The sequence below is a fragment of the Tamandua tetradactyla genome, chromosome 3 (genome assembly GCF_023851605.1).
Source record: "Tamandua tetradactyla isolate mTamTet1 chromosome 3, mTamTet1.pri, whole genome shotgun sequence".
Classification (NCBI taxonomy): Eukaryota; Metazoa; Chordata; class Mammalia; order Pilosa; family Myrmecophagidae; genus Tamandua; species Tamandua tetradactyla.
Window position 1 is genome coordinate 61,775,615 of NC_135329.1, and position 113,443 is coordinate 61,889,057.

The 113,443-nt window shown below is 37.9% G+C and overlaps 2 long non-coding RNA genes, 1 pseudogene and 1 gene segment (V, D, J or C); 2 read left to right on the forward strand and 2 right to left on the reverse strand.

The window, feature by feature from the left end:
* Nucleotides 1–828: 828 nt before the first annotated feature.
* On the forward strand, nt 829–66,187 carry LOC143676108 (uncharacterized). Of its 3 annotated transcripts, none has more exons than XR_013171821.1 (4): nt 829–992; nt 6,184–6,299; nt 8,900–9,052; nt 66,080–66,187. It is a non-coding gene; the product is annotated as an uncharacterized LOC143676108 (long non-coding RNA). The 3 variants fall into 3 exon arrangements; XR_013171820.1 differs by lacking the exon at nt 66,080–66,187 and adding an exon at nt 12,466–12,574; XR_013171822.1 differs by lacking the exons at nt 6,184–6,299; nt 66,080–66,187 and adding an exon at nt 12,466–12,574.
* On the reverse strand, nt 59,557–61,306 carry LOC143676107 (immunoglobulin heavy variable 4-39-like). The segment is given in 3 exon segments: nt 59,557–59,873; nt 59,958–60,060; nt 61,227–61,306. Coding segments are annotated over 2 exon segments (324 nt in total).
* Nucleotides 66,188–81,502: 15,315 nt separating the features above from the next.
* Nucleotides 81,503–82,064, reverse strand: LOC143675572 (immunoglobulin heavy variable 4-59 pseudogene; annotated as a pseudogene). The gene is made up of 2 exons (XR_013171654.1): nt 81,949–82,064; nt 81,503–81,864 (listed from the first exon to the last, which is right to left on the reverse strand). The product of XR_013171654.1 is annotated as an immunoglobulin heavy variable 4-59 pseudogene (transcript).
* A 1,020-nt stretch (nt 82,065–83,084) lies between these two features.
* LOC143676109 (uncharacterized) lies at nt 83,085–100,641 on the forward strand. Of its 2 annotated transcripts, none has more exons than XR_013171823.1 (7): nt 83,085–83,139; nt 91,186–91,372; nt 92,823–92,879; nt 94,531–94,608; nt 95,963–96,020; nt 97,249–97,412; nt 99,727–100,641. It is a non-coding gene; the product is annotated as an uncharacterized LOC143676109 (long non-coding RNA). The 2 variants fall into 2 exon arrangements; XR_013171824.1 differs by lacking the exon at nt 99,727–100,641 and adding an exon at nt 98,005–98,233.
* Nucleotides 100,642–113,443: the final 12,802 nt, after the last annotated feature.

Consider the following 113,443-nt stretch of genomic DNA (forward strand, 5'->3'; position numbering starts at 1 on the left):
GAAGAATACCTGGAAACTCAAAGAAAATGCCAACTCCACTGAACCCTCCCCCCCTTTTTTTTTTACAGAAAAGAGACAAGACCTGATATCCAACCCAGATTTTCTGCTAAAAGACAGTTTGGCTGTGCCTATGTGCTCTCCATGCACAGTAATACATGGCTGTGTATGCAGGGTCATTGGTCATTCCCTGGAGGCTGACGGGTCCAGGCAATACTTATTCCAGAAGTGCTGAGTGGCACCCCATCAGTCTAACAATCTGACCAATTTTCACACAGCCTAGGACCAGTCCCCATCAATGTAACTTGGGAAAAATCCCCAGTTGAGAGAGCAGAAGGAGAAGGTGAAGCCACGTCAGTATGCTGATTCCTTTCATACCTGTGGGATGTCCTACACCAAAGTACTCACAGGAAGGGACAATTAGCTGTAGGAGATTGGAGTAAAGCCTGGCAATGTAGGAGTCCAGGAATCATGTGTGCAGGATGATCCTGCAGTTTTTCAACCAAGAAGAAGGGGGAGTTGGAGAAGATTGTCCAACATCTTATACAGACTGACACCTATGGACTCAGGTTTCAAAACAAAGTAAGAGGCCATGTCTGTGTTTGGAAGCGTTCCAGTTTAAATCTTGTGTATCCCTGAAATCCAAGTTTTTAATCATCATTCAATATTGCAATGTGGGAGCTTTTCCAATTATCCATAGAGACGTGACACCCAATTGTGGGTAGTAACTTGTGATTAGATGGTTTCCATGGAGAGGTGTCTCCACCCTTTCAAGGTGGGATTGCTTGCTGGAGCCCTTTATGAGGTAACCATTTTGGAAAAAGTTATGGAGCCTGAGCAGCCAGAGGCCTTTGGAGATGACAAAGGGAAACACCCCTGGGGGAGATTTATGAAAAAAGAAGCCAGGAGAGAAAGCAAGAAGATGCCACCATGTTTGCCATATGCCTTTGAGTTGAGAGAAAAACCCTGAACATCATTGGCTCTCTTGAAACAAGGTATCTTTCCCTGGGTTCCTTAATTTGGGCATTTCTATTGATTTGCTTTAATTTGGACATTTTTTACTACTTTAGAACTGTAAACATGCAAGTGAATAAATTCCCCTTTTTAAAAGCTGTTTTGCTTCTGGTATATGGCATTCTGGCAGCTAGCTAATTAGCACAGATTTTTGGTACCAGAGTAGTGGAGTGATGCTGTGGTTTACAAATACCTAAAATGTTGGAACTACTTTTTAAATGGATAAGGAGAGGATTCTGAAGGAGTTGTGAGGAGCTTGATAGAGAAAGCCTAGAATGCTTTGAAAACACAGTTGTAGAAATGTGGACTCTAAAGATACCTCTGAGAAGACTGTATACAGAAATGAGGTGTGTGCTATTGAAAACTGGAAGGAAAGTGATCTTTGCTTTAAAATGCAGACTATCTGGCAAAATTGACTAGTGGCTTTGGCTGGAGGGTAGATTTTAAAAACCATTAATTTGTTATTTAACAGAGGAGACATCAGAACTAAATGTGGAAAGTTCAGCTTGTTTTCTCCTTGCAGTTTATAGTGAAATCTGTCAAGAAAGTGATAAGATAAAAAATGGACTCTTGGATATAAAGGAACTAGAAATTCGTAGTCTGAAAGTCTCAGCTTCCAGAAAGGGAGACCGAAGAGAATAATGCCTCACATGAGGATATAATGAATCATGGGGACAATCAACCATTACAGAAAAAGTCAGGATTGAAGATGGAATTATCCAGGAAGGACTTATTAATCTCTTTTGGCTGATGAGCATGATCCACACATATTGCTTAGAAAGTCAACAAGAGTGTTTTGGGTTCTGTGTAAATGGAGCCACTGCCAAAGTTCCAGAAAAGGGATAAACTGAAGGCAAAATGTCTTCACAGGAAAAACCACGGTGACTAAGGTTTGAAGACAAGTGAATTTGGCCAGGAGAAGGGACCTGCTTCAGTACTTGGAAAGAGTGAGTTTGTCCCAAAGTAAGGAGTCAGACTTCCAATGCAATGAAGTGAATTATACCACTTCAGGTCTCAGAGAGGATAGAGCACATTCCTTGGGGATTGGGGAGAACCTGCTGGCCAACACAAGGAGGGCTTGAGCATGTTGCCTGGAAATGGCATAGAGCCTGGGTGCAGCCCTGATGTCTGGAGAGGGAGTAGCTGAACAAAAGTTGGTCTCCCCAATGTCCCCCAATGGTGCACTCAGAGAGAGGTGTGCCACTGTGTAGGCCCTTGGAAAGAGTGGGATTACCATTTTATAAAGCTCCAAAGATAAATGAATCTCAGACTTTGAAATCTAATGGAGTTTGCCCTGCAGATTTTTGAAACACTTGGTTATGGTGACCCCTGCATTCCTTCCAATTTCTCCCTATGTAAATGTGGGTATTTATCTTATGATTGTCCCCCCTTTGTATGTTGGCAACAAATAACTTGTTCTGTTTTACAGATCCAGAACTAGAGGAAACTTTGGCCTTAGAAAAGACCATACCTGCAACTAAATTTGATGAAATTCTGTACTTTTTCTGATGATGTATTGTGTTTTTATTGTTTACTGAAACTGTTTAAGGATTTCTGATATTGTGATGGAATGAATGTATTTTGCATTTGGAAAAAAAAAACATGTCTTTTTAGGGGCCAAAAGGGTTGAATCTTGTGTACCCCAGAAAAGGCAAGTTTTTACATTATCATTCAATATCAGTGGGTGGGAGCTTCTTGATTATCCATGGAGATGTGACCCACCCAATTTTGCATAGTAAGTTTTGATTAGATGGTTTCCATGTAGAGGTGTCTCCACCTATTCAAGGTGCAGTTGCTGGATGGACCCTTTTAAAAGGGAACCATTTTGCAAAAACTATAGAGCCCCCTGACTGGAGATGAAGAAGGAAAACACCCCCAGGGGAGCTTCATGAAACAGGAAGTCAGGATAGAAGACCAGCAGATGCTACCATGTTCTCCATGTGCCTTTTCAGTTGAGAGAGAAACCCTGAACATCATCGGCCTTCTTGAACAAAGGTATCTTTCCCTGGATACCTAATTTGGAAATTTCCATTGACTTACTTAATTTGGAAATTTTAATCAGTGTAGAACTGTAAACTTGTAACAATAAATTCAATTTTTAGAAGCCATTCTGTTTCTGGTATATCACATTCTGGCAGCTAGAAAAATTGAGCAGGGGAAATGTATTACATAGGCCTCAGCCTCATTGCCCTGATCTCTAGGGATTGGATAACCTATCCATTTCAGAACTGAGTTCATGATACATATAAATTCTTAGAACTGGTCTGAGAATTAAAAAGATTAAGCCTTTAAGGGCCACATAGCAACAGACAGAATGTGCTAACTGAATGTCCTTACCAGGTATGCTAGCTAACACTTGCCATTCTTGTCATGAAGGAATGAGATTAGAGAAAAAGAGAGGCTTTTTTTCCTATGTCCTCTTAATTAGAGATGTGTGTGCTTGAGAAGAGACAAGAAGGTGTTCCAGCATATTCAATTGTAAATTTTCTTTTATTAAGAGATGGGGGTCAACTATTAAAATGGGAAAGGATCAATTCATAGATCATTTCTATTTGCTATTTAAAGAAGTGAGTATCAACCTATGTAGCCCCAAGCTTGTTCTCCTGAGTGTTTGTGCCAAGGTGTTTGCATTCCTGTAGGAAGAGTCCATGCATGACTGTAGTTGTTTTTTGGCTTCCATTCAGACTTTCTGAGAGACAATCAAATGCATGTTTAACTTTCTTCTTCCAATCCCATGATGTGATAAATGTGCTGGCATCTGGCAGGGAAGATTACCATGGTAACAAATGGCTGACTTCAAGTTATCCCCCAGACTCAATCAGTCTCTGTCCTGGAGGTGTTTCCTCATCCTCCATGCCGACCATTCTGAGCTTTGTGACTTTAAGGAGTTGATCATTTTGATATTTTCCCATCAAATAGGATGATTACCTTACTTGTAGTGCTGTTGTGAGACCATAAATCAGCAAAATTTAAGAAGTGTATTTTATATCCTGCCCCTACTACTGATGTTTTTGGTTTTCATGTGTAAGACAATATGACTGGAGATGGTGATGAATTTTCTGAACTTGAACTAATGTCATAGACAACATTCAGGGACTTTTTCAGGACATTTCTGAGTAAGTTTCAGCTCCAAATGACTTTCAAATATTATTGTCTTAGTTGCTAATTCAGAATTTTAGAGAGAGCAATATCAGCTTAAGTTTTGTTACCCTCTGTTAAATGGTGTAAAGGAAACACTTTGATTAAATATTCCCAGTAGTCTTAAGCAGAATTTTGACTGGCAGATACAACAATTTGAGAGAGAGAGAGAAGAAAAGAGTGAAACTGCATCTTGAATTTTATTCTGTGTCGTTAGTGTAAACTTATTTCTCTTTCTGTAAAAAAAAAATATATATATATATATATATATATATGCATTGTGAAAATGCAGCCCATGGTATAAAATTGTAGATATTCCTAAATCTCTAAAAAACTGTACTGATCTATATGTACAAAGAACTAGGCTGTCTTATTTTTGTTTTGTTTACATAATGTATAGTTTTTAATTTTTTTTAGTAATTTTGAACCAGTGAACTGTTAGCAACAATGTAGAAGAATCTGCATGTAATAAACTGGGTTGCTGTAAAAAAAAAAGTGTGTATATATGTAGATGGAGGTTATACTCCATAAACTTATCAGAGGTTATTGACTGGCACATAGTGAGTTTCACAAAGTAAATGAATACATATTTCCCCAAGTTAGAAAGGTAAGTGTCATTAATGTGTGCTGTCTGGTATGCACACACAGGTACACACAGGCATGAATATGCACAGAGCTAGACAATGCATATTCCTTAAAAATACAAGTAGACTTAAAATTATGCCTTAGAAAAATGTTAACTGATCCATAAGCTACTAAATAAAACTGATTAAAATAATGAAAACCGATCAACAAATTTTAAAAAATGCATTCAAAATTATTTAAAGGGAAAGCTACACTTTTTTATTCAGACAAGTGTAAGTTCAGAATATTTAAATGTTAGCCCAGTAATGTATAATTTTGTGGATGTCATGACATTATTTTTAAATATGTGCACTTAACAGTACATAAGACATCAGTAGGCAGAATGCAAAATTAACTTGGAATTTATCTATAATTCAATGCTTATATTTTCTTTTCTATTTTGTGAATAATAGATAAATAGTAGATAACAGAGGGAAATATCAAGGACTTAAGGGTTTGTCACATCATGCTCACATACATTATCTACATATTAACTATATCCTGAATTTTCCTCAAAAACATTTGCCTCATTATTGGGTTGTTTCTTTAAAAGTCCTCCCCTTATTAAAGATAGATAACTTAGTAGGAAATGCAAAGTGCCATATTAAAATGATGATTCAGCATTCATGACAGGCTATGAAAATAATTTGCAGTTTGCATAGAGAATCTTAAAGCTGTTTGTACTGTTATCCCAAAATTGCAATATATATTTACGTACAATTTATTAAATGTTATTTTTCAACTTGAACAAAAAAAATCAAGATTATTACCAATTTCACTTTTGTAGTCATAAATCCGGTCATATTTACTCAAGGACACTTCCATCTTCTACAAATAATTTCTTTATTAGGATTGTTGTTGTTTTAAATAAAATATATAATGCATTTCTTAGACTGATATTGTATCCAATAATGAGGGAAATTTTTATGATTATTCTGTAAATTCTTCATTAATATTTAGAATGTGCTCTGACACTTTCTTTTGAGGAAAATTATGCAACCTTATGTTTGATCTAAATGAATTTTTATATCACCACTTATTTGAATTTGTGTAGATAAGCAAAATCATGTGTGTACTTCAGGTATGCAATAGGAAACAGTATGAACTTTGCTTTTTTTAAAATTTAACATGAGCAGGCAGTGGGAAATGAATCCGGGTCTCCAGCATGGCAGGCAATAACTCTGCCTGCTGAGGCACCATGGTCCACCCAAACTCTGCCTTTATATATCCCAGAATATATCATGACTGTTTGGATAAGTTTTGAGGTTATCATTTTCTTCTGTAGGGTTCTATAGTGATGCTCTAGGTATAATTATAAGTGCAGGAATTCATCTTGTTTGAAGAGATTTGGCAAATGAGTATTCCCTTACTTATAGTCATGATCACCTGTGATTTTTACTGAACATCCAGGTCCCAGTGAATTGAAAGTATTCTCAAGGCTGGTCATCAGAATCCACTGAGTTCTGCAAATAAGTATTTTCTGAAGTGCAATTTGAAAATTGAGATTTGAGGAAAAATCCTGGAAGGTGAATTTCAATGTTGGATATCCTCTCAATATCAAATGCCCTGACAGTGGTGTTAAGTCTATTTCAGGACAGATACTCCTTTGTCCAAGAGTGGTCACAGTCTCTCCCTTCAAGATGTTGCTTTGCAGTTTTGCCTGGAGTCAATATGTGTGCTTATTATTATTTTTGTCATCCAATAATTTTTTTATTAATTAAAAAAATTAACTAACAAAACATTTAGAAATCATTCCATTCTACATATATAATCAGTAATTCTTAATATCAACACATAGTTGCATATTCATCATTTCTTAGTACATTTGCATCGATTTAGGAAAAGAAATAAAAAGACAACAGAAAAAGAAACAAAATGATAATAGAGGAAAAAAACTATACGTACCATACCCCTTACCCCTCGCTTTCATTTACCACTATTTCAAACTGAATTTATTTTAACATATGTTCCCCCTATTATTTATTTTTATTCCATATGTTCTACTCTTCTGTTGATATAGTAGCTAAAAGGAGCATCAGACATAAGGTTTTCACATTCACAGAGTCTCATTTTGAAAGCTATATCATTGTCCAATCATCATCAAGAAATATGGCTACTGGAACACAGCACTACATCTTCAGGCAATTCCCTCCAGCCTCTCCATTACATCTTGAACAACAAGGTTATATCTACTTAATGTGTAAGAATAACCTCCAGGATAACCTCTCAACTCTGTTTGGAATCTCTCAGCCATTGACACTATGCCTCATTTTACTCTTCCACCTTTTGGTCGAGAAGGTTCTCTCAGTCTCTTGGACATCCAAGAATTTGAGAAACGTCCCATCAACCTTGAGTTTGATCAGTACAGTCAGCCAAAGGAGGACCTACTTCATTCCCCTGAAATCACAAAGGGAACACAGTATTTTAAGGGAGTAAAAACTTATCAGCACAGAGGGTTGAACTGTGTGGCATCCACATAACTGCATGTAAATAAGTTTGATCAGAGTTTACAAAGACATTTGTGAACTTGAGTTATTATCCATGAAAAAGTTGAAAAGTCATATGTTGAAATGACACCAATTTAGAAATCAAAGTCTTCAGGTGTATTTTTGTAGTATGTGATTTTTGTTGAAAAATTTGGAAATCATATGAAAAACAAAAGGTCTTGCATTCTTTTTAAAATAATTCTATTACAAAAGGATTAAAAGTCAAAACCGCAAGCACATTTTAGCATTCGATAACATGCACACACATATGAATATTTACACTAATGCACATAAACTAATACACACTCACTTCTGTAAATCCTAACCCACACACTAGCACACTCTCAGACACAGATGGTAACACTCATGATCTAACACATATGGAAAGACTCATATGCACTGATATGCCAAAATTAGCACACAGCAGCACTCATGGTAAGAAACACTAGCTCACACACTAACATACTACCACCCAAGGAGTAACAGGAATGAGTGTGCACATATAATGAGCACAAATACATGCACATTTACAGATGTAAGTGTACCCATGAGGTTTATTCAAGATGCACTGAAATAGCCTCCCTCTGCATGGGCTCATCAGCTGATCCCTGTGCACCATAGATTTTTTAATACTGTTTTATTGAAATACACTCACACATCATAAAGATCACAGGAAGTATGCAGTCATCACTTAGTTATACCATCACATAGTTGTGCATACATTCTCATGATCAATTTTGGAACATTTCACTATTCTAGAAAGGAAATAAAAATGAAAAATAAAACCCAAATTCTCCCATACCCCTTATATCCCCCAAACAAACCCATTGACCAATAGTATTGATGTGGTACATTTGTTAACTGTTAGTGAAAGAATATTAAAATATAACTGTTAACCATATTCTGTAATTTGAAATAGGTACATTCCCCCAATGTATACACCTATTATTATTTTTAACATTCGTTCTTGTTATTACTTATTTATTTTTAATCCATATGTTTTACTAATCTGTCCATACCATAGGTAAAAGCAGCATTAGGCATAAGGTTTTCACAATCGCACTGTCACATTGCGAAAGCTATATCATTATACACTCACCCTCAAGAAACATGACTGGAACACAGCTCCACAGTTTCAGGCACTTCCCTGTAGCCTCTCCAATACACCTGGAAAAAGGGGATATCTATATAATGCATAAGAATAATCTCCAGGATAATCTCTCAACTCTATTTGAAATCTCTCAGCCACTGACACTTTATTTTGTCTCATTTCTCTCTCCTCCCTTTTGGTTGAGAAGATTTTCTCAACCAGTTGATGCTAAGATCTAGCTCATACTAGGATTTCTGTCCCACATTTCCAGGGAGGTTTTCACCACTGGCAGATAGGAATGCACCATAGATCTTGAAAGCCCTCTGAAGCTCTTGTACCAATAGCTTGGAGACATTTTTGTTTGTGTTCCTCCTGCTTTCTATCACAGTGATTCTTACATAGTGGTACCTGGCTACTCCCAAGACAGTCTTGGATTTTAGATGTAATGGAGTTTTGTCCCTGGTCATATCTCTGGACTGCAGATTCTGTTAGATTGGACAGACTTGGGTTATGAAATACAACTGACTCCCATGCTTATCATTTATTTCAGATTGTCAACTGAGTACTGAACAATCCATACAATAGAAGTAGAAACTACAGGCATTTCAGTTGATCACAAGGGAGTGTGAAGACATTTACTGACAAGGATTTGGCTCCTACAGCTGTACCTTACACAGGAGAGCGGTGGACAAGTTCAAGCATAGTAAGTGACTTAAACCCTCACCGTCTTTTCTTTTTGCAACAGTCACTCTGGCAGGAAGAGAAATTTGCACGCATCAAGGAAGAAAAACATCTATGGTTGCCAAGGCCAGGACATGACATTTTCTCCTTGTACCCACCCAGTCCACAAGACAGAAGCACTAGCCTTCCCAATTGTGGAATGTCATTACCTTATAAGGATGGGTTTTCATCTACATGTGGAGAGGTCCTTGTTTCTACTCCATGGGTACACTCAGCAAGCATATTGTTACTCATAGGATCGCAGGGAAGCAAATTGCCCTCTGTGTGAACCAGATGTAGTCATGTCTTCTACTTCAAGAGATGTTGTTACCCTGAGTTCTTATGCATATACATCTATTTTACAAAAATAAATAAGGTAAAGTAAAACATATATACTAACAGGTATAGCTGAATAATGTATGTGCTTATGACAAAAAATTAAGCATAAAAGACACACATACCGAAATTCACATACACACAGTCTTCCTGTTTAACAGAAAAGAGAATGGGTCTTGGGCTCCTTGGGATACCTGGGAACTGGAATTCATGGGCAAGGAAATAGATTAAATAGGAAGCCTAAAGTATAACTTTTTCCTTACACAGGTATTTTATGAATGCTAACTTATTTGCCATGTGGGACTTTGTAGAAGTGTTTAAACTGAAGAACTTGATATTTGATTGTATTGGCTTTTGATGCAGGCCCTTTATGTAAGCACAAATATCATTATAAACAGGTGACAAGGATTCTGGGTTCCAGGAAAATTACAAAAAAATATGACTACTGAAATAAGATACTTTACTGCTTGCTTTGAAGGTGGTTAAAGGTGCCAGAACCCAGAGAGTTACAGGAATGCATTTCCAGAACTTGAAAAAGGAAAAGAAACAGGTCTTCTCCTAGAGTCTCTGGAGCTAAGATATTCCTATTGGTACCATTTTTAGTTCCAGTAAATCTGACATAAAAAATTTTAGTATCAGAACTATAGGAGAACTGACAAATAGTTTTGATTTGTAAGTTTGTCATTACTTTTCACAACAAACATAAAAAAAAACTCATGTGTTCTATAAAGTATATGGCACATTATCATTGGTATCACTTTTCATCATGTTCAGGTATATATATTTGGACTCTTAATTAGGTTCTTAATATTGTCCCCACACTTCAGGACTTATCTGGAACAGCGACCCATATAGAGGTTTTAGGTTTCTGGAAAGTTACCTTCGTCCATGGAAACTTTTTAGATTCTTTTATATTGCCCTAGGTGTTCTTTATGATTGGCTGGAGTGATTTTGCTTGGGTTTTGCCAAGTTATGATAAGTAGCAATGTCTAATTGAAGCTTGCATAAGAGTGACCTCCAGAGTAACCTCTCAACTCCATTTGAACTGTCCCAGCCACTGATAATTTATTAGTTACACTGCTTTCCCCCTTTTCATCAAAATGGAAAGTTGATCCTATGGTGACAGAGACAGACTCATCCCTTGGAGTCATCTCCCATGCCACCAGGGGACTTAAACTCCTGGATGTCATGTCCCATGCAGGAGGGAAGGCAATAATTTCACTTGCAGTGTTGGACTTAGAGAGAGTGAAACCATATCTGTGGAACAAAAGAGGTCCCCCAGAAGTAACTCTTTGGCATACTGATAGTTAGGCTAAGCTTCTCTGCTACCTATATAAGCTTCACAAGACTAAGTCTCAAGGTCAATGGCTTAGCCTATTGATTTCAATGTCCCTATTGTTTGACATGGTATTAGGGGTTTTCCTGATGCCAAAGTTTAATGGTTTCATCTTTCTTCTCCCATCTCTCAAGGCACTTTGCCAGTACTTTTTGATTATCTGCTTAATATATTCTAGGATGTACCCAGGCATTACATTAAATTATACAGGATTAAAGGCCCTCATTCTTATCCTGAGCTCCCTGTATTTAAGTTGTTCAAAAGAGATATACAGATAGGATGAGTTGGATTATGTGCTACAGAAAATTTAGGTTCCAGACAAAATAAACCTTTCTTTTGGCCTCAAAGAATATGCACAATTCTAAAGCTGAATGGGAGAGGGTGGGCATCCTTATCTCCATACTTACATGGGAACAGGATTCTGGGTCCTCAGTGAACACAACCCACTCCTTGGGTTTTGAATTTTGCCTAGCCCACATCTCTTGTTCCAGAGCAAGAAATGATTTGAATGAACTAGTCCAAAAGACAGATGTAAAAATTTATCAAATATTATTTGTGGGAAATATCAATGTGTCTCTACTTCCAGGGAAGCAGAGACCTACGCATACATATGATCACAAGAAAAGTTAGTTCTGAAAGTTTCACTCTTTTAGATGTATTCAAGGAAGGATAGGAATTTGGAGTTACTATATCATCCATTTTTCTGTTTTCAATCCTCAGTAACAACTTTATTTATGAAGTTACAGTAGGTTGAGTAAATGTATTTGCTTAAGGATAATTCTAATTCTGAACACCACAAATCATAAGTTTTAATTAGCATTCACTGACAGTGACAGTGACAGTTCCCGACTCCTAGAAACACTTCTGGTGGTCTCTGCAGGCTTTGGGGTGTGCAGGATCCTCCTCTGCCACCCACACATTAAAAAGATAGAAATTTTTGACCTTTCTACATGGAAAGTAAAGATAATGTGGAGAAAGGGTGGAACTTTGTGTACCCATATACATTTGTCTTTGGAAAGAAACAAGAAAATTATAAATCTACTCACTCTACACTAATGTTGAGTAATGAGAAAGAAGCTCTATTGCACAATAGATAAAATACTTAAGGAGCAGCGCAACTAAGATAAACATAGTGATTATGATGTTCATAGACTGCACACATGATGCTATAAATAGGTCATCAAAGAGAATCAAATACAATTATGTTCCCCATTGAAAATAAAACAGTATGTCTTTCCAACTAAACCTCCCATTCCTCCAAATACGGGGACATGTGGACTCTAAAGTGGACATTTTTGCTGAAAGAGGAAAATCAGATATGGGGTTCAATTATGACTTATACTTTACAGAACCTAACATAGACTCTTGATTGATTGTCTTGGTCAGGGAATTCCACTGTGTTATATTAGTTAAGAAATGCCACACCAGTTCACTTTGAGATTCTCAGAACTAAGATCATGGTGGCCACTGGCAAAGGCATTTCTAATTCCATAAAAGACAGTCTGCCATGTGAGCATGTGGAAATATGTACTTATATTACAATGACACTGTAATTATTATTAGAGAACATTCAGTGGAAGCACAGAATCATAAAGCAGCAGAGGTTCCCTTGGGAAATTGTTAAATGGTGAAGAAGTTCCTGAACCTGAGATGAAGCCAGACATCAACCTTCATTTGTAACTGCCCACATTGTCAATGAGTCCTGAGCACCACTTGTTGTCTAGGTTTTCTTGGCCTTCACCTCATTCTCTACTCTGCAAAGAAATACATGGCTGTGTCATCAAATATCAGTTGGTTTGTTTGCAGACTTGGATGTTCCTTGCATGTTCCCTGGAGTTGGTGAGTTGACAACTCATATTCTTGGTGAAATGATGGGTGAAGTTTTGGGGGTAACTACATTTAGATTATGGAAAATGTGTTATTTACTTAATGGATTCTAATTTATACTGTAGAATATCTTACAATGTGCAATTGAAATGGTTATAGTCTACACAGTATAGATATTCTCCTCTACTTTTATTAATTAAAATATAATTAAAGTTATCTTCATCATCATATCTAATTATACCTAGGGCATGAGTTAAAGATTGTTAATAGATAAAATTTTATTCTTCCATTCAAGGATTTCTGCATATTCCTTGGAGTTCAATAAAAACCCAAAGGATGGATCTTCTTATATCCTCAATATGGAACCTACCACAAACTTTTCATTCTCCCATGGGACACAGTCGTTGCATCTTCTTATTGTTTTCATCGCTGGTGACATACAGAGATATCATTTAATTTAAATTGGCTGTTCATAGCAGTGTTTATTTAAAAACCTCCCTAGTGTCCAAAGCTACTTTAAGCTCCATTTTTGTTGTTGTTGTTCCTTTCAGAGATGAGCAGACACTAGCAACTCAGGCTCACTCTCAGAATCTTAGACAACTCTATTGCATTTTCTTCCCTATGTGCAAGGACTTACATCATTCCATCTTCAAGCCCATCAACCTCTTAAGCCAGGATCAACATTAGTGGGTTTATGAAAGCCTAGGTGAGCACTTGGTAAGTAATCTGGATGTCAGATGTTGTTTCTTCCCCTCCACTGACACACAGGAGCCCTGGTCCTAAACAGAATACTAACATGTGCTGTTAATACAGCTCAATTTATTTTCTTGTCAATTTCACTCAGGAATGTTAATTACTTAATATGCAATTCACTAAACAAACATTTTTATTTAGCCAGTTTATAATATGAAAACTTCAAGTTTTGTGCATGACACAACCAGGAGTAAATGGCTTTGAAGTTTATATAAATAAGTTAATGCAGAAGTGAAGAAAAGGACCATGAGAGAGATCACCTTCCCTACGTACACAAGTGTGCATGTCAAGAAGTGAAATAGAATAGGTGTTCCCTGTGTAACCGCCATGCTTTGAGATGAGAACTCATTTAGGATTCTTCTTGTTTCTGGGAGGTTGTAATTTCATTAATAACATTGTTGATTACCTAAGGGTCTGGGCTTATACTTTATATTTCACACATAGAATATCTGTGGCACATTCCAATTTAGTTATTATCTGATTGAGCAAATAGAGATGAGGTTACATACTTAGAGCCATAGTCTGAGTAGAAGATGGAGTTTTTCTGTGCTTTCCACCATGGTTGGCTAACAGTATATCAACCATATACCCAGGATTCAGAACAGGATGCAGCTTTCCAGCAATTTTTCAAGGAGAGATGCTTCTTGAACAGTGATCGCCACTCTGACTTTAATCAGCTTGTCCTTTCTGCAAACCCATCACTGTGAAGCTCTTTTGCCAAGAATTATGTATGTCATATCCCAAGTGTACCTGAAGCCATTTTCACTCAATCTAAAGTCTATTGGCTTTGTCATTGAGATTAAGACTTGGAAACACCTGAAATACATGAATATGTAAATGAAGACCATTTTACAGATTGTATTGGTATTATAGGGCTGTTTTAATGAAATATCACAAATTCTATCACCCAATATGACAGAAATATACTGTCTTGAAATTCTGAAAGCTCAAAACCTGAAATATGTAGGGAACAATATTTTCCTGCCTCTTCAGGCTACTAGGGGTTTACTAGCAATACTTCAGCTTTAATTTCATTGACATAACCTTGCTCATAGACTCTTCCCATGAATATATTGGAAACTATTTCAATATATTTATGCATTTAACAAGACTTAGAAACAACAGATTAAGGATTCCTCCTCAACAAGTCTTACTAAACAGACACTTCATGATTTCCAACTAGGTAATTATGTCTGTCAAAAGGTACATGAGAAAAATGCTGCTTTTAACCTCAGTTCAAGGGACCTCATTAGGAAATTTTAACACAAGTTCAGTAGGGAATCTTCATGGAGTTAAAAAAAAATCAGTATTACTGAGACAAATTAATTAAATATCCATGAGTCTGCATTATCCTTATTAATGTTTGAATAAATAAAATTAATGATAGATAAAGGACAAATACTCCATACAAAAGGATTTCAAGTAACTTAGTTAAATAATGGCTCTTTGTAACAGATAGAGCCTAAATAAACACTGTTTTTGTATGTGGCCTTTAATTAGGAACATTTGGAAAAATAATTGCTAACCTTGAATGTAGCTATATATATGTTAATAAAATGATCTATATGGAAAATATGAAATGTAAGGGTAGCATTTTTTTGTGAAAGACACTGTTATAAAATGAAAAGACAATACACCGATTGAGGGTATTGGTGAGTCAGATAATCACTGAGGACTTCTATCATTCATACACTAGCACATATAAAATTGAGCAAAATTAACAAAACTGAGTAAGTGGACTTATATATGAACAAAAACTTCACAGACAATTTTTAAAGATATGTGTCATTATGGAAATGCAAATTAAAATAGAAATAATATGTTCCTAATCAATTAATATGAAAATTGTTGAATTCCAAATAATGATAAAACTAAGTGCCGATGAGGATACAGTGAAACAAGGTAATTCATCAAATGTATGTAAGAAAGCAAAAAAAGGCTAGACATCTTGGAATATGATTTTAGAGTTTATTATGAAGTTACATATATACTTACCATACATAGAGAAATTATGCTGTAGGGATTTTGCTGAAGTGATAAGAAAATATTATGTTCATGCAGCCCTCTCCCCCTCAAAAAATGCTTGTAATGCCTTTCTTCATTACAAAGTCTTCACTCTACTTAAATTTTCTAACAGGAACTTTGGTATGTGGAAAAGTTCCCATGTAATTCAAATTATTACCACTCTCCATTGTTCCTTATTTCTTCACATTGCCTTTAGCATTTCAGCACAGCTGCCATCTACCTTGAGGGTTTTGGCACCTTCAAGATGGGGATGCAATGGTCTGACCCACATGACAACTTAGCCAGGCATTGGTGCCTGGTTTTCTGGTTGGTCAAGCACTGGTCTGTCTGTTGCTGGGAGGACATTTCATGGACTTTGATCATGACCACACTGACTGAATCCACAGGTAACTGTGTGTGCAATCTGCTAAGGGGTGTGTCATCTACAATAAGCCACCCATAATCTAATCACTGACTTTTCAGGAGGATTCAGGAGAGAAAACACTCTTTCTGCTTCATTCAGCCAGCCTCTCCTGAGAGTTAGTTGAGGACCTTCACTGGAACTGTCAGCGCATGGCCTCCCCTACAGATAGTGGTCCCTTCTATTCACATGTTGTGTGGGACACTTTTTTTTAGAGATATATCCTGCTGATTCTGTTTTTCTCAATAACCTTAACTAATAGAGCTTGATACAGGGAGTGGTTCTAGAGAAACAGAATCTTAAAAACACTTTTTTACAACTGGTTTTCTACTCTGGCTAGACTCAAAGGCATTAATGTCTCTTTCCACAATCAGGATGACACTGACCATCAGTTCATAGGGTAAGATGGCAAAAGAGATGGTCAAAATATCACCATTTGATTCTGCTGATTGTTTGCTTATGGGGTTAAGGTTCTGGTTGATAATGAGTTTGACACCTTTATGGAGCTTTGCGTAATTAAGAGTTATAAAGATGTTGGTTGGTTGTTGTTAGATATGCTGGGTACAGTGGGGGGAGAGGATGAGCTGAAGGATTCAAATTAGAAGATTATGCACAGGATGACAGATGTAAAAGTTTCTCTGAGTGCCCTGAAGGACAATCTTATTTCCTGTAGCCACAGACTTGAGATCTCTGAAAATCAAACACAGAGCCTGATGGTTAGAGTAACAACTTTCAGCATAAACTGAAATCTCAACCTTGCAGAGTATCTGCAGGGCATTGATAGGAAAGTAGTAGGACCCTGAGAAATGGTTTTGTTGACATATGGATTGATAATGATGGCTATGCAGACATGGAAGCCCTAGATTATGCTGAGTGTTTTCTAAATTACCCTGTAATATATTGCCCTGAGGACATAAACTCCACACCTCCAACTTGCCCTGAGGAAAATGGCTTCCTGACTTCCAGTCAGTCCTGGGGTTTAGCTACCCAACTTCCATCTGAAGAGATTAACACTTCAGTGCCTGTGAAGCAAACAAGTAACCCCCATGGGGGAACAACCCTTATACCTCTACCTGGAGTGATTAATCCTGTTTCACTGCATGAAACTTCAAAGGAATGCCCTGATATAATTGGTTTGTGAGCCACTCTATTTTTATGACTCAACCACACAATCCCTATTTTTTTCCAGACCTCTAACTAGACTGAAGTTCCAACAAAGCCCCCCAAAATTGAGGTACATATTGTCACCCATGAGGAGGTGCACTATACTACAAAATAACTGCATGGTATTTCCAATTTATAGAGTCAGAAATCAGGGGAATATATGTGGGAATGGATTTTAAAGGTATGGGGTAATGATAGAAGGATAGTAAAGTTGGATCAGGTTGAATTTATGGATATGGGCCCACTAAGCAGAGATTCTGTTTTCAAAATACAGCTGAGGGGTTAGAGAAGGCACTAACAGTTTGTTTCGATGGCTGAATGAAACATGGAAAAAAAGGTGGCCAACATTACATGAGGTTGAAATGCTAGAATTGCCCTGGTATAATGTAGATGAGGGGATCCAGAGGCTTAGAGATTTTGAAATGTTGCAGTAAATTTATCATGGAAAGTCTGTTCATACACTGCAGGAAAGTCCAAAGGAGAAACCTTTGACTAGAACTGTGAGAAATAACTTTTTGAGACTACCTCAATCATCCCTAAAGAGCTTTGTAGTCACTCTTCTTTGTAGGTCTGATATATTGTGGGAACTCCTGTCACTGAGCTGGAATTCTTAAACACAAATGCAGATGATTGGATCCCCTACTGGGAGAAGCCAAGTGGTAGCACCTAAACAACAAAGAGAAGGTGGGCTTGGTTACCCTAACAGACAGAAGACTCAAAGCAGTAGTCTAATAATCTAACACACAAAGCCTTGTGGTGTTGCATAGTAGGTAAGGGGTACCCAGAAGTACAAAAAATAGGCAGTCTATTAAATTCGTGTTTGAGCTATATAAGCAGAAGATTCTAGGTCAAGTGAGCAGAAGTCTAATTTGAATAACAAAAACAGAGTAACAGTCCCTTAATCAATTTCCTGAAATGAGACATTTTATAGACCCAGGGCCCCTTGAATGAGGGGAATGCCAGGTCCCTTTGGGGAAGGGCCTTGTTAACACTGCCACAGATTTATACTCTTAATATTCCTCTGAGCCTACCCCAAGAAGATCTACAGTATTTTAACAGGGTAATTGTGCATTGGGGCAAAGAAAATGATGACAATTTTAAAGAAATCTTAGAACTGTCATTAATTGCAGAGGACACAAAATGTCACTCTGGTCCACCAATCAGAGTGGGGGCTCATGGATATCAGGTGACCGAAGGGCATTTATCTCCATCTCCCAATGGGTCCACTGGGTCCCAGACCCATTCTGTAGTTCTCAGTTCTAGTATGCATAATTGGAATAGACATACTTAGCAAATGAGAGCTATTATGGTAGGAAAGGCCAAGTGGAAGCCACTAGAACTGTCCCTACCTAGCAAAATAGTAAATTGGAGATAGTAATAATTATAGTAAGAGATTACAGAGATTAGTGCTACTCTTAAGTACTTAAAGGATGCAGGGGTGGTGATCCCTACCATATCCACATTCAATTCTCTGATTTGGCCTGTGAAGAAAACAGATGGGTCTTGGAGGACAGCAATGGATTCTAGTAAACTCAACCAGGAGCTGGGTCTTATTACAGCTGTTGTTCTAGATGTGGTATCATTGCTTGAGCAAATCAACACATTCCCTGGTACCTGATATGCAGCCATGGATCTGGCAAATACTTTTTCTCAATGACTGTTAGTAAGGACGACCAGAAACAGTTTGCTTTCATCTGTCAAGATCAGTATTAGTCTTTCACTATTATATATCAGTGAAACTCCCCAGTCCTATGTTATCTATCTCTTATTGATTTCTCCCTGTCACAAGACATCTCACTGGTCTATTATATTGATCATATCACATTGATTTAATCTAGTGAGTAAGAAGAAGCAACTGCTCCGGACTTATTATTAAGCCATTTGCATGTGGCCTTCTACCTCAGAGAAATTCTTGGGGTCCAGTGGTGTAGGACGTGTTTGAGATATTCCTTCTAAGGTGAAAGAGAAGTTGCTGATGTAGCCACTCTTATGACCAAAAAGGAGGCCTAACACCAAGGTGGTCTCTTTGGATTTCCATGATGTTTTGCTATTTGTCTGTTTTTGTTTTTTGTTTGTTTGGTTTTGGGGGTGCATGGTCGGGGAATTAAATCCAGGTTTCCTGGATGGAAGGCAAGCATTATACCACTGAACCACTGTGCACTCGATCTCTTTGGGTTTTGGCAGCAACATATCCTCATGGGTGTGCGACTCAGACCATTTATCAAGTGACCAGAAAAGCAGCTAATTTTGAGTGAGGACCTGAAAAAGAGGATTCCCTCCAATAGTTCGGGGCTTATGTACAAGCTGTTTTTCCACTTGGACCATATGATTCAGTAGATCCAATGGTGTTGGAAGTGTCAATGTCAACAGAGATGTTTTCTGGAGACTTAGACAAGCCTCTATAGGTGAATCACAATGTAGATGGTTAGGTTTTTGGAGCAAAGCATTATTATCTAATACAGATAACTAGTCTCCTTTTGAGTAACAGCTTTTTGGCTTAATACTGGGCCTCAGTAGAGACTGAATTCTTAACCATGCCGCCCAAGTTACCATCAAACAATTACCTTCATGGGCTGGGTGTTGTCTGACTCACCAAGCCATAAAGTTTAGCATGTGCAGCACTCCATTATAAAATAGAAATGGTATATATGATATAGGACCAGACGACATCGTGAAGGCACAAGTGAGATACATGAGAAGTGACCCAAGAACCCATGGGCTGCACTCCAAGCATTACCTTCTCTTTCTCAGAGCAGATAGATGGCCTCCTGGGGAGTTCCTTAGAGTGAGTTGACTGAGGAAGGGAAAACACAGTCCTGGTTTCAAATGGTTCTGCATGATATGCAGGTACCACCCAAAAGTGGACAGCTGCAGCACTGCAGCCCCTTTCTGGAATGTACCTGAATAACAGTGGTGAGGAGAAATCCTCCCAGTAGTTGGAACTTCAAGCAGTGCATCTGGTTGTTTATTGTCCTTGGAAGAAAAACTGGTCTCAGCTGTATTTGAGCATCTACTTATGGGCTGTTGTTATTTGTTGGCTAGATAGGAATTTAGAAAATGCATGATTGGAAGATTGGTGACAGAGATCTGGGAAAAGATGTGGATAGACCTTTCTGAGAGATCTAAACACATGAAAATATTTGTGTTCCATGTGAATGCACCCCAGAGTGTAACTTCAGCAGAGAATGCTTTTAATAATTAAGTGGTTAAGATGACCATTCCATGGATAGCAGTAAGCTTATTTCCCCAGAAACTCCTGTCATTGCCCAATGAGTTCATGAAAAAAATGGTAATGGTGGTAGGGATTGAAGTCATGCATGGGCTCAGCAACACGGACTTCTAGTCAACAAGGCTGACCTGGTTACAGCCACTCCTGAGTAGTCAGTGTGCCAGCAGCAGAGACCCATACTCAGTCACTGATATGGCATCATTCCTCAAGGTAATCAGCTGGCTACATAGAAGGAGTTGATCACATTGAACCTCTTCCATTATGGAAGAGATAGCAGTTTGTTCTAGTTGGAATAGACACATACTCTGAATATGGGTTGCTTCCCTTGCATGAAATGCTTCTGCCAAAACTAGCATCTCTGGACTTAATGGAATGCCTTATCCAATGTCTTGGTATTCCACACAGCATTGGTTCTGATCAAGTTACCCACTTCACAGCAATTAAGTGTAGGAATGGGCACATGCTCATGTAATTCTCTGGTTTTACTGCGTTCCCCATCACCCTGATGCAGCTAGGTTGATAGAATGGTGGAATGCCTTTTTTGCACACTCAGTTATTGATCTAACTAGGTTACAATACTTGCAGGCCTGGGTATTGTGTGCTCTCCAAGAGGCATTTTATGGTCTGAATCAGTTTCTGCATGGTGTTTCTTCCATAGCCAGGATTGAAGGGTCTGAGAAGCAAGGCATGGAAATGGGGGTGGTACCATCCATTATTACTCCTAGTGATCCACTAGGAAAATTTTTGTTCCCTATCTCTGCAACATTGAGCTCTGATGGTCTACAAGTTTTATTTCCATAAGGGGTAGTGCTTCCACTAGGAGAAACAACAATGACTCCATTGAACTTGAATCTAAGGCTTCCACCTGGTCATGTTGGGCTACTCATGTCCCTGGATCAACAAGCCAAGAAGGGGATTACTTTAATGACTGGGGTGAATGACCCTGACTCTTAGGGGGGAAAAGGACTGTAACAACCCAAAGGAGGTAAGGAAGCATTTTCATGGAAAATAAGCTATGTCCTGTGGGATGCCTGAGGACAAGCATGACCTGTGATTTAAATCAATGGAAAACTGCAGCAATACAAGCCAGGTAAGACTACCAATGACTCTGAAACCTCAGGATGGAAGGTTTGGGTCACCCCACCAGGCAAAGAACCATGGCAAGCTGAAATGTTGTTGAGGGTAAAGGGAACATGGAGTGGATAGTGGAAGAAGGTAGTGATAAATGTGAACTATGACCCTGTGATCAGTATGAGGAGCGTAATGTTGTTTTGTACATGTTATACTATTTAGTTGTAAGGTATGAAGTTTAAGAATGAATATTACCCAAGAACTTGCAGCCTATTCTGGAGAGATTTAATTGTTTCCAGTTATATGCAGAAAAGTTGAGCATTGTTAGGTTAGGAAAAATGTGTCTTTTATTGTTTTCTATTTATAAATTAAATATGGTTTAAGGTGATGAGAATAGCTGTCAAGTTGACAAGGGGTGGACTGTCATGGTCAGGTTCATGTGTCATCTTGGCCAGGTGGTGGTACTTGTTGGGTTGGGCAAGTAGTGGCTGGTCTTTTACTATGAGGACATTTCATAGAATTAAATCATGCTTACATTGGCTACATCCACAGCTGATTCCATTTGTAATCAACCAAGGTAGTGTCTTCTTTAACAAGTAATACTTTATCTAATCATTGGGAGCCTTTTAAGGAGGATTCAGAAGAGTCAGACACTTCCTGCTTTGACTGGTGAGCCTCTCCTGTGGAGTTCATCCAGACCCTCCATTGGAATCGTCAATTTCACAGCCTGCCCTACAGAGTTTGGAAATCTATGTTTCCACAGCTTCATGAGATACTTTAATGAGTTTTAACTTTACCAATATTTTCTGTTAATTCTGTTTCTCTAGAAAATCCTAACTACTCCAATAGCCAATAAATTCATCCTCACCAATAGAAAATTCAAACCTCCCCTTAACTCTTGCCCTTTCCCCCATTATATACTCCTGGTATTCCCACAGTACTGTTAATGTTTTCCTGTTAAACTTAGCCGAGAGCATGTGATATCATTTCCCCCTTTAACCCTGAAATTATACATCCTTTCTACAAGATCATATCTTTGCACTACTGCATACAAAACTAGTTTATATTTGTAGTGTTAATTGTTGAGACACATGAGTCTATACCCCTTTCAATCATATTTACATTCAACAGAGTAATATTACTTATTGAGCCACTAGTGAACTGCCCTCATTTCTGTCTATTCCCTTACAAGTAAGTTCAACCTCATTAGCTAACTGTTCACTCATTTCAAGCATCTTTTTATCTCTGGAACCCTATATTCTGTATTATAAGGCTCTGATTTTACCTTTACCATGGTCATGAAAGTGGAATCATATGTTATTTACCCTTTTGTGTCTGGCTTATTTTACTCAGCATTATGTCTTCAAAGCTCATCCATCTTGTCATGTGGCTCAGGATGTCATTTTGTCTTACTGCTGCATAATATTCCACTCTATGTATATACCACATTTTTAATCCACTTATCTCTTGATGGGTATTTGGATTGTTTCCATCTTTTAGTGATTGCGAATAGTGCTGCTATGAATGGATACCGAATTTCTACTTCCTCCTGGAGTCCTGCAGATGAGTACTGCTTGCATATGTGGATCCTAGGCTTGTGGTTCTTTTGGCAAACATAAAAAAAGAAACAAGAGCCATGTGAGACTTGGAAAATATGTGTATGTTGAGTTTACCATTACCTGCAATGTCTAGGAAGCCTACAGATGCTGCTGTGAGATAAGCCAGCACAGCCTGCCAAATATCAGGAGCACAAGGCTGATCACATACAGCCAGCATTTACCTTCCCTGGATCAATGAGAGGACATCATGGATATAAAGCCCAGCAAGTCAATATTCTCAGTGGACACAGACCCCTGAGGAGAGAATCAGCAAGGGCACTGGGCAGGGAGTCCCTTTTCTGGGAAGCAGCATTTGCTCATCAGAGATGGGCAGGCCAGAACAATGGTCTTGGCTGGAGATCATATTCCCTGTGGGTCAGTTCTTCAAAGTGACTCTTGGTCATCCCTTCTTTTATGGGATATCACCATGGAGATGGTTTGTCTGTCCTACCACCACAGTAGTATCCATGTGTGAGAATATTCATCTTTTAATTCACAGGTCCCCAGAAGAGAAGGATGTCAATAAAATATAAACATTACAATAAAAGTAATTACAATACAATTTTAAGTAAATGGAAAGTCATGCCACAGTCAAAGGCAGAATTGGTAAATCATAGTTTTGATAAAAAAACTTCTATGGAAAATAAAGTATACTTTCTCTAAAGAAAAACAAATTATGCAATTAAATTTTAGAACATTTTAAACTTTTATGACCAGCACATTTCACCAAACAATAGATATGAAGGCCTAATAGTGGTCATTAAATAAATGCAAATTTTAGGCACAATGGGTTACTGATTCATGCACAACAAAATGCATGCTACAAATTAAGTTTAGAAATGATCAGTAGTATTGGAAAAGACTTGGAGATTAAATGCTAGCCATAATACAATGGAAATATATTGTTTGGAAGTTATCTGAATTTATATATGTGAATTGCTATAATATCAATGACATATTATAATATATCTTAATAAAATACTACAATGATCAAATCATTAATTGTTATAAAGGAGGGCAAAACACAAAATAAACAGAGGGAAACAGGTAATAAAGATAGGAGAAGAACTAAATGAAATGGAAGAGATTGCATAAATTAAAAAAGACAAGATATAATTTAATCTCAAAATACAAACTGTTAATTCACTATCTAAACTGACCAGCAGAATAGAAAACAATGCAAATATACAATATCATCTTTGAAGCACATTGACATTGCACATACTACATGAAATAAAGTCAATAATAAGATAGTATTGTCTAAAATGTACACAAAAAGATTGGAAGATAAATTGAATGAATATTTCTAAGAATTCTACTCAGTACCAAAATTACAATTTTTTTTTTTTTTTTTTTTTTTTTTAAAGACAGAGAGAAGGAAGGAAGGATAGAAGGAAGGAAGGAAGGAAGAAAGGGAAACATTTTTAAACATTTTCTTGTTTTATTGTATTCTGTTTCTCCGTTTTTGTTACATGGGCTGGGGCCGGGAATCGAACCGAGGTCCTCCGGCATAGCAGGCAAGCACTTTGCCCGCTGAGCCACCGCGGCCCACCCCCAAAATTACAATTTACAAATAAAGCCAACATATCTATATCTAATAATTATTTGCATTATTCATAGATAAATTTCCCACAAAATAAAAAAATCTGAGCCTCAGATTTCCATAAATTCTTTTAAATGCTTATCAGAAAACTTAGAATCAATCTTACATTTAATATATCTATCTACGTACCTATCAATATATTGTGAAAATCACCAAAGCATTTAAAAGGATAGGATATCCTAAGGAAGAGTGAAAATTTCACTATGTACTGCAAATTATAAATCAATATTATAAAATTTACAAAAAGATACCTGGCACAGTATGCAGTGATGAAGATTCATGGCTCATAAACACTTGAAAATGCATTCATTTACTTTTTTTATGCTCATAAAACAAACAGGATGAATTCATATTCTTCTCAATAGGTGCAGAAACAATATTGTCAAATCAACATCTATTCCACCTCCATTCTCTGAACCATCCAGAAGACCAAAATAAAGGAAAGTAAAAATAAATTTACCAAATGAACCTTTGATTTGGAAAACTCTGCATTGTGATTGAAATTCAGATAAAAATGGCCAAATTTTGGAAGGTTTTAGAAGGTCTTAAGGGGATGTGGTCTGTTCATCAGGAATGGAAAATATCAGACCTTGAGAGAAAAATCACCCCAAACTTTCCCAGCATTTGAACCCAGACCCCTGGGGGTGATGCCCTCGGATTGATGGGTATTGGACACCCCTTGAAGAAGAGCCCTACCCTGCTACACTGCAGGAGAAGCTAGTGTCTTACTCACACTGCCATCCCTTCATAAGTATTTCCCATAGTACTACATGGCAGGGTCCTCATCAGATGTAGACCGAGCTGCAGATAAAGCTGGTTCTTGGAACCATGTCTGGAATGAGAATCATCTACAGAGTGATTGTTATGTTATGTTAGTATCATCATTGCTGCATCCCACCCACTGAAACCCCTACTGGGCTGAAGGATCCAACTTCTACAATGATTACCAATTTAATGCAGAACACAGAATGCAGATGAAGAAGGGATGTGAGAAGGCTTCACCAGCTTTGGACTTGATTCCTGGAATTTCACCTGGGACAGACACCTGGAAACACGAAACACTCTGAGTCACCCACTTCATAGAACCCATTTCCATCATGCAATTCCCAAATCCTAGAAGATGCTCAGAGCTGAGATATCCAACATGAAGAGGACATACCAAAATTATTTCAAAAGGAACAGGAAAATCTTTTCCCTTTGTGCGTGTGATGTAATTGTATCATAGCATCTAATAGCATCAGAATTTATAAGAGAAATCAAATGAGGACACAATCCTGGTCCTTTGTGCCACAAAGGACGTGGCTGCTCCTGAGGCCATGTGAGCCTTTCCTTCTTCTTCCCCCTGCCACCTGAGGAATTCAAGCCCTACACGAGAGTAGAAGGTTATTTTATTGCCATTTACAGGAGATTAACTTAAGATAATTGGCTTCACAAAATCTGCTGGAAATAGATTTGTTTACACTGTAATCCAAAACCAGAAAGGCAGGGAGTGTGTGTGTGTGTGTGTGTGTGTGTGTGTGTGTGTGCATGTGTGTGTGTGTTCTTGCATGTATGTATCTGCAGATGTACTTAATAATATTTGAAAAACACAAGACAAACAAACTGAACTTTTCTAAGAACTTGGATGAGTAATGGAATTCTTAGAAAAGAAGTAGTTCTCATTATCTGGAGTTTACATGTTGGGAAGCAAGAAGACGGAATACCAGCAAGCGCAGGAATTTCCTTCCCAGCCACTCCCCTACTTGCCCCTGGAGCCCCTCATCTCTCTTGAGATGATCCTGACATTTGACTTATTGTTCTATTAATTTCATATATAGTATTAACCGATTGATGTGTGATTATTCATCCTTGCATTCCTGGAATAAATGTCAACTGTTTATGAAACCTAACTAATTTTATATGTTACTCTATTTTTCTATCTCGGAATTTGTTGAAGATTATCTTCCCATATGCAGACAGATATTGATATGTTTTGTTCTTTTGTTTGGATGATACCTTCTAGCTGTGGAGTCAACAAAATATGGGCCTTATTTAATGATTGGGGAACTGTTTCTTTCTATTGCATTTTTTGAACAATTTTTCCAAATATGGAAGAATTGTTGATTCATTCTACTTTGAAACTTAGATAGAGTACACCTATGAATCCATATTGACCCCTGACTTTTACTCATGGTTATTTATAACATTGAATCCATATCATCATTTGTTATGTGTCTTTTCAGATTATGTATTCTTTCTGCATTCAGTTTCAACATATTTGGTATTTCTAGAAATTTTTCTGGTTCATCTAAGTCTTCAAATTATTTGACTTACAATCACTCAAAATATTCTTGATATTCATTGTCATTTCTCTTAGGTTTTCATGTATTTTCTTCATTAGATGTGCAGATCTTCTTCCAATTATCTTCACCAAATCCTCCACTGCTTTTTAGGAAATTCTTAGGTTTAAACTCCTCTCAAGAATGTTCTAATGAGCTCAGCAATGAACATAAATATGGACGATAAAGCTGAGGATAGGAAAATGAACGTTCACTCCTAGAGACACCCCTCTGTAGGAACTGAGTACTTGCTGAAAGAATGCAGCACACTGAAATCCTCAAGGCTTGACAGTCCTCATTTTGAGTCATGGGCTCATGAACCAAAAAGACAGCCACACCCAAGATAGACCCTCACTTCTACAAGTAGGCATTGAACACTGAAGGAATCACCACTTCTTGACCACATTTACTCTGGTCTTAGGCTCAGAAGTATCTTCTGGTCAGGATCTAACTTGCATATACAGATCTTCCATTGAAGAAATACCTCGTATGTTTTTTAATTAGTGTATATTCTATCACTGAATATAGTTTTGGAAGTCATTCTCATTTTATTTATTTATTTATTTTTTTCATGATAGGATCACATTTCATCTTTTACTTGTGAGTTTCCCATTATGACAACACCAACTGTTGATTTTTTTCGTAGTTTTGTTTGGTTGCTTGTTTTCATTTTTTTTTTATTAATTAAAAAAATTAACTAACACAACAATAGAAATCAATCCATTCTACATATGCAATCAGTAATTCTTAATATCATCCCATAGGTGTATGGTCATCATTTCTCAGTACATATGCATTGATTTAGAGAAAGAAATAGCACTACAACAGAAAAAGAAATAAAGTGATAACACAGAGAGAAAACACAAATGAAAATAAAAAGTACAAAAATATATAAGAGAAAAAAAAAAACAAAACAAACAAAAAAAACTATAGATCAGATGCAGCTTCATTCAGTGTTCCAAGATAATTACATTACAATTAGGCAGTATTGTGCTGACCATTTTTTTTTTTAGACATCATACCATTCTACATATGCAATCAGTAATTCTTAACATCATCACATAGATGCATGATCATCGTTTCTTAGTACATTTGCATCGGTTTAGAAGAACTAGCAGTATAACAGAAAAAGATATAGAATGTTCATATACAGAAAAAAAATAAAAGTAATAATAATAAGAACAAAACAAACAAAACAAAACAAAACAAAAACCTATAGCTCGGATGCAGCTTCGTTCAGTATTTTAACATGATTACTTTACAATTAGGTATTATTGTACTGTCCATTTTTGAGTTTTTGTATCTAGTCCTATTGCACCGTCTGTATTCCATCAGCTCCGATTACCCATTATCTTACCCTGTTTCTAACTCCTGCTGAACTCTGTTACCAATGACATATTCCAAGTTTATTCTCGAGTGTCGATTCACATCATTGGGACCATACAGTATTTGTCTTTTAGCTTTTGGCTAGACTCACTCAGCATAATGTTTTCTAGCATTCAAAAATCTGTAGCATTTCTATACACTAACAATGAACAAGCGGAGGGGGAAATCAAGAAACGAATCCCATTTACAATTGCAACTAAAAGAATAAAATACCTAGGAATAAATTTAACTAAAGAGACAAAAGACCTATACAAAGAAAACTACAAAAAACTGATAAAAGAAATCACAGAAGACCTAAACAGATGGAAGGGCATACCGTGTTCATGGATTGGAAGACTAAATATAGTTAAGATGTCAATTCTACCTAAATTGATTTACAGATTCAATGCAATACCAATCAAAATCCCAACAACTTATTTTTCAGAAATAGAAAAACCAATAAGCAAATTTATCTGGAAGGGCAGGGTGCCCCGAATTGCTAAAAACATCTTGAGGAAAAAAAACGAAGCTGGAGGTCTTGCGCTGCCAGACTTTAAGACATATTATGAAGCCACAGTGGTCAAAACAGCATGGTATTGGCATAAAGATAGATATATCGACCAGTGGAATCGAATAGAGTGCTCAGATATAGACCCTCTCATCTATGGTCATTTGATCTTTGATAAGGGAGTCAAGCCAACTCACCTGGGACAGAACAGTCTCTTCAATAAATGGTGCCTAGAGAACTGGATATCCATATGCAAAAGAATGAAAGAAGACCCATATCTCACACCCTATACAAAAGTTAACTCAAAATGGATCAAAGATCTAAACATTAGGTCTAAGACCATAGAACAGTTAGAGGAAAATGTTGGGAGATATCTTATGAATCTTACAATTGGAGGCGGTTTTATGGACCTTACACCTAAAGCAAGAGCACTGAAGAAGGAAATAAATAAATGGGAACTCCTCAAAATTAAACACCTTTGTGCATCAAAGAACTTCATCAAGAAAGTAGAAAGACAGCCTACACAATGGGAATCAATATTTGGAAATGACATATCAGATAAAGGTCTAGTATCCAGAATTTATAATGAGATTGTTCAACTCAACAACAAAAAGATAGCCAACCCAATTACAAAATGGGAAAAAGACTTGAATAGACACCTCTCAGAGGAGGAAATACAAATGGCCAAAAGACACATGAAGAGATGCTCAATGTCCCTGGCCATTAGAGAAATGCAAATCAAAACCACAATGAGATATCATCTCACACCCACCAGAATGGCCATTATCAACAAAACAGAAAATGACAAGTGCTGGAGAGGATGCGGTGAAAGAGGCACACTTATCCACTGTTGGTGGGAATGTCCAATGGTGCAACCACTGTGGAAAGCAGTTTGGCGGTTCCTCAAAAAGCTGAATATAGAATTGCCATACGACCCAGCAATACCATTGCTGGGAATCTACTCAAAGGAATTAAGGGCAAAGACACAAACGGACATTTGCACACCAATGTTTATAGCAGCGTTATTTACAATTGCAAAGAGATGGAAACAGCCAAAATGTCCATCAACAGACGAGTGGCTAAACAAACTGTGGTATATACATACGATGGAATATTATGCAGCGTTAAGACAGGATAAACTTATGAAGCATGTAATAACATGGATGGACCTAGAAAACATTATGCTGAGTGAGTCTAGCCAAAAGCTAAAAGACAAATGCTTGTTTTCATTTTAATGATAAGTTTATTTTCTGCAATTGAAACTGGGTGTTCTGTGGCGCATGTAAGAATTTTACCACTGAACTACCCTTGGAAGCCCACTTCATTTTATTTTGTATGAAGCATTTACTGATTAGAATACTAAACAGAATCTCAACACATCTATATCCCTTAGTTTATTTATATTTTAACCTATTTAATTTTGTTTAAGTTGTTTCCAATTTATGCACATTGCAATGTAATCTGCAACTAATCTTCTATGTCTAGTAGCTCAGGAAAATATCGTTCTAGGTCTTAAATTGACAACAACAAAAATAGATCTGGAATATTACAAAGTTTCAGTATGTTTTCAACATGTTACAGAATTGTTGGAATGGAGCAAAAAATAATAAATATGGAGAGAGAGAGTTTGTATAAAAAGTTTGTGTATAAAGACTAGAAGTCCCTATTTGTAGCACTCTGGGTGCTTTCCAGGGAAACACTATGTACATCGACTTCAGGTCAATGAGCAAGGTTTTCTGGCTTTAAACATGAAATTTATGTCATTATATTGTGTTTTCCCATGTTCACCTGAATTATCTGCATGGGAAGACAATTTTCTTATTCTAATTATGAAGAAATCTCAATGGCACATAGAACACAATAAATAAGTACATTTTAAATGAACTGAATATTTTAATACACAAAATTGAGAGGATTTTATCATGTAACCAAAAAGTATCACTATAGAGACAAGTAGATTATAATTTCCATAGGGTTTTTGCAGTGTTCACCTCTCATAGTCTCCCCTATGTCACTTGGAAGAGTGGAAGACATGGACTAGTAGTGACATGTGAAACAGAAGATGTGAGTTGCATGAGCATTGTCACTCTCCAGTATTCCAGGCCACATCTGTCTCTGTCTGGATTTCCTGTGAAAGTAAAAGGAACCATGACTACACCCTGTGTGGCAGCTCTAAGAAAAGTAAGAAAATCAGAACAGCAAGCAAAGGAGAGGGGTTTGTGGATCTCTGTCTTCCTGCTGGGAGGAAACAGAGAGGCTCAATCAGGAACCTCTTCATCTTCCCTCTGTAGCACCTTGTCCCTATGCCCCATGGGCAGGGTAGACTCTTTTGCCCACCTATTCTGGGCTTCCCAGGAGGGGGATATTTGTGTCTCCTTCCCTAATCCAGGGCCTCTGGTGTTTCACAGCAAAGCAGTGTGCACACCTCTGTTCTCATGTCTCACTGGTTCATATATTAATGCACCTCCTTCTCAAGACCAGACTCAAGACAGTGAGGCTTGCATGAGACCTTGTAGTTTTCCTCTCCATGGTGTTGCCACCACAGTCAATCCTACCTGCATATACCAAACTCTCCCTAAGAAACTGGAATTCAGAAAGTTCGAGGGACAAGGAGCCAGTTTTCTCACAGGTGATGTTCATGTTCCAATTAGGCATTCTCATCCCTGCGAAGGATCCCTCTAGATGCACCTAGGCACTCACGAGGTCAGGAACTGTCCTTAGACACAGGATGCATCAGGGAGAATGTCATTTCCCAGTTATGGGCGGTGGGTGGGATAAAGGAAGATGGAAATATCCTCAGATTCCAGGAATGGCACAGAACATGAAGTCCTAGCACACATCTGACTGGCACTGATTACCTTGACAGGATGTCACATCAGCTCCATCTGCAGAAACCTGTGGTTGTTCAGGCAGGATTAGGTGTGTAAGTTTTTCTTTCTGATCACCCTAACTTTTTCAAAGAAAAGTGAATGACTGGAGACTGACACATTATTTGTACAAAAATCCAAGAAAACTTCAGCATAAAACAAGAATAAATGAGTGATTAATACATCTGAGAATAAAAGAAAGTAAATTAAATGTAAATGGAATCAGTGATGTTCTTTGGAAAAGTGGAAAATAACCAAATATTGAGTCTACTATTTTTGTCTTTGACTGTCTTCTGACTTAAACACTGAATACTTCCATGCTCTGTGCGACCTAATTGTCCATACCATACAAAGCATCAGAATTTATAAAAGTTTACCATAGACACAGAGCACAGAGACCTGTGCTAGATGACACAAAGGACTGATCCTACTCCTGAGGCCAAACAAGATTTTCCCTCCTGCTTCTTCACCTGAGGATTCAAGCTCTACTTGATGGAGGGTGGTGCTTTTCCTTCACACTCCTCTGCAGTGTGACATAAGAAAATTAACTTCACCAAACCAGATGAAAGACTGTTTACACTTCCATTCAAATCCAGAACAAAGGGGAGGAAATTACATAAGTGTGTATGTATTTTCACACAAATGGATATATATATATATATAAATACACACACACACAAACAATATATATAAATGTATATTATGTATGTGTGTATATATGTTATAATATTTTAAATAACACATGGAAAAAATCTCTACCGTGATTGAATCTGGATTAGATCATGGAGATGCTTAGAGAAATCTGAATGGTGATTATCTAGGGATTAAATATTGTTAAGCATGAAGAAGGAATGCATGGCAAGTCTCAGAAATTCTCCCCCGGTCCCTGTTTACATCTGTCCAGGTTCACCTCATCTCTGTTGAAATGATTGTGCAATTTTACTTATCAAACTATCAATTTCAGTTTTTATAGTCATTTAGTTGATGCATGATAATTTAACCTTGGATCCTTATGATAAATGCCAATTGTTTATGACACCTAATTATTTTTACATGTTACTGTATTTTTCTATCTTGTATTTGGTCTAGGATTTTGTTCCCATATTTAGAAGAAGTATTGATATGTTATTTTGTTCTGATGACTCATTCTTTCTTTGAATTCAGGAAACTTTGGACCTTCTATATAGCTGGGGAAGGGTTCTTTCCTTCTGTTTTTGAGGAGAAAGTGTTCCTAAATTTGAAAGGACTTTGGAGCATTTCACTTTGAATGATAAGTAGAATGCTCTGAATTTATATTTACCTTGTCTTTTATTCATGGGTATTTATTATTACTGATTCAATATCTTCATTTTGTATGTCTAATCAGGTAACAGAATCATTTTTTGTTGAATGGGAAGGCAATGGAATTTGAGCCGTGGTCTCTGGCATGGCAGGCAAGAATTTTTCCACTGAGCCACCATCAAACTGCCCTAGATTTCTTTATGATTCCGTTTCATAATTGCACATATTTTTTGAAATTTTTCTCCTTCTTCTAAGCTTTCTATGTTTTTTACATGGGCAGGCACTGGGAAACAATCCCATGTCTCCAGCATAGTAGGCTAGAAATCTGCTGTCTGAGCCAACATGGCCCCTATATCTTTTGACACAGAAATTCAAAATCCTTCTTATAATCATTGCTATTTCTCCCAATGTGCCAGTTTGAAAAGATTTACATTCCCTACAAAAGCCATGCTTTAATCTAATGGAATCTTGTGGAGGCAGCCATTTCTTTAAACCCTCTTCAATACTGTATGTTGGAAACATGCATAGATTATCTCCATTCCAGGTGGTTCTTGATTAGTTTATTGGAATACTTTAAAAGTTGAGGCATTTGGAGAATGCTTCAGAAAAATAGAGTCCACCAACCAGCAATCTTTGGAAATGAAGAAGTAGGACACCCCTGGGGGTGAAGCAAGAAGCCTGGAGGAAAGCTGGAATGCATCGCTTTGTTCACCACGTGCCTATCCAGTTGAGAGAAATCTTGAAATTCATTGGCCTTTTTGAGTGAAGGTAACCTCTTGTTGGTGCTTTAATTTGGACATTTTTATTGACTTGCTCAAATGGGGATATTTTCATGGCCTTAGATCAGTAAACTTGCAACTTCTTAAATTCCACTTTTTGAAAGCCATTCTATTTCTGGTATATTGGAATCTGGCAGCTAGCAAATTAGTCATATTTCCAGGATTACCATCCTCTAATTTGCCATTCAATAATTCTGGTAGTTCTGTCATTTCAAATCTCTGGTGATTAGTTTGATTTCAATTATTAACATTTTCAATTCCATAATGTGCTTTTGCTTCTTTTAAAAAAAACTATTACTTTATTGAAAATAAGTATAGGTTCAAAATTGTCAACATACGTTCCTTTGCTTCTATAATCAAGTTTTCTTTCTATTTCCAATAGAAAGTAGTAGGAGACCTGTTCCATCAAGGAAAGCATGTTCAGAAATATCTTCCCTCTCTTTACTGAATAATAACAGTCCTAACCTGAAGAAGAAGGATTCTGAAATACTGAACTGAAGACAAAATCTGCATGGTCAGAAAAATTGGGGTAAAAAATGAGGCAGAAATACACAAGTAATGCATTTATTCAAAAACTGGCATAGCACAACCTCTGGTGGTCATAAGTGTCTCCTGCAGGCCTGCCCTTGCTATCGCTGCAGGGGAGGTTTGTGTCTGGGTTCAATCTGACTTTCTCTTACTGTGTCACTAGCACAGCAATAGGTCCTGGTGTCCTCAATTTTCATTCTGCTCAGCTTTAAATAAACATCATTCTTGAAGGTGTCCCAGGTGATGCTGGCTCTGGACTGAAGACCTGGATTATAGTATGTGCTTCCTTCACCCACTATTAACCCAATCCACTACAGCCGTTTTCTTGGAGACTGGCAGATCCACCTCACAGCAGAGTCAGTTAAAGAGAATCCAGAAACAGTGCAGGTGAGGGACAGGGTCTTCAATAGCTTCACCAGTCCAGGTCCCGACTCCTGCACCTGTGCCTCAGACAGGACACCTGGGAACAAGAAGTACCACAGTGAGTTGTGTGCTTAGATCCATCCCACTATTACCTTTTTGTCTGAATCCCTGAAACACTCACATGTGGGAGCTCCCAACAGACAGAGGAAGAGCCACAAGGGTTTCATGTCCATGTGGATAATGTCCATGAGTCAAAAGAAGTATTTCCCTGACTGAGGAGGAACCTAAATTTATGTAATTGTGTGCTGTGGTTTCATCTGTTGGCCAAGAGTCAAAATGCATTTAGGAGGTAACTCTCAATAAATTGAAAGGAGTTGAGGGGAAGTTCTTGTTTTAGAGGCAAAATGAGGAGGATGCTGGCTGCACCCTGGGAGAGCACATTCCCTGTCTGCAGTCGCTGTGTGCCCTGTCTGCAATCCCTGTTTCCTTTATATTCAAACAGGAAATGTGTTGAATGAGGAGAAAAATGGGTCCTATAATAAAAAATACTCTGGAAATATGGTCCCAGTGCCCCTTCTTTAAAGGATTATATACATTTGGTTATGTGCATGTTTATATACATATATTGTGAACATGTCAACTATATAGTATATTTATATTCCCTAACCATGTTAGCTATTCACAGAAGTGGATTCTCTCCCAACTTAGCCTTAAGTTAGCTATTATGGATAGGGACTGATTTTTGAACCACAGTGGAGAGAAGGGAGCTTGCTTTCGCGTTATCCACTTCACTGAGGTAATTAATCAGTTGTTAGTTCATGTGTTAAATTTTAGTAAGTTGTCAGTGCAGCCGTAAATATTCAGTGTAGCTATTTGTTGTATAATCCCCACGAAAGTAAGGGAGGACATGTGTGTGTCCTCATATATCACCACCATGATTGTTAAGCACTACTTGCCCTGGTCTTGCTTCTTCTATGTCAGAATTGTGCAACTGGGGATAGGTCAAAACCACTTACTTTGTATTTTTTCTCATGGAAAATGAAAGGTTCTGATGAACTAATTTCTGAATATTTTTTCTACCTTTTTGCATCATAAAAATATCTTGAGAACAACATATTGAAACCTGGATACATAATAATAGCTGTTAAAGATTAAATAATAAATATGGTAGGAAATTCATCTTTAGCCTGTTTTCATGTTGGTGAGGTAACAACATGTTGACAAATGATTTTTTTTGGATGCTAAAGTCACAAAAGTTTATAGTACTGTCCTAGTTTGCTAGCTGCCAGGATACAATATAAAAGAAACTCATTGGCTTTTCTAAAGGAGAATTTAATAAATGTCAAGTTAACAGTTTTTAGGCCATGAAAATGTCCCAATTAATACATTCCTATACAAATGTCAAATCTAAGGCATCAAGGAAAAGATACCTTGATTCAAATAGGCCGATGAAGTTCAGGGTTTGTCTCTCAAGTGGAAAGACATGTGAGAACAGTCAGGGTTCTCTCTCAGCTCGAAGGACACGTGATCATCTGTTAATTTCCTCTCCAGCTCCCCAGATGTCATTTCTGTTCTTCATCTCCAAAATTCACTGGCTAGTGGACACTCTGCTTCGTGGTTCTGCAGCATTCTATCATCCTTGTCTCCTCTCTCTGAATCTCCCACTTTCTCCAAAATGCTTCATTGGGACATTTAATCAAGACTGACCTAGAATAGGTGGAGACACATCTTCAACTAATCCAGTTGAACAATGACTCTTGGGTGAGTCACATTTCTATGGAGATCATCTAATGAAAGTTTACAAAATGCCATTCTGAATAGGAATTAGAAGAAACAGTTACCATTACAAAATGGAATTAGAATTAAAACATGGCTTTTCTAGGTTACATGCATCCATTAACTGGCACAAACAGTATTTGGCATTTAAGGAAAACTTCATAATGTTTGTTACAAGGTAAGTACATGGTGTATGAGGCATTCAAAGAGTTCATGTATGGAGGTGCTGTGAAGAGATGCAGAGAAGAAAATGAAGTCCACATGAGGAATATTTTTTTCAGAATGATGACACTGCCAAAGGTCAATTGCATGATTCCTGAATGACATATGCCCACATCTTTATGATTGTTTCACTGAGAAGAAGGTTAGCATTTGATTACACTGGTGCACTCAGATTGACTTAGTGATGTATTTTGTGTTTCACATAACTTTATAGCTTTTATTTATCAAGAAAATTACTCAAATATAGGTGCAGTAATTAAATTTCCCTTTAAGCCCAGGAACAAACTCCAGTCCAGCTTTACCAAAACCTGATGATAGAGAAATGTTGAAAAGAATCACTAAATGCTGAAAGGGAGCTACCTTATATGATCTCCATAAAAGTACTCATGCTGACCCCTGGATTCTGTATTCCTGAGCTCCCCCTGCACCTTCCATGATACTGTCACTTGGATCAATGTTCCCAAGCTCCTTCAACCTGTCATGCATCCATGTATCTGGGTTTGCTGGTTCCTGAGTTCCCGCTGACCTTTGCTGGTCCTGGCACCTGGACTCAGGGCTATTGAGCTAACTGCTGCTCCCTCTTGGAACTGTATTCAAAGGTTCTGTATGCTAGTTACTCCAGGGTTGTCATCAAGGATTCCTGCTTTCATCCCTGCAATATGAGTCCCACACAGCATATATTTAACTTCTTGCACATTCATGTTTTAGGTTGTACATGGCAGTTGGAACTGTCCTTGGCAGCTGTCATGGCCATGGGTCACTGATCAACAGTTGTGGTCAGGATGGCTATCATAGCTGGCCAGTATCTGCAGTCATTTGTCAGGTTCCTCTGGTTTCAAACTGTTCATGGATAAGAATGACTGTGTATCAGGAAAGAAGTGGAAACAAATTCCCTTGAAGAAGTCTCCAAATGATAAATATCCCCTACAATGTCCATCTTTACATTATCCAAGAGCTTTTGGATCATGCAAGCTCTCTGGAGGACACTCTACATGGAAGCTTTGAGTCCCTTCACAGTGTCTGACTCAGTAACACATGCCATACCCTTGACTGTCACAGTGTACATTTGTGAGCCTTATCTCTTGAGATGATGAATCAGCATTTCACAGAGTCTTTGTAGTGTGTCTTAATTCCATTATTCCAGATCCTGCCCACCATGAACCCGTTGGAAGTATCCCATCAAGTAGCTATGGAAGTGGGATCTAGAATGCTTCAGCCAAAGTCCTGGGCCCCTCAAAATGACCCATTACAAATGTGCTATAGCCATTGTATTCTTATGTCTGTACCTCACAAATACCAAACCAAAGCCTAAGGTTGAGAAATTAAATGATCTCCAAGGAATGGGAAAAAAGGTACCATGAATGTAAATAGCACATTGATTGCATCATAGTCATATACACTAGTCATAAAACAGCATCAGGTTTTAGGCCCCTTTACTAATTATGCAAAGGACCTCATTTTATCATACATATAGAATACCATTGTTGTAAAATTACATGTTAGTCTTCGTACTCCCCTTATCGTGGATGTGGCATTAGATATCTGGAACAGCCAGCACTGAAGAGTTTTTATTGTTCAAAAGTCCCAGTAAATCAAGGTCTGCTTCTGTACCTGGTATGATTTTTGGTCTCACAACAACAACGGCCTGTGTTTTGCAGGAATGCAGTCAGTGCTCAAATATAGAGGGAATCCCAAGGAGAGTTTCAGAAACTCCCAAGCAATTCTAAGTGTCCCCCAAACTCCACTATATGTACCTGCTTTTTGATACCTCCAGGCACTAAGACATCTGGTCATAAAATTCTATTCATTATTAAGTGTTGTCTGAAGAGGAACTTTGGTTTGGTATTTGTGAGGTACAGACATCAGAATACAAGAAGGTATATAAGACTAAACTTTTAAGAAATTTGAGGGGGCATCAAAGCAATTTTTATGATTGACAGGTACAGTAGAAATTGAATTTCAAATATGTCCTCAATGTCCACTTAATTTTCAAAGTCTGACAAAAAGACATTTGTGAATTCTGTGTTTTTATATACAGCCATGCAAATGACATTTATATACACATGTACTTTAATAGGCATTGAGTAGTGTTTTTTGTTTGTTGTAGCTTACCAAGACAATTGACTAATTAAATTCATTCAAATTTAATGCGCCATTTCCTCCAGGACGCTTGATCCAAGAACTAATTAACCTGAGAGTAGGGGATGTGCTGAGGGAGTTGAGGGCTCTCAAAACTCCTTTCAGTGCCAGAGTCCAGAAACACTGACATGTGTGGGGATTGTGCCCACGTTTGTGCTGAGTGTGGGAGTCAAGCAAATGGATGATGATCTTCTCAGTTATGAATAATGATATTCTCTCACAGTCCACAATGTCTACGCAACTGGTGCCTGAAGGATTCTCATCCACTTGTCCGTTCTGGTGGAGGGAAATTCCCTGTGAAAAACCCAGTGATCATGTAATTCTCAAAGGCTAAGTTGGGAGAGAATCCACTTCTGTGAATTCACCATTCTATCAAGCCAGCTGCCCATGGATGATTAAGAACATGGTAAGACATGAAAATTCCATGAGCATGTGCCCATTCCCATGGTACATTGGTTGTAAAGTGGTTCTTTGATGAGAAGCAATGCTATGTGGAATACCATGACAGTGGATAATGCATTCCACAAGTGCACTCTATCTACACTATGAGCTGCATCCACATTAACCTGTTGAGACTAATTGGAATGTCAGGATGATGGACGAGGCTGAGCTCTACAAGGAGTATATTTATGGCAGAGGAGAGAAAGATCATGTTAGGCATATCCCTCTTCTGGGGCTGGGATGAGAGTTTCTCTTGAGTTTAGAGCTCATTTTTGCATAATCAGAGCTCTAATTCTGTGGGATGATAGCTTCTTTAATAAAAAATTCTATAATTATTGATTCTCAGTAAATGAAATATCTTCCTTGGGGAACCAAACTTCCATCTTAAGATTCAAATATGGGGAATGAGGACAGCTAGGCATTTCCTGATTTTAAACAGGGTTTCCCACAAGCAAATCACACCTCTGACCTCTAGGTTAAATCTCAAATTCTGTTGTGAACTTCTGCACTGTCTTTTGCTTACTCCAGGAATAATGACCTTTTCTAGAAAATAAGAGATTTCTGTGGGTTTCTTTGTATTTAGTGATTACATATGTCTGTGATTTTCACACACATTTCACAAAGGAGTTACATGGATGTTGTTTAAGAGATTTTTTCCTATTGAAGTTTTCTCTTTTTTTTCTTTTCCAAGGTGTCTTTTCACAGGGTCAATTGCATAAGTCAGGCCTAGGATTTTTGAAGTTCTCACAGGCTGACATGCCAATTGTAGTGGCTTCACACTCCACAACCAGAGCAGAGAATTGATATGCTATCCCTGGGATGAGGGACCAGAATGGATGTTTAACATGTGTTATGATGGGTATGTAGTGTACCACCTGTTCTACAAGAGTTGTGTCATGGATATGGGGCAAGATGGTGAGTTAGCGTCATGTGGAATTTAGTTTGTCCTCCAGGGAAGCTAGTAAATAGCCAGGAATGGTACAGAACTAGAGCTGTTGGAACACTAGTGACTGGACATACCTCATACACTAGTCTTGACCAGGTGGAAAGGCTTAGAACACATAAAAAGCTCAAAGTTCCCATGTTGCAGAGGCCAGTGCCCCTTTGGCACAGGCACAGCAGGCTTTTTCCACAATAGGAAAGGAAGCAGTCTTTACTTTCTTTACTTTATTCTGCAAGAAGTAAACTCAACCAAGCTCTAGTTGTGGAATTTATTAACAAATTATGTGCTTAGGCCGCATGCACAGATAATGCTGTAATAAACACAAAACATAAACAAGTATTTTCCTTGGAAGAGATGTAGTAGGACTGGCAGAAAAAATTAAAAGGAGTCTTTGTGATTGGAAAATACTTGGTCCCCAAATTAAGGGGGCACATAGTTCCTGGAGTTATAGGCTACTTATAAAGATAAACTCATGATTGACAAACACAAGGAGTGGAGTTCCAGCTCTGAAAATACTTTTTTTTCTTTATCTCCTCCTTAAGAATTCATTAGGTAGAACTGGAATCACTCTCATCCTCCGCTGCTGTCCCAGTCAAAGGAAGAATTAAGCTTGTCTGAGAGACAATGTAACTAGTCAGGTGAAAGGAGTTAATTCCCTAAAGGGTGTATCCTGCCAAGAAAAAGGTGGAAGGTGCAAGGGTAGTTCAGTGGAAGAATTCTTGCCTGCCATGCAGGAGACCTGTGTTTGTTTCCTGGTCCAGACACTTCCCTGCAAAAGAAACAAACAAACAACAAAAAAGTTCCACACATTGTATTGCAATAACAGGATATTCACATAGAAAAACAATGAAATGTGACCACAGCATAAAGAGAAGATAAAAACATGAGGCCCAACTTAATGTGTAATCCTAACTTCAAGTAATTCAGGTATCAGGAAGTGGAAAACTGATGCAATTAAAGGCATCCAACAACCTCACCTCTGTCTCAACCATGCATCTATGAGGGAAAGTCTGCTGAAAGTAAAGGCACCACATCACTAAATGCTGGTGGGAAAGAACAGGCAGAAAAATCCCACATTCATGCCAGGATAGGAAAAGCACAGAATCTAGAGGCTTTATAGGAATGTGTATCAAAATGTTGGGTCTCACCCTCAAGGAAAATTGATACTGGCTACCCCTTCCTCCTGAGACATGGGCTGATCTGGTCTGTTATATCTGAGTGGGTTCTATTACATCTGGGATCGCATGCCTCAAAGAAAAAGACTCCATATAGCATGGCAAGTAACAAGAAATGAAAAATTCGGAACCAGTTAAACAGAAACTATATGCTACAGGTCAAGAATAATTCGAACTGAATGTCAAAGAACAGATAGAGAATAAAACCATCAAGCAAAAAAAAAATCTTAGGTTAAAGAGTGAAACAATCTCAGGATAAACTTATTAAAGAAATCAAATGCCTAGTGTTCTAGTTTGCTAGCTGTTGTAAAACAATATACCAGAAACAGAATGACTTTTTAAAAGGGGAATTGAATATATTGCAAGTTTACAGTTGAGGCTGAGAAAATGTTTCAATTAAAATAAATCTACAGAAATGTCCCATCGAACACATCCAAGTAAAGATACTTTGGTTCAAGAAGGCCAATGAAGTGCAAGGTTTCACTCTCAAGAAAGAATGTCCATGGTGAAGACAGTTAGGGCTTCACTGTCAGCTGGAAGGGCACATGGTAAACATGGAATTATCTGCTAGCTCTCTCTCCTGGCTTCCCGTTTCATGAAGCTCCCTGAAAGGCATTTTCGTTCTTCATTTCCAAATGTTCCTGCCTGATGGACTCTCTGCTTCTTGTGGCTATGATGTTCTGCTCTCTCCGAATCTCTCTCAGTCTCCAAAATGTTTCCTCTTTTATAGGACTTCAGAAAACCCACAAGGTCCACCCAAATGAGTGGAGACATGCCTCCACCTAATCCAGTCTGTGATCAACCACTCTGATTAAATCACATCTCCAGGGAAATGATCTAATTACAGTTTCAAGCATGCAATGCTAAATATGGATTATAAGAAACAGCTGCCTTTACAAAATGGGATGAGGATTAAAACATGGCTTCTCTAGGGTACATACATTATTTCAAACCAGCACACCTAAATATCGGAAAAAAAATTTTAAGTCATAATATGATATTTAAAGATATGGCCCATGCGAAGGACAATGCAGCACTTCAAATGAGATACAGAAGTTGAAACAACCATTTCAGGATGTTTGAACAACATGGAAAATCTCATGAAACTATAAATCAATGAGTTGAGGGAGGATATAAAGAAGACAATGGATGAACAAAAAGAAGAATTTAAAATTTTGAAAAAAATAAATCAAAGAACATATGGGTATGAAAGGCACCATTCAAGAGATAAGAAAAAAATTGAAACCTATAACAATATATTTGAAGAGGTAGAAAAAATGATTAGAGGAGTGGTGAACTGGACCTGTGAAATCCAATACATAACAGAAAAGAATGGAAAATACAAGCAGGGTCTCAGGGAATTGAATGACAATCTTAAGCACATGAATACATTGGGTGTCCCAGAAGGAGAAGACAAGGAAAAGGGAGGAGAAACACTAATGTAGGAAATAATCACTGAATATTTCCCATCTTGTATGAAAGACATAAAACTTCAAATACAAAAACTGTAGCATTCCCCAATTAGAGGAGATCAAATGGATATTCTCCAAGATGTTTGCTACTCAGATTGTAAAAATCAAAGAGAAGGAGAATTTTGAAAGCATCAAGAGAAAAGCAATTTTTTATATACAACAGTAGCCCAATAAGATCATGTGTGGGTTTCTCAGCAGAAACCATGGCAGTGAGAAGGCAGTGGTATGATGTATCTAAGAATCTAAAAGAGAAAAACTGCCAACCAAGAATTCTATATCCAGCGGGCCATGGTGGCTCAGTGGCAGAATTCTTGCCTTTTTGTCACAGACCTAGGCTCATTTCCAGGCACCTACCCATGTAAAAAAAAATCTATATCAAGCAATATTATCCTTCAAAAATGAGGGGGTGATTAAAATATTTATATAGACAATCATTCAGAGAATTTGTGAGTAAGAGACTGCTTCTACAAGCAATGCTGAAAGGATCACTACAAGCAGATAGTAAAATGCAGGGGAGAGAGGTCTGGAGAAGAGTGGAGAAATGAACACTATCAATAAGGTTAAAGGATGAAAAATTAGATATGACATACAAAAACCAAAATCCAAACTGCAGAAGTAAGTACTACCTCTACAGGAGTTAGGTTAAATGTTAATGGGTAACTCCCCAATCAAAAGACATAGACTGGCAGAATGAACTCAACTACAGGGCCGATCTATATGCTATCTGAAGGAGACTAATTTTAGACCCAAGAACAAAAAAATGATTGCAGGTGAAAGATTGGGAAAAGATATTTCATGCAAACAACAATCAGACAAAAGAAGTAAGTATATGAATACCAACAAATTAGCCTTCAAATGTAAAACAACTAACAGAGACAAAGAAGACACTAAATACCAATAAGAGGATCAATTCAACAAGAGGATATAACAATCATAGATATATATGCATCATGTGAGAATGTGAAGTACATGGGGAAATACTGACAACATTGAAGGGACAAATAGACATCTCTACATACTAGTTGGAGATTTCAATTCCCCACTCTCATCAATGGATAGAGCATCTACACAGAGGATCAATAAAGATAACTAGACTTAACAGAATTTTACACAACATTAAAACCCACAACAGCAGGATACACATTTTTCTCATGGACCATTCTCAAAGATTGACTGCTTGTTGAGTCACAATCTAAATCTCAATAAATTTGAAAAAAATTATTAAAATCATACAAAACACTTTCTCAAGTCATAAAGGAATGCAATTGAAAATTAATAACATGCATAGGAGCTGAAAATTTACAAATATATGGAGGCTATACAATACATTCTTTGAAAATAACTGGGTTAAGGAAGAATTACTAGAGAAATAGGAAAATACCTCTAGGGAAATGAAAATGGAAACACTACATTTCAAAATTTATGGAATTAAGCAGTGGCAGCATTAAGAGGGAGATGTGTTGCCTTAAATATCTATATTAAAAAAAAGAGGGAGCAAAAAATATAGAAATTAACTGTTCACTTGCAGTAACTAGAGAAAGAACAGCAAACTAAACCCAAAGCAAACAAAAGTAAAGAAATAATGAAGATTGAAATAAAAAAATATATAATTGAGAATATGAAAACAATAGAGAAAATTAAAAAAAAGAAGTGGATTATTTGAGAAAAATCAGTAGCATTTATGTACCATAACATAGGTTGATAGAAAAACAAAGGGGGCATGCAAATAAATAAAAAGAAATGAAAGAGGACACATAACTACTAACCCTGTAGAATTAAAAGTGGTAATGAGAGGATACTATGAGCTTCTACTATATGCTAATAAACTAGACATCATAGTTGAAATGGACAACATTCTAGGAAGACATGAATAACCATCACTGACTCTAAAAGAAATAAATGACTTCAACAAATCCATCAAAATTAAAGAGATGAATCAGTCATCAAGAAACTCCAGAAAAGAAAAGTGGAGGGTCAGATGACTAAACAGGTGATTTCTACCAGGCATTAAAGAAAGAATTAGTATCAGTCATTCTCAAACTTTAAAAAAATGAAGAGGAAGGAAAGCTATTTGTTCCATTTTATGAAACCAACCTCACCTTAATACCAAAGTCAGACAAAGATACTAAAATAAAATTACAAGCCAACCACTTTAAGGAACATAGATGCAAATATCCTAAAAAAAAATACTTGAAAATCGAATCCAGCAGCACATGAAAAGAATTATGCAATGTAACCAAGTGGGGTTTATTTCATGGGTGCAGGGTTGTTTCAAACTAAGAAAATCAATTAATGTAATACAGCTATCAACAAATCAAAGAAGAAAAACTAGATAATCATATCCATTGATGTAGAAAAGGAATGTGACAATATTTAACATCCTTACGTGAGGTAAACACTTGAAAGGACAGGAGTAGAAAGAAACATCCACAACATAACAAAGGGAATATATGAAAAATCCACAGCTAACATCATCCTCCATGTATAAAATTGAAAGCTTTCCCTCTAAGATCAGGAACAAGAGGCAGATGTGCACTGTTTCCACTGTTATTCAAGCCAGAACAATTAGGCAAGAAAAAGAAAGAAAAGGCACCCAAATTGACAAGAAAGAAGTAAAATATTCACTATTTGCACCTGACATGATACTGTATGTAGAAAATAGAAAAAATAGAACAATGCTACTAGAACTAATAAATTAGTTCCCCAAAACAGCAGGGTACAAGATCAACACCAACAATCAGTAGTGTTTCTATAAACTAATAATGAGCAACCTGAAGAGGAACACAGGACAACAATTCCATTTACAGTAGCTACCAAAAGAACCTAATATTGTGGAATAAATAACAGAATATCTATATGTAGAAAGCTATAAGGAATTGCTAAAATAAATTAAAGAAGACCTAAATAAATGGAAGGGCATACCATGGTCATGGTTTTGAAGACTACATATAGTTAAAATATCAATTCTACCAAAATTGATTTATAGATTCAATGCAGTGTCAATTAAATTTCCAAAAGCTTACTTAGTAGAAATAGAAAAGGTAATAACTAAATTTATTTAGAAAGGATGGGTGCCCCCAATAGCTAAAAATTACTTGAGAAAGATAAATGAAGTGGGAGGTGTCACACTACCTGACTTTAAAGCATATTGTGAAGCTACAGTGGTCAAAACAGCATGGTAATGGCATAAAGAGATATACTGACCAATTAAATTGAATAGAGTACCCAGAAATATACCATTTCATGTATGTACTATTGATTTTTAATAAGGCAATCAAGGCACCTCATCTGGAACAGAGTAGCATCTTCAATAAATAGCACTTGAAGAAGTGGATATCCATATACAAAAGAATGGAAGAGTATTCATATAAGATATCCTATATAAAAAATGAACTCAAAATAGAGGAAAGAACTGAATATTAATGTTAAAAACTTTCACAATAAAATATAGGGAGATATTGTAAAAATCTTGTAGTAGAAGCCAGTTTCCTAGACCTTATACCCATAGCACAAGCATTGAAAAAACAAATAGATAAAAATGGGAATTCCTCAAATTTAAAGATTTTTGTGCATGGAAGAACTTTGTCAAGAAAGTAAAAAGTCAACCTACACAGTATGAGTCAATATTAAGTAATCAATTTCTGAAAAGGGTTTAGTATTCAGAATATATAGAGTTTTCAACTCAACAACAAAAAGAAAAACAACCTAATTTAAAATAGGCAAATGACATGGAAAGACACTTCTTCGAAGAGGAACTAAAAATGGCTTAATGTCAAATGAAACATCATCAACTTCACTAGGTATAAAGGAAATGCAAACCAAAACCACAAAGAAATCACATCTGACATCTCCTAGAATGGCCATTATCACAAAAAAAGGAAATGGCAAGTGTTGGAAAGAATTTGGAGGGAAAGGCACATTTATCCACTTTGGTGGGAATGTAAAATGTAGCAATATTCTGGAAAGTGGTTTGGAAGTTATTCAAGAAGCTAAGTATAGAATTACTATATGATCCAGAAATGCCATTACTAGGTATATATTCAGAGGTCCTGAGGGCAAGGACACAAACAGACCTTTGCTTACCAATGTTTATAGCAGTCTTATGTATAATTGCCAAGAGATGGAAACAGCCCAAATGTTGCTCAATGGATGTGTGGTTGAACAAGCTGTGATATATACAGACATATGATTGAATATCATGCTACTGTTAAAAAGAATGAATTCATGAAACATGTAGCAACTTGAATAAACCTTGATGACATCATGCTTGTCAATTTTCCCTGAAACAAAAAGGACAAATACTGTATGGTATCTTAATATGAATTAACTTTAGTAAGTAAACTTTGAGAATTGAAGTTAAGAACAGAGGTTATCAGAACATAGAAATAAGTTAGAGATAGGACAATTGGTGCAGAAAGAATATAGACTGTGCAACAGGACTGATTGTAAAAATTCAGAAATGGAAAGCACAATACTATGTAATAGTAGCACAATAACATAAGCACACCAGATAAAGCTGAATGTGAGCATGATTGAGGGAACATGATGGTGACCCATATAAATCCAGAAGGAAAGCTAGAGGATAATGACTGAGATGATATAGGTTACAAATGCCTAGAGTGGACTGTTCTAGTTTGCTAGCTGCGGGAGTGCAATATACCAGAAATGGAATGACTTTCAAAAAGGAGAATTTAATGAGTTGCTAGTTTACAGTTCTAAGGCTGAGAAAATTTCCCAATTAAAACAAGTCTATAGAAATACTTCGGTTAAAGGAGGATGATGAATTTCAGGGTTTCTCTCTCAAATGAGAAGGCACATGGCGATCACAGTCAGGGCTTCTCTCTCATCTGGGAGGGCACATGGCAAACATGGCATCATTTGCTAGCTTTCTCTCCTGGCTTCCTTTCATGAAGCTCCCTGAGAGGCGTTTGCCTTCTTCACCTCCAAAGGTCACTGGCTGGTAGACCCTCTGCTTCTCGTGGCTATGCCATTCTCTGCTCTCTTAGAAATCTCCCTCACACTCCAAAATATTTCCTCTTTTATAGGACTCCAAGAACTAATCAAGACACACCCAAATGGGAAGACACATGCCTCCACCTAACCCTGTTAAACAACCACTCTTGTTTAAATCACATCTCCATGGAAATGATCTAATTGCAGTTTCAAACATGCAACGCTGAATAGGGATTAGAAAAAAAATGGCTGCCTTTACAAAATGGGATTTTGATTAAAACATGGCTTTTCCAGGTTACATGCATCCTTTCAAATGAGCAGATAGACCATGATCTTGAAGAATGTACAAATAAAAAGACATTTTCGTAATTGAGATGAAATGAATGTCAAATTCATTTCTGAAATTCAACGTCAAATTGCAGGGTGTTAAAAATAAATGGCATAAGGAAAAATGTACCATCAATGCAATCTAGGGTCTATAGTCAATTGTAATATTGTAATATTCCTCCACTGAGTGTAACAAAGTCATTATGTCAAAACTAAATGTCCACAGACAGACTAGTATGGATTCTTGTGAAGGAAATATCTTCATATATACTATGCTGGTAAAGGAATATTTATACACTTATATTGTACTGCATAATGTAAGAATAAAAGTATTTAAAAAATGAACGGAGAGAAACAAGTGCTACAGAGAATGTGGAGGAAAAGATGTACATATTCACTGTTGGAAAGGAAACTGACAGTTGCAGCCCCTTGGAGGGCAGTGTGATGATTCAACAGGAGGCTAGGAGTGGGTTAACTAACCATGGATCCTGATACCCCATTGCTGAATATTTACCTGGAAAAACTGAATATGGAGATATGTATGCACATTTGCACACTGGTGCTTGTGGCAACAGTGTTCCTAATCCACAATGGATGGGGGTGGCATAAGGATACAATGACTGACGAATGGGCAAGGGAAATATGGTATACACATATAATTGACTATTGTGAAGCCACAAATACAAATGAAGTTGTGAGGCACACAACTTGGTATATGGACCTTAAGAGCTGTATGTTGAATGAAATGTCAGGAACAAAAATATAAAAAACTGGTAAAATGAATATAAGAGCATGGGTTATCAGGTTGGGACCTATTGTAATGGGTCCTAGATTGTAAGTTCTTACAGTAGAGACGTATATTCAGGGGTTGTAACTGTTATTTCAAAATTCTGAGATACTGAGCTATTTGTTTATAACCTGGTTGATCCTAGAAAATTTAGGTATTTACATGACAACTGAGATAAAGAGTTAGAGCTGTGAAGCTATGAAAGTCAGAAGTACCCAATTGAGAAACTGTTCTAAAAGTTGAAAAATTATCAGACTTAGCATAGAGCTATAAATGAAGCTTATGAGCATAGGACTAAGGAAAATAAGAATACAGGGTAAAGATGGATATCATCCATATTTTTAAACTTCAACCCTGTATGATACCAAAGGGAGAGATGTTTAGTTTATTTGGTTCAAAATTTGTATTTGGGGTAGTGCATTGATTAATTTAACCTGTATGGTTAGTTCAGTTGAACACCATAAGTAAATAGAATCTTGAATAGGGCATGAGATTTTGTTGGCTTTTTCAAGATTACTTGGATGCTCCGATATATCCCAGAGTATTATGGGTATTGATTAAAGAAGTAATAGCAAAGTTCCGTTGGGGGATTGGGGAGAGAGCGGGAAATATTCATTTCCCCATTTGAGGAATTTCTGATATTCTCACAAGCAGTGGGAACAAACAAATCAATAGGCCAAGCCCTTGATCTTGGGATTCGCCTTTGTGAAACCTATTCCTGCAAAGGATAGGCTACATTTCTTTAAAATTAGGCCTAAGAATCACCCCAGTGAAACTCTTTTATTGCTTAGATGTGGCCTTTCTCCCTAAGTCAACTCAATGGGTAAATTCACTGCCCTCCCCATGATGCAGTACCTGACACTCAGGGATGTAAATTTCCCTTGAAATGTGGGACAGAATTCCAGGGGTCATCCAGACCCAGCATCAAGGCGTTATGAAAACCTACTTGAACAAAATGGGGAGAGAACAATGAGATGCAGTAAAGTTTCAGTGGTGGAGATATTTCAAGCTGAGTTCAGAGGCTATCCTGGAGGTTATTCTTTTGCTTTATATAGATAACTCTTTGTGCTCATGGTGAGTACATGGTATAGGAGATACTGCAAGGAAGTACTTGACACATTTGAGTTGTGTTCCTGTAGGATTGATTCCTTAAGATGTTGCCTAAAGACTTAGCTTTTTCAGTGAGAGTGTGATTTGTAAACCTTGTGTCTGGTGCCTATTTGTCCAAGGTATAGACAGATGAGTACAAAAATATGGGTAAAAATGAATAAATGTTACAGGGATAAATGTAAAATAAATTGAGTAGATGGGAATTCTAGTGGTCAATGAGAAGGAGGGGTAAGGAAACTGGTATGTATGAGTTTTTCTTTTTTCTTTTATTTTTTATGCTGGAGTGACACAAAAGTTCTTAGAAATGATCATGATGATGAACACACAACTATGTGATAATATTGTGAACCATTGATTGTACACCATGAATGGAATGTGTGTGTGTGCAGATTTGTTAATAAAATATTTTTTAAACTGTTGTTGATATGTCAAAAAACTAATCCAAATGCCATTTTTGCTTAATGTTTAAAACACTTACTGCCAAGATCAGAGCCATATATTATTCTACAAGGATGCACAATAAAGGGAAATCTGTTTGGGCCAATACACAAGTCTCTCTTGCAGAGAGGAAGGAAAGGGATCAAATATGTGGGGCATTAGGTCACACTACGCATAGGGCCTGGCTCAGTAATAAGTGCAGAGGGATGTTTTGGAATGAATGACTTTCTGGCAAATTCCATGCTTCCTTTTTATCCAACAAACATTTCATGAAAGACTGGATTGTGCTTAACTGCATGTATTTTATTTATTAGTAAATGCAGAAATAGTAACAATTATGCACTCTCTTATTTATATACACATGGACCTATTGTCTATTTATAATGAATAACTATAAAACACAAAGTGGCCAAGTGGCACTCTTGATTTTCAGTTCAATTGAGCCACTGTTGTGTCTTCTTCTAGGGACACTCAATGTTTTCAGAATAAACACTGTAAACCAGTAGTGTGTAAGGTTTCAGGTAAAAAAAACAGCAAAATTTTATAGTTGATCACTAGGGATGATAATTAATGGTGCCAGCTGATCTCCACACCTTGATTCCTGGACCAATAAATCCTGGCTGTGGGAGACTCAGTATCAAATTTTGGATGCTCTCTCAGAATATACACAGCCTGCTAGTTGGCACATTATTGGGTCTTAAGAAGGCCATTCCACCATTCTAACAATCCAGTTGTCTCTGGCTGATATGAAACATGGTAAATCAATAAAATTCCATGAGCATGTGTCCAAACCCTATGAAGTGTGTTCCTTTATCAGAAGCAATGCTGTCTGGAAGAGCATGGAGGTGGATAAGGCATTCCATAAGTCCACAGGTGGTAGTTTTTTAAGGAAGCATTGCATGCAGGAAACACAAACCCATATCTGGAGTATGTCTTTATGCCAGTTGAACAAGTCAGTGCACATCTGGCCAGTTCTCCTGCCAAGCCAAATGAACACCCAGCTGCAGTGCTAGAATTTCCAACCACTGGGGGGATTTTCACTCATCACTGTCCTTCAGGGACTTCCCAGAAAGCGGCTGTAATGCTGCATCTCTAAGCTTGCAGATGATGCCTCCATATTGTGAAGAATCGTCTATAAACCAGGACCAAGTCTTCTCTTTCTCAATCAACATTTGGGTGTGAGGAGGTACCCAAAAGGCCATAGCTCTATGCTGGGTAAGAGAAGTCAATGTAGCAGAATTTGTGGGGGCCCTGTTCATGTGGACCACTTACTCTTGTCACTTACCTAGCCTTTAGGATCTGCTGAAACATTATCTGTCATATACCATTACCACTTTATAATGGAGAGTTGCAATGCATGTCCAAATTTATGGCTCCGTTAGTCTGAAATTGCAGCACTCCATAGGCAACTAAGTTATCATTGAAAATTGATGGGCCACAGATAAGCATACAATCTCTATCAAGGCCCATTAACAGGCTAAACACTGCCTCTCAAAAGGACACTGGTTATCTGCAGAGGGTGTCAATTCTTTATACCAAAATTCTAAGGGTTTGCATTGTTTTTCTTCCTTTGCGGCCTGCCAAAGGCTTCAGACAGCATCTCTATTTGCCCCTGATATTTCCAGTACCAATATATCTTCTGGATCATATGGCCCAAGGGGCAGACCATCTTGTGCAGCCACCTGGACTTTTGAAGAGTCTCTTGCTCTGTTCCCATTCAAAACTAGCAGCTTTTCTGTTCACTTGGTAAATGTGCCAGAGTACTGCACTCCAATTAGGAAAACGGTGTCTTCAAATCTCAACAGGGCAACTAGGCACAATACCATATTTTGGGCTCAGGAGGGGCCTGATGCAGCAACTTATCCTCCATTTTAAAAGGGATAGATTGACATGACTGTCACTGAGGGACAATAAGAAATTTCAATGATGTAGAAGTTCCTGTATTCTTGTTTGAATGATATTCAGCCTCTGACAAATAAAGGCCTTACCAATATGTCTGGAGTAGTTGAAAATTCTTTCTGATATGTCTAATCCACATGATATCATCAATATAGTTGACCATCTTAGTATCTTGTGAGGGGGAAAATGGTCTTGATCCATTCAGACAAGATTATGACAAGGTGCAGCACTCACTAGGTCTCTTATACATGCTTCTGCAGATTAATATACTGTTGATTCTGTGCTGAGGATAGCTCTATGTCCTCAGGGGTCACTATCAAGGAAATTTTTATGAAAAAACACTTTAAATCCAATGGAGAAAACTCACATCACTTTCCATGAGAGTGTCTCCTCTAAATCTATCCCTAAAGGCTTGTGAATACTATAAAGACTTTTGGAAAATATTTGAGGGAAATTTCTGAACAGTACAACTCTTCTTGGAATACAAACAATAATGGAAAGCCCATGAGTGAAGCTAGCCTTGAAGGAATGCATTTATGTGTTCACTGTCACATAGATGTGAGCCCAATTGAGTGTGATAAGATTAATTCACAAATTCATTCTAATCATCTAAACAAAACAGATTTTATGGGCTAAATGGTCCAGGGGACCACAAAAAGGGTCATACAGGCAACTAGATAATATATCTTGCTTGCACTGCAACAGAAGTCAGTGTCTGGACTCACACAGCCATCCCTTCACAAGTATTTCCCATAAATCTACGAGTCAGGGTCCTCATCAGATGCAGACTGGGCTGCAGATAAAGCTGGTTCTTGGAATTGCCTCACTTCTACAGAGTGAGGGTTATTTGTTATGTCAGTATCAGCCCTGATGCACCCCACCTGCTGAAGCCCCTACTGGGCTGGGGGATCCAATTTCTACAGTAATGACCAGTGGTAAAGCAGAAGGAAGGGATGTCACAAGCCCTGGACCTGATTACTGCAATTGAACCTGGGACAGACACCTGGAAACAGGAAACATTCTGAGTCACCCACTTCATAGAAGTCATTTTCATTACACAATCCCCAAATCCTAGGAGATGCTCAGAGCTGATATCTCCCACAGGAGGAGGATGCACCAACATTATTCAAAAGGAAAAAGAAAACCTTTCCCTTTATGTATGTGTGACATAATTGTATCATCCCATCTAATAGCATCAGAATTTACAAGAGATATCAAATAATGACAGAGCCCTGGTCCTTTATGCCACAAAGGATGAGGTTGCTCCTGAGGCCATGTGAGCTTTTCCTTCATCCTCCTCCTTCCATCTGAGGGCTTCAAGTCCAACATTAGGGTAGGAGAAGGTTGTTTGATTGCCATTTTCAGGAGATTAGTTTAAGCTAATTGGCTTCACATAATTGGCTGAAAATAGATTTGTTCACACTTCTATCCAAAAACAGAAGGACAGGGAAAATATGTGTATTTGTATGTGTATATCTGTAGATGCACTTAGTAATATTTTTAAAAGCACAAACAAACAAACTGCACTTTACTAAAAACTTGGATAGGTAATGGAATTCTTAGCAAAGAAGCAGTGGTCATTTTCTGGAGTTTACATGTTGGGGAGTGTCCTGATTTGAAATGATGTATGGACCCTTGAAAAGCCATGTTTTAATCCTATCCCATTTTGTAAAGGCAGTCGTTTCTTCTAATCCCTACTCAGTATTGAATGTTTGAAACTGTAATTAGATCATCTCCTTGGAGATGTGATTTAATCAAGAGGGTTTGTTAAGTGGATTAGCTGGAGGCATGTCTCCACACATTTGGGTGGGTCTTGAGAAGTTTCTGGAGTCCTATAAAAGACTAAACATTTTTGAGAATGAAGGAGACTCAGAGAGAGCACAGCAAAACAACATAGCCATGAGAAGCAGAGTCTGCCAGCCAGTGACCTTTGGAGATGAAGAAGAAAAATGCATCCTGGGGAGCTTCATAAAACAGCAAGCCAGGAGAAGGAGCTAGCAGATGATGCCATGTGTCCTTCCAGATGAGAGATGAACCCTAACTGTGTTCACCATGTGCCTTTCCAGATGAGAGAGAAACTCTGACTGTGTTTGCCATGTGCCTTCTCACTTGAGAGAGAAACCCTGAACTTCATCAGCCTTCTTGAACCAAGGTATCTCTCCCTGTATGCCTTTGATGGGACACTTCTATAGACTTGCTTTAACTGGGACATTTTCTCAGCCTTAGGACAGTAAACTAGTAACTTATTAAATTCCCCTTTTTAAAAGCCATTCCATTTCTGGTATATTGCATCCCAGCAGCTAGCAAGCTAGAATAGATTTTGGGATTGGAGAGTGGGGTGCTTCTGAAGTTTGCAGACACCAAACACGTTGGAATGCCTTTTGAAATGGATAAGGGGAAGAATCTGAAGGAGTTGTGAGAAGCCTGATAGAGAAGGCCTAGAATGTTTTGGCATTGAAAGCCAGCGAGAGTGCTGTGGTACATGTATAAACAGGGTCACTGCCAGTCTGGACTGTAGGGTTCCGAGAAGGGACACATTGGAGGAAAAATAACTTCAGAGGCAAAACCGTGGAGGCTGAGGTCTGAAGTCAAGAAGCCTCAGGCGAGGAGAACAGACACACCCAAGCCCATGGAGAGGGTGGGTTTGCCCCAAAGGCAGACGATGGGGCTTCCACCTCATTGCAGTGAAAGAGTCATGCCACCTCAGGCCTTGGAGAGGATGAACCACATTAGTTGGGGGTTTGGGAGGGCCTGGCTGCCACCATATGTGGGGTTGATCCTGTGCCACAGAGATGGCAGAGAGCCCGGGTGCAGCCCTAATGCTTGGAGAGGATGGACCCGAGAAAAATGTTGTCTCCCAATGTCTCCCAAGGTTGCATTGGAAGAGAGGCAGGTCTCTGTGTAGGGTTTTGGAAAGGGTGGGACTGCTGCTTTCTAAAGCCCCAAAGATAAATTATTCAGAATTTGAAATCTAATGGACTTTGCCCTATGGGTTTTCAAAACACTTGTGTCCAGTGATCGCTGTGTTCCTTTCTCCCTATGAAAATGTGTATATATATCCCATGTCTGTTCTTCCTCTGTATGTTGGCAGCAAATAACATCTTCTGAGTTTTATAGGACCAGAGCCAGTGGAGAGAATTTTGTCTTAAGACAGACCATGCTTGTAACTTGGAGATTTTTTAATGGTTATAACCTTGTATTGTATTTGTAATGTTACTGAAACAGTTTAAGGTTCTCTGAAATTGTTATTGAATGAATGTATTTTGTATATGGGGAAATCATGTCTTTTTTAGGGTCCAGAGGGCGGAATGTGCTGGTTTAAAATGTTGTATGGACTTAAGAAAAGATGTGTTTTAATCTTAATCCCATTTTGTAAAGGCAGCCATTTCTTCAAATCCCTATTCAGTATTGAATGTTTGAAACCATAATTAGATCATCTCCCTGGAGATGTGATTCAATCAAGAGTGGTTGTTATACTGAATTAACAGGGAGCAAGAAGAGGGAATACCAGGCAAGAGCAGGAATTTCCTCCCCAGCCACTCTACCACCTGCCTTTGGAGCCTCTCATCTCTCTTGAGATGATCATGACATTTTACTTATTGTTCTGTTTTTTCATATATTGTATTGATTGATGTGTGATAATTCATCCTTGCATCTCTGGAATAAATGCCAACTGTTTATGATACATAATTAATTTTAAACATTACTCTATTTTTCTACCTTGTATTTATTTTTGAAGATTTCCTTCCCATATGCAGACAATATATTGATATGTTCTGTTCTTTTGTTTGGATGATGTGTTCTAGCTGTAGAGTCAGCAAAATATGGGCCTTATTTAATGACTGGGGAACTGTTTCTCTTCTATTTTTTGGAACAGTTGCTCCAAATATGGACGAATGATTGATTCATTCCACTTTGAAAGATGGATAGAGTACAGCTGTGAATCTATATTGACCCATGACTTTTATTTATGATTATTGATGCCATATCTTCATCTGTTCTGTGTCTTTTCAGATTATGTACACTTTTTGAATTCACTTTCATCATATTTGGTATTTCTAGCAATTTTTCAGGTCCATCTAGTCTTCAAATTTTGACTTGCAATAACTCAATATATTCTTGATATTCATTGTCATTTCTATTATGTTTTCACACATTTTCTTCATTAGATGTGCAGATTGTCTTCCAGTTACCTTCACCACAACTGCCACTGTGTTTTAGGAAATTATTAGGTTAAACTCCTCTCAAGAATGTTCTAATGAGCTCAGTCATGAACTTGTATCTGGGCGATAAAGCTGAGGTTAGGAAAATGAAAGTTCAGTCCTAGAGACACCCTCTCTAGAACTAAGTTTTTGCTGAAAGAGAGAAGCACGCTGAAATCCTCAAGACTTGTCAGTCCTCATTTGGAATCCTGAGCTCATGAACCAAAAAGACAGCCATACCCAAGACAGACCCTCACTTCTACAAGTAGGCTTTGAACAATGAAGGAATCATTACTTCTTGACCACATTCACTCTGGACTAAGGCTCAGAGCTATCTTCTGGTCATGATGTAAACTTCATATCCAGATCTTCCTTAGAAAAAAATATCTCTTATGTTCTTTAATTGGTGTATATTCTATCACTGAGTTTAATTTTGTAAGTCATTTTCCTTTTATTCATTTTATTTTTTGTTTTCATGACATGATCATATTTCATATTTTTCCATGTGAGTATCCCATTATTGCAACACCATTTGTTGATTTTTGTTCGTTTTGTTTATTTGCTTGTTGCTTTTTTTTAATGATGAGTGTATTGCCTGGAATTGTAACCGGGTGTCCTACATGATTGGCAAGAATTCTACCACTGAACTAGGCTTTCACTCAACTCATTTTATTTTGTATCAAGCATTTGCTGATTAGAATACTAAACAGAATCTCAACACATCTATATGCCTTAATTTATTTATATTTTAACCTATTTAATGTTGTTTAAGTTGTTTCCAATTTATGGGCATTGCAATGCAATCTGAAACTAATCTTTTATGTCTAGTAGCTCAGAAAAATATTGTTCTGGGTCTTAAGTGTACAACAACACAAACAGATCTGGAAAATTGCAGAGTATCAGTACGTATTCAACACATTACAGAAATGTTACACTGGAGCAAAAAAATAACAATAACAAATACGGAGAGAGAAAGTTGCTATAAAAAGTTTGTGTGTAAAGGCTGGAGGTTCCTATGTGCAGCACTCTGGGTACTTTCCCAGGGAACTATTATGTACATCGAATTCAGGTCAATGAGCAAGGTTTTGTGGCTATAAACATCAAATTTATGTCATTATACTGTGTTTTCCCATGTCCAGCTTATTTATCTGTGTGGGAAGATGATTTTCTTATACTAATTATGAAGAAATCTCAATGGAACTTAGAACACAGTAAATAAGTATATTTTAAATGAACTAGATATTTTAATACACAAAATTGAGAGAATTTTTATCATTTACACAAAAAACATTACTCTAGAGGCAAGTAAATTATAATTTCCACAGGGATATTGCCGTATCCACCTCTCATAGTCTCACTTCTGTCACTTGGAAGAGTGGAAAACATGGACCAGCAGGGGCATGTGAAATAGAAAATGCAATTTGCATGAGCATTGTCACTCTCCAGTATTCCAGTCCACATTTGCCTCTGTCTGGATTTCCTCTGAAAGTGAAAGGAACCATGACTTCACCCTGTGTGGTTGCCCCAAGAAAAATAAGGAAATCAGAACAGTATGCACAGGAGAAGGTTCTGTGGATCTACAACTTCCTGGTGGGAGGAAACAGGGAGGCTCAATCAGGAATCTCGTCATCTTCCCTCTGTCGCACCTTGTCCCTGTGCCCCATGGGAAGGATAGACTCCTTTGCCCACCTATTCTGGATTTCCCAGCAGGGGGATCTTTGTGTCTCCTGCCCTACCCGGGGCCCTCTGGTGTTTCCTAGTAAAGCAGTATGCACACCTCTGTTGTCATGTCTCACTGGTTCATATGTTAATGCACCTCAATCTGAAGAACACCCAGTGAGGCTGGCATGAGACCTGGTAGTTTTTCTCTCAGTGGTGTTGCCACCACAGTGGAAGCTGGAATTCAGAAAGTTCAAGGGACAAAGAGCCAGTTTTCTGACAGGAGATGTTCATGTTCCAATTATGCATCTTCATCCCTGGGAAGGATCCTTCTAGTTGCACCTGGATGCTCTCTCCTTAGACACAGGTAGCACCAAGGAGAATGTCATTTCCCAGTCATGGGTGCTGGGTGGGGTGGAAGATTCCAGGGAGGGCCTAGAACACCAGGTCCTAGCACACAACAGACAGGCACTGGTCTCCATGAGAGAATTTCACATCAGCTCCATCTGCAGAATCTTGTGGTTGTTTGGGTATGATTAGGTGCATAAGTTTGTTCTTTCTGATCACCGTGCCTGCTTCACCAAAACTAAATGGGTGGGACCTGTCACATTATTAATATGAAAATACAATAAAACTTCAGTGTAAAAGGAAACACAAATAAATGATTGATTAATTCATCTGAGAACAACTAAAATAAAAGAAAATTAAACATAAATGGAGAAGTGATACTCTTTGCAAAGGTGAAAAATAACCAAGTATTGTGAGTCTGCTATTTTTGTCCTCGATACTCTTCTGACTTATACATTGAAAACGTGCGCACCCTGTGAGACATAATTGTACCATACCACGTGATACATCAGGATTTAAGCACAGAGACCTGGTCCTGGATGACAAAGGACTGAGCCTGCTCCTGAGGCCATGCAAGGTTTTCCCCTCCTGCTTCTGTTCCTAATACCTGAGGACTGAAGCTGTACTTGGTGGAAGGTGGTTATTTTTCCTTGCAATTCTTGGGAGTGTGACATAAGAAAGTTAAAATTTCACAAAATCAGATGAAAGATTGTTTACACTTCAATCCAAATCCAGGACAAAGGTTAGGAAATTACATATATGTGTGTGTGTGTGCTTACACTTACATGGATGTGTGTGTGTGTGTGTATATATATATGCAGTAATATTTAAAATAACGCATAGAAAAAAACCTCTACTTTGAATCTGGGGTTGATCATGGAGACACTTAGAAAAGAATCAGTGGTGATTATCTGAGGATTATGGACTGCTAATCAAGAAGCTTTCTTTACCTTCTACTTCCAATAGAAGATGGGAGGAGACTGATTCCACCAAGGAAAGCATATCCAGAAACTCCATACCTCTCCTCACTGAGTAATAACAGCCCTAATCTGCAGAACAAGGGTTCTGAAATAAGCAACTGAAGACAAACTCTGCATGATCAGAAAAATCTGGGGATAAAACAAGAGGCAGGCAAGGGTTTATTCCAAAACTAGCACAGCCCGCCCTCTGGTGGTCATGAGTGTGTCCTGCAGCCCTGCCCCTTCTGTAACTGCAGGGGAGGTTTGTGTTTGGGCTCACCCTGACTTCCTCTCACTGCGTTTCTTGCACAGTAATAGGTGCCCATGTCCTCGGTGGTCAGGCTGCTCACTTTAAATAAGCTTCATTCTTCGAGGTGTCCCTGGTGATGCTGACTCGGGACTGAAGACCTGGGTTATAGTGTGTGCTTCCACTACTCCCTATATCACCAATCCACTCCAGCCCTTTTTCTGGAGCCTGGCGGACCCAGTCCACGCCTGTGCTAGTTAAAGAGAATCCAGAAACTGTGCAGGTGAGTGACAGGGTCTGCGATGGCTTCACCAGTCCAGGTCCCGACTCCTGCAACTGCACCTGGGACAGGACACCTGGGAACAAGGAGAACCCCAGTGAGTCGTGTACTCAGATCCATCCCCCTATAAACTTAATATCTGCATCCCTGAGATACTCACATTTGGAAGCTGCCACCAGGCAGAGAAAAAGCCACAAGGCTTTCATGTTCTTGTGGATGATGTCCATGATTCGAAGGAAATATTTTCCAGACTGAGGAGGAACCTGAATTTAAGTAAATTTGGGCTGTGGTTTCATATGTTGGCCACATGGCAATTTGCATTTGTGAGGTAACTCTGTTAGTAAAATAAAGGAGATGAGGGGAGGTCCTTATCTTAGTGTCAAAATGTGAGGGGATGCTGGCTGTACCCTAGGACAGCACAGTCCGCTTCTTGATGTGCCCCATCTACAATCCTTGTTTCTTTTACTTTCAAATAGAAAATGTGTTGAATGAGGAGAAAAATGGGTCCTATGATCAAGAATGGCTCTGAGAATATGGTCCCTGTGCCCCTTCTCTGAATGATTGTATGCATTTTGTTGTGTGGGTTTATTTACATGTATTCCAAGTATATCAGCTAAATAATATATTTGTATTCTCTGATCATATTAGCTATTATGATTAGTGGTTGATTTTTGAAGTATCAGTGGAAAGAAGGGGACTTCCTTCCACCTTATCCACTTTGTTTATGTAATTCCTCAGCTGTTACTTCATGTATGATGTTTTAGTAATTTGTCAGTGCAGCCATAATTATTCATTGCAGTTATTCATTACATAATCTCTCATGAGAGCCAGAAAAGACAAATGTGTGTCCTCACATCTCACCAATATGATTGTTAAGCATGACTTGCCCTGATTCCTGCATCTTTTATGGGATAAGCCACAAGCACTTACTTTCTATTTCTTCTCATGGAAAGTGAAAGGTTCTGATAGACCCATTTCTGCATATTTCTTTCTACCTTTTTGCATCATGAAAATACCTTGGAAGCAATGTATTGAAGCCTAGATATACAATAATAGTTGTTAAAGATTAAATAATAAATATGATAGGAAATTCATCTTTAGCCTGTTTTCAAGTTGGTGAGGTAGCAACATGATGCCAAATGATTTTATTTGGACACTAAAGTCATGAAGGTTTATAGTACTATTTTGAATTTAAGGACAACATAATATATGTTACAGGGTAAGTACTCTTGCATGAAGCATTCCAAAAGTTCATGCATGGAGGTGTTGTGAGGAGATGCAGGTCAGAAAATGAAGTCCACATTGTTAGGTTGGGGGAACAGGGAAGGTCACCATGATTCAAGCTAGGTAAAATGTGCCACCCCTTCTAGATGTCACCTAACTTCCTTGCTTAAAAACCACCCACACGAGGACCCAGCAGTGAACTCACAACTCCCTGTCTTGGTTTCTGTGAGCTCTGCCTGGGAGCACAGGAATGAACTTGCTCACTTTAAAGTTTTTTGGTCTTCCTCTTCTCTCTTTCATCTCTTAAACCTTGCACACATGAGGAATATTTTTTTTTCAGTTTCATGACACTGTGCTGAAGGTCAATCACATGCTTAATGGGTGACGTATGTCCACAAATCCATGTTAGGTGCACTGACAAGAAGGTTAACATTTGGTTACATGGGTGTACTTTGATGGACTTCTTGATATAATTTATGTTTCACATCATTTTACAGTTTCATTTATCAGGAAAATCACTTGAATATAGATGCAGTAATGAAATTTCACTTTAAGCCAAGGAACAGATTCAAGTCCAGCTTTACTGAAACCTGATGAGAGAGAAGTCTTAAAACAAATCCCCAAATGCTGAAAGGGAGCTCTCTAATACTACCTCCATAAAAGCCCTCACACTGGCCTCTGGATTCTGTGGTCCTGAGCTCCACCTGCACCTACCATGAGCCTTTACCATGGGTCCATGTTCCCAACCTCCAACCTATCACTCTTCCATGTATCTGGGTTGCATGTTCCAGAGCTCCCCCGACCTTTGCTGGTATTGGCCCCTGGACTCAGTCTTGCTGAACTCCCTGCTACTGCCTCTGTCTGGAAAACTGGGCTCAGAAGTCCACTACACCTGGTCCTCCAGTTTTGTAGTCCTGGGTACCTATTTCCATCCCTAAAATGTGAGGCCCACGTAGCATATATTTATGTTCCTGCACACTCAGGTTTTTGGTTGTCCATGGCAGTTGGACTGTCCTTTGCAGGTGTCATGGCCATGGGTGGCCAATCAACAGTTGTAGTTAGTATGACTGTAGTAGCTGCCAGTATCCGTAGTCACTTGTCAGGTTCCTCTGGTTTCAAAGTGCCCACTGGCGAGAACAACTGTGTATCAGGATAGGAGTAAAAACACACTCCCTTAAATAAGTCTCCAGGTGATAAATATCCCCTCCCATTCTCTGTCTTTACATTATCTAAGAGCTTTGGGATCATGCAAGCCCTCTGGAGACCACACTACATGGGAACTTTGGGTCCTCCACAATGTCTGACTCAGTCATACAGGGACGTGTCCTTGGCCATCAGAGGATACATTTGTGACACAACCTGTTCAAGAATTTATCTCTTGAGATGATGAACCAGCATTTCACAGAGTCTTTATAGTGTGTGTTAATTCTGTCATTCCAGATCCTGCCTACCATGAACCTGTTGTAAGTATCCCATCAAGTAGCTATGGAAGTGGATTCTAGAATGTTTCATCCCAAGTCCTGGGCCCCTTCAAATGGCCCATGACAAATGTGCTCTAGCCAAGGCTAAGGTTGAGAAAATAAATGATCTCCAAGGAGTGGGAAGAGTATTATCATGAATGCAAATACCACACTGTTTGTATCATAGTCATGAACACTATTCATAGAGCAACATCAGGTTTAGGCCCCTTTAGTAATTATACAAGGGACCTGATTCATCAGACATATGGATGCAATTATTGTAAGACCATATATTACTCTTCATAACCCCCCTATTGTGGCTGTGGCTGCAAATACCTGGATCAGGCACCACTGGAGAGCAAGTTAACTTGCTATCATTTACTCATAATTCTTCTGCTTGACTAGAATTTTGTGTTAGTAAATAACCTGGTAAACAGAAAGATTTCCTGGAGGCTAAAAGATAGTTTGCATTACTGTTCGCCTCATTTTAAAATTCACATACAAAAGCTTGTGAGTGAGGTGTCTTTGCAACAATTATTGTTAAGGAGCCAAAGCATGAGTAAGTTCAATTGAATGTAGAAGAGCAATGACCAAATAAGGACAAAAGGAGGTCTTTAAGGAAACTCATATGTAAAACACAGGATGGAAGTTGAGGGAAACCAGTAGACTTAAATCCAGTGTCGTATATTTCTGAACAACATTGTCAGCAACTATTTTGCAGGAGTTTGGTGCAAATTCTAATCCAAATCTTTAGAATGTCAAACTATTTATAACTGTGACTGAACCATCTTGAATCACCAAAAATTTTATGTGAGGATTAGATACCTTTCATACTCTCACTAATCATTATTTTTTATATAAAAAGGTTATATTCACCCTAGAAAAGAAGTTGTACTTTATTGCTGTTTTGATTTTCCTTTCCCTAATCCCTACTGATTTTTAACCTCTCTTCATTTGCTTGTTGATCATTTGGATACCATCTTTAGAGAATGACAATTGAAGCCTCTTTTAGTTTGCTGTTGCTGTTAAAAGACAATACACCAGAAATGGATTGGATTTATAAAGGGAAATGACTCAGTTATAAGTGTAATGTTCCTCAGCATAAAGGCATCTAACTTTCATCTAAGTTTCTGGTCACATGGGCAGGCACAGGGTAATTTTGCAGGACTTCACTCCTTCCTTCTGGGTTGCAATGGGTTTCATGGGATCTGTCCTTTCTGCACCTCCAAACATCTGGGTTTGAGCTGCTCTCTTCTGATCTCTCTCTTCTAAGCCACCAACAAATTAAATTAAATGTCACTTATAGTGGGAAAGCACTCCCCTTAGGAGATTGCAGATGTAAACAACTATAGATGAAATTCACATACTTCTGATTTATGTCTACAGCAGCAGAACCACTGGGCACCAACATCTGGCAAAGTTCACACCTGAGTGAACTGCTTCAAAGTCTGTTGTTCATTTTAATGGTCATTTTCTTTACATTGCTGTTAAGTTTTAAGAACGTGTGTGCTTATTTTTTACCTTTGCTTTTGATATCATATCAAGGATTCCTTTGAAAAATCTAAGTTAATTAAAGTCGAAAGTCAATCTGAATGTAGTGGAAGGTAATGATCCAGATTCCTTCTTTTGAATGTAGACATCAGTTGTCTCAACGTCCATTGCTGAAGAAACTACACTTTCACATTGAATGGCCTTCACAAACTTGCCAACAATAAATGGTAGCACAACATTATGAATGTAATCAAGAACTCTAAATTATACACTTGATTATGATTAAAAGTGAAAATATTAGATTGTATAAATGGTATCTATTCTAACTTATCTAATGAACTTCTCTATAAAAACAGTTTTTTAAAACAATGGACAAAAAACAGGTTATTTTCAGTCTCCCTATTTCATTCTAATGTTCTTTACTTCTATTATTTAACTTATGCCACACATCACCTTATGTTTTACTGCTGTGGTTTTGAATTAAGTTTTTAAAATGGGACTGTGAATGGTCTAAATTTCTTTTTGTTTTTCAGCACTTATGAATATGATGATGTTTCTTTGACTTCTAAATTAATTTGAGGATGAGGTTTTCTATTTCTGTGCTAAAATACAGAGGGATTCAATGAAGTTTGCATTTAATGTGAACATTGCTTTTGATAGTATTTGCACAAAATTTTAAATCTGTCAAATATTGAATGCCATTTGTTTATGTATTCTTCAATTTACTTTACTAAATTTTGTAGTTTTAAGTTACCAAACTTTATCTCCTTTGCCATATTTGTTAGTCATTTTTTCTCCATTACATGCTATTAAATATATAACTATTTTGTTAAAATCTTTTTCAAATTCTTGTTTGCTCAGTTTAGAAACACAATTTCTTTTTCTGCATTGATCCTGAAGCTTGCTCCTTTTGGGATTTTTAAAATTAATAGTAGTAACTTTATGCTGATTCATTTATATCTAGTAGCTTTTTATCAGTTATAGAGTTTATTTTCTTCATATTTTAGATTCCATTTATTTATTTTTTAGCTTGATTTATGCGAATAGAATGCCCATTGAAGTGAAGAATGGTAGTGGTGAAAGCAGATATCCTTTTCTTGTTCTTTAACTTAAGGAGAGGGCTTTAAATATTTTAGCATTGAATATGATATTAGCGTGTTTTTCCATAAATTTCCTTTACATAAATACCCCTTAACATTTCTAGGTTCAAGTGTTTTCATAAAAAATGTCTGTAAGATTCTGTCAAATTCTGTTTGTCAACTCAGACATTTTATTAATATAGTGTTATGCATTGAGAGGTTTAAAATATGTTTTTAGGATGGAACACCCCTGTCTTAAGTAACTACAGTCTACACTCCAGGTTTTATAAATACCCTACTGATAAAGTTTGGTTGTATTTTATTGAGGAATTTTGCATCTACATTCATAAGGGATATTAGTGTTTAGTTTTATTTTCTCATATTGTCTTTTCTGACTTTGGGATCAGGGCAATTGTGGCCTTGTAAGATATTAGGAAATGTCCATTTTCTTCTATTTTTGTAAGTCTTAGCCAAATTTTTAATTCTCTTCTAAATGCTTGACATAACTCACCAGTGGAGTCAGCTGATTTTGTACCTTTTGGGAAAGTTGTGCTTAATCAATCACTTTGATGATAAAGTTACATTGAAATATCTTATTACTTATTGGGTCTGTTCTGGTAATGGCATGCTTTAAGAAATTGACCATTTCATTATTTTTTCTAACTTTTATTGTGCAATTTTCACACTGACCCCTTATGATCATTTTTATTTCAGTAATGTTGACAGAAGTATAACACTTTTATTTGTCATCGTAATAACTCGAGTCTTTCATCTTCCTCATTTTCTTAGGCAATCAAGGTAAAAGTTTGTCCATTTTGTTGATTGTTTCCCACATATAGAAATTTTAGTCTTCAAAGTTTTCAATTTTATTCAGTTTTCTCATTCATTTATTTCTCTTCTTCACCATATTACATCTCTACATAAAATCATATTTGGTTAAGTTTGCAGTTATATTTGTAGTCACTTAGAGTGTTAATGTAAGTTACTGGTTTAAAGGATTTCTTTTCTTTCCTGTCACCATTTTATAGAGCCAATGCCAAGGACTGAACCTGAGAGGGAGCACCTAGAGAGAGTGGGACATGTGTCCAGAAGATTCATCCCCATTACCTTTGTGTCTGAATCCTTGATACACTGACATATGTAAGTTAACACCAAAAAATGTGGAACTGAAAGTGTTTAACATTTTTGTAAATTAGTCCAATGATTGCCAGCATATATTTTCAAAAGTGAGACCTGTCTTGAATATAAGTTAATGAGGGTTGAGTTTTCACTTGGCTATGTAATGGGTGATTTACATGCAGAGGTAGATTTTTACGTAAAGATTAAATGGAGGTAGCAGACATCCCTGTGTTGATGCTTTCATGGGAACAGGATGCTGGATGGATCCTTACTGAACAGGGACCAATCCCAGGTTTTCCTCTTTCCTAGCCCACACCTCTTCCTCCAGGACAGGAAATATCCTGAAACAGCTGGGGAGCAAGTCAGATTTACAGGAGGATCAAATATTATGCGGAACAGCATCAAGGTGTCTTCCAGGAAAACAAAGGCATACACACACTTGGTCCCAAGAATATGATGCTGTATGTTGAAAACCTGGAAAAATCCACAACAAAACTACTAGAGCTAATAAATGAGTACAGCAAAGTTGCAGGCTACAAGATCAACATTCAAAAATCTGTAGCATTTCTCTACACTAATAATGAACAAGCTGAGGGGGAAATCAAGAAATGAATCCCAATTACAATTGCAAATAAAAGAATAAAATACATAGGAATAAATTTAACTAAAGAGACAAAAAAACTATATAAAGAAAACTACAAAAAACTGCTAAAAGAAATCACAGAAGACCTAAATAGATGGAAGGGCATACTGTGTTCATGGATTGGAAGACTAAATATAGTTAAGATGTCAATCCTGCCTAAATTGATTTACAGATTCAATGCAATACTAATCAAAATCCCAACAACTTATTTTTCAGAAATAGAAAAACCAATAAGCAAATTTATCTGAAAGGGCAGGGTTCCCTGAATTGCTAAAAATATCTTGAGGAAAAAAACGAAACTGGAGGTCTCGCGCTGCCTGACTTTAAGGCATATTATGAAGTCACAGTGGTCAAAACAGCATGGTATTGGCATAAAGATAGATATATCAACGAATGGAATCGAATACAGTGCTCAGGTATAGACCCTCTCATCTATGGACATTTGATCTTTGATAAGGCAGTCAAGCCAACTCACCTGGGACAGAACAGTCTCTTCAATAAATGGTGCCTATAGAACTGGATATCCATACACAAAAGAATGAAAGAGGACCTGTATCTCACACACTATACAAAAGTTAACTGAAAATGGATCAAAGAGCTAAACATTAGGTCTAAGACCATAAAACAGAAGAAAATATAGGGAGATATCTTATGAAACTTGCAATTGGAGGCAGTTTTATGGACCTTAAACCTAAAGCAAGAGCACTGAAGAAGGAAATAAATAAATGGGAGCTCCTCAAAATTAAACACTTTTGTGCATCAAAGAACTTCATCAAGAAAGTAGAAAGACAGCCTACACAATGGGAGACAATATTTGGAAATGACATATCAGATAAAGGTCTAGTATCCAGAATTTATAAAGAGATTGTCCAACTCAACAACAAAAAGACAGCCAACCCAATTACAAAATGGGAAAAAGACTTGAACAGACACCTATCAGAAGAGGAAATACAAATGGCCAAAAGGCACATGAAGAGATGTTCAATGTCCCTGGCCATTAGAGAAATGCAAATCAAAACCACAATGAGATATCATCTCACACTCACCAGAATGGCCATTATCAACAAAACAGAAAATGACAAGTGCTGGAGAGGATGCGGAGAAAGAGGCACACTTATCCACTGTTGGTGGGAATGTCAGATGGTGCAACCACTGTGGAAGGCAGTTTGGTGGTTCCTCAAAAAGCTGAATATAGAATTGCCATATGACCCAGCAATACCATTGCTGGGTATCTACTCAAAGGACTTAAGGGCAAAGACACAAACGGACATTTGCACACCAATGTTTATAGCAGCATTATTTACAATTGCAAAGAGATGGAAACAGCCAAAATGTCCATCAACAGATGAGTGGCTAAACAAACTGTGGTATATACATACGAAGGAATATTATGCAGCTTTCAGACAGGATAAACTTATGAAGCATGTAATAACATGGATGGACCTAGAGAACATTATGCTGAGTGAGTCTAGCCAAAAACTAAAGGACAAATACTGTATGGTCCCACTGATGTGAACCAACATTCCAGAATAAACTTGGAATATGTCATTGGTAACAGAGTTCAGCAGGAGTTAGAAACAGGGTAAGATAATGGGTAATTGGAGCTTAAGGGATACAGACTGTGCAACAGGACTAGATACAAAAACTCAAAAATGGACAGCACAATAATACCTAATTTAAAGTAATCGTGTTAAAACACTGAATGAGGCTGCATCTGAGCTATAGATTTTTTTGTCTGTCTGTTTGTTTGTTTGTATTTTTTTTACTATTATTATTATTTTTATTTTCTTCTCTATATTAACATTCTATATGTTTTTCTTTTAAATCAATGCAAATGTACTTAAGAAATGATGATCATGCATCTATGTGATGATGTTAAGAATTACTGATTGCTTATGTAGAATGGAATGATTTCTAAATGTTGGGTTAATTTCTTTTTTTGTCTTTAATTAATGAAAAAATGTAATTCAAAACCACAGTAATTTGCATATGTAGAATGGAATGATTTCTAAATGTTGGGTTAATTTCTTTTTTTGTCTTTAATTAATAAAAAAATGTAATTCAAAACCACAGTAATAAAAATAAATTGAAGTGTAGTTTAAGTAAAATAGCAAATATAGAAAATTAGAATGGAATAGGATGTTTTCTACAATCAGTGAATTCTGTCTTACTTTGGCCCCTTAACAATTACAGAAAAGCCACTTCACACAAAACCATTTGCATATATTTTTAAAAGTTTTTATTTATTCAAAAAAATTACAGGAGAAAACACAAACATTCTTCATATATGCTAATTGCATTCTATATATATAAAGAGTAATTCACAATATCATCACACAGGTGCATGTTCATCATCATGATCATTTCTTAGAACATTTGCATCAATTTAGAGAAACAAATATAAAGACAACAGAGAAATAAATGAAAACAGAAAAAATTTGCATACCATACCCCTTACCCCTCCCTTTCATTGATCACTAGCATTTCAAACTACAATTATTTTAACATTTGTTCCCCCTATTATTTATTTTTATTCCATATGTTCTACTCATATGTTGACAAGGTAGATAAAAGGAGCATCAGATACAAGGTTTTCACAATCACACAGTCACATTGTGAAAGCTATATCATTATACAATCATCATCAAGAAATATGGCTACTGGAACACAGCTCTACATTTTCAGGCAGTTCCCTCCAGCCTCTCCATTACATCTTGGATAGCAAGGTGATATCTACTTAATACATAAGAATAACCTCCAGGAAAACCTTTCAACTCTGTACACCTTGCCTCATTTTACTCTTTCTGCTTTTGGATAAGAAGGTTCTCTCAATCCCTTGATACTGGGTCTCAGCTCATTCTAGAGTTTTTCTCCATCCCTTGATGCTGAGTCTCAGCTCATTCTGGGATTTCTGTCCCACATTGCCAGGAAGGTCCACCTTCCTGGGAGTCATGTCCCACATAGACAGGGGGAGGGTGGTGAGTTTGCTTGTTGTGTTGGCTGAAGAGAGAGGCCACACCTGAGCAACAAAAGAGGTTCTCTTGGGGATGACTCTTAGGCCTAATTTTAAGTAGGCTTGACCTACCCTTTGTAGGATTAAGGTTCAAATGAACAAACCCAAGGATTGAGGGCTAAGCATATAGTTTTGGTTGTCCACACTGCTTGTGAGGATATAAAGAATTCAACTTGGGGAGGTTGAATTTTCTCCCATTCTCACCGTTTCCCAAAGGGGACTTTGCAAATACTTTTTCACTCACTGATCAAATCACTCTGGGTTTCATCTGGGCATCACTTTGGACAAACCAACAAAATCTCATGTCCTACACAAGGTTCCAAGTACTTATGTTGTTCAACCAACTATCTACATCAGTTATATTATGAGATGCATTAGTCAAAAAATAAATTTTGTTCCAAATAAACATTTTTGCTTTAGTCTCACACATAGGTTGCAATTTTTAAATATTATTTACCATCTATTTTCAGTACTCTGCAGTAATGATGTTCCTTTATTCTTCCTCATGGAAAAGTATTTTTTTTAATTTGTACATTTAGTCACTGTCATTATACAGTCTAGGCATTCTTAGATTATACCATCTCAATTTTTATCATCTATCTTTCTTTGTGATTACATTTATGCCCCCAGCCCTCCTCCCTCTATCATTCTCACACTCCGTTTCATTCAGAGTTTTAACATAATTGTATTACAGTTAGGTAGTATTGTGCTGTCCATTTCTGAGTTTTTATATTCAGTCCTTTTGCACAATCTGTATCCCTTCAGCTCCAATTACCCAATATCTTACCCTATTTCTATCTCCTGATGGTCTCTGTTACCAACAGGATATTCCAAGTATATCTGCTAATGTCAGTTCATATCAGTGAGACCATACAGTATTTGTCCTTTTGTTTTTGGCTAATCACACTCAACATAATGTCCTTAAGGTCCATCCATGTTGTTACATGCTTCATAACTTTATTCTGTCTTACAGCTGCATAATATTCCATCGTATGTATATGCCACAGTTTGTTTAGCCACCCGTCTGTTGATGGGCATTTGGCCGTTTACATCTCTTGGTAATTGTAAATAATGCTGCTATAAACATTAGTTTGCAAATGTCCGTTTGGGTCCTTGCCCTCATGTCCTTTGAGTAAAGACAGCATATAGAGGGGTTCTGTTTTTTAATCCATTCTGCCAGTCTATGTCTTTTGATTGGGGAGTTGAATCCATTAATATTTAGTATTACTACTGCATGGGTAGTAGTATCTTCTATTATTTTGCCTTCTGGATTTTATATTTCATATCTAATTTTCCTTCTTTTTACCTTTACTCATAGTTTTTTCTACACTCTTCTCCAGACATCTCTCTTCTGTCTTTTTGTATCTGTCTCCAGTGCTTCCTTTAATATTTCTTGTAGAGTTGGTCTCTTGGTTACAAATTCTCTCACTGATTTTTTGTCTGAAAATGTTTTAATTTCTCCCTCATTTTTGAAAGACAATTTTGCTGGATATAGAATTCTTGGTTGGCAGTTTTTCTCTTTTAATAATTTAAATATATCATCCCACTGTCTTCTTGCTTCCAGGTTTCTGCTGAGAGATCTATGCATAGTCTTATTGGGCTTCCCTTGTACATGATGGATTGCTTTTCTCTTGCTGCTTTCAACATTCTCTCTTTCTCTTTGACCTCTGACATTCTGATTAGTAAATGTCTTGGAGCATGTTTATTTGGATCTATTATTCTTGAGGTTCACTGTACTTCTTGGATCTGTAATTTTAAGTCTTTCATAAGATTTGGGCAATTTCAATTTTCAGTCACAATTTCCTCCATTAGTTTTTCTCCTTCTTCTCCCTTCTCAGACACCCACAACACATATTAATGCACTTCATATTGTCTTTCAGGTCCCTGAGTCCCTGCTCATATTTTTCCATTTTTCTCTATATTTTCTTTTTCTTGCCAGATTTCAGATATTCTGTCCTCTAGTTCACTAACCCTATGTTCTGTCTCTTGAAATCTACCATTGTAGATTTCCATTGTTTTTATCATCTCTTCCACCGTGCCTTTCATTCCCATAAGTTCTGTTATTTGTTTTTCAGACTTTCAATTTCTTTGTTTTGTTCATTCCTTTCCTCCTTTATATCCTCCCTCAATTCATTGATTTGTTTTTTGATGAGGTTTTCCAAGTCTATTCGTATATTCTAAATTAATTGTTTCAGCTCTTGTATCTCATTTGAATTGTTGATTTGTTCCTTTGACTGGCCATATCTTCAATTTTCCTAGTGTGATTTTTTATTTTTTGCTGACGTCTAGGCATTTAATTATCTTAATTATTTTTTTCTGGAGATTGCTTGCACTTCTTTTACCTAGGGTTTTCTTGCTGGATGAATTTGTATTCTATCTGTTCTTTGACATACAGTTCACTTTTATCTGGATATCTAGCTTAAGTTTTGTTTAACAGAGGATAATTTTTCAGTTCTTGTTTTCTTGTTTCTTGCCCTGCTTGTATGATGCCTTTCCCCTCCCCCACACTTAGGAAGGTCTAATTAGGTATTATGGACCTCAGCTGGATTTTCCCAGACCAAACTGGCCTCTTATCAGGAGGAAGGAGTCAGCTGCATCAGTTTTCTCTGATGGTGAGACCCAGCAGGTTGAAAGACTTTCCTGTGAAATCTCTGAGCTCTGTTTTTTTTATCCTGCCCAGTATGCAGTGCTTTTCTTCCTGCAGGTCCCACCAGCATACATGGTACCTTTAACTGTGGCAGACTGTCTCTGCTGGGGGCGGGTAGAAAGAGAAGAGACATAGGAGAGGCTGTAGGCTTGTTTTAATGGCTTCAAATTACCAATTATCAAATTACCAAGCCCTGGGGTCTGAATTCCATGAGGGAGGGATTCCATCTGAGTTTGGCTTCAACCCTCTCCTGGGGAAGGGACAGGCTCCAGACAAACCCTCAAGCGAGCTTGTTTTTACCTATACCTGGGGAATTTGCATCCTGGGAAACCCTGGCACTGTATCCAAAGGCAGTCAAGCCTTTTTAGAAAAACAGCCACCTCTGTTTCCTCCTTCTTTTTCTCTTTTTCCATCAGCCGTGCCCCCTTGGCATCAGGGCAAAAATGAGTGACCTCTGCTCTGACCAGGTTCACCTGAGCTGGGAACCTATTTTTAGTAAGCAGAATTTGTTAATTAATTCCAGAATTGGCATTTGGTTGGGCTCAGCCCCTGTTGCTGGTAAAGCATCTTTCCTTTCCCCTCTCTAAAGCAGCCTGTGGGGGAGGGGCACCAATTGCCACAGCCTGGGGAACTCATGGTTCTGGGGGGGCTCACAGCCAGTACAGCTGGTCCAGACTGGGGTACACTGTGTGTCTGGTCACTGATGTGGCCCCAGGAGATGTTCTGTACTGTTTCTGGTTATTTAGTAGTTGTTCTGGAGGACGAACTAAAATGCACCCACTGTTAAGCTGCCATCTTGGCCCAGAAGTCCTTTTGCACAGATTTTTTAAATAAAAGTGAACTACATGCTGGCTACCCAAATTTGATTGCTGGAGACCTAGACCTAAGTTTGATTCCTGGTGCCTGCCCATGGAAAAAAAAAGAAAAAGTGAACTATAATGCAACCTATCTTTTATTAATATCTGGAAACTGTTTACCAGCTTATCTACAAGCTCCAAACACTCATCAAGCATGGAAATTATGTTACATGATAGCGACATAATTAACACTATTATATCTAACTCATTCTCCTGTGTATATACTCAGACCAGCCCACATAAACTAGGTTTAAACTCTGAATGTATAATTGCTTGCATCACTGTTTCTCTTAAAATTCTATATACACTGATTTGAAACATAAATGTATCCCTGTCCTCTAGGTGCACCTAGAACCTGCTATTGAAATGGGCTTCCATTACCTTATTGAATTAGGCAAGTCTTTCCAAAGCAGTAGAATATTATGAGTTGCATTGACCATCTTAATTCAATTCTTATTTAATATTGCATTTGTAAAAAAGACAGTTGAACCCTTGTGAGGCAGCTTCTCCCCTTTGCCCCTGCACCTGGCCGTGGACTGGGTCCTGTGTTCAGTGGGTCAGAGGTACTCCCATTCCACCCAGAACCCCCACTGTGGAGAGGTTCCAGGCAGCCTCACAGGACATTTCCCTTGCACTGTCTGTGCCCAGGCTTATTGGCTTGTCTTCAGTTAACTATTTAGACATGCCACATGCTGCTGACACATATCCCAGAAGTGGATTGTCCTTAATATCTCAGTGTACTCTAAAGGTAGAACAAATGCTAGATTCTATGGAACTCCCAGGTGTCTGCTTACTAGAGCATGCAAGATATTCTGCCACAGTCCTGCATGCACACAGTGAGTCAAAAATCATGTGAGTACATTTGTCACTTTAGTGCCCTTCTAATTTATGTTCATATCAGAGAACATCTGTCCCCCAAAAACTACTGGGCTGAAAGGAAATTCTCACATATACTCTACCCATAGCACCAACACATGCACACACACACACACACACACACACACATACACACACAAATACATGTGCACCCACACATAAGACAAACACAGAGTCACATACCTATTATAGTCATAAAGCAAAAGAACATATATATGCAGATACAGACTTGCATATGCATGTACACATATACACATATTGCCCATGCAGGAACACTTTGACATTAAACCACATCCTACTCATAACAATGAACACACCCAGAGATAATCATCTGTAAATTTTCTGAAGCACAAATTCACACATGCCTGCACACAGGCACATATGAAATAACCAATATTTATAATACCAATAACAGCCACACTTACAAACATATAAGAAAACACACAGAGAAACACAGGCAGATATTACATATGCTTCCTCATAGCGTATTTAAGAGTAGGTCAAATCTTTAGATATCAGACTGCTCAGGTTGATGAAGTTTGTGGTCATGGACAAGTGCCCTGTCATGGTGACTCAGCCCCAGACTTATCATAGCTTATTCCACCAGATTTCACAATGATCCATCCCTTCCTTGAAGCTCTTATGTTCCAGGCTGCCACACTCACTACGTTTGGTAGTGGAAAAGTTATATCCAGAAGACTTGCCAGAGAACTACACTGACCTTCTTTCCTTATTCACCACAGCCCTAGACAGTCCTTGCTACCCCTGAGCTGGGTACCTGTGGAGAGTAGACAGAAGTGGGGGAAGTACCCCCAATAGGTCAAAGCCCCAGCTTCAGCTACTTACCTGAATTTGCCTTTATCCATTGCTACCAAGAAGCCCATTTTACAGTCCTCATTGGTGAAGGAGCTAGGTTCACACATACATATAAACATATGAGCATACACATATAAGATTCACAGTCCCATACCTATTATACCCATAAAGTACACCCACATATATACACAAATATAGACCTGCACATGAATATACATGTACATACATGCACAGATTTCACATGAATGCATAATTTGATATTCAAACCATAATCTTCCCCATACTCAGAAGCACACCTCAGAGATAATTGCATATTCCACGTGCATATTCTCACACACCTGCACTCAGGCACAGATGGACACACTGACATTTATAATACCAATAATACCCACAATTTCAAACATATAAGGAAACACAAACACATGGAAACATAGGCAGGCATTGCAAATGCTGACTCACAGTTAATAAGTCTATAACCCATGCACATGGATATACACATACGTGAAAATGTGCACAGGCTTAACTGTAAACATTTGTGAAAACATATAAATGCAAATATACATGTGCTGTGTATGATTATTCAGCATTGGATTCCAAATATTTAATTCTCCCTGGTGTCCATAACATGGTTATTTCCCCCACATATGGACCCTAGGCTCATGGGTCATGTAACAAATATAACAAAATAAATTAGAGTCATCTGAGACTTGGGAAATGTGTCTATGTTGGGCTTCCCTTTACCTGCAATGCCATGAGTCAGGAACACATGGATGATCACATACAAAAAGTAGAGCCATCACTTACTCTCCTCTGATAGTTGAGCAGACGTTCAGGATATAAAACCCAGCAAGACATTATTCTTGGTAACAAAGATCTTGAGTAAGTGCATAACCAGGGAGGACACTGGTCCAGGAGTCCCTCTTTGGAGAAGAACCAGTTGTTAATCAAGGAGTTGAGGGCCAAGAACAATGACCTTGGCAGGGGGACAGATTCTCTGGAGGTCAGCATCTGCAAACTGCTGCCTTGTTATCCCCTCTTGGATGGGAATATCTCCAGGGTAATCTTTGCCTGGCCAACTCTGCAGTGTTATGAATCTGTGAGAATTTTCATCTTTTTATTCACACATCTCCAGAAAAGAAGGATATTAATAAAATATAAACCTTTGCAAAAAAAAACAATAAAAGTCCTTAAGTAAGTGGGAAGTCATGCCACAATCAAAGATAGTATTGGTTGATCATATTTATGATAAAGGTCTTCTATAAAAAATAAAGTACACTTTCCCAAAATGAAAAGAAAATATGCAATTGAGTTCAACAATTACTTGAATTTTGTGAGTGCATATTTCATCAAAATGCATGAATGACTAATAGTTTTTATGAGAGAAATGCAAATTTTAGCACAATGAGCTACTGCTCCATGCACTGCAAAATGAACATTCATAATCAACTTTAGAACTGATGAGAAGTGGTGGAAATTTTTGGGAAATAAAAGATAATTATAATACACCAAAAAATGTTGTTTCAGAGTTAACTAAATGTGTAACATTTATATAACTGTTCACATACCTGAATTTATATTTGTGAATTATATATATAACATAATATCAATATTATATTATGAGATAAATAATATAATGATGAAATCAATAATTACTCTAAGGGAGGAAAAATGAGCAAAAAATAAGCAGAGGGAAACACATAATTGAGATAGAAGATGAAACTAATGAAATGAAGTAGAAAGCATCAATAGCAAAGACAAGAGTTAGTTTAATGACAATACAATTGTCAAGGCACTATCTTAAGTTAAGCAGGAGAATAGCAAGAATACAATGTAGCTATATTGTGTCTGAAAACAATATCATTGTGCATACTACAGGAAATAAAACAGAAAATAAGATAGAATTGTCTGAAATGCATATAAAAGTTCTGGAAGTTAAATGGAATGAACAATTCAATGATTACCACTCATATCAAAACTTATTCAGGATTTACAGATAATTTTAACATTTCTATATCTAATAAGAATTGCAATATTCATAAGTAAATTCCCTATCAAGCAAAAAATTTATGGCTCTTTGTTTGTTTGACAAATTAATTTAAATGCTAATGAGAAAAGTTAGTGTCAGTCTCATATTAAATCAATCTATAAAAACATAAATTGGGGAAGTCATCAAATAATTCATGAGAATAGGATGGTCCAAAAATGTGAAAATTTCACTATGTAAAGCAAATTATAAGCCAATCTTACTTATAATTTTGCAAGAAAGATACCTGACACAATATCCAGTGATGAAGGTGTGCGGCTCAAAAACATGAGAAAATGCATTCATTTGATTTACCATACATATAAAATAAACAGGGAGAGTTCATATTCTTCTCAATAGATGCAGAACAAGATATTGTCAAAATCAACATCTATTTTTGCGACTAAGTCATGTCAAAATTGCAAGAGGAAGGAGAATTCCAAATTGACAAAGGGCTTCAATTATAATTTTATAGCAAAAATGATACCTAATACCAAATTTTGCCACTTTCCTTCCAGACACCCATCAGGAAGAAGAAGATGAGCAAAATTAAAAACAAATACGTTAAATAAAAGTTTGTTTTGAGAAATTCTGCATTGTTATTGAAATTCAGATAAAAATAAGCAGGTATTGGAAGGTTTCAGAAGGTGTTAGGGGATGTTTTCTGTTCTTCAGGGAAATAAAATATTAAACCTTGAGAGGAAAATCACCCCAAACTTCACCCAATTAGAACCCAGATCACTGGGGTGAACCTCTGGGCTTTATGGGCCTTGGATACCCCTTGCAACTCAGACTTCCCCTGCCTGCACTGCAGGAGAAGTTGGTATCTGTATTCACACGGTCACACCATCACTTCTTTTTCCCATAACATTACATGGCAGTGACCTCATCATATACAGACTGCTTGGCAGAGAAAACTGGTTCTTGGAGCTGCCTCTCATGTCAGAGTCTTGTGTATATTGATAGGTTATTAATTACCTCACTATTAGCACTGATGCATCCCACCTACTGAAGCTGCTTTTGAATTGGAGGTTACATTTTCAGCAATAATTTCATAGTGTGATAGAGAACACAGACAATGCAGGTTAAGGAAGGGATGTGTGAGGGCTTCTTCTGTTATGAACCTCATTCCTGCAACTGCACTGGTGACAGGACATCTAGAAAGAGGAAATGCTCTGAGTCAGCCATTTCATAAAGCACATTTCCATCTGTACCATTCCCAATTCCTTGGAGATGCTCACAGCTGAGGTCTCCCGCAGGAGGTGGTTTTAAAAAAATGATTTCATGTTCTTTGAAATAAAACCCATGAATACCACAAATATGTATATAGAAAAATGAGACACCTGTCCAAGTAGCAGCTGCAATGGCTTTCAAGAAGACAGAGTGTGGTTTCTATGTGGAAGGCATGTTTATGTTAAAAGAGGGGAAAAGTTGACTTGTGGTTCCTCTTTCTTGGCCCTCTTATTGCTCTCCAGGGAACCAGTATGTAGACTGATCACAGCCAGAACACAAGGTTTTGTTACATTAACAAAACATTTATGACATTAGATGTTGTTTTCTAATGGTCAAGATCATTACTTGCATGTGAACAGGAATTTTTCCTTCTAATTATAAAGAAATTCTCTTGGCATAGAGAAGGCAGTGAATAAATACATCTTAAGTGAGTGAATATGTTCATAGATAAAAGGGAGAGGAATGCATCACATAGCCAGAACCCATGATGGATAGAAACATGTGAAGTTTAATCCCCATGGGCACATTACAGTGTATAAGTCTCATGGTCTCTTCTCTGTCACTTGGAACAGAGGAAGATGTGGACAAGCAGGGGATGTGAAATAACCCAGTGTGAGGAGGTGCTCCGGCCATCTGCACAATTCCTGGTCAAATCTGTCTCTTTCTTGATTTCTTGTAAAAAGAGACCACAATTACCCCCTGTGCTCTTAGAAAAATAAGAAAATCAATACAGTAAAAATAGGAGAGGTGTGTGGGGATATCTGTCTGTTTGGAGGGAGGAATTTGAAAGGCTCAAGCAGGAAACATCTCCAACTCACCTGCAGGCTCTGGACCCTGTCCTCGGTAGGTGGGAGTGACAGTTAACCTTCTTGGGGGCTTTCCGCCATTGAGACAATTGTGTCTCCTGCCCTACCTTGGGCCCTCTGGAGTTTCCTAGTACAGCAGCATGCACAGCAGTATCCTCATGACTCAGAGACTCACCTGTAAATGCTCCTGCTCTGGAGAGTCCCTGTGCATCTGTTATGAAACCTGATGGTTGTTCTGTGGTTGGTGATCCCTCCACTGTCATTGCTGCCCACATAGTTGAGACTTTCCCCAGGAATATGGAATACAGGAAGTACAATGGAAAAGGGAGCCAGTTGTCTTACAGAAGAAGCTGTGTTCTGGAAAGATGTCAACATCCCTGGCCTGAATATCAGTAGGTACACCTTGGCCCTCACCACCAGAGAAAGGTACACTCATTCCCTAAACACAAAATTCTTTGATGAGAAAGTTATTTCTCAGTCAGTGGTGCTAGATGGCTGAAGGAAGATGGAGACATTCTCTACTTTCCAGAGTGGCCAGGAATATGAGCTATCAGCTCAAATCTGGAAGGCTCTGGTTTCAATGAAAGGACATCACATCACCTCCATCTGCAGTGGTTGTTATGATAGGAGGAGGAATGTGACATTTTTCTTTCTCATAAACCTGCCTGCTTCACAGAAATCTAAATGTATGAAGGTTGATATTTCATTAATATGAAAGTATTAGTGATCAATATATTCAAGAGAAATTAAATTAAAAGAAAGAATTAAATGTAAATGGAATCAGGAGTGTTATATGGGAAAGTGAAAAGTAAACAAAACATCATGAGTCCCCTATTTTTGTCCTCGATCCTCTTCTAACTTATACATTGAAAATGTACATGCTTTATGTGGCATAATTGTACCATGCCATGGAAAGCATCAGAGTTTATAAGGGTTTTTTTAAAAAAAACATAGAGACATGGTCCTGGATGGTACAAAGGACTGAGCCTGCTCCTGAGGCCATGCAAGATTTCCCTCCTGCTCCTCCTACCACGTGAGGACTCAGGCTCCAACTGATGGAAGAAAAATGTTATTTTTCCTTGAAATTCTTGGGAGTTAGACAAAAGAAAATTAACTTCATAAAGTCAGAAGAAAGACTCTTTGTGCCTACATCCAAATCCAGAAGAAATACACACACGAACACACACACACACAGATGCATGTAATAGCATTTAAACTCTACTTTGTTTGCATTGGGGGCATATCATAGACATGCTTAGAAAACACACAGAACCCATTATCTGGGGATTCCATATTGTGAAGCAAGAAGTAGCCAAGGCAAGTAAAAAATTCTTCCCCAGACCCTTTCTGCACCTACCCTGGGGCCCCTCATCTCTGCTCAGAGGATCACGCAATTTTACTTATTATCCTACTGATTTCATGTATTTTAGTGGTGAAATTGATGCATACAAATCAAATTTGCATGTCTAGAATAAACGTCAATTTTTATGAAACATAATTATTTTTATATGTTACTCTACTTCTCTATCTTGTACTTGGTCTAAGATATTGGCCCTATATTCAGAAAAGGTATTGGTGAATTATTTAATTTTGTTCTTATGAATTATCCTTCTTTGGGATGCTGCAAAATGGGCCTTGTATAATGAGTATAAATGTGTTCTTTCTCTTCTATTTTAGTAAAACATTGTTACAAATTTGGAGGGGCTGTGGTTATTCCACCTTGAATGATAAGTAAGATCCAGTAGTGAGTCTATTTTCACCGTGACTTTTATCCATGGGTATTTATGATTACTGCTTCAATCTCTTCATTTGTTATATATCTATTCAAATTAAAGATTCCTTTTGATTCTGTTTGACCATTTTGTGCACTTATCACAAACTTTCTTTTTATCCAGGTTTTCTAAATCTTTGTCTTAATATAAGTAAAAATGCTCCTGATATGTTAAAAAATGGTATCCTCTAATTAATAATTCTAATAATTATGTTAAATCTGACTTTTCAAATGTCAAACTTTTTTTTGAATTTCAGGTATTATTCTTTTTATCCCCAGGATGTACATTCCTTTTGCTTCTTTTGAAAATGAATAACTCTTTAATCAAAATAGCTATTGCTCAAAACCGCCAATATATCTTCCCTCACTTTTGTATTAAGGCTCTACTCTCTATTTCCCAAAGAAGTGGGATGAGACAAGTTCCACCATGGAAAGTATTTGCAGAACCACCTCCCCTCTTCTCACTATGTAATAACAGCCTTGATCTGAAGAAAAGGGGATCTGAAATAGTAAACCACATGAAAGCAGCGTGGTCTGAAACAACTGAGAAAAACAGTGGGCAGAAATACTTAATAAGAAAAGCATTGCCTGAAAAAACAGGCACAGCCCGCCCTCTGGTGGTCAGTAGTGCCTTGTGCAGCCCTCCCCTACTGTAACTGCAGGGGATGTTTGTGTATGGGCTCACCCTGACTTCCTCTCAGTGTGTCTCTTGCACAGTAATAGGTGCCCGTGTCCTCGGTTGTCATGCTGCTCATCTTTAAATAAACTTCATTCTTAGAGGTGTCCCTGGTGATGCTGAGTCGGGACTGAAGTGCTGGGTTATTGTTTGTGCTTCCACCACTATTTATCCTACCAATCCATTCCAGCCCCTTTCCTGGAGCCTGGCGGATCCAGTGCATATAACTGCTGGTTAAAGAGGCTCCAGAGACACTGCAGGTGAGGGACAGGGTCTGCGATGGCTTCACCAGTCCAGGTCCCGACTCCCGCAACTGCACCTGGGACAGGACACCTGGGAACAAGGAGAACCAAAGTGAGTCACGTGCTCAGATCCATCCCCCTATTACCTTTATGTCTGAATCCTTGAGGCACTCACATCTTGAAGTTGCCACAAGAAAAAAGAAGAGCCACAAGGCTTCATTGTTCTTGTGGATGAGGTCCATGATGCTGAGGAAATATTTTCCAGACTGACGAGTAGCCTGAATTTAAATAAAAGTGTGCTGTAGTTTCATCTGTTGGCCACGTGGTGATTTGCATTTGGGAGGTAACTCTGTCAGTAAAAAGAAAGGAGGTGAGGGGAAGTGCTTGTCTCAGAGGTAAAATGTAAGGAGGATGCTGGCTGCACCCTGGGAGAACACATAATCCTTTATTTGGTGCACAGCCACTACAATCCCTGTTTCCTTAAGCTTCAGTCAAAAAATGTGTTGAATTAGGAGTCAGTTGGGTCCAAAGATCAAGGATAGCTCTTGAAATATAGTCCTTGTGCCCCTACTCTGAGGGATTATATATATTTGGTTGTGTATTTTTATATGCATATATTCCAAATATGTGGACTATTATATATTCCCTGACAATGGCAGCTATTATAGATTCTGGTTGATGTTTAAAGTATCAGTGGAGAGAAGGGGGTGTGCTGCCACCTTATCCACTTTGGTGATGTAATTCCTCAGTTGTTACTTCATGTATGAAATTTTAGGAAGTTTTCAGTGTAGTCATGTATTTTCATTACAGCTATTAGTTTTATAACTCACCATAGGAGCCAGAAAGAATCTGTTTGTGTCCTCATAGTTCACACTGTGTTTTCAAATACTACTTGCCATGTTCCTGAATCTTTCATAGCACATGTGTGCAAATGAGGCATATCAAACCCTTCTATTTGCTCTCATCTAAATTGATTATCTTTTATTGACTCATCTCAATCACTTGTACCTAATGACAATTTGTTGTCCATTCTAGTGGAGGTTAAGTACAAGAAAAGAGAAAAGACCCCAGTGATCATTCAGTTCTCAAAGGCTACATTGTGATTGAATCAATCTCTGTGGAGTCACCGTTCTATAAATGCAACTGCCTCTGCATAAAAGGGAATATGGTAAGATGAGAAAATTCCAAGGGCATTTGCCCATTCCCACACTTCATTTGCTGTGAAGTGGTTCCTTGATCAGAGGCAATGCTGTGTGGAATACCATGAGGGTAGATAATACATTCCATATGTGCCTGCTATGTACCATAGGTGCTGCCTCAACACTCTCCATGTGGGACTAGATGGAATGCCAGGTTGTGAATGAGGGTGAGTACTGCCAAGAATGTGTTTATGACAGAGGAGAAAAGGACATGTTGGGCATATCACTTTTGTGGGGTTGGGATGAGGGATTCATCAGAGTTCCAAGTTTATTTTCACATACTCCATTTCTTAAGGTTCTTAAGCAGAGGCTGAGGGCACGTCAGGCATTTCCTGTTTATACGTGGGGATTCCCACAAGCACATCACACTCTGTCCTGCAGGTTGAATATCAGAACCTGGTGTCAACGTCTGCATTGTAGGATGTTTTTCTAGCAATAATGGACCTTGTGTTAAAAATCATGAGATTTGTGTGAGTGTCTTTGTACTTGGTGGTTACACACACCTGTGATTTTCTCATAAATTTCACAATGGAGTTATATGGATGGGGGTATGATATTTTTTCCTATTAAAGGCTGTTATTTTTTTCTTTTCCCAAGTGTCTTTTCCTAGTTTAAGTTCTATGAATCAGGCCTAAGTCTCTTGAAGCCCTCTCAGGCCTTCATGCCCAGTTATGCTGACATGACTCTACTCCACAATCAGAGGTTATTGTGGAGAAGCGATCAGCCATCCCATGGTTAAGTGACTGGAATATATAGACAGCATCTGTTATGATGGGAATATTGTCACCACTTGTCTCTCAAGGGTTGTGTGATGGAGGCGGGGCAAGATGGTGGCTTAGTGAGGTGTGGAATTTAGTTCATCCACCAGGTCAGCCAATATATAGCCATGAAGGGAACAGAACAATGGTGTGGTAGAACAACACTTAACAGACCCACAGCATACAACAGTCTGTACCAGGTGGAATAGCTAAGAGTCCCCACAGAACTGTTAGTCCCTCAAAGCTGTGGAGGCCAGTGAACTACCCCGATGGGGACATCAGGATGATTCTCCAGTGGGAACAGAAACAGACTTAACTAACAGCAAAGGCTAAGCTCAACCAAGCTCCAATTGTGGAATTAACAAATTCTCATTACTGGAAACAGGCACCAGCACATAAAAAGCTACAGTAAGCACTATAGATGCTAGGAGTTTTTGCCCCAGCTATGGGGGGTTGGATCTGATAGAAAAAGTAAAATACCTAACAGCACAAATATTGGAAAAGAGCTGGACCCCACATAAAGGGCACATATATCCTTCAGACACTTAAAGCTACTTACCAACATATGCTCCTGATTGACAAACCCAAAGAGTACAGACCCAGCTTTGAAAAGGCATTTTTTTCTGCTTTTTTCTACTCTGTAACAGCTCAGTAGATAGCACTGGAAACACTCTCATCTTCTGGCACTGACCTAGGCAAGGGCAGAATTAAGCTTGTATGAGAGACAAAGTAACCACTCAGGTGAAAGCAGCTAATTCCCCAAACTTTGTTGTCCCCAAGAAAAAGGAGGGACCCATTTCAAGTGGAAATTCTCCTTCAAGGAATTCAGACACCAAGAATTGGAAATATCAAGCAATGAAAACCATCCTACAATGCCACTTCAGTCTCAGTCCTGTACCTGAGAGGGAGAGTCTGCTGACACTAAGGGCACCATGTCACTGTGCACTGGCAGACAAGGACCACGTGTTGGGCAGGACAAGAAAAATCCAGAATCCAGAGGCTTGATATGAATTTCTGTCACCCTGCTGGTCTCACCCTCAGGGAAAACTGATGCTGGCCACTCATTCTTCCTGAGACATGGGCCTATGTGCTCTGGGAATATCTGAGTTGCATCTATAATATCGGAGGAGACCCACCTCAAAAAAAAAGGCTCCATATAGGCAGAGCAAGAAATGAAAAATTAACCAGAACTTAGGTGCTACAGGGCAATAAAAAGTTGAGCTGAATGTCAAAGAACAGATAGAAGACCAAGGCATCCAGGAAAATATCCTAGGATAAAGTGTGAAAACAACCTCCAGAATAAACTAACAAAGGAAATCAAATGCCTAGATGCCAGCAAAAAATTACAAGTCATATTGTGAAAATTGAATATATGGCCCGGTCAAAGGACAAACTAATATTTCAAATGAGGTACAGCAGTTGAAACAAATAATTGAGGGTGTTTGAACAGACACAGAAAATCTCATCAGAAATTAAGTTCATAAGTTGAAGGATGATATGAAGAAGACATCGGGTATGTAAAAAGAAGAAATTGAAAGTTTGTAAAAACAAATCATAGAACTATGGGAATGAAAGGCACAATGGAAGAGATGAAAAGAGAAACACAATGGAAAGCTATGATAGATTTGAAGAGGTAGACACCTGCAATCCAACATGCAAAAGAAAATGTAGGGAAAAGAATGAGAAAATACCAGCAGGGTCTCAGGGAATTTAAGAAAAAGAAAATGAAGCACATGAATACATGTGTTTTGGGTGTCCCAGAAGGAGAAGGAAAGGGTAACGGGGAGAAAAGACTAATGGATGAAATAATCACTGACAATTTCTCACCTCTTATGAAAGATATAAAATTTCATATCCAAGAAGTGTAGCATACCCCAAATAAAGCAGATCCAAGTAGACATACACCAAGACATTTACTAATTAGAATGTCGAATGTAAAGGAAAAAGAGAGAATTTTGAAATCAGCAAGAAAAAAAAGCAATCCATCACATACAAGGGTAACCGAATAAGACTATGCATGGATTTCTCAGCAGAAACCATTGTGTTGAGGAGGCAGTGGTAGGATATATTAAAGAGTATAAAAGAAACTGACAAGCAAGACTTCTATATCCAGCAACATTGTTCTTCATAAATGAGGGGAAGATTAAAATATTTTTAAAAAATGAACACTGAGAGAATTTTTGGCTAAGGGACTGGCTCTTCAAATAAATACTAAAAGATGCATTATAGGCAGATAGGAAAAAAACAGGAGAAAGAGAGGTCTAGAGAAGATGAAAAATGAAGACTATCAATAAAGATAAAAAAGATGAAAAAAATAGCTATTGCACATAAATTCCTAAAGAAGACAAGGTAGAAGAAAGCACTGCCTTAATAACATTTTGTGTTAATGGATTATCTACCTAATCAAAAGACATAGAGTGGTAGAATGCATTAAAAAATAGGGTCAGTCTATATGCTGTCTACAGGAGACTAATCTTAGAACGAAGGACAAAAATAGGTTGAAGTTGAAATACTGGGAAAAAATATTGCACGCAAACAAAAACCAGAAAAGTGCAGGAAAACCATACTATTATCCAACAAATTAGATTTCAAATGCAATGCAATAAAAAGAGACACAAAGGATGCTGTTCTGCTTTACCAACATCTGGAGTGCAATATACAAGAAATGGAACAGCTTTTTGAAAGTAGAATTTAGTAAGTTACAAGTTTACAGTTCTAAGGCTGTGAAAATGTTCTAATTAAAGCAAGTCTATATCCATTTTCTGATGATGAGCATTTGTTTTTTTTCCCATTTTTGGCCATTGTGAATAATGTTGCAATGAACTTCAGTGCGCAAATTAACAAAATGTGGTGTGTACATATGATGGAATATTATGCAGCAGTATGTCAGGTGACATCCTGAAGCCCACGGCAAGATGGAAAAGGCTTGAGGACATAATGCTGAGTTAAATAAGCCAGACACAAAAGGATAGATACTGTATGATTCCACTTTTGGATTTCCGCTATGGTAAACATAAAATCAGAGGCTTATCATACACAATATAGGAGGCTTAGAGGTACATAGAAAGTTGAGATGGGTGAATGGTTAGCTTCTGAGTTTGAACTCCAATGTAAGGGAGTAGATAGAAGTGAAGGCAGTTCTCTAGTTGGTCTATAAGTAATATTACCATATTGAAGATGAGCAACATTTAAAGAGGTTGATTAGACCTACCTGTTCCACTGATTAACACATGAAATACAAATTAGTCCTTGAAAGAACTACTTCAAAGGTATATTTTATGTACAAAGAATGTTTTAAGTCCAGAGTACAGGTGGGAAACTGCTACTGCATGCTGTGAGCTATGTTAAAAATGAAATGTCAGTACTACCACAGCAACAGCAGAGGTGAATAAGTGGGGGAGGGACAAGACTTCAGAGGAGGTATAAATTTCCTATTTTGTGAGGGTGTGTATAATGGTTACCTTTCTCTTTGGAACAATGAAATTACCAAAAATTAAGAGAATTGATCAAAATGTAGGACTTTGCACAGCATACATGATGTCTGATAAATGCAGGTGGCTTAAGGATGCACTGACTGAGAAGTAGATTCTCGAACAATGGTTCATACTTATGATCAAAGGTTGTGCTGCTGCAAAAAAAATCGAAGTTGTGAGGCATGTGTTGGAGATGGTTCTCTGAGGGTTTGAGCTATTTGGCTGACAGCTGAGGACATGGGGCATAGGCACACCATGATATGCTGATGTGGGAAACCGCAGAAACAAATGTTCTCAAGCTTGTTAATTCAAGACTCTGAAGAGACCTGAAAAGAGGAACACTCTGAAAAGAAATAAACAGTTCCTGAGACAGGGAACTGGGGACCATCTCTGTAGCTTTGCTGCCATGACAGATATTCAAAAAAATCTTGCTTGATTACACTCCCTAAAGCAGTTCCTGTGTAAGAGCACAATAAATATCTGGACCTCAGTATATTTGGGGCTCTTGCTCCTCATGAGCTTGAGTCCCCTGACCCCACTTATCTTCTTTTATCTGCTGTCTCACAATCCTGTGAGGCAACCCTTCTTCTCCCCTGTTCTCCTGGGAATTTCTGGCAGGCATGTCACTAAGTGAATGAATGTGAAGAACATTTGTTGAGGCAAAATAAGTCAGAAAGGAAAGAACAATTATGTTATGGTCTCCTTTAGAAAATGTTTATTAGAAAAAGGTGCCTAGATTGTAAGCTTTTATAGCAGACACATTTAGTCTGCATTGGTAGTTATTATTTCTGGATTTCAAGAGGATGTTTCATATATATGAATATATATACATTAATATTTACAGATAAGAATGAAGCTGATCATGTCGGGGTTAAAATAATTTAGAACACAGGTGTAATGAAGACATTTTATACATTGTTAGAACCACACCTTCTCTTAGAGACCAAAGGAAGAAAGGTTTATTCACTCTGGAATATAAATTCTCTGTAGCACATAATCTAACTGAATCTATGTGTATAGCTCATTTGAACAACTGAAACACAGGGAACCCAGAATAAGAAAGTGGTCCTTTATCACCTATAGCCTAATATAACAACTGGATACATATTGGAGTATATTAAGCAGATAATTAAAATATACTGACAAAGTCCCTTGAGGAGTGGAAGAAAAATATGGAACAATTAAATAAGGAATTCCCTGACTTTGTGTCAAAACTTAGAGACACCCAAATCAATAGGCCAAGCCATCCACCTTGAGACTTACTCTTACGAAAATTATGTAGGCAGTGGAGGAGCTTAGCCTTCCTATAGGTATGCCTGATAGTTACTGCTGGAGGACCTCTTTCGTTGTTCAGATGTGACTTCTCTCTCTAAGACAACTCAGCAGGTAAATTCGCTGCTCTCCCCCAACTATGTGGAACATGAGTCCCAGGGGTGCACAACTCCCTGGCAATGTGGGATAGAAATTCCAGGATGAGTGAGACACGGAATCAGGGGATTGAGAAACCCTCCTTGATCAAAAGAGGGAAAAGAGAAATGAGACAATATAAAATTTCAGTGGCTGATGTATTTCCAACAGAATCCAGAGATTATCTTGAATATCAGTAGAATATATGGAATATAATAGATATCTCTTTGTAGTTTACAGTGTATTAGAGTGGCTGGAGGGAAGTACTTGGATCTGTTGAGCGGTGTTTCAGTAGTCTTAATTCTTGAAGATGTTTGTATAAGCACGTAATGTTTTAAATGAGACTGTGTGATCATGAAAACCTTGAGTCTGTTGCATGGGTATGGACAGATGTTTAAAAAATATGGATTGAAGTAAATAAATTTCGGGTATGAAAAGAGTAAAATAAATTGGGTTGATGGAAATATTAGTAGTCAAATAAAGGGAGGGGTAGATGGGATAGTGTGCATGAGTTTGTTCTTTTTTCTCTTATTTCTGTTTCTGGAGTAACTAAAATGTTCTAAAAAAGTGATCATGTGATGAATGCATAACCGTGTAATTATATTGTGAACCATTGATTGTACACCATATATGGAATGTATGTGTGTGAAGATTTGTCAATAAAAATATTTTTAAAATAAGGTTTTCATAGTATCCATAAGCTGTACAGGATTAAAGGTACTCATTCTTACCCTGTGCTCACTGCATTTGGATTGCTTAAATGATCTAACGACAAAGGTTGAGTTAGATGTTGTGCTACAGAAAATGTAGGTTCTGGATATAATAAAATTTTCTTCTACTGGGCTTAAAGTGTAGGTGAAGATCTAAATACAGTGTCTTCCTTTCTTCTCTATTCTGAATGACCTTAATCCTGGCCCAGTTGGCTTCATTCTTATCTCCATATACCAGATTATACATATATAAAACAACCCTTAAAAATTCAAAAATGGCAATTACCACTCTGGATTAAATGTGATCATTACAAGAATTTACAATCTAGATCCCAGTTCTCTTATAAGCATTTTACAAAGGAGATCATACAGTATTTACTCTTTTGTTTCTGGCTTATTTTTGCCTCACTAAATGTCCCATAGTTTCATTCACATCATTGCATGCCTCACAACTTCATTTCTTTTTGTAGAAGCACCCTGTTTGATTATATGTTTACACCATCATTTGCAAATCTACTTCTCAGTCAATGTATCTTTCAGCCAACTCTATCTACTGGGCCTCATGTATAATGTCCAAAGGCAACAGTCCATCAACACTCACAATTTTAGATAGTTCCAGTGTTCCCAAGAAAAATCCAATAAACAATCCCTCACAAAATAGAAAATTGAAACTTTCCCCTAACTCTTGTCCCTGCCCTAATTATGTGCCACTGGCATTTGGTATAACCCCAATAGAGCTAAACAGTGGGAGAAAGATCAAGATTATTGTGGAGTTATACAGAGAATGTTGGTTTAACAAACGGGTATGAATATGGAATCATTTTACTGATACTTCTTTTAGCATCCAGTACCTTAGAACAGCGAGGAATAAAAGCCTAGAATTGTGGAATTGTAACCCATACCAAACTCTGAAATCTTTTCTAAAACTAATTTTTGTGATGTACTTTGAAATTACTGCTTTTATGTGTATACATTATTTTAAAAAGAAGGCAGAATATAACCGAGAAGGCAGGATTTAGCAAATAGTATGATTGCAATCATTATATTGAAGTTTCTGTTGGTCTCCAGTGACTTGGAGCAGCTAGAAGAAATAATGAAGAGTCATGGAATTGTAACTCCTACAAAACTTTAAAATCTGTCCTTTAACTACTTTTTAAATGTATTTGGAAATTTACTGCTATCTTGCATATATGCTATGTTTCATAATAAAAATTAGTAAATAAAAATGCTAATCTTGGCCAAATTGCTCACCTGGCTTAATGACTTTCTTCTTCACCTCAAGTTTGTTGTCAGCCTTCTCAGATATCAACATTCTTAGCCCATGATTTATGGATATCTAGTGGATGTATTTCTTTCCTGAGCCCCAAATTTTTAACTCCCAGCCCCTGTGTGTACCCCTGACACTTTATTTTTTGTACCACCATAGTCAGACTCTCCATAATTGGACAAATTTTAATGGTTATTAATTTCACGCATAATTTTATTTATGCAAATTTATCCTTCTTCAATATAAAAGAAGCAGATATGTTTAAAATGTAATTAGTCATGCTTTCTACTACCCTGAAATTTCCTCATCTCTTCATTAAAACATGCAATAAGCACACGTTGTGTTTCTTTTTGTTCTGCACTTTTATGGATATGAGTGCACATATCTGGCTGCACCACATAGATAATCCACTTTTTTATGTAATAGGATCCTTTATAAATGAGAACACAACATCTCACTTGTTTGAATTCACAGGGGATAAGATCCATCTATATAGGAAAGAGAGAGAAAGGCATGGATAAGAGTCTGCTTATTGGCAACAAGAATCACTGGAGACCAGCAGGAAATACCAATTTCACAAATTCTCCTTTTTTTGTAGAGAAGAGACTAGAACAAATATCCAAACCAGATTTTGTACCAAAGGACAGCTTGGCTGTGCCTATGTGCTCTCCATGTACAGTCATACATGGCTGGGTCTGCCGGGTCGTTGGTCATTCCCTGGAGGCTGGTGGCTCCAAGCAACACTTATTCCAGGTGTGCCGAGTGACCACCCATAGAAGCTGCAGGTGAGTGTAAGCTTCCAGCTAAGTTTCATTGGCCTAGGTCCAATTTCCTTCAATGTGACCTGGGTAAAAGCCCCAGCTGAGAGAGCAGAAGGAGAATGTGAACCTACTTCAGAATGCTGAGTTCTTTCATACCTGTGGTGTGTCCTAATCCAAAGCATTCACAGGGAGGGGCAGTCATCAGGAAGACATAGGAGCATAGACTGTCCTCATAGGAGTCCAGGAATTTTGGGGGGAATAGAATCATTAGGCTCAGCCCTCTGGAACTGTTGTCCAGAGATAGATAACCCATCCATTTTAGAACTGATTTCATGATACATATATTCTTAAAGCTGGTCTGAAAATTGGAAATGTTAAGGATTTAAGGACCCCATGTGCGGTAATTGGATTCAGTTGTCAACTTGGCCAGGTGAACGTACCTAGTTTTGTTGCTGCAGACATGAGCCAATGGTACTTGAACCTCATCTGTTGCTGATTACATCTGCAATCAGGTAGGAGGGGTGCCTGCTGCAATGAATGATGTTTGATTTAATTGGTTGGGGCTTTAATGAGAGAGCTCAACATACCTCATCTCAGCACTCACAGCAGCACAGGTCTTTGGAGATGCAGAAAGAAGTCACCCGGGGAAAGTTTGTTGGAACCCAGAGGCCTATAGAGAAGGCCAGTAGAGACCATCCTGTGCCTTCCCACGTAAGAAAGAACCTCAGTGGAAAGTTAGCTGCCTTTTCTCTGAAGAACTAACAAAATAAATCCCATTTTATTAAAAGTCAGTCCATCTCTGGTGTGTTGCATTATGGCAGCTAGCAAACTAGAACACCATGGCAACAGACTAGATCAGGAGGCTCTAAGTGGATGTTCTTACCAAGTACCCTAAGACTTGTCATCCCTGCCATGGAAGATGAGGTTAGAGAACAAGATAGTTCTTGCTAAGTTTGTGTCTTCATAATTAGAGTTGTATGCTCCTGAAAGGAGACAGGAAGGTGTGCAAATACAATCTATTCTAAAGTTTCTTTGATTAGGAGGTGGGGGCATTGCTAAAATAAAATGGAATTGATCCATTGATCATTTGTATGTGCTGTTTAAAGAAGTGAGTACCAACCTCTGAAGCCCCTGTTTTTTCCCCTGAGGTTTTCAACCAGGGTGTTTGCATTCTTGTAGGAAGGGCCCATACATGGCTGTAGTTGTTATTGTGCCTCCATTGATTCTTTCTGAGAGGCAGCTGAATGCATGTCTACCATTCTTCCTTCAATCCCATAATGGTATAGATGTGTTAGACATCTGGCATCAAAGATTATCAACCTAAAATGTGGATGACTTCAAGATTTCCCCCATCCTTGATCTGCACCTGCCCTAGAGATGTTTCTTAAACTAGTTTATGCTGCTCTATGTTGATCATTCTGAGGTTTATCACTTGAAGGAGGTGGATAATTTTGAACTGTTTTCCATCATGTAGGATCTTTGCCTTCCTCTCAGTGCTGTTGTGAGACCATAGATCTGCAAAGCTTAAGGGGTGAGTTTTACATTCTGGCTCTATTACCCTTGTTGTTGGCTGCCATCTACAAGACAACATGACTAGAAATGGTGATGAATTATCTGAACTTGAAGAGCTGTCCTAGGCAATATTCCTCCTCCTTCAGGGCATTTCTGAGTAAGTCCCAGCTCAAAATAACATTCATATTTTATTGTCTTAGTGGCTAATCCAGAATATTAGAAAGAGGAATATCAGCCTAAGTTTTGTTACACTTTTCTATATAGAGTAAATGAAATACTTTGATTAAATATCCCCTGTAGATGTTATTGATTGATACATGGCGAGATTCACAAAGAAAATGAATTGATATTTCCCAAAGCTGAAAATATGATGTGTCATTATGTGTGCAATCTGATACCTCCATAGTATGCCAATGCACACAAAAATACACAGAGACATGAATATGCACAGGTCTAGACCATACCTGTTTCTTAAATCTGCAAATAAGGCAGCATTATGCCTTAGGATATGTAGCTGATCGATAAGCTTCAAAAAACAACTGACTAAAATAATGATAAACAATCAAGGAATTCTAAAAATGTGTTAAATATTCTGCTAAGAGTAACCAACATAATTTATTGAGCAAAATGCATGTTCAGAATTTTTAAATACTAATGGAATATCACATAATTTTGGTGATGTCATGGCAATATTTTTAATATGTGGACTTTACAGTACCTGACACAATCAGCATGTAGAATGTGAAATAATCTAGGGATTTAATTAATATTCAATACTCATATTTCCTCTTCTCTTTTGCAAATAATTGACAATGAATGAATCACAGTGGGAGATTTCAAGGTCTTAAAGATTTGTCACATGATCTCACATATATCACTACATATTAATGATATCCTAGATTTTCCTTCACAAGTATGAGCCTCAATATTAGGGTGTTTCTTTAAAATCATCCCCTTACAAAAAATAAGTAGGAAATGCAAAGCGCTATATTAAAATGGTGATTCAGCAGTCATGACAGAGTATGAAAACAGTTTATAATTTTGTATTATTATATAAAACAGTCTTAAAAATGTTCGTACTAACATCCCTAAGTGGAAATATGAATTCATGTACAGTTGATTAAAAGTTATTTTCAACATTGAAGGAAAAAAGGGTTGACATTTTTACCCATTTCACTTTTGTAGTTATAAATCAGGTCATATTTTCTCAGGGACACATCCACTGTGTACAAATAATTTTCTTTATTAGGATGGTTGTTGTTGTAAATAAGATAGAGCAAATGAAATGTAAAATTCATTTCTTGGTTTGCTGTTGTAACTTTTAAAGAGGGACATTTTGTGATGGGTATTCCATAAATTCTTCATTAATATTCAGAATGTGCCTTGAGATTTTCTTTGCAGGACAAATTATACATTTTATATCACCATGTATTTGAATTTGTTTATTTAAGCAAAATCTTGCATATGCCTCAGGTGTGCAAGACAAAAGAACATGAAATCTGCATTCCATATATACCTTTATATATAGTGACATTTTGGGAATATTTTGTTGTCATTGTTTGCTTATGTAAGAGTTCCACAATGATACTTTAAGCATAGTTTAAAATGTAGGCATTCATCTTATTTGAAGAGATTTAGTAAATATGTGCTTCCTTTCTGACCATCTTCAGATTCTTATTGAAGAGCCAGGTCCCAAGGAGTTGAAAGTATTCAGAAGGCTGCTGATCAGAATCCAGCAAGTCCTGCAGGTAAATATTTTCTGAAGTGAAACCTGGAAACTGATGACTGAAGAAAAATATTGGAAGGTGAATTTCAATGTTGGACACACACTCAATAATAGATGTCCTGACAGTGCTGTTAAGACTATTTCAGGTTGGATCCTCCTGAGTTCAAGTGTGATCACAGACCTCCCTTTAGGGTATTGCTTTGCAGTACTTCCTGGATCAATATGGACACCCAGGAATTTGGGAAGCATCCCATCAATGATGAGCTTTCTCAATACAGTCAGCAGAAGGAGGACCTGCCTCATTTCCCTGAAATCACAAAGGGGACACAGTATGTTAAGTGAGCAAGATTAATGGGCACAGAGTGTTGAACAGTGTGGCAATCACAGAGCTGCACATAGCTAAATGTTGTAAGGAGTTACAAAGACATTTGTGCACTTGAAATGAGTTATTTATAATTGAAAAAGTTGAAAAGTCATGGGGTGAAATGCTGCAAATTTAGAATTCAAGGTTTTCAGGCATATATTTGCCATATATGAAATTTTGTTGGAGAATTTGAAATATTATAAAGAAGCATACGGCCCTGCATGCTTACTGAAATAATGCTATTCCAAATAGAATAAAGGACAAAATCACAAGCACATTTAAGCCTTCAAAAACATACATAAACAGGGCGAGGCAATGGTGGCTCCGTGGCAGAATTCTCACCTATCATGTCAGAGACCCAGATTTGATTTCTGGAGGCTGCCCATGCCAAAAAACCCAAACAAACAAAAAGCTACAGGCACATACCAATATTTACACTAATGCACACAAACTAATACATGCTCAATTCTGTAAGCACTAACCCATAAACTAGCACAGAGGCAGACACAGACAATAACAACCACCATCTAAAACATAGTGCACGATTCATATGCACTTGTATGCTAAAATTAGCATGCAAAAATATCCATGGTAAGAAACACAAAAATGCACATTAATTTACTCATTGTCACCCAGGCAGTAATGTATATGACTTATGCACATTTTAACATGCACAAATTCATGCACATTTACACTTACAAGTGTACACACAAGGCTTATTCAAGATGCCTCTGAACAGGCTCCCTCTGCATGTGCTCATTAGATAGCCCCTGTGCACGAAGAATCTTGAATGCCCTCTGAAGCCCTTGCACCAACTGTAGGGGGACATTTGTACATGGGATACACATGCTTTCTCTCCAACATAGTGGTACATGGCTACTTCCAAGCAGTCTTGAATCTCAGATGTGATGGGAACTGGTCCCTGTTCATGTCTCTGGCTGCAGATTCTGTTAAACTGGAAAGAGTTGGGCTATGAAACACAACTGATGTCAATGAATATCATCTATTTCAGATTGTCCCTGAGGATCGCCAAATTTATAGATTGAAAGGAGAAACTACAGGCATCTCAGGTGATCACAAGCTTCTGAGAAAACATCTCCAGACATGGGTTTGGCTTTTACAGCTACACATTATATGGGAAAGCTGTGGACAAGTTCAGCCACAGTATGTGATTTGAACCATCATTATCTGACCCTTTTTCAAAAGTTCCTCTGGCACAAAGAGAAGTTTGTGGACATCAAAGAAGAAAGAGACCCGTGGTTTCCAAGGCCATGAGATGAGCTTTTCTTATAATGCACACCCAGTCACCAGGGAAAGGAAGCACTGACCTTGTCATGCTGGGACCTTGATTATCTTGTACGTTTGTGTTCTCATCTACATGTGGGAGCTCCTTGTTTCTAGCCCTTGGTTACACTCAGCAGGAATAGCGTACTTCATGGGGTCACAGGGCAACAGCTCACCCTCTGTTTTCACCCAAATAAGGACACAGATTCTACTCCAACAGACCTTGTTTCCCTGAGTTCCTATGTATACACATCCATTTTATGAAAATAAATGACAGCAACATATATGTCTTAGAAGGTGCAGCTGAATCATGTATATGCTTATGGCAAGAAAATTTAAGCATGAAAGACACACATGCAAACACATATTCACAACAGTGTTTCTGCTTAACAGAAAGAAGGATGGGTTCTGCATTCCTCAGGGAAGCTAGGAATTAGACTTCAAGGACAATTTTATAGGTTAAAATAAAAAGCCCAAAATATAAATTTGTCCTTCCACAGGGAATCTAAAGTCCTATAGCAAAAATAATACTTAATACTAAATTATGCCACTTCCCTTCCCAGAACCCATCCAGAAGAGGAAAAGAAAGAAAGTAAAAATAAATTTATAAAATAAATATCTGATGAAAAATCTGAGCTGTGATTGAATGTTAGATAAAAATGACCATATTCTATAAGGCTTTAGAGGACCTTAAGTGGATGTTGTCTGTTCATTTGGGCATGAAAACAAATACCTTGAGAGGAAAATCACCTCAACCATCCCAGAATTTGAACCCAGACCATGGGCGTGATCCTTAGGGTTTGATGAGTCATGGACAATTCTTGAAGCTGGACCCTTCTATGCCTGCACTGTTGGGGTCTAGACTCACTTGCCTTCCCCGCACTTGTGTTTCTGATAATATTACAGGGCAGAGTCCTTATCATACACAGACTGAGCTGAAGAGAAAAGTGGTTCTTGGAACTGGCCTAGAGTCAGTCATCTATAGAGTGACAGGCTATTCTTTGTCACCATCAGCACTGATGCATCCCATCTACTGAAGCCCATTTTGGGTTGGAGGATCCACCTTCAGCAGTAATTACTGATTGAGATGGAGAACGAAGACTGTGTAGGTAAATGAAGGGATGTGTGAGGCCTTCATCTGCCATGGACCTGGTTCCTGCAACTGCACCTGGAAACAGGTAACACTTGGAGTAATTGACTACATAAAACTCAATTCAATCTGCACCATTCCCAAATACCAGAGGATGCTTAAAACCTGAGATTTCCCACAGGAGGTGGATATAACAAAATTGTTTCATGCTCTTTGCCATAAATCCCATGTTTCCCACAAATGTGTACATAGAAAGATGAGAAACATGATGGAGTATCAGAGTTGTTGTAATGGTTGTCACGAGGCCAGAAGGTGGTTTCTGAGTGGAAGGGATATTTGTATTAAAGAGGGTAAGAACCAAGTGGTGGTCCTTCTCTCAGGAAAACCTGGTTCTTTCCCAGGAACCACAATGCACACTGAGTACAGCCAGAACATAAGGTGTTTTTGTCAACAGGTAAAACATTTACATCAGTTTCGTTTGTTTTCAAATGTTTAGGAGAATAATCTGCCAATGAACAAATAATTTTCCCTCTTATATGAAGAAATTCAGTGGGCACTAAGAAGGCAGTAAATAAATGCATCTTAAATGAGAGAATATGTTCATAAATTAATGGTGGAGGATTTTATTGCATAATCATAAAACATATCGGATAGAGACATCTAAAGTTTAATTTCCACAGGGACATTGTCATATCCAAGTTTCTTAATCTCATTCCTGTCAGTTGGAGCAGAGGAAGATGTGGACCATCAGGGAATGTGAAATAACCCAGTGTAAGGAGGATCTCTGGCCATCTGCACAATTCCTGGTCACATCTGCCTATATCTCAATTTCTTATGATAGAAAGGAACCACGATTATCCCTTGTGTGTAGAGCTTGACATTTTATTAATATGAAAACTATGGTAAACTAATAACAAGAAATCATTGATTAATAAAATCAAAACAATGGAATAATAAAAAGAGAATTAAATGTAAATGAATCAGGGAATCTCTTTGGAAAAGTAAAAAGCAAACACACATTTAGAGTCTGTTATTTTTGTCCTCAGTCCCCTTCTAATTTATACATTGTAAACTTGCATGCATTGTGACATAATTGTACCATGCCATGGAAAGCATCGGAATGTATAAGGGTTTACAATAAGCACGGAGACCAGGTCCTAGATGGCACAAATGACAGAACATGCTCCTGAGGCCATGCAAGTTTTCCCCTCTTGCTCCGCCTACCAACTGAGGGCTGACAACCTAACTGATGGAAGGAGAAGATTGATTTTCCTTGCAATTCTTGGATGTTTGACATAAGAATATTAACTTCACAAAGTCAGAGGAAAGATTGTTTACACTTCCATGCAAATACAGAACAATGGGCAGGAATTTATGTTCATATATGTCTGTGCACTAACACACATGAACACACGCACATATGGATGCACGTGATAATATATAAGCTCTACACTGAATGAATCTGGGGTAGAACATGGACATACTTAGAAAATAGGCAGTAATCATTATCTGGGGATTACAGCTTATGAAGCAAGAATAAGGAACCAAGGCAAGGCCAAAAATTCTTCCCCAGACCCTCTCTGCACCTATCCCTGGGGTGTATCATCTTTGTTCAGGTGATCATGCAATTTCACTTATTATTCTCATGATTTCAGGTATTCTAGTGATTTACTTGATGCATGATAATCAACATTGCATCCCTGGGATAAATGCCAATTATTTATGGCACCCAAATTTGTTGTATGTTACTTTATCTTGTATTTTGGTCTAAGATTTTGGTCCCATATTCAGAAGATATATACATATGTCATTTTATTTTATTCTGATGACTCTTTTTTCCTTTGAATTCAGCAACTCTGTACCTTGTGTAATGAGAGGGGAAGTGTTCTTTCTCATCTATTTTTGTGGAACACTGTTCCAAATCTGGAACTATTATGTTTCATTCCACTTTAAAGATAATAAAATCTAGTTGTGCACCAATTTTCACCTGGGCTTTTATTCATGGCTATTCATGAATACTGACTGAATCTCTTGATTTGTTATATATCTATTCATTATTCCTTGTGCATGTAGCTTGACATTGATCATTATGTGTATTTATAGCAATTTTACAGTTTCATAGAGTTTTTCAGATTTTTGGCTCATAATAATTCAATATGTTCTGAGTATTCATTGTTAATTTTGTAATGATCTCAGAAATACCATCCTCTAATTAGTAATTATAATAATTATGGTAATTCTGTCTATTTAAATTCCAGGTGATTTTTATTTCAGTTATAATTTTTTTCATCACCAGGATGAACTTTTCCTTTTGTTTTTATTCAAAATAAATATTTGTTTAAAAATTGCCAGTATATCATCCTTTGCTTATATAAACAAGCTTTCCTTTTTCTGTCCAATAGAAGGTGAAAAGAAAGAGATTCCACCACGGAATGTTTATCCAGAACCGCTTCCTCTCTCTTCAATGAGAAATAACAGCCTTAACCTGCATAAGAGGGGTTCTGAAATAGACAACTGAAGACAAACTCAGCATGCTCAGAAATATCTGGGAATAAAACAGGGGGCAGAAATTCATGACAAGACAAGGATTGACACAAAATAGGCACAGTTCACCCTCTGGTGGTCAAGTTCACCTCTGCAGCCCAGCTCTGCTGTAACTGCAGGAGAGGATTTTGAGTGGGCTCACCCTGATTTCCTCTCACTGTGTCTGGCCCTGTGTTTTTCTCAGTGTACTTCTTGCCCAGCAATAGGTGCCTGTGTCTGAGCTCTTGGGTTGCTCCTCTTTAAATAACCTTCATTGTTGGGGCTGTCCCTATTGATGAAGAGTCAGGTCTAAAGAGTTGGTTTAGAGTGTGTACTTCCACTCCTAGTCACGCAGCCAACCCACTCCAGCCCCTTTCCTGGAGACTGGCACATCCAGATCACATGATAACTACTTACAGGTTATAAAGAAGCAGTGCAGGTGAGGGACAGGGTCTGTGATGGCTTCACCAGTCCAGGTCCCGACTCCTGCAACTGCACCTTGTACAGGACACCTGGGAACAACAACAACCACAGTGAGTCATATGTTCAGACCCATCACCCCATTACCTTTATATCTGAATCCCTGAGACACTCACATTTGGGAGCTGCCACCAGAAAGAGGAAGAGCCACAAGACTTTCATGTCCTTGTGGATGAGATCCATGATGCCGAGGAAATTTATTCCAGACTGGGTAGGAACCTGATTTTAAATAAACGTGTACACTGTGGTTTAAAAAGTTTAAAGATTAAAAAAATATTATTGTAAGAGATATATCTTCAGCCTTTGTTCAATGTTGTGAGGTAGCAATGTGATGCAAATGATTTGGCTTAAACATTAAAACCAAAAATGATCATTGCACTGTTTGAGTTTTATGTGAAACATCTTAATGCATGTTCCTATGTAAGTACTTGGTTCATGAGGCATTCAGACATCCATGCACAGAGAATTGAATACTGATTCAATCTCTTGATTTGTTATATATCTATTAATTATCCCTTGTGTGTGTAGCTTGACATTGCAGCTACCTCTGTCCTGAAAATGGGCTTAATAACCCTGTAAGTCTGGTCTTCTGGTGTTGTAGTCCTCAGTTCTTACCTTCATCCCTGCAATGTAAGACCCACATGGGATATATTGATGGAGTTGAGCATTCAAGTTTCAGTTGTAGGTGTCAGCAGGAACTGTTGTTGGCGGGTGTCATGGCTGTGGATGACTGGGCTACAGTTGTGGTCAGTATGCCTGTACAAGCTGGCCAGTATCTGCAATAGCATGTCAGGTTCCTCTTGTTTCAAACAAAGCCTGTAAGTAACAATGTTGCTCACTCTCCTCTCAGCTGGTAAGCTCTCCAGTCATGCTCAGAGATGCTGGCCACTGATAAGAACAACTGTGTTCAATGAGAGAAGGGCAAGCACAGTCCCTTAGAGAAGACTTCAGAGAATAGATACACCCTCCACTGGTTCAATCTTCACAAGATTGAAGAGTTCTGAGATGATGAAAGCCTACTGGAGGCCATTCTGCATGGGATCTCTCAGGCTATTCACAGACTCTCAAGTTATACATTGCTGTGTCCATGGCTTTCAGGCTGCCCATTTTAGATACAACATGTTCTAAGACTTACCTCTTGATCCTTTCACAGATTCTTTGTAGTGTGTCTCAATTCCAACATTCCAGACCACACCCCTGGGACATGGTTGTAAGGAGCCCATCCAGTGGCCATTGGAGATTAATGCAGAATGTGGCAGTCCACTTAATGGGCCCCTCCTAAATGACCTATATCAAATGTGCTATAGCCAAGGCCTAAGGTCAAGAAAGAAAATGATCTCACAGGAGTAGAAACAATGTTACCATGAGTGTAAATACAAGATAGAATGTGTCAGAGATAAAAGCAATAATTATGAGTACATCAGATTTTAGGATGTTTTAAAAATATACAAGAGACCTGATGTCCTCATACCTGTGGAATGTCATTGTTCTAGAATCACATATTACTATGTCCACACCCCATATTGCTGTTGTGGTCCTGAACATCTGGAACACTCACTGCTGGACAATTTCTCCTGTTTGAAAACACAATAAGTCTATGGCTGCTTCTGTGCCTGGTGTGTTTTTATGGTCTCACAACAGTAGTAACACAAACTCTGGAGATAATCAGTCTAGGCTCAAATAGAGAGGATGCCCAATAGAATTTCAGAGACCCCCAAACAATATTAACTGTCCCTAAGATCCCACCATCTGCACATGGCATCAGACATCTCCAGGCACTAAGGCAACTTGTCATAAAACTGCATGTATTAAGTGGAGTGTTATGTAAGGATGAACTTTCATTTGGTATTTGTGAGATACGTACATCAGAATACAAGAAGATACATTGGACAATATCTTTAAACAATCTGAGGATTCAGCAATGCAATTTTATGATTAACAGATACAGTATATGGGATATCATTTGTCATCAATGTCCACTTAATTTTGAAAGGTTGATGACCAGAGATGTTTAATTTTATGTTTTCATATACTGCCATGCAAATGTCATTTATATGCACATGTATTTTAATAGGTATTGCTGTAGTTTCCTGGCTCCATAGTAGTTTACAAAGGCAGCTGATTAATTAAGTTCATTCAAATTTAATGTGCCTGAGAGTGGAAGACGTGCTGATGAGTCAAGCATACCATAAACTCCTTTCAGTGCCAGAGTCCAGGAACACTGGCATGTGTGGAGAATCTGGCCAGATTTATGTTGAGTACATGAATCAATAAAACAAACAATGATCTTCTCAGATATGAATAATGATTTTCTCAAGCTGTACACAAATTCTACCCAAATCCTGTTGGAGGATTCTCACCTACTTGTCTTCCTGTATCCATTGGTTGTGCATTCTAGCTGAGGTAAATTCCCTGAGAAGAGTCCAGGGATCACATATTTCTCAAAGCTGAGTAGGAGTGAATCCAGATTTGTGGACTCAACATTCTGTCAATTCAGCTGCTTCTAGATGATGGGGAACATGGTAAAATTAGAAAATTTCATGAACATGTGCCCATTCCATCACTTCATTTTCACAGAAGCAGTGCTGTGTGGAATACCATGAGGGTAGATAAGACATTCCATTTGTGCTCCCTAGAGACAATATGTGCTGCCTCAAAATTCTCCATGTGGGACTGGTTGGAATGCGGGTGAGCTCTCCAAGGAATATGTTTATGACAGAGGAGAGAAAGACCATGTTATACATATCCCTTTCTGGGGTTGTGGTTAGGAATTCTCCCAAGTTCAGAATTTATTTTCATAAACTCAGCTCTTTCCCTCTAATGAATGATATATTGTTTGGCTTAAAATTACACTATTCTGGGTTCTAGGTAAATGGAGAATCTTCCTTGGGGAGCCAGTCAGATTTAATTCTGAAGAAACATAAACAGAGTCTGAGGATACCCTAGGCATTTCCTTTTGAAACATGTGGCTTCATAGAAGCAAACCACCCCTCTGTCCTCCAGGTTGAATATCAGAATCTGGTGGGAATTTCTGCACTGTAGGATGTTTTCTCCTAGAATAATGGACCTTGGCTAGAAAACCAAGAAATTAATGTGAATGTCATTGTATTGGTGGCTACATCCGCCTGTGACATCCTCATATGTTTCACAATGGAATTATAAGAGTGAAATTAGCCAGAACCAAAATGTTAAATGCTGCATGGTCTCACTAATATGAATTAACATTAATGCATGAACTTGGAGAATTAAGTTAACACAGTTTTTCAGGAGACAGAATTGTGGTAAAGGATGGACAATTGTGCAGAGGGAATACAGCTTATGCAAGAAGACTGATTGTAAAAATTCAAGAATGCATAGCACAATACTTCCTGATAGTAACATAATAATATAAGGACACTCAATGAAATTGAATGTGAGTATGCTTGATCACGAAATGATGATGGCACTATGAAACCAGAAGGAAAGATAGAGGATAAAGACTGTGATGGTATAATTTAGGAATGACTAAAGTGGACAATGATGGCAATTAAATGTACTCAAGGTAACATTTTAATATGTGTCCACTGCATCTAACAAAGGAATTATGTCCAAATTAACTGTCCATATGCAGGGTGTAAAGAGAGAGATTTGGATTCTTTGTGAAAGAAAACAAAATGTCTTCATACATGTAAATTTGGTAAGGTAACATCTATATATGCAGGTTTGTTGCACCCTGGCATTGGGGCACAGCTTTCAGTCGAGCATCTTCCAAAAGAGGACGTGTTGAACCATTGTTCTGTGCTCTACAGCAGGGCACAAAGTTTTGACATTGTCATTTCAAGTTGGACAAATGAGCTACAAACAGCTGCAGGTTTTATACATAGCAGGATGAGGAAAATTCAGTTAAGTCATTGTGAATCAATCATAAGGCAAGTTAGAAATGATAACCATAATTGGGGCTAGCTACAGGCCTTTTGTTACTGATTTGTTGACCTTTATACCGTGCATGCAAGAGGGACATTCCAGCTGGCATACGTGACTGCCTCGCTTATAATTAATGGCTGCCAGCTGGCTGTGGCTAATTTTGATACCCTGCTGAAGGCTCCACAGGTTGGGTTGTGTAATTTGTGAATAACACTATTTTAAAAATGAATAAACAGAAATAAGTGCCAGAAAAATGCAGAAAAACTCACTGTGAGGAGATGAAACAGAAAATGTGTTCCCTGTGCAACCACAGTGCTCTGAGAGAAGAACTTCACATAAGTATCTTCATTTTTCTGAAAGGTTATATTTATGTTAATAACAGTGATGACAATATCTAAGAGAACGGGGCCATTAATCTATGTTTTTCACATGCACTGTCTAATACAAACTCTAATTTAGTTATTTTCTGAATGAACACTTAGAGACGAGATTACATACATAGGCCCATACATTGAGTGGAAGATCAAGCTGTTTACTGTTTTCCTTCACTGTAGGATATCAACTGTAATCCTAGGATTCACTGACAAGATTCAGCTCTCAGGTGCCTTGTGAAGAGGAGCTCCTTCTTGAGAAGTGATGGCCACTCTTATTTTAATAAGCTTCTGCCATCCGCACACCATCCAGAAAGTAGCTGTATTAATGAGAATTGGGTATGTCCTATTCAAGATGTACCAGACCCATTTTCTCTCAATCGAAATCCATCAGCTATGTCATAGAGATCAAGGTTTGTAAATGTCTGGAATTCATGAATATGAAAATGAAAAGCACCTTATTAATTGTATTGTTATTACAGGGTTGTTTAGCAAAGTATCACAAATTCTATGACTCAACACAAAAGAAATATATTGTCTCCCTATTCTGAAGGCTGGAATTCTGAAATATGTAAGGGGGAATCCTTCCTTGCTCTTTCAGTCTACTAGGGGTTTAACAGCAATTCAGTGGCTTACCCATGCTAGTAGATTCTTTCCATGCATATATTGGAAAATATTTCAAGATATTTATGCATTTACACAGCATAGTGACAACAATTTAAGGATTCCTTCTCAACAATTATTTCTAATTTGACACGTCATGTTCTCTGTCCATGAGATTATGTCTAACGTAAGAAACATCAGAGAAAACCTGCATTTAATCTTAGTTTAAGGAATCTCATTAGGAGATGTTAACTTGAATTTAGTAGGGAATTCCCATGGAGTTAAAAAAATCAATATTTCTGAGTCAAATAAAATAAATAACCATGAGTTCATATTGTTCTTAATAATGATTGAGTAAATAAAATAAATGGTGAATAAGGGACAAATCATCCACAAAAATGAATTTCAAATAAATTAGCTAAAGAATGATCCTTTATATGAGATATAGCCTAAACACAATTGCTGAATATGGCCTTTAATTAGGAAGTTTTGGAAAAAGTATTTGCTGACTTTGGATATTGCTATGTGTATTTGAAAAAAAAATCTATGGGGGTTATATGTAATTTAAGTGTTGCATTTTCTTTCTTTGAAAAACATAGTTGGAAAGTGAAAAGACTAGACACAGATTGAGATTATTGGTGAATCAGATGATTTTTGTTAACATACATCATTAGTATATGAGGGCATAAAATTTACAAAACTGTAAAAATGGGTCCCCTAAATGATCCAAAAACTCATAGAGATGAAATGAAAATATATGTCACTACGGAAATGGAAATTATAACAGGAATAAGACATTCCTACTCACTTAATATGAAAATGATTGAATGTCAAATAGTGATAAAACTAAATGCCAATGAGGATAGTGAGAAAGGTTATTCATACAATGCATGTGAGAAAGAAAAATAGATAGCCATTTTGGAAGATGGCTTTAAAAATTCTTATGGAGTTATATATAGAGCCCCACAGATAGGAAAAATTTGCTCCAAGGATCTTGTTCATTTTACAAGCACTCACATTGGGGCTTTTGTTTAGGAAAAAGTTAAGTAAAGCCCCAATATGAATGCTTGTAATATCTTTCTTCACTACAAAGTCTCCACTCTACCTTGAATTTGGTGACTGGATGTTTGCTATACGGATAAGTCCCCATCTTATTTTAATCATTAACACTCTCTAGTGTTCCTTATCTGCTCATACTTCCCATGTCACTGGCTCTTCCAAAACAGCTTCCATCTTCCTCATGATTTATGGTACCTCCAAGATGCACGGTGTCCCTACTCTCTCTTACACAGCAATAGCATACCAAATCTTTAGATATCAGACTGCTCAGTTCAATGAAGTCTGTGCTCAAGCACAAGGACCCTGTCATGGTGACTCAACCCCAGACTTAGCATAGTTTATTCCACCAGATTTCACAATAACCAATTCCTTCTTTGAGGCTTTTGTGCTCCAGCCTGCTACACTCATTACATTTAATGGCAGAGAAGTCATGTCCAGAAGACATTCCAGAGAACTTCACTGAAATTCTTTTCTTCTTCACCACAGCCCTCGACAGTCCTTGCTACACCTGGGGTGGGGGGCACCTGTGAAGAGCAAACAGGAGTAGGGGAAATCCATCTGAGACATCAAAGCCCCAACTTCAGCTACTTACCTGCACATGCCTGTATCCACTGCTACCAAGAAGCCCATTTTACAACCCCAGTCCCTGGTGAAGGATCTAGGTTCACAAGGGCTTCAATGAAAATGGTTGTGTCATAGTTGTGTGAATTTCTCTGGGCACAGATGATCTACATTTAATGCAATTGACCTCAGATTCTTTGCATACTCTGAGTCTGTCCTTGCATATTCAGGATTACTCCGGACATGGAAGGAAATTATATAAAACACAAGGACTAGATAGTCCTGGGTTCTTATATCACAACACTGAATTTTTGTTGAAAATGAGTGTCCCCTGCTATGATGTTGATATCTGTGAGAATGAGCCACACACACTGAGGATCAGAGAACCCACAGGATACGCACCGCATTATGAAGCCACATTTCTATGACATGGGGCCACCTGTGCATACCTGGACCCCACCTGAGGCTGAGACATTCACAAGGTGCTTAAGCTTGAATGTGGTCCTATCAACAACCTAGGATTGCCCATAGGTAACACTTATGATATGACTGTTGACCATCCAAACGTAGTGTCCAGCAGAGTCCACAGAAAGCTGTAAAATACGTTCAGCCCCCCAGAGTTGATTTCCCAGTGAATCTGATGGTGTGTCCTTAGCTGAGAAGCAGTCTTGATACAAGGCCCAAGCTTTTGATTTTTCTTCTCTTGATAGTAAGCATAGTATTGTTTCATTTTCGAACTCACAGCTTCCCACATTTCTCCCAGGAATTAGGGCTTGAATAAGCTAGGGTCATATTCCCAAACTCTACTGAAGAATTTCACATTGTATTTATGAATTTTACACTCATGCCCATATTTCATTTTATGCAGCAGGTTTCTGTTCAACTTGTATCTATTAAACTTTCAGAATATCTAACCCACACTCCTCTGAGCACACACAGCCCAGGCCATATAAGATAGATTTAGTCTCTGAAAATCTTATTTCTTGCATTACTGTTTCTCTTACAATTCTATAAACACTGATTTAAAAATTAAATATATCCTTGTTCTTTAGGTGTTTGTATTTGAGTCATTTACTACACCTAGAACCTGCATGAACATGGGTTACCATTGCCTTATTGAATTTAGCAAGTCTTCCCAAAACAGAAGAATATTATGAAATGCATTAACCATCTTAGTTGATCTCTTATTTAATGTTGTTTTTTGAAAAATGAGAGCTGTTCCCCTATGAAGAAGCTCCTACCCTGTGCCTCCTATGGCTGCCCTTGGCCTGGATCCATGTTCAGTAATTCCTGGACACCCCTTCAGCTCATTCACCATGCTACAGAGAGGTTCCAGTCTGCCTCTCAGCGCATTTCCCTCACAGTGTCTGTCCCCAGGCTTACTTGCTTGTTTTAGTTTCATTTTAGAGATATCACATGCTGGATATACAATATCTTGATGGTGAAATGTCCTTGTAACTCAGTAAACTTTGCAGGAAGATCAAATCCTGGAACCTATGGAACTCCCAGGAACACATTCACTACAGAATGCATATACATAGTGAATCTAGAAACTTGTGGGGACTTTTATTCCTTTTGTGCCCTTCTAATTTATAGTCACATCAGGGAACACCTGCAAATACAGAACTACTGGATTGAAAGTAAATTCTCATATACACTTTACTCATAACACCAGCATATGTGCACACACACATGTAAACACATGTGCATACACACATGAGATTCACACAGTCCCACACCTATTGTACCCATAAATCACACCCACATGTATACACAAATATAGATCTGAACATGCATATACATGTACACACATGAAGATTTCACATGCATGCATAATTTGATATTCAAATCATAATCTTCCCCATAATCAGAAGTACACCCAGCGATAATTGCATATTCCCATGTGCACATTCTCACATACCTGCACTCAGGCACACATGGACACACTGACATGTATAATACCAACAATACCCACACTTGCAAGCATATAAGGAAACACAAACACATGGAAAAATAAGCAGACATTACTAATGCTCACTCACAGTTAAAATGTCTATAACCCATGCACATATGTGTATACACATACATTAATATGTGCTTAGGCTTATCCGTACACAATTGTACAAACATATAAACACAAATATGCATGTGCTGTGTATGATTATTGCAGCCAGCATTGGATTCCAAATTTGTAATTCTCCCTGGTGTCCATAACATGGTTACTCCCCTCCATGTGGACCCTAGCCTTGTGGGTCATTCAACAAATACAACAAAGTCCCACCTGGGACTTGGGAAATGTGTCCATGTTGGGCTTCCCTTTACCTGCAATGCCATGGGTCTGGAATACATGGATGATCACATACAAAAAGTAGAGTCATCACTTCCCATCTTCTGATAGCTGAGAGGACATTCTGGTTATAAAGCCCAGCAAGACATTACTCTTGGTGACACTGAACCCTGAGTGAGTGCAGAACCATGGAGGCCATAGGTCTGGGAGTTCCTCTTTGGGGAAGAACCAGTTGCTAATCAAGGAGCTGGTGGCCAACAACAATGACTTTGGCTGGGGGACATAATCCCTGCAGGTCAGCATCTGGAAAGTGCCTATTGGTCATCCCCTCTTGGATGCAGATATCTCCAGGGTGATATTTGCCTGACCAACTCTGTGGTGATATTAATCTGTGAGAATTTTTACGTTTTTATTCAAAGTTTCTATAAAAGAAGGATATTAACAAAATTGAAACCATTGCAAAAAAAAGCAACTTAAAGTAAATGGAAAGTCATGCCACAATCAAAGGTAGTATTGATTAATCATATTTTTGATAAAGGACTTCTATAAAAAAAGTATACTTTCTCAAAATGAAAAGAAGATATGCAATTAACTTTAAAACTTACTTGAATTTTGTGACTGCACATTTCATCAAAATGCCTGAATGTCTTAGAGTTTTTGTGAGAGAATTGCAAATTTTAGTATGATGGGATACTGCTTAATACACTGCAAAATGGATACTGGTAATCAACTTTAGAACTGATGAGAAGTGGTGGAAAATGTTGGGAAATAAATATTGATTATAATACACCAAAAATATGTTATTTCAGTGTTAACCAAATGCATAATATTTATATAATTCTTCACACACCTGGATTTATATATGCGAATTATCATAATATCAATATTATATTATTAGATAAATAATATAATGATAAAATCATTAATTACTATAAAGGAGGAAAAATGAGCAAAAATAAGCAGAGGGAAGCACATAATGAGGATAGAAGAAGAAATAAATGAAATGGAGCAAAAAGCACCAATTAACAAAGACAAGAGATAGTTTAATGACAATACAAATTGGTAAGGCACTATCTAAAGTGATCAGGAGAATAGCAAGAACACAACTTATCAACATAGTGTCTGAAAAGAGAATGGCATTGCGCATACTACATGCAGGAAATAAAACAGAAAATAAGATTATATTTTCCAAAATGCACCCAAAAATACTGGAAGTTAAATGGAAGGAAAAATTCAGTGATTTCCACTCAATTTCAAAACTTATTCAGGATTTACAGATAATTTTAACATTTCTATATCTAATAAGTAATTGCAATATTCATTAGTAAATTCCTTATTAACAAAAAATCGATGGCTCTTTGTTTTCCTTGGCAAATTATTTTGAATGGTAATGAGAAAAGTTAGTGTCAATCTCGTATTAAATCAATCTATGAAAACATAAAGTGGGGAAGTCATCAAATAATTCATGAGAATAGGATGGTTCAAATAAACTGTGAAAATGTCACTACATAAAGAAAATTATTGGCCAATCTTACTTATACATTTACAATAAAGATACTTGACACAGTATCCAGTGATGAAGATGTGTGGCTCATAAACATAAGAAAATGCATTCATTTAATTTGCCATATTCATAAAATAAACAGGGAGAATTTATATTCTTCTCAATAGGTGCAGAAAAAGTTATTGTAAAAATCAACATCTATTCATGAGACTAAATCGTGTCAAACTTCCAAGAGGAAGGAGCATTCCAAATTGACAAAGGATTCTACTGTAACCCTATAGCAAAAATGATAACTAATATCAAATTTTGCCACTTTCCTTTCAGACACCCATCAAGAAGAGGAAGATGAGAGAAAGTAAATATAAATTCATTAAATAAAAACTTGTTTTGAGAAACTCTGCATTGTTATTGAAATTGATAAAAATGACCCTGTATTGGAAGGTTTCAGAAGGTCTTAAAAGGGTGTTTTATGTTCATCAGGGAAGGAAAATATTAGAGTTTGAGAGGAAAATCACCCTAAAATTTTCAGAATTTGAACCCAGATCACTGCAGTGATCCCCTGGGCTTGATGGGTCCTGGTCACCCCTTGCATCTCAGCCCTTAACTGCCCGCACTGCAGGAGAGCTTTGTATCTGTATTCACATGGCCACACCATCACTTCTATTTCCCATAATGTTACACTGCAGTGACCTCATCATATACAGACTGCTGGGCAGAGAAAACTGGTTCTTGGCCTCTGGTGCCAGAGTCATGTATAGATTGAGAAGCTACCCCTTACATCATTATTAGCACTGGTACATCCCACCTACTGAAGCTCCTTTAGAGCTGGAAGTTTCACCTTCAGCAATAATAACAGAGTGTGATGGAGAGCACAGCGCAGGTAAAGGAAGGGATGGGTGAGGACTTCTTCTGTTCTGAACCTCACTCCTGCAACTGCACCTGTGACAGGACACCTGGAAACACCAAATGCTCTGGGTCATGCACTTCATAAAACTCATTTCCATCTGCACCATTCCCAATTCCTAAGAGATGCTTACAGCTGAGTTCTCCCACAGGAGGTGAATGTAACAAAATGATTTCATGGTCTTTGAGATAAATCCCATGAATCCCACAAATATGTATGTAGAAAGATGAGATACCTGTCTGAGTAGCAGATGCAATGGCTCTCAGGAAGCCAAAGTGTGGTATCTCTGTGAAAGAAATGTTTGTGTACAAAGAGGGGAAAAGTTGACTGGTGGTTCCTGTCTCTCAGTCCTGTTATTGCTTTCCAGGGAACCAATACGTACACTGATCACAGCCAGAACACAAAGTTTTGTGGCATTAATCAAACGACTTATGTCATTATATTTTGTTTTAAAATGGTCACGATAATTGTATGTGAACAGGATTTTTTCCTTCTAATTATGAATAGATTCTCTTGGCATGAGAAGGCAGTAAATAAATACATCATAAATGGATGAATATTCATACATAGGCATGAAACCTGTTGGATAGAGACATATAAAGTGTAATTCCCATGGGAGCATTGCAGTGTCCAAGTCTCATGGTCTCTTCTCTGTCACTTGGAACAGATGAAGATGTGGACCAGCAGGAGATGTGGAATAACACAGTGTGAGGAGGAGCTCTGGCCGTCTTCACAATTCCTGGTCACATCTGCCTGTTTCTCTATTTCTTGTAAAAAGAGACCATGATTAAATCAGAACAGTAACAATAGGAGAGGTGTGCGGGGGTATCTGTCCGTTTGGAGGGAGGAAATTGAAATGCTCAGGCTGGAAACTCCTCAAGCTCATCTGCAGGGTCTTGTCCTGTAGGTGGGAGTGACTCTTAGTTAACCTCCTCAGGAGCTTTCCACCATTGACACAATTGTGTCTCCCACCCTACCTTGGGTCCTCTGGAGTTTCTCAGCACAGCAGCATGCACGGCAGTTTCCTCATGCCTCAGAGGCTCATCTGTAAATGCTCCTGCTCTGAGAGTCCCTGTGCATCTGTTATGAAACCTGATGGCTGTTCTGTGGCTGGTGATCCCACCACTGTCATACCTGCCCACATAGCTGAGTCTTTACCCAGGAATTTGGAATAACGGGAACTACAATGGAAAATGGAGCCTGTTATCTTACAGATGAAGCTGTGTCCTAGAAGGATGTCACCACCCCTGGCCTGGATATTGATAGGTGGACCTGGGCCCTCACCACCAGAGACAGGTACATTCATTCCCTAAACACAAGATGCTTTGATGAGAAACCTATTTCCCATTTGGAGGTGCTGGAAGGCTGAAGGAAGATGGAGACACTCTCCACTTCCGAGGGTAGCCTGTTATGAGCTACAAGCACACATCTGAAAGGCTCTGGTTTTAATGAAAGGACATCATGTCACCTCCATCTGCCGTGGTTGTTACTATAGGATGAGGAATGTGATGCCATTTCTTTCTCATAAACCTGCCTGCTTCACAGAAATCTAAATGTATGGAGGTTGATGTTTTATTAATATGAAAATATTTGGGATCAAACATTCAAGTGAAACTAAATTAAAAGGAAGAATTAAATGTGAATGGAATCAGGGATGTTCTTTGGGAAAGTAAAAAGTAAACAAAACATTCTGAGTCTCTTATTTTTGTCCTCGATCCTTTTCTAACTTATACATTGAAAGTGTGCATGCTTTATGTGGCATAATTGTACCATGCCATGGAAAGCATCAGAGTTTATAAGGGTTCTAAAAATAAGCACAGAGACCTGGTCGTGGATGGCACAAAGGACTGAGCCTACTCCTGAGGCCAGGCAAAATTTTCCCTCCTGCTCCTTCTACCACCTGAGGACTCAGGCTCTACCTGAT